This window comes from Lepidochelys kempii, chromosome 4 (genome assembly GCF_965140265.1).
Source record: "Lepidochelys kempii isolate rLepKem1 chromosome 4, rLepKem1.hap2, whole genome shotgun sequence".
In the NCBI taxonomy this organism is placed as follows: domain Eukaryota; kingdom Metazoa; phylum Chordata; order Testudines; family Cheloniidae; genus Lepidochelys; species Lepidochelys kempii.
The window spans coordinates 27,052,486-27,196,664 of NC_133259.1; the positions used below are offsets into that span (position 1 = coordinate 27,052,486).

A 144,179-nucleotide genomic window follows, 5' to 3' on the forward strand; every position below is an offset into this window, starting at 1 on the left:
TCTGTGCAAGACACATTCCCAACACAACCACTGTACCATAACACTGAACTGAGACAAAGCCAAGCAAAAAACAGAACATAAACCAGAAGGATATGACAAATATAAGCCGACCCTGTTATAGAGTCGTGAGCCCACAGGACTTCCATGGATTTCAGTGACAGTTCTGCATAGATAGTTTTTGCAAAATTGGGTCTATAATACTCTATATGGAGGAGAACAATCCAGTGCCATGGAGCTTATACAATTAGAAGTCAACAAATCAGGTTTTTGCTGTACTCATACAAAGTACCTTTAAACGCCCCCCCCACCCCGAAAAAAAAATGGTCAAGGAGCATCTAATCCATGAAGATTTTTTTTTATATTACTTGGCTTAATTTTGACAGCAAGTAATTTTATACATTAAACAACTGAAAGACTGATAACGGAAGTAATCACAGTGCTACATCTCTTGGCAAACCAACAGGATCTCCTCTGATGTTCTTCCACTAAAGTCCCGTACATACACATGAGGACACTCTTGATATGGCAATATACATGGATAGGGCCCTACCAAATTCACAGCCATGAAAAACACATCATGGGCCATGAAATCTGGTCTTGTGCATGCTTTTACCCTACGCTATCCAGATTTCATGGGAGAGAGCAGCTTTTCTCAAATTGGGGGTCCTGACCCAAAAGGGAGTTGCAGTGGGGTCACAAAGTTATTTTAAGGGAGGTTGTGGTATTGCCACCCTTACTTCCATGCTGCTCTCAGATCTGGGTGGCTGGAAAGCAGCAGCTGTTGGCCGGGTGCCCAGCTCTGAAGGCAGCGCCCTGCCAGCAGCAGCGCAGAAGTAAGAGGGGCAATACCATACCGTACCACCCTTACTTCTGCGCTGCTGCCTTCAGAGCTGGGTGGCCGGAGAGTGGCGGCTGCGGATTGAGGGCCCAGCTCTGCAGCCAGCAGCGCAGAAGTAAGGGTGGCAATGCCACACCGTTCCATGCTTCCTTCTGCGCTGCTGCTGGCGGCGGCTCTGCCTTCACAGCGGGGATCCCGGCCAGCGGCTGCTGCTCTCCAGCCGCCCAGCTCCGAAGGCAGAACTACCACCACCAGCAGCGCAGAAGTAAGGGTGGCAGTACCACAAGCCCCCCCCACCACACGCACACACAATAATCTTGCAACCCCCCCTCACACACAACTCCTTTTTGGGCCAGGACCCCCTACAATTACAACATCATGCAATTTCAGGTTTAAATAGATGAAATCATAAAATTTATGGTTTTTAAAATCTTATGACTGTGAAACTGATCAAAATGGACCGTGAACTTGGTAGGGCCCTATACATAGATGATGTCGTTTGATACATGCACATATTCATCTAGAACTGCTGTAGATAAAGCTGGGCTACTCACGTCAAGGACAATTCTAGTGATCACACCTGCTATGATACTGTGTCATTGCTGTTGAGCTGCTGATGGGGCAGCCCCTTTTTAATCACACATGCACAATGCTGTCCTGGCCTCTCATGAACTCTGCTGACAGGGGTAGGACTAGGAAATACCACCATGAAACATATCACTTGCTTTTTTTAATATGAAGAATTAACACTTTCATGGAGCATTGGCACGTAATATATTGACTTAATTTTTGTTAATTTATTCTTTTCTATTAAGCAGGACCTCAGGATAGATGCTGTTGGAAGAAAAAAATCAAGTAGCATCAGTATTCCTATCAACACGCATTCATTACTCCCTATGGATGCCTGAAAGAACTATTTACCAAGAACAGTTTTGAAGCCTGATTGGGAAAGCGTGGTTTGGAGGGTGCTTCTACCACAGAACAGCAATCAGCTTTTGGATGAACGTTGGCCGCAAGTCAAAAAAATCATAAAACTGTCTGAAAAAAAATATCATCCAACTCCAGAAATTTTCTTTTGGCTCAGCGTCCAAACCTGGAGTTTTAAACTTAATTGAAAACTACTTTCAGAAAGATCAATAGTGCTGCGAACCAGAAGGTTTACGGTTGTTGTAAAGGTGAATAAACCCACTAGTCATCTTTCATTTTGGTAATTGTCCAGGTACTATAAATACTAAAAAGGGAACCATAGCACAAACATAGAATAAAGGCAACATTCAATTTTATCAAAACCTGAGCTTCAGCTAACGTAAGTAGACTGGGCTCCCACACCCTGGATTCCTTTACTGCAAATCATAGAATCATAGAATATCAGGGTTGGAAGGGACCTCAGGAGGTCATCTAGTCCAACCCCCTGCTCAAAGCAGGACCAATCCCCAATTAAATCATCCCAGCCAGGGCTTTGTCAAGCCTGACCTTAAAAACTTCTCAGGAAAGAGATTCTACCACCTCCCTAGGTAACGCATTCCAGTGTTTCACAACCCTCCTAGTGAAAAAGTTTTTCCTAATATCCAACCTAAACCTCCCCCACTGCAACTTGAGACCATTACTCCTTGTTCTGTCCTCTTCTACCACTGAGAATAGTCTAGAACCATCCTCTCTGGAACCACCTCTCAGGTAGTTGAAAGCAGCTATCAAATCCCCCCTCATTCTTCTCTTCTGCAGACTAAACAATCCCAGTTCCCTCAGCCTCTCCTCATAAGTCATGTGTTCCAGACCCCTAATCATTTTTGTTGCCCTTCGTTGGACTCTCTCCAATTTATCCACATCCTTCTTGTAGTGTGGGGCCTAAAACTGGACACAGTACTCCAGATGAGGCCTCACCAATGTCGAATAGAGGGGGACGATCACGTCCCTCGATCTGCTCGCTATGCCCCTACTTATACATCCCAAAATGCCATTGGCCTTCTTGGCAACAAGGGCATACTGCTGACTCATATCCAGCTTCTCGTCCACTGTCACCCCTAGGTCCTTTTCCGCAGAACTGCTGCCTAGCCATTCAGTCCCTAGTCTGTAGCTGTGCATTGGGTTCTTCCGTCCTAGGTGCAGAACCCTGCACTTATCCTTATTGAACCTCATCAGATTTCTTTTGGCCCAATCCTCCAATTTGTCTAGGTCCCTCTGTATCCTATCCCTGCCCTCCAGCATATCTACCACTCCTCCCAGTTTAGTATCATCCACAAATTTGCTGAGAGTGCAATCCACACCATCCTCCAGATCATTTATGAAGATATTGAACAAAACCGGCCCCAGGACCGACCCCTGGGGCACTCCACTTGACACCGGCTGCCAACTAGACATGGAGCCACTGATCACTACCCGTTGAGCCCGACAATCTAGCCAACTTTCTACCTACCTTTTAGTGCATTCATCCAGCCCATACTTCTTTAACTTGCTGACAAGAATACTGTGGGAGACCGTGTCAAAAGCTTTGCTAAAGTCAAGAAACAATACATCCACTGCTTTCCCTTCATCCACAGAACCAGTAATCTCATCATAGAAGGCGATTAGATTAGTCAGGCATGACCTTCCCTTGGTGAATCTATGCTGACTGTTTCTGATCACTTTCCTCTCATGTAAGTGCTTCAGGATTGATTCTTTGAGGACCTGCTCCAGGATTTTTCCAGGGACTGAGGTGAGGCTGACTGGCCTGTAGTTCCCAGGATCCTCCTTGTTCCCTTTTTTAAAGATTGGCACTACATTAGCCTTTTTCCAGTCATCCGGGACTTCCCCCGTTCGCCACGAGTTTTCAAAGATAATGGCCAATGGCTCTGCAATCACAGCCGCCAATTCCTTTAGCACTTTCGGTTGCAACTCGTCCGGCCCCATGGACTTGTGCACGTCCAGCTTTTCTAAATAGTCCCTAACCACCTCTTTCTCCACAGAGGGCTGGCCATCTATTCCCCATGTTGTGATGCCCAGCGCAGCAGTCTGGGAGCTGACCTTGTTCGTGAAGACAGAGGCAAAAAAAGCATTGAGTACATTAGCTTTTTCCACATCCTCTGTCACTAGGTTGCCTCCCTCATTCATTAAGGGGTCCACACTTTCCTTGGCTTTCTTCTTGTTGCCAACATACCTGAAGAAACCCTTCTTGTTACTCTTGACATCTCTCGCTAGCTGCAGCTCCAGGTGTGATTTGGCCCTCCTGATTTCATTCCTACATGCCCGAGCAATATTTTTATACTCTCCCCTGGTTAAATTGGTTAGTCTCTAAGGTGCCACAAATCCTCCTTTTCTTTTTGTGAATACAGACTAAGACGGCTGCTACTCTGAAACAGCACTTGTGGGAAGTTCAACACCTACTGCTCTATTTACAGTGTGAACAGTGGCTCCCCACAGCTCATGGTTCTTACCTTGGCACAGGGTGGGTAAACAGAGATCTCACCTCCCTAAGATCTTGGACTTCTCTAGTCATTCCTTCCAGCCTTGCCTATTCCCTACCCCTGTTAGCTGTCCTCAGCTGATGAGCTGAGCCACCCCATTAATTGGTTAACCATTCACTTTTTAATCAATTATCTCCCTATTTTGGCACATGTGTGGATGCTTACCCAGTTTCCAGAGTGGTGACAGCCTATGAGTAGCTTAAGGCTGGCTCACCACTCTGTCACAAGGAGAAGTTTGATAATCATTTTTGCTTTAGAGCTGATGAGGATTGGACACAGGACATCAAATGTTAACTTTGATAAGCATCCAAGGTAGTCTGGACCTAAAGTCTACAGAAAGGTCTCTGGTTTCTGTGGCACTCTTATTTAGCAGACTGGCAATTCTGTGTCTGGTTCATTTAATTTTTTTTTTCAAAAGCCAAATTTAAATCAAATATGAAATAAATAATAGAAGAAATACTGATATAAAATTTAATTTCATACCAATTCAGTTCATTCCACATGCAAGGACTGTACCGAGAAGTGAGTGAAATTGGAAGGCTGGACAGTCTGGTCTGGGATATCTGCGAGTTTTGATACTAAAGGATGCAGTTTGGCACTGTCGGGTGACAATAATTGCTGGATATGTCTGCTAAAATCACTGACACTTAAATAATTAGTGTGATTTTAAACTCTAAAACCTAATGCTGAGAGTGAGAGTCGTAAGTGGCCTGATTCTTTTTTTAAAAAGGTGACTAGTACCCACAACTCCCATTGATTTCAGTTACAGTTGTAGGGGCACAGACCCCCTGAAAAACACTAAAGGGCATTTAGCATATGCGAAGAGTGCAGGATCAAGACCTAATTGTTCATGTAGGTAGAGCTGGGAGGCAGGATGGTCTAAGTGACTAGTGCACAAGATTGTAAGGAGATTTAGGGCTTGTCTACACGTAAAACACATGACTGCGGTGCAAATTGTCACTGTAATGCTTCAGTGAAGACACTACCTACGCCAATGGGAGGGGTTCTCCTGTTAGCCTAGGTACTCCACCTCCCTGAGAGGCGAAAGTTCTCCTTTTGGGCTAGAGCTGTCTGCATCAGGGGGTAGGTCCGTTTAACTGTGTCACTCAGGGGTATGGATTTTTCGTGCTCCTGAGCAATGTAGTTATACTGCCCTAATTTCCTAGTGTAGGTCAGGCCTTTAGATTCTATTTTAGACATTGTGTGCTTGGGGCAAGTCACTGCACTTCTGATTTCCAGTTTTCCCTCTCAGGAAATTGGAGATAATAGGCCTCTCTCTTCTTTAGAAAGCACTTTGATTTCTATGGATGAAAATTATTATTCAAATACTAAGTGTTATTCTCTGTTTGAGATAAATCCCTGAACGTGGGGAAATTCTTTTATCCAGTACAATTAAAGCTCCCAGTTCTTCTTTCTACAATTAAAGCTCCCAGTTCTTCTTTCTAGTCTTAGGGAAGATAGATTTCAGCATCCAGAATGTTCAGTCTCTTAACACCATCCATTAACTTTTCCTTATTTCAGCCATCAGATATGTGGTCTTTGTATATATTCTACAATAATTCATATTGCTTCAGAAACATGCTGGTAAGATAGCAGGTTTTACATATCTGACCAGCCTAAGCAAAGAAGGAACATATTTGCATAACAGCTTCTGCTCAGTTAAACTTTTAGTTTATCCTTTGCATAACAATTTCAAACTAATTATCATGCTCCTGAAATTGTTGCAGTAAACAGGACCGTGAGAGTTAGTCAGGAGCCCTCGTTTAGCATAATGTAAGAGGTCCTGAACATAATTAATGAAGCATTTATATGTCCAGAGGTCATCCCTATATTGAAATCCATAACAAATCTCTACTGTCCCAGACATCTTCAGACAACTCTTATTTGGGTACAGCAATGTCCCATCTTCCCGCTTTCCCCCCCCCTCATGGAGATCACATTGCTGTCCTTGCTCTTACCCCTCCCAAGTTCTACAACTCCCAAACTGATTAATAGGATTCCTAAGAAATATATTGGGCTGTTATGGGATCACCACTGGTCTAGCATTTCCTCCTGGTCACTCTGAGGATTAGCTACTGAGGTCAATCAACACCCCCTTATACAGTTTGCCCACTGTTGTTCCATCTCTCACAGGTCTGCAGCTCATCCATCAGCTCAAGAACCATGGCATCCTCTTTGTAACTCAGCCCGGTCACTCAGCAGAGTCTCTCCTCCCTAGCAGTTCTAGGTTATCCTCCCTTCCACTCTCTCAGTGGCTGCTATAAGAACCCTAGCCCACCCTCTACTCTGGGTTCCAGTCCAGGGACCCTCAAGTCAGCACTTCTGGGCTTTTTTCTCTTAGTCCTCACAGCTCCTTCCCCGGACTGTTTCCTACCACACCTGGCTCCCTTTCACTCTCTCTCTGGGTGTATCAGGCCAAAACCCTCTTTCCAGGGAACAACTACTACCTGCTTTTCTACAGCCTACCCCAGCAACCCCTTGCTGGTTGCCACTACTGGGCTTTATATTGGCCCCCACCTGTTCCTGCCCAGCCGGGCCTACTTCTAATTAGTGGCATGTCCTTCTCCTCCTCCAGGTGCACCCCGTGGACTTAATTGACCTGCCTGGCTACCTTAACCTCTTTCAGCCCTGTGGGGGTGGGCAGTCATCCCATACCAAGGGTCAAATGCAATAGTTTGGCTCCATCTGGATGCCTATTGTTACTAACAACTCTTTGCAACTTTCAGGTTTAAAGTGCTCCCAATTTTGTACTGAGATGTAGTGAACCATGGGTACAATGTAGGCCCCACTGATGTCAACATTCCCATTGACTTCAGTGGTGCCAGGATTTTACCCCATATGCTTTTAGGGTTAAATTAGGCCTCTGTAATGAGATGTAGAACAAGTGTAACATCCGAATGAGTCACTGGGCCTGATTCTTCCCTCCTCCGCAACTCATGTCATCTCTGTGTCTGTGCAAAGGGAGTGTAGCATGCTACCACTCTTATCTGGTAGTGCTTTACACTCACTTTGCAGAGGTGTAAATGACCACACATGGCGCAGTACAAGGGAGAACCAGACCTGGAGCACCTACGTAAGGTTTACTGCCACCTGAGCTGCTGGAGGAGTGGAGTGAGAGGATGCACAGGAGACAAATTTTAAAAGGTATAGCACTGCGCTCCCAATGCAGCACAGCTAGCCTTGTGCCCGGGGCAGGGCCATAACCAGGGCGGGGTGAGCAGGGCAGCCACCCAGGATGCAAAACCCCAGGGGACGGCAGAAAAATGGGGTGGAAACAGAGGTGACATGTAAAACCCTGTGTGACGGGGTTGGTCGGGCCAGCCCCATATGGCGGGGCTCTGGGAGGGAGAACCTCTTCCACCCTCAATGCACCTCAGCAGCCTACCCACCCAACCTGTCTGGGTTGTGGGAGTGCAACCAAAATCTCTGGGGCGGGCAGGCAGCGGGGGGGAGGGGGTGAGGAGGGAACCTGACCCTGCATGCTCCCCCAACACGTGTCACCTCTGGGTGGAAAAACGATGGGGGAAAAACCATAGAGGGCTCAAATATGCTTGCTTGCTCCGGGCGCGAAAATGCCGACTTATGGCTCTGGCCCAGGGGCCAGGCCAGAGGCCCCAACCTTTTCTCTATCCAGGATTGGCTGCTTTGAGGGCACTAGAATGCAGAAGCCAAACTGTCTGTGCACTGGAGAAGGAATCATGAGGGAGTTCCTTGTGTCCTGTCCTCCACCCCTGCCCAGCACACCCACCCCAAAGCGCCAAGCATAATCTGATTCTCAGTGTTTGATTTCCTTTATTTCCTGAGGGCCTGTGAAGTGTAATTCAAATAACTTAGGAACTCCAGGAAGTGAGCGTTTTGATTCGGTTGTTGTTCTGATTGTAAAGCTCTACATGGCCTGAATGCACCAGGAGGGTTTATAGCATTTTCTTAGGTCTACACACTGCTCCCCAGTGCAGCTTTGTCCAATGGCCTACTACTATCAGTCCTCATTTCACAAGATGTGCTGCATATCCAAATACATGTGTGGGTTTTTTAAGCACATGTCCTTTTATAACACTGCCACCAAAATGGGAAAGTTAGGTAGGTTTGTTTGCAAATGATGCACTACGATTAAATATTCTATAGGAGGGAATGAAATCAACAACCTGTACTGGAAAAAAAGGACCTCAAGGACCCTATGCTGGAAGCCCCTGCTGACGTGAATAGAGGCCTGCTGGTTCAAGTCCTCAGTTACAGTAGCTCTTTCTGGCCTGTCAATTCTTTTCGTTTCTTTTTCTTTTCTTTTTTTCTTCAAGTTTTGCTTTTAAAAAAAGTTTCCTTTCCCTCCCTTTGCATGGAAACTAATGCCCTGTTTTATCTTGTCTTTCATCAAAGAAGTTAGCGCCTATGGGTGCCTTTTGGGTTGAGCTTTAAATCTGTTTAGTTTTGCAATTGTGGAAAAGGGCTTATTGTAAATCCTCCTTCGAATGAGCTCATACCCTACATTCTCTCCCTTCTGCTCAACATTTAATAGTTGGTGAGGCCTGAACGTTGTCAGTATTTGCAGCTTGAAAGGAGAAGTAAGCGCTACACATGTTGATCCTAGAAAGTGTCTCAAATTATTAATGCCCCGAAACAGAGTAGCCCTTAATATGAGAACACAGACATTGCCAAACTGCTCTAGCTACTTTGGCAATTTGTCTCTGACAGGAACCTACACCAGTCTCTCTGAGGGCCAGTTTGAACGGAGCGGCGATGCCCAGAAGAGAACTGATCCCCAGGTTCTCATCAACTAAAGCCATGTGACCACAGGCCATTAGAATTCTTATGGCATCTGTTCAATAGTTCTATGCTGCTTTGCTATTCTGGGAGCAGTATAGCAGTAGCAATAAATTGTAAAACATTTGCATGTTTTATGAAAAAGGCATAAGAGCCAAACTCAGAGACCTTAGGTTACACTTAGGTAAGGGGCGTCTTCCAGGCCATTTTCATTACTGGTGTAACTCATTGTTTGTATAGCAAATATAAGTAGGTGTAACTCCTTTCTCCTCCAGCCCATTGGAGTGTATCATGAAAAGCACGTAGGGTGACCAGATGTCCTGATTTTATAGGGACAATCCCGATAACTGGGGCTTTGTCTTACATAGGCACCTATTACCCCCCATCCCCGGTCCCCATTTTTCACACTTGCTGTCTGGACACTCTACAAGCAAGTAACAAACCTTTGTGATGGTTGAGCTCAACCAATATTCCAACAGGAATAACTTATAGATCACAATCACACTTGTGGAGCCTGTTTATCTTCCTGAGGCTGCTTCTCTGACGGCACTCATATTTCCACACTATGGGGATAGCAGCCTCCTTTTGAATTTAAATTTGCTAAAAGCCTGTTGTCATTTAGACTTGCAAGAGAGCTACCCTTGCTTTGAAGACTGTGAATTTCTACACTTATGGAACAAGCCACAGTGGTTCTCAAACTGTGGGTTGGGACCCCAAAGTGGGTCGCAACCCCACTTTAATGGGGTCACCAGGGCTGGCATTAGACTTGCTGGGACCCAGGGCCAAAGCCCAAGGGCATCAGCCCTGGGACAGGGCTCAGGCTTCGGTTTCAGCCCTGGGTAGCGGGGCTTTGGCTTTAGCCCCCCACCCGGGGTGGCAGGGCTCTGGCACCCCTGCCTGGGTCAGTGCCACAGCAGAGCTCGGGTAGGCTCAGGCTTTAGTCCCCCCTCCTGTGGTAATGTGGTAATTTTTGTTGTCAAAAGGGGATCATGGTGCAATGAAGTTTGAGAACCCCTGAGCCAGCAAGAATAGTGATTTTTGGTTTTGTTTGTTTTCAATGGAGAGAGAATGGCACATGGAAAGCTGTGAGGCAGAAAAGCCAATACCCAGAAGCTGGTTTCAATTTTGGTCTTGAACAATTTAAATGATCTAGCAATAAGTAAATTAGAAATGGAGATGAGCCATTTGGATTGAGGCTTCTCGCAGAGACCACAGAAAGGCAGAGGCAAGCAGTTAAGTTTGGATCCTAATTCAGACGTGCACGTCCTCAAATTTCAGCAGTGTTCTGCTCCAGCATTTTGGTTTGGACCCAACTCCACTACAACTGCAATTCTGAGCATTGAGGGTGGAATTGGATCTGAATATTAAAGTCTGGATCTCTTTCTTGGGCTGGTCTTAAAACTGTGGATTTGAATCTACCACACCAACCCTGAGCTTTGAGATGCTTGAAATTCAGATCTGAATTTTGTGGCTTGAGCTCAGGTGTATTTATGGGGCTAAAAAGATTTTGAACCCCCCCCCCCGACACACACACACACACAAAAACCCAGGTGGAACACTATCAAATTGCATTTCACTGTAGCTTTTAGGGCATCAACTATTTTGGATCCAATTACCTATTTATTATACACCCACAGGACGAAATATTGAAGTCAGTGTCGGTTTTGCATTCTCTTCCATGAGGCCAGGGTTCTGTATAAGGTGACTTGGCTTCTTGCAAGGATTGAGATCTTGGAAGGTTCAGCTCAAGAAGGCAGCTAAGCAAGTGGACAGAGCTGCTAAGTCTTTTTGAAAACAAGAAGAAAAGGAGTACTTGAGGCACCTTAGAGACTAACCAATTTATTTGAGCATAAGCTTTTGTGAGCTCCAGCTCACTTCATCGGATGCATAAAGCGGAAAATACAGTGAGGAGATTTATATACACACAGACCATGAAAAAATGTGTGTTTATCATACACATTGTAAGGAGAGTGATCACTTAAGATAAACTACTACCAGAAGGAGAGTGGGGTGGGGGGGAGAGAAAACCTTTTGAAGTGATAATCAAGGTGGGCCATTTCCAGCACATTTCCAGGAGTTAACAAGAACGTTGACCCACCTTGATTATCACTTCAAAAAGTTTTCTCTCCCCCCCAACCCACTCTCCTGCTGGTAATAGCTCATCTTAAGTGATCACTCTCCTTACAATGTGTATGATAAACACACATTTTTTCATGGTCTGTGTGTATATAAATCTCCTCACTGTATTTTCCGCTTTATGCATCCAATGAAGTGAGCTGGAGCTCACAAAAGCTCATGCTCAAATAAATTGGTTAGTCTCTAAGGTGCCACAAGTACTCCTTTTCTTTTTGCAAATACAGACTAACACGGCTGCTTCTCTGAAACCTTTGAAAACAAGGTCCTACATGTTTGTGTTGTACAGAGACAGACAAACCACAGCAGGAATGGGTTAAATATTATTAAAAGCAACTGAAAAAGAGTGAGTAACTTAACTCTTTCAGCCAAAAGCAGCTTGGTTGAGATTTTCCACACACCATCTTCAATCCTGTTCTATTGAAGCCAGTGGCAGTTTTGCCATTTGAAGGGAGAATGAACAGGCTAATTAATTCAAGTATAACTTTACCTATAATTATGCTAATATCCTTGACGGCCTCAGGACAGGTGACTATGATAAAATAGCAACAAAACAACAATTAAGATGAAGAATGAATTAAAAAAATTTTTTTTTAACTATTGCTATCTAAGTTGTCATAAAGGTATAGAGTCTGTTTTACTCATTACTGCAGCATAGTACCTAGAGTGTATGTACACTTTATATTGTAATTGTCTCTCCTTATAAAAGTCTATTTATATTTTATAACATACCTACAAGAAACACAAATTTGATTGAGTTTTCAATTTTCATTTTACATTGCTTGACCTCTGAGTACTTCATTTTTCAATCTGAATGTTGCCTGAAAGCTTTTCATTTTTGCATACTTAGAATGCACAACCTGTGTGGGTGTCTTTGAAACCAGAGAAAGTTCAATCAATTATTCTTCTACCAAAGTCATGGGACTAACAAGAATTATTAAGACATGCCTATTAGGTGAATATTATTAACTATGTCTATACTAGGTAGCTCATAAGGTATTTTCGTATGATCACCTCATTCTAACAATTCCCTTTGACGAGAAACACAGGAGAACCTTTCTAAGGAAAAATGCTTGTGAATAAACACCTCCTTTGCACTCCTTGATAAACAAATAAATGCCAACACCACAAAGACATCACAGGTCTCTTTTAAACAAATCAGGCTGGATTGACAATCAACTGCATTTTCTTTTAAGCTTTTTATTTGGTTTGCAGTCCCAAAACAAAACAAAAAACAACAACAAACTATGTGCAGTCAAAGCAGGATCAAACCATGGATCCTTCGAAATCATCATGAGGAAGCCACCAGGCAAAGCAAATTTTCATCAACTTTGTGACAGAGGTTACCGAGATTGCTGCAAGAGAAGCTCTATGAAATGGATTGCTGCAAGGGTCTACGGCAGATACCTGATCGAGAGCTTGCTCTAAGACAACTCATCTAATTGATTGGCTATAGTCATGGAGAAATTCTTTCCATAACTGAAAAGTACAAGAACTAAAATAGCTGAACTGAAATACAACCCTTGGTAAAATATGATTGATGCAGAGGACCTCATTGGTATTATGGTGCATATTTGCTGAGGATGTTTTCTGCCAGCTTCTATTTGGATCAGTTTGACCGTGTTACTAACATTAAAATAGCAGTTCAATAAATTAAGAAGATCTGACAATAGGGATGCAGTTGAAGTAAGGCTCTTATTTAACAAGCATATTCCTTATCTTAGTTACCAATGTAGATTGTGTGAAGTGTCTGATTTAAAAAAGAAAATCAAGTTTACTTGTGCTTATTTCTTCTGTTTGCATTGCGCTCAGCTTGGATAATAAAAATCAGCCAGTCAAGTTCACCTTCTTGTGTTCATGCACAATGCTGCTGATCTGAGCTTGCAAAACTACAGAGGAATATTTTAAAAATCCTCTCTTTGAAAGGTTTAAAGATCATAAACATTTCTATTCATGTTCAATTTTGAGAAAACACTTTAAAAGAATGAGGCTTATCCTCAACTCCATCACACTTCTGTTATACTGATGGAAAACAGGGATAAAAAGAGTGGAGAATCAGGCCCCAAACCTAAGTTTCTCTTTATCTGACAGCATCACTTTCACAGTGAATCTGTAATCATTATGCATAACTGTGCACTTCAGTGTCCTAAAGGGCGTATGGGGGTGTGTGTGGGGAAGCTTTTCAGCTCATGTGACAGAAGGAATGTGTGTTAAAGGAAACTACAATAGAAACAGTAATACCCTTCTCAGACCGAACTGAGTTACCATTTCTATATTTCTACGTTATCATCTTTTCATGTGCTGTATATTTATACCTACCTCCTGAATTTTTCACTCCATGCCTCTGATAAGCCCACAAAAGCTTATGCCCAAATAAATTTGTTAGTCTCTAAGGTGCCACAAGGACTCCTCGTTGTTTTTGCTGATACAGACGAACACGGCTACCCCTCGGAAACATTTCTACATGATGAGGGGCAAAAAAGCTTTAAATTGCCCCATCTACTGGTCAACAACAAATGATACATGAGACCTAGTGGCGTGAACAGGCTCCTCAGAGGAAGTGCAGATAGGCTGTTGCTCATCTGATATAAACATTAACTGAAAGACACTACATTGGTGTTCTCAGATGAATGCAGATTGTCTGCTATAAATCTGAGTTCCATAAATTTAGAAGCCAAGGTGGGGGTGGGAATAACTAACCAGAAAACATGCTTAAGCCACTACAAGCTGCTTTGCTTGACAGTAACTCAGTGAATATGGCAACCTACTAATTGGCTCATTATTGACATTGAAAATAGGCCTTTTTTAGATGTGTTGATTGGGAGTGGAATGTCTGAGGAAGATATATAAGCTGGGTCTGTGGTTCTTCAGTCGGTCTGGATTTGGAGCATGGTGAACTAGAGAGAGGAAATAATGTAAGTGAATAGAGATAGCAATAAGTACACTGTACAGTCTATTTTAGTTTTGCATCAAGGCTAATATTGCTATAGCAGAGAAAATAAGAGCCTGTAGCCCTATCACAACAACCAGTTTCGTAGACAGCAATCAATCTTGTCACATAACACTACTGCAGTGCTTTAAAAATACTGCTCTACCACTCTCATTTGTTGCACGATACTATTCACCATGCAGATCCAACATAGCCATGAAATACGATGCATTGGGGGAAATGGTACGCTGAAATGTGATGTAAATATGCAGCAAAGAAAGTTTGTATAAGCAAAGACTTAGCATTTTCTTTAAAAAAAAAAGTGCTTTAGCTATCATTTATTTTTCCATATCCCAACCAAATAATGTTCAGTAAGTATTTGCAGGCGTTACTGTGTGTCTTGCTTAGTGAAAGACTGAGAATCTGAATGAGGGAGAAGAAAACAAACATTAGGAGCCTAATTCTGTTCTCTCAGCAGTGCAAGTCAGGACTAGTGTCTATTTCACATCTCTGTACATTACAGGTACTACTGCAAGGATGAAGCTGATCTGTGCAGGAGACAGAGTATTTTTGGGGACTCCTGCAGGAAGTGGAACTGGCTCAGAGCTTGCCATCTTCCAGACCAGTGCATGATGCACTTCTTCAACCTGGCCTTCATAAATAAGAGCACTTAGCCCCAGGGAAACAATAAAAACAAATCAAACGAGAAAAAAATAAAAACAGAGAACCCACCTACAATTTTCCACTTGGGAAGAGGAATGGAAAAAAAACACATGGGACAGATACTAGTCACTTTGCTTAATGCATTGTCCAGAAGGTGTTCAGTAGCCATTGTGATGGGAGCAACATAAGACCCTGAATAAATTAGAAAAGGGATAATGGAAGCCCTGTTTTCTTCAACCATAACCTTCTTCTCTAATAGCTTCTTGGACTAAATGCTATATTTTAATTCACTCAGTAAAACAGGATATTGCTAGAGATAGTTAAAATTCAGGGTCGTTTTGCAAAGCTAGCATTAGGGATGGTTCACATCTAGGTCCCATTTTATCTGAATGCCCAGTGGGCCTAATTCAGTACTTTCGCCCAGAGTGCTCAACAAAGTCTCAGCTATGCAGGAAGTTTAAATCATTGCCTTCTGCATTCACTATAAAAATCCCAATAAAGTACTCTGCTATGTATCCCATGCAGACAGCAACTTGGGAAGTCAGAGGGATGATGCTTGTTGCTGGTGGCCATCTCCCTGGCACGTGATCCAGCAGCCGTCCGTTGCCTGGCAGCCAACCTCCAATTGCAGCTTGCCAAAATGTCTCCACAGAGGTCTTGTCCGTAAGTTTGTGGCACACGCACCGATGTATTAGAAGCCAAGTTGTACTGCACACAAATCATCAGTCCGCGTCCATGTCAACCTGGCAGTATGGGCCTACCAACTCACTGTCTACACTGCATGAGTGTGTACACCCACAAACCACAATCCTGACAGAGAATGGGGCTGAATGGGCAGGGGACCCCTGTTTTCATCCTCTTATGGGCATTAGTCTTAAGTCAGTCCTGTGCAATTACCCACACATGCTGGAAAATACCACCATTCCACAGCATGCTACCACCTGCACATCAGAGAAGCTGCTATTGTTAGCGGTCTCATCTCATCCCATCCCGACAGGAGAGGTGTGAGACAGATAGGTATTATATGTGTAGCAGCAGCTAAACCACCTTCTCTGGGATGGGATAGCCAACGCTCACCCCTCACCCAGGGCCAGCCTATTTCCCCACCTGTACCGGACAAGAGCACCGGCTTCTGTACGAGGGCATACCTAAGAAGGTACATAATCAGGTTTTGAATTTGGAAGTGAATTTACTCCACATAGATCTGCTTATTTGACCTGAAAGTTCAAGCACACGGTGCCAGAAATTGACATATTGAACTTAGGATGTACAGAACGACTTTGACAGAAACTAAGTAGTTAATAAATTTTGTTATCACTTGGTCTGGCTGATTTTCTTCTTTGAGATGGTCTCTTAACTAGGGCTTGGTTTCACTAAGATAATCCATTAAATACAAGCCTTGGCTTGGGGAACCCTTCCAAATTTTGGATTCTTGGCAGTATAGTACTTCCACTGAAAAATAAAATTAGCTGAAGCCCAAGTACTAAGTCTTTTGAAAGATAAAGCTCTAAGGATTACATTAATGTGTTCACAGTGTTCCTTTCCTTTAAGTAAGACTTAGAAGAAGATCACTGGAAAATATGACGAAGGCTGATAAGGATGATCAAAATCCAGCAAGATCAACTCCCCCCAGTCCTTACTTAGGTGTAGCGCTCTCAAAGGTGGCTGGTGTCACGGCATTTAATTGTTAACTCAGGAAGAGTACGTATCACTTTTCAGAGCCCCAAGGGACAGGGTAACATTCTACTTTGCTTCACATCTGTCCTCCCTAAAGATAGGTCTGAGCTGCAGAGTTCCCCAGCCCTAAGGTCCCCAGCCCTAATCCTCACTGTTTCAATTTTAACAGCTGAATTCAAGGGCCCCACCTCTTGCACAAAAGCCTGAAAAAGAGAGTTCAGAAGCAGAGGTACTGGAAAAGGCCTTAACTGTAAAGCTTACGGAGCCCCTGAAGAGCAGCAGCTATTATATATCAACATGCGATGGGTCACATACATTTGTTTTAATTTCTCAGAACCAATTTCATCTCCATTTCTTAATTCTATTGCAATGTGCTTTGAAGCTGCTTTTGAGTAATTTACAACCAGGTCTTACCATCCATGCAAAATGGCTTCAATTATTACTTTTCATTAAAAACAAAACAGAATTTTGTTTTACAGATTTGCCTACATCAGAAGGCTGAGATTCAGTCTTTGATCCAGACATAGTCAATCCACATCATGTTCCGCTCAGTTGGCTTGTTGCTATTCTATGCTCTTCTTTTTGTGGTGTGTTATAATGGCACTGTATTTTAGTTGTGTATTTAGCTCCCGAAGAACTTCAAGCTGGTATGGTGGAGATGACTAAGCAATAAAAGTAAGTGGGGAGGGAGGACAAATGACAAATCACATCAGTTAAAGAACACAGTAGTGAATAGAGAAATGTCCCATTGATCTAATTAGAGAGCTACAAGATGTTAATAACAGCAACAACAGTATTAGCATAGTTATTCCTCTACTGAATAGAGCTACAGCTGGAAAAATTTTAAAGAATCATTGAAATTAGAGGTGAAAAAAATCATCTAGCCCCCAGGCCTGCCAGCATAGAATTGTTCTCTATAGTAGGTTTACTTTTCTTCTTTCTAGAAGAATGTTGAGTCAGATCCTCTGCTGTAACAGAAGCTTTGAGCTGCCTTTGTATGCCTTCAGTTCTGAGGCTGCTCTGTGCAGCACCATTCCCCTGAGTGCTGTTTGAACTTGTACCAACTGCCTATGGCCCCAAGGACTCATAACAGCAGCTGGGGATGTTTGGTGGACAGATACAACCCAGCCAGGCCCATTGTACTGGCATTGCTATTGTAGCTCTATGCTGTTTGAGGAATTCCCCCCTTCTCACAGAGAGGGTGGCATTTTCCAGGGGACAAATAAACTTTGTGTAAGGGGACTGTTGCCCCCTTACTAACATTCAGGGGTGAGAAGTAGAGGTTTAGTCTGAATGAGCAGGAATGGTGAAGTTCTCTGAGACCAACTCCACCTTTTGCAACTGCTATGCTGATGTAGGGGGACTGTTGCCCCCTTACTAACATTCAGTGGGGGTGGTTTAGTTGCTAGCTCCCAGTACTCAAAGGGGAAGGGTCGATGGGGAATCAGGACCCTGAGACTGACAGCCCACAGGAACAATGGGGAGAGGCCAGTGCTCCAGGTCAGCCTGAATGCAGGGCAAGCAGGCTAATCAGGGAGTCAGGAGGCCAGGGAGGTCCCGTCCTCCATGTGAGCTGGATTTGCCTGGGTCAGACAGAGTGGAGCTGAGCTAAGGAGAAAGCAGGGCCCCGAGCTGAGCTGGGGGAGGGCAGAGCTGTACCAGATTCAGAGGGACCAGAAAAGCAGCCCAGAGAGAGCAGACCCTGTCCTTGGAGCAGAGCTGCAGCCCCAAAGCCAGAGGCACAGCCCAGAGAGAGCAGACCTGTCCTGGGAGCAGAGCTGCAGCAACCAGAGCCAGAGAGGCCAGAAAAGCAGCCCAGAGAGAGCAGACCCTGTCAGGGAGCAGAGCTGCAGCCCCAAAGCCAGAGGCACAGCCCAGAGAGAGCAGACTTGCCCTGGGAGCCGAGCTGCAGCAACCAGAGCCAGAGGGGCCAGAAAAGCAGCCCAGGAAGCAGGTCACTGCTGGGAGCAGAGTCACAGAAGCAGCCTGCAGAGCAGACCTGTCCTGGGAGCGGAGCAGTAGCAACCAGAGGCAGAGGGGCCGGAGAAGCAGCCCAGGGAGCTGGAGGCAGGGGAGCAGCAGCAGTGCAGAGACAGAGTGGTGGAGCTGGGGCTGGAGCAGTCTGGAGCTGGGTGTGGTGAGCAGCTGGGGAGAGCGAGGGGCACCCTGGGCAGCGGGCCCAGCACAGGGAGACGCCTCAGCCAATGGGCTCTGCAGGCCAGGCTTGGATCGTAACCCCGCCAGGGTGGGGGCGGAGGTGACACTGGTAAAAAGGGTCCTACCACTTAGAGCCTGAGAGCATGTGGCCACCACCAGAGCAAGTGTCCAACCCACAGCATCCCTGCAGCACAGCCAGGGCCTGAGAAGGAGGCCTGGGACTTACAAGGAACAGACTGTGAACTGCCCTGACATTCCAGAGACGCTGTTTGTGATGTTCCCTGCCACAGGGCGGGGTGATGTGTTTCCTTTAACCTTTCCTATTATTCCTTATTCTTTTTAAAATTAATTGTTGATTAAATAACTTGCATTTGCTTTAACTTGTATGTAATGGTCAGTGAGTCAGAGAAGTGCCCAGTGCAGAGAGAGTACCCCGGAGTGGGGACACTCTAGCCCTTGTCCTAGGTGACCACAGCAGGGTTGGGGGTCGAGCCCCCCAGGAATCCTGGGCCCAGCCTTGGTGGGGTTACGAGGACTCTGCCAGACAGGAGAGTGGAAGGGGCGTCCTCAAGGGCAGGGAGGCCACTGGGTAAAGGAAGTGGGAGTGAGGACTCAGATCCTTTCGCTAGCCCACTTCACCAGGGTAGTGCAAAAGCCAGGAAAGGTCCCCACAAGAGCGGGACTGTTCCCCCGCTTACATTTGCATTGGCAGGTTTGGCACTAAAGTCTGGCCCTTTATGTTTTCAATAGGTATGAAAGGTTGTTGTAAAGATAACTGTATGGCAGGTCTTGAATGAAACTGGAATACACAGTGTAATTCTCCAGCACAGACATAACTATACAGCACAAATAAAAAACAATTAAAGAGAGAGAAAGAGAGTGTTTGAGAATTCTTGTTTTTTTTTGTTTCCATAACAACAAGATCATAGATGAGGAAGCAAGATTCTTATAGGGAGAGATGCTACTAGTAATAAGCATAAAGAGAAGAGGGTAGGATTAAGGGGAATGAGAGGGGTATGTTTATGTAAAGAAGGGGGCATTACACGGAGGTGCAGGTGTAAGCTGTGTTTACATATGGACTGAATGAAATTAGAGGTTTAAAGACTGATTTGTGTCCTACCATCAGTGTGCAAATGCAGAGAGAGAGAGTGCAAGGAACATTCCCCATGCAGGGGTTGAAAACAACCCCAGTTTGGCATTCAGGCAAGTGTAAGTGTGGACATAGACTAGAACCACGGGGCAAAGGAGGGACAGAGAGGTGGCTGGGCTATCGCTTGCCTTGAATGGAGTACATTTTGCAGGGTGACTTTCTCCCTCCATTCATTGTAGCACAGGGCCAGATCCTCAAAAATATATTTAGGTGCCTAACTCTACTTGATTTCAATGCAAATTAGGTTACTAAATACCTTTGTAAATCTGGGCTATAATGTCTCCCAGAGCTCCTACTGAGGCTGTGTACCTCTGCATCATCTCCAACCCAGGGCAGTGCCTATATCTGGTAAACCACATACAGCTGTTTAACACTACTAAGTTATGGGCCATCTTTCCAGCAAGCTGGCACAGCACAATAATAAATCAACGTTCTAAAGCGGGATCTGTTCAAATGTGTTTCTAAAAATGAACGTAAACTCTAAAAGGCAGGATTAGCCAGAACTTCCAAGTCAAATAGAAAAAATAGTTCTTACGAGGCTGCCAAGTCTTCTGTAAGTCTGGGCAGGAACAAACCGTATGAAATGTAGACACCATAGGATAAGCACTTGGACCCAAGCTGAATGCTGCCTAATACAAACACTGAGCATTCTTCTCCCCTGACAAACTTGACTCCAAAGTGCTTTATTAATCACGACTCAATACATCTCTGAAGGAGCTGAACATAAATTGCTTGCCGACCCAAAATATCTTTTATTCTTGAATTGCAACAATGCACACTAATTACCTTCTGATTATGTTCAGACTGCTGAAATTTTTGAATTCGGTTCATATTGCCATGCAGAACAAATACAGGCAAGATTCATGCCTTGGATCTAGCTCTTGGTTACACAGAAGGTCAGACTAGATAATCTAATGGTCTCTTCGGGCCTGGTTTCTATTTCAGCCATGTTTTACTGACAGGTATCAAACTGGATCCACTGGAACACATCTCACTAGGCTTGATTTTGCATCTCACCTAGAGATCCCATGAGTGTTTTATGTGTGTAGCTGTTTACCTTTCTGTTAAGCTAAAAGCCTAGTGTCTCTCCTTGGTGGGTAGTTTGTCCCCCAGCTAGACCATTAAACGCCACCCTGTTACCCCAAGAAAGTCCCAAAAGGGACGCTTCTAATCTCTTTCCCTGGGTCACAGCACTTCCTCAAGCATCTGTCAATCGTACAACTCAAGTGCCCCTTACTGGTCATTCAGAGAGAAAGCCTTGGCCCCTCAAAAATGAAGTGGGGGCAGGTCTAACCACTAGCTTGTCCCACTGAGAATATTTCCTTTTTTCTTGCTACAAACACTCACTTTTTGAGGTAACTTCGCCTGTGAAATTAGCATGGCTGTCTTCTGAAACCTCTTCCCAGGCCTTTTGACAGGAGAGAGACAGAGCACCTGCTCCTTTCCTAGTCTCTCTCTTGCTCCTTTAGCAGCAAGACTTACAGCAAGCCCAGCTCCTGCTCCTCTCTCTCTTACACTGAGAAAGAGAGCTCCTTATATCCCCAGCCTCTTTCCCAGTATGCTTTGCTGCAAGGCCTAAAACTCGCTGGTGTCCCTTGGAGCCACAATGCCAACAATGCTTCGCTGCAGAAACAGGGTAACATTTGGACCTGAGGCCTGCCTCATGCAGTGTGGAACAGGAACACAGGATCAGTCCAGTATTTGTAGTTGGTGTGGATTATATATTGTGTATTTGCAGAGAGAGAGAAGAGAGGCTCTTAATACAGATAAAGTTTTATTATAAGATTAACATTATCTGGACATTTCATGACAGTTTCTAAACAAATCTTGCATAATCACTGATATTTATCTTCCACACTCATATTTCTCAGCTCTTTCAAACTGCCCTATAAAGAATGTGTGACGAAACACCTATTTTACATTTACATGAAAACTTGGGCATAGATTCTTCTTTCTATTGGGAATCCTCAGCAGTCAGGGTGCTGAACTGGGTATAATACTTTATACAAACTCTTAAGTTGCATGTTTTAGATAGCCTCACCTTTTGAAAGTACAGCCATCATGATGCTTTTGCTCAACCAAACTCTCCTGAGTCACTCAGGTGATCCAGCACAAAGAATGCTTTATCTAAGCATAAAAGTTTAGCTGCAATCTGTAGTACACTGGTTTGTGGATTTGGTGCCCAGCTTTCACAGTGCTTCATAGAAGTTTTCCTTTGAGTCTCTTAGATACAGGGTCAGACCCATCAAAGAGAAAACAACACAGCTGATAATGCCTACCACTGGAAGAGCACTTTTCATCTTCAAAGTACTGTACAAACATTAACTAATTAATCTGCACAACAGCCCAGTGAGACTGGTAGGTAGATGCTATTGTTGCCACTTTGCAGAGGGGCAAAACTAGAAAGAGGAGCTCAGTGACTTGCCCGAACGCATAGCGGAAAGAACTAGAATAAGAATTCTTGGCTCTCAATCCTGTTTTTAGACCACTAATGAGACTGCTGTGTCTCATTTTCATATTTCAGCAAATAAATGAAACGAATCAACAGATTGACACTGATCAAATTATTATATTTCCCAAGGTTTATATATCTAGGAAAGCAGAACACATGGAGGGAGCAGCACTATTTAGATATTTACGTAAGTGCTCTATAAATTGAGATATTTTCTAATTATCATTAGAAGGAATCATTAAATTTCCAGAGCTGATAAATAATGAATAGGAATTCCATGCATTACTCAAAATTTGAGAAACAAGGCCTATAACTGTTGTTATTCCTTTGACAAATGCAGCCTGTAGTATTGTAAATGCCTTTTGATTCCTCAGTATATTATGCAGATTATATCAGGGAAATATTTTTACAGCAGATATAACAAAGTGACTACCCAAAGAACAGTCAAAAATAAACTATAATATTTGTTTGTAATTAGTTTGCATTTTAAGGACCATGTGCAGTGTTTTAAAAAAAACTCTAATGTAAGATGTAATTGGTAAAATTGCCCCCTTCATGGAAAAAAACAAAAACAAAACCACTCTATTATCTCTAAGTGCCCTATCCTGCAGACATTTACTACCAGGTGAAGTGCTTACTACTATGAGTAGCCCCAAAGAAGTCAATGGATGTACATGTGGTAATGATGATTTTGCATACTAATGTTTGAAAGATCAGGCCCCAAGTTTGCAATCTCGTACATATGATTTAAGAAGACTATTTATTGAGCGTACAAGAAAATATATTAACATATTCCTTCCTGTACGGGAAGAAAACATTTCTATGTACAAGAAAGACATCATTATTAGTGTCACACCACCAGATTTTTACAATACTTTTATCATTCCTGAAAGTTTCTCTGCTTTGATATATGTAGAAATAATAAATATGTACAGTACATCAGTTAAGTAGCCATCAAGAAAACACAAGAGTCCAGCAGAAAACACGAGGCATTTAGAGTATGGAAATCTAATCATAGAACAATTAACACAAGTGTCCTGCCTCTCTGTAGGAAGCTGCAGCTGATGCACATGTCCTCTGTGGAACTGCAACGTCAGAGGGAAGCTCCTTTATAACGTGGTAAAAGAGGCTGCTTCACATCTGAAATGACAATAAAAATCTCAAGATTATCATCCCGATTCAGATTAGTCAGTATCAGTGATTGGCATAGAAGCAAAGTTGTTATTATGGTGTCAAAATCAAAAGAAAACTCTTGGAATGGTAGATGGAATTTTTATTCTCAATTGCTTACATTTGTAGGAATTCACAATCTTTGTTCTCCCAGAGCAATATTTGATCAAAGGCCTCACCTGAGAACAAGGACTTGACTCAGTTTGTAAAATATTAATTGATTTCAATTGAGCAGTAATTTCTCACCAAACCTGTCTGGTGCAATGAATGTGCAAATTCATGAAAGAAAACTTGCTCCTTTAAATCACTTGACTACATCGGGGCACACTGGTGAAGTCTAATGGAGCATCAAGCAGAGCCCCAGCCTATAAGTAAAGAGCACAGTGACCAAATGTCCCACTATGCCCATACAAAGACTGACCCTATGAATTTACTATTATTCTCCAAAAGGCCTTAGAATGAAGGACAGGGGCAAGTTTGGCCATTTGTACAATGAGATTTTTTTTACTCTCAAAATGACCAGTAAAAACATTGAGTGAGTGCATTGTTTAGGAGCTGCTCCAGCTGCACTCATGGAAGCCAATGGGAGTTTTGCCACTTCCTTCAGTGCAAGCAGGACAGAGCCTTCTGTACATTTCTCATTTGTTGTTTCCTACCCATACTCACTCTGGGCCTTATCCTGTGATGTGCTGAGCACCAGCTCCCATTGGCTTCAAAAGGAGTTGAGAACCCTCCCTCCTCCCAGGAGGAACTTTGCAGGACCATGGGTTCTTCCTCAGAAATGGTGCTTCATTAATATATTCTTCACCAGTAGGTACTGTAATTTAAATGCTTTCTTTTTATCTACTCGAGATAGAAACCGCTTCTTATGTAAGAAAAAGTTTTAAGCATTTTGATCTGAACACTTTTTATCTAAATATACATAGTCTTTCTAATTCTGGTTAAAGGTTTGTTTTGTCTAATTCTGTCTACTTGCTATCCATATCTTTATGCAGGCTTTGGTGCCTTTGCTTTGGTACATACTGCTTGGTAGTCTATGCATTCTGTATTCCCCAGAATTGAAAATTGCCCATTTGGGAAATATATTTTTAAATTTTATTTGAGTTTTGCTCTCTGTGCCTATACTGCTAATTCCCAACTATCCTCATGTTGTGCAGTGTGCTGCTCATTGATTGGCTGCTGGCCTGACCCCCCAGAATGGCTGCGTTTCAGTGCTGTTGATTGTTTGAGTCTTATTCCTGCAATCAGACCCATGCAGTTAGACCTCTGCACCTATTTGGAGAACCAGTAAATCACTCATGTGGATCTGCTCGCAGGATTATGGCCCTGCTATATAAAGCTCTGTGTGGTGAAAAGTGCAGTATGAATATAAAATACATTTGCATTTTATACAGGAATTATAGAAAGAAACTGTAACTTTGTGTGGTAATAGTGATCAAGACCTCTGTACACTACAAAAGCCTCTTCAATGCCTCTGAAAATATTAATATTACTTTTAATTTAGCAGCTTCATTCATTCACAGCAACCAGGTTTCTTTTCAGTGATTCAGAACTGACGCTCTTCACTGCTTCCAGTGGAAGCTATTATGACTTCTAGTTAAGGTAGCAGAGTCTTAAATGGCAGGACATATTTACTGAACCGCTCCCCAACCTCTTGTGTTCCCCCCCCCCCCGAACAACCAGCAGCTTTTTGTTGCACATCTTTGCTATTCCCTCCCCCCTCAAATGTTTAATACTTATAGCCCACAAGTCAAGGCAAATAGCTGTGCGTACTCAGGCCCTTATCTTCCCCTTCCCACTTCAAAAGACCAGTCTGCATTTTGCAGAGAAGTATTAAGCAATATTAAAAACCAACAACCAAACAGTTAATTAAAATTGTACGCTTGTGGCTGGGGGGAGGAAATGTGGCAGTGGCTCTTTGGGGAAGGTCAGACAAACAAAGGGAAAGTGTGGCAGCAGCCATCTTGGGAGAAGTGCCACAAACAAGGATTTAAGATAAGATCATCTAGGTGTCTTGAAAGGAAAGAAATTCTCCAGTACAAAAGATCTGTCTGCCCTAAAACAAAGACATGGCCACAAAAGAGAGTAACTCCCCCTCCAGTAAACAAACTATGGATGTGGGTGGAGAAGCCCCAGTCACTGAGGCTGACTTGAAGGACTCACTGTTTAGAAATCAGAAAGATGAATAAAGGAGATGAGGGAAGAGTTCCAAGTTTGCTAAGGATATTTTAAAAAAAAGAAGAAATTATAATAGACACAGAGAGCGGATATAATTTAAATTAAGGGCTCCACTCCTTAAAAAGTAAACTCCCAATCAAGGGCAAGCTTCTTTTTATGATCCTTTTTTTAGGGATTTTAGAACGTTTAGGGAAGGGGATATTATTCTAGGGGGATTTTAACAAAGTACTTAATCCCACTTTAGATCAATGAAATGTATACAGACAGCATGTGGGAGCAGCAAGTGCAAATTTGTTGCATCATTGAGAAAATGAGGATCTAGGTGTATGTCTGGTGGGAAAAGAAACTGGATGTCTACTACTCATGGATACTAGGATTTTTATGATTTAAATGTTCTAGGATTTGGCTAATTTGGTCAAAAATCCTAATCCAGAAATTATAACTCGGTCTGATCATGCCCCCTGCATATATTAATTTAAAAGATTGGGACTCTGTGGAAAAACAAAGGGTCTGACAATACAATAGAACTCTGTTGTATGACCCCCTTAAAATTTTTAGCAATATATAGAAAAAATGATAAGGAAAGGATCAATAAGTGTTTTTGGGATGCTGGAAAGGCAGTAATGAGAGGGATACTTACAAATATAGCATCATACCTCAAAAAGATGAGAGCTCTTGAAGAAGAGAGATTGGTTAAAGAACTTTCTGTTTTGGAAAGTAAACATAACTCTACAGGATCTAAAAAAGAGTGTATAAGAAAATAAATGAGTAAGAGGGAAGATTAATCTGTTACAAAGATGAAAAGTTGAGCAAACACATATATTAAACAAAAATATTTTGAAAAGGACAATAAAGCTGATTGGGCTTTAGCCAGAAATTTAACAAAGAAACAGAATAAATCATCATCCTCTGATTAGAAATAAAGGGAGATTACTAACTGGCGTCAAACAGATCTCAGAAATGTTTGCGAACCTTTCCCATACTTGGAACATCCAAATCCTGAACTTATAAGTAGATATTTGAGAAGTATGAAAATCCCTCAGCTCTCAGAGAATGATGGGGCAGCTCTTGATAGGCAAATTGCTGCAGAGGAAGTTGAAGTTGTAATTAAGAATTTAAAATACAATAAAGCTGCAGGTCCCAATGGGTTTTCTGGGGAGTATTATTGAGTTCTAATGCAATTGTTGGCCCTGATTTTAACTGATTTGTTTAATAGTTTAATAATATTGCAGGGGAATGACATTCCAGATTCACTGAAAAAGAGGCAAATATTGTGGTCATTCCCAAAGAAGGAAAAGACCTTACCAAGTTCATATCATACAGACCTATTTCTTTCATTAAAGTGGATGCTAAAATTTATGCCAAGGTGCTAGCAAACAAATGGGGTATTATATTGTACAAATATATGCACCCTGACCAGTGTTGGTTTGTTGTTGACAGGCATCTGTCTGATAATAGTAGAAGAACTCTGAATTTGATCTATAATGTGCATTTGAGCAATTCTTCCCATGCACTGCTTTTTTTGGACACTGAGAAAGCCTTTGCCTGGCTAGAGTGGGAGTACCTCAGACAGATTTTGGTAAAGTTTCATTTTGGAAATCAGTTTTATGGGGCATATTGCCCCTATATACTCATCCTTGCACATCTGCTTTTGATAATGGTCATCAATCCCTTCCTTTTAATTTGTCTATAAGTACGAAACAGGGTTGCCAGTTATCTCCCATGTTGTTTGCTTTGGCAATGGAGCCATTTGCAATAAATGTTTAGAAACAGCCCCTTGATAAAGAGCATCAAAACGCCTTCTTGGATTAGAACACAAAATAGGTTTGTATTCTGATGACATCTTGTTATATTTGCAGGATCCAGAAGTTTAGATAGAAATTACAGAACAATTGACTTTGGAATTTGGAGAGCTATCAGGTTTCAAAATAAACCGTGATAAATCTGAACTTTTAGGAAATTAATATTCCCAAAAGGATCAACGTAAATTGTTATCAGCTATATAAATTTAAATGAGTAAAGGAATCTTAAAATCTTAAATTTTAAAGAATAAATACTGTGGAGAAACAATTGTAGAGCACACTACCAGGTTGGGGTATCTGCCCTGTTTTTGACAGTCTGCCCTGAGGTGATCTCTCATGGTCATTGAGCCATTCTAGACAGCATGACAATGTGCTATTAAAATTTGTATGGAAACCTAAAAAAACAAAGGTAAATTCTAAGCTTCTAAGGCCTACAATGTGGGATGAACTTGCTTTCCCTAATTTGGTTTATTATTATTATGCATCACAATTAAAAGACGTGAATCAAGTTAACAATAGACCATCCAAACATTGGGTAAAACTCAAACAAAACAAAAGCCCAAATATAGGCATTCCTAGTCAATGTTGGGTTAAAAAGAAATGTAGGTCACCAAAAATTAATAAAAAAAATCACCCATTCAAACAGACATCCTTAGCAGCTCTGGAGAAATTTAGTAAACTCCTGTTGCTTCGGCCCTCTCCTTTATCTACTTTCATTAATAATCAGGTATTTATCCCTAGGAAGTAAAGTGACTATTCAGTTTGGATATAAGCTGAGATTACTCAATTCTCACAACTGTTCCTGGGGCCTGATTTGAAATCATACCAATATGAAGATCCCATATTTTCAATATTTACAACTCAGATGTTTTATTGTGAAAACGGGACACAGGGCAGCTCTATCTAGACCTTGAACCACATTTGAAGAGTTGGCCAGCCCAGGAGCAAATAAAATAAATTAAATAAATAAAAGATTTAATTTCTAAGATGTGTACAATTTTGACTGGAAAAAAATATTGATAAGAAAACAACCCAGATTAAAAGATGGGAGACGAATTTGGACAAAGAAACTGATCTGGATGACTGGATGTAGGAAAGGGGTTATATGGCTCCAATTTGTGTAGCTCATAAAGAAAATTTTTATAAATTACTATATAGATGGCATTTAACTCCATTATATTTTTGCTAATAGAGAGGTGCTCTGTTGGCACGGTTGTGGTAAAAGAGGAACATACTTGCACATCTGGTGGCCATGTCCAGGAACTGGAGAGTTTGGGGAGGAAATTATTAAGAGATGCACTGACTGCTGACTTAGTGCTCTAGTAAAGGATCTGTATTTTAAACAGCATGGCAAATACATTTCTTTTTTCTTGTAAGCAGCTAAACTTTGTTTTGCACATTAGTGGTAAACGGTGACTCCTCATCCTATGGAATTTTGGTATAGTAAAATATGGACTGTCCTTGTCATGGAAAGGCTTTCACACAAAGTTTATACACAAGAGAAATGCCAAAAAGAGGATAGGTTTTTAGAAATTTGGGTACCCTTTGTAGGGTACCCAGAGTTGGAAATCTCCCTAGCCAGCCAGCCAGAATCTTTAGCAAGGTTCTTTGAATATTAATCGGATCATAAGTAACAAGTAATGTGTGGTGTAGTGTGTTAACATTTTGTTATAACTTTGCCTTAATAAAAAGTAAATAACATAAAATAAAATAATAATAATAATAAAAGCTATGACAAGTGGTTACTGTGAAAAGAGGGGCAAGGGTTCAACCATAGGGGGAAAAGATGAAAAGACATGACTGCCTGAAAAAACTTTACATTTGAAGAACAACACAGAGACTTTGATGGGTTTCAATTTTTGACCTGGATGGATTCTCTAGAGACCCCTGCCTTTCTATATTCAAAAATGTGGGACAACATTTTCAAATTTAGGGTGACTGAAATGAAGCACCTTAATCCACATTGAAGCACCTAAATAAAAATGGCCTAATATGCAGAGGTCTGAAGTGTACACAACTTCCTGTGAAACCAGTGGGGTTGAGAGCTTAGCACCCCTGTAGATCTGGCTGCTTTTATTTAGGCACTTGACTTCAGACACTGGACTCAGAGGGTAAACATATGTTTAGTTCAGGCTCACATACAAAAATATAAAGCTCCATCCAGTAGGAGATAATAGTCAACAGTCAAAGCAAGGAAATGCACACATTAGGCCCCATCCTGCAAGGTGCAGGGTGCCTTCATTTTCATTGACTTCAATAGGTATTGAGGTAATAGCACCTCTTAGAATAATGTCAGCACAGTGCAGGATTGACTCTTATTTTAGTAGAATACTACCACATGATATCAGCTGTAGCCCATATAAAAATCTTAACTTTTTGAGTACATGAGTGGCAAAATATCAGGCCAGAGCAGTGGAGCAAAATTCTAATATTGCTTTTGCAACACGGGAAAAAACCCCAGCTAATTTGTGATTCTAGTTCATGAAAGTTTAAGCAAAATGGCCTTAAGGTTCTTACTGACAGAAGTCATTAGTTTTTTTCTGCTTACAGTTCTTTGCTTTTTGTTTTAGCTTAACTGAACCATGCTAATGATAACACATATTAATGAAAGTTACAGAAAACAGAATGAAAGAGTAAACGTACATATTTATTGCCCAGGTGTGAGGAGGATTCATCAGGTTGGTGAGTTCTATTCTTTCCCTGGAAGATGTGCTCACCTAACAAAGAGAAGGTACATTTTGATCAATTAGGCATAGAAACCTAATAAGAAACAAGTGCAGCAAGAATACATCACAGGCTGCTTTGCAAAATTAGCCCAGTTTCCCTGTCAGAATTACATGACATGCAACATTCTCCATTCCACTCCACATAGTGGATCTTGACTTGGTTATTCTGTATTCTCTGTAGCTTCAATTTAGAAAAACAGGGATGGACTTAAGCATGCACTTAAGGCTTTCCTGAATTGTGGCCTAAGTGCTTATAAGTTCCATATATGTCTGTTTTTCCAGAACACCCTATTTCCCATGTTATTTCTGCTAATATCAATGGGAGTTCTATGCATGTAGGAGGAGCAGAATATTGGAGTCAAGATCTGTGTGGGGCTGAAAAGGATTCACACACTTAAATGTGGTGGGCTCCATATAACCAGAAGCTGGTTTTATGAAACACAGAAACATAAACTGAGTGCCTTTCTGTCCACTTCTCAAAGGGAATTTCTCACTTATAGGTGTATGAGAGACGACTAAATTAAGAGGTGTATATATAGTTAAATTACAATAAAGTTTGAAACATCCTGGTAAAAATGTATAATATTTATCATGATTACATACTGTATTAACATACAAGTCAATACAAATCAGAGGTGCAACAAATCCACTATGTTCTATTCAACCGAAAACTAAATTGTAGCTATTTATTTTAAATGAATAATTAACGGTCTCAAGTGACCTTACCATGGGCAGCGATATATGCCCTACAATACAATGCAATCTTCAGAGTTCAGCTGAGAGAGACCTTGGTATCCACTGGGATTCTATTAGAACTGGTTGAAAAATCCAAAAGTAATTTGACAAGAAAAACTGAATTTGTTTTCACTTCAAAGTGTTTAGCCTTTTTTTTTGTTTATTTAGATTTTTTTAAAAAGTTCAAAATGTCTATCAAAAACATCAAAAAAGTTATTGAAATGGTTATCAACAAATGCTTGCTTACCAGCCCTCCACCCCAGGTTTTAGTAAACAAAAAATACCAGGCACCAGTTCAGCAGCTTTTTACGATACAGATTTTTTGAGGTGGGGGGGTGGGGGGGAGGGAAGGAGAAGAGGAAATATTTTTAAAAAAAAGGTCCAGGGTTTTTTGGTGAAAAATGGAGCATTTCAACAATATCGCAAAATATTTTGCGACAGTTTTTGTTTTCAGACAAATGCCAAAAATGTCAACCAATTCTCGATGCAATACAGTTTTGTCCCAACCAACTCCACAGTCTTTTAAGGACCCTCCCTGACATCTTTATGGGTGATAACAGTCCATCTCCCCCACCCGTTTTCTCTTTTTGGCCTGCATGTTTTAACCTTGCTCCACTTTCAGTCATCTGTACAGCATGAAGAAACAGAGGGACTGGGGAAAGATGGGGGGTGGAGAGGATGACAACAAATAGACCTGGTTGAAAAAAAATGGGGAAGGGGAGGACTTCCACAAAAAAATTTGCCAAGATTTTTTTTGTAGAATTTCAAATTTGTTAAGATTTTCTGATCAGCCCTTCTGCCAAAGGTATTCTGCCCGTCCCTGCTACCCACCATGAAGACTTTATAAAAGAATCACAATGCCCCCACTGCAACATGACAGTTCTATAGCCTTGATCCAAAGCTGTTGATGTCAGTGTAAAGGCTACCCTTGATGTGAACGATCTTTGGCTCAGAATCTAAAATGAGGTGTGTTTCTTAGAACTAGCAACAATGACTGCTTCAGAAAGCTGACAGGTTTCAGAGTGGTAGCCGTGTTAGTCTGTATCAGGAAAAAGAATGAGGAGTACTTGTGGCACCTTAGAGATGACAAATTTATTTGGGCATAAGCTTTTGAAAACTGAATATCCAGACGCATCCCTGCCAGGAGTAGTGAATTTGCTTTCTTTAAGGTCCAGGTCTCTGCCATTAGTCTCTCCCTAGATAGCAGAGATCAGTGGCGGATTAATGATTTTGCCATCCTTAGGCCCTGAAATAAATGCCACCCCCTCCCCACAACAGCTCCCGGCCCCCCCCCCCCACCGCAGCTCGCCTCCGCCTCCTCCCCTGAGTGCACCACTGGGTCCTGCTTCTCCCCGCTCCCTGCCAGTGCTTGTGCGTGAAACAGCTTCGCAAAGGAAGGGAGAAGAGGGGGGAACGTGGTGCGCTCAGGAGAGGAGGCGGGGCTGGGGCAGGGATTTGGGGAAGGGGACCAATAGAGGCAGGGAGGGGGCAGGGAATGGGTGAAGTTGGGGCGGGGGAAGCAGCCTCTGGCTGCTATTATAAATTTGCCGCCCCGGCAAATTTGCCGCCCTAGGCCTAGGCCTTGTTGGCCTAGGCATTAATATGCCGCTGGCAGAGACATTTAGGCTAGGCACCCTGCCTAACACATGATCTATCTAGAGAGTCCAGTGTGATGTATGTGATGCCCACGGCAGGACTGATCCACTCAGAAATTGCTAGGTATCAGTGACCTCTTTGCAAGATCAGTGAGCAGCCACTAAGAATTTGATCTGACAGTGCAATGCTTCCATGGTTTTTTTTAGTTTGTTGTCTGTGTTAACGTATCGCCTGGTGGGGAGTTTTGTGGGTAGCATTCTAGAATAAACCATAACAATGCCTGCTCCATCCGTACTTACATATTTGGATCACATATCCTTAATAAACACAGTATTAGAGTCTATATGTATTACTCCAACCCAACAATTTAGTGAGGAGGACAGAATAGAATAGGATTTCAGAATAGAAAAGGGAACACAGGAAGTCTCTGAACAAAAGAAACTAAGGCAATAAATGGACTGTTTCAGAAATAAGATCGGATTATGCCTCGAAGAAGCAATAGAGAATTTTAGCATAAACGTGCAGTGCCTGGACAAGCCTACAAATGGGATAGGAGAGAGCAGGAAAAGGAGCAGTATTACAATGGTTGGATCCAAGATGTTTGCTCTGCTGAATATCTTGAGGCACCAGAAAAAATCCCAGATGAAACTAATTTGAATGTTCTTATTTAAATGTGAAGAGATTTTTATTAATCCAAAAAAAGCCTTAACTGAAAGATATCGTTCCCAAGACTGTAAAAAAACATGTTTTGACCCAGGTATTTTATAGCAAGTCAAAAAGGTTGGCTTCCATGAGCATGTTAGAACAGATGAGATTTCAATTTACTTGCAGAATTATTTAGCACTAAACGGTGCAGCACATTGCTAAGTGTGGCTTACAGGGGAAAGTTGTCTTGGCCAAAATCTCTGAATATAGTGAATCATTTTGAAAGTACTGGACACACAGCAAAAACATTGCTGTTCTCAAGCAGTCTAGATAGAATATATGGGCACCTTGGGGGACTGTTGTTCAGAGAAAGGACATTACACACAAATCACCAGAAACACCAAAATAGCCAGCCTTCAAAATCAGTGAAAAGCTGGCTTTTGTTTCCATTAGCTGATTCAAGATTGTCTAGTTAAAGCTAAGCAGCATGTTTAAGAAATTCCACCATTGGTGTAGTAGATGGAACATACTGAAGGACTGTATAAAAGAGTGTGAGGTCATCGGTGACAACTGACACAGAGCTGCCTCTCACTGTATGTTTGTACAGCACCTAACGCAATGGGGCCCCAGTCTCAATTGGAACAGATATGTAATAGTGTAATAATACTAATGAATTTTCCTGGTGCCAGCTAATTACTGTGGAAGATTCATTTCATGATTGTCTACCCTGTTAAAATTACTGACGGAATTGTTATAAAAAGGTGAAAATGTGGGAATTGGGAGGTATTGACAGAAAATTTTGCATGCAATTAAACAAGTGTTGTCAGCTGCACAGGTGTAAGTGCAATGGGACACCACTTTACCTGTGATCTTGACTTGCAACACCTCTCCAGTTGGAGTAGGAATTATCTCATATAGATTGGCAGAGGGCAGTGAGAAGCCAACTGCACATAAATCATACACTGCTACAAAAATGGAAAGAAATGATGCACAGATTAAGAAAGAGGCCTTAGGTAAAGTATTAGGATAATGGAATTACACAGAAACTAGCCTAGAAATTTTATTTGACAACTAACCATAAAACCTTACTGAAAATCTTAAGATGTTATTTCTATTACTTGCATCCTCCCTGTCTCTCATTCCCTTGTATTAGTGGTCATGCTCACTTGCTATGTTTTGTCTTAAAATGGATAGTAAATTTCTCAAAGCAAGGATCATGTAACATGTACAGGGCCTAGCACAATGTGGCCCTGATTTTGGTTTGTGCCTCTAAGCATTGCTGTAATACACATAAACAACAATAATGTTAAAATTAGGATAGCTTCACAAGGAGCTACTGTAATTCAGCATTGGTCTTTGATATGATTAGCATGTTATTATGGCACTTATGAAAAATTGGTTTTTGCAGCCAAGCAATTCAAATACTCTTATCAAAGTCATCAAGTGAAATTCAGGCACCAGACTATAATCTGATATGCAGTTTCCTTCCTTCTGTAGCCAGTTGTCATCCTTAATCAGAATGAGGGTGGAGGAGATAAAGAGCAGAAATTGATTATCATGTGAAGGTAAATGCAGTTCTTGATTCAATAATGTATTTACTTGAAATAAATGGGAAATGTAGATCTGACGCTAGCTAACTGCAAAAAAGTTTCCAGAGTCCAAAGTTTCAGTGTCAGGTTGACATTTTTTCAGAAATAGCACAGATGAAAACTTAAGTGTTGTTATTGAATAAAACCATTAACCTACAGCAAGCCAAGAGTTTCCAGCTATTACGCCTAATGTACTAAAAAGTACACAAAGTACTAAATAAATTGATGATATGAAAGGAAAAATATTGTATTTAGTGAAGCAGTTTTTTATTTGTTGAATGAAATTTTCACTTGGGTTGGAGAACATATGGCATATGTAACACCTACAAACATGTTAAATCGTTCTTGCAAGTTTCTGCCGTACACAGAGTGTCCTGACTGATCAGCTCATGAACATTTATTTTGACACCGTTTTGCTTCTGACTTGTGTGTCATTAGTTAGTGTATTGTGACTCTTTGTTCTACAGGGGAATTTGGGGTTCTGAAATAGACATTTCTCTGTTCTACATTTATTCAGGTACTTGAAATTTTATAACAGGGATGTTGGGTTTCCAATTTGACTCAGGATGCTAATGTTGTTACCCCTGTGACAGATATAACAATATCCTGGACAAAATTTATGGAATTAAGTTAAACCTTATTGAATTAAGTATTTTAGGAGTCCATTGTATTAAAAAGACAAACTTGTATGTACTATTGTGGTATTATACAGAATTTCTTTAGGAGAAAGACAGGATTAATGCAATCTGGGAAGCGTTAGGAACTTCAAAGGAATTTTTGGGACACTACATGTGACGTGCATTTCCTAGGAAACACTTGCAGGGAAGTGAATGCCAATGACCCACAGAGGATTGCATTTTTTTTGATGCTTCTCCTTGAGCAGAAAGCCACTGTCAGGCTGATGAGCATTCACGCTCTCTTCAAGGCAAACTGGCTACATGAGTGACTCACAGGAGGCATGAAGGTTCTTGTTCTGAGCAAAGGGTGTTATGAACTTGAAACCCTGTGTGGGGTTTGAAGGACTGCTCATCTGCCAAAGCCCATGCTGGTGTTGGGATAATCCTTGGTAAGCTTATTAGCCTGCATGCAGTTTCTTTTATTGTTTTAAATGTTTTATGTGCAATGCTTTATATCTTAAAATAAACATGCTTGCTTAGAAGGAACTGTGTAGTAACTTATAACTCTTGGCAATTACGCTGTTATCAATCTCTGAAGAGAAGGCAAAAGAAGCCTGCTTTGGCAGCCTGTCTTTTGCTGGGGATGCCACAGCATAGTCAGGGGGATCATGCCATCTGGAAATACCCTCATCAGAAGGGAAGAGAGCTGTGTGTCTCCACCCCAGGTAGACAATGACTGGGGAGATGGTAGCCCAGAGCGGGTGCCCTTTCTGGGCCACAGAGGGGGAATACATGTGCAGTTGCCTTGAACCGTGATAATCCCAAGCACAATACACATACAGGACATAATCAGAGAAGCATGAGGAGTAACAGCAGCTGTCCTACAGATAGGTCATCCAGAGGCCTTTATACTGCAGAGACAAGCACAAGGAGCTCTTTGAATTTAATGGGAGCTCTGCCCAAGTAAGCAATGTAGGCCATCAAAAATAAGAAGCTGTATTTTGTGTAAGATTTCTATGGGCATGTTATGAATGAGGCCAAGTGTGCTCCATTGTCACTCCACCAAAACATCTAACAGAAAAAAACCTGGCATATGTAACAATCATTTTGGTATAAAGCAATTGCAGCGTAAGTGTCTCTTGCTCTGATGAAAATGTAACAACAGAGGCTAATTTTTCCATAAAAGTGCAAAAGGCATCGGTGGAGACCAGAAGCTATATGTTTATCTCTATAATTCTAAAATTAAAAAGGGAGGGAGTGTAAATAATGCTTGAAAATAGAACTGTGCTGGACTGAAAATGCAGCCACAGCAAAACGAGAGTGCAAAAATAAATCCAGTGATGACTACACAGTTGATTGTGCCCTGTTCAGCTAGTAATGTTCTCAGTAACACACTAGGAAATAGGAGACAGTGTGAGACAGGTACTAGTAGGGGAAAAATCAGGGCAGAGGTAGCTCTCCCTTGTCCTGAACCCAATGCTGATCTCCTGGCCACGCTGGGCCTAACCAATGAATAGTTCCTTCTCACAACCAGCAGGACAGAGGTACCTAACCAGACAACAATGTCAATTATGGGGCACACTGGAATAGAAAGATAAGGGATAAGTAGCTGTCCATTGCTCAATAGCCAACCAGGGAAAAAATGCTGAAAAAGGCAATTTCTCTGAGAGAAGGAGGTCTCAGGATACAGCTGGCAAACCAAGTATCCCGAAAATTCAAGTGCATACATCTTTCCACAATGCTGTGATCCCCTAGCAGTCCCAAGAGTTCTCCTCAGTGGCGGGAGTAGACTTTGCTTTAAAAACTCTTGGAAACACATACAGGACACAAACAAAATAACACTCATAAAAACACAGCCACAGAGATGTGCAGAAAAATGTGTAATTGTACTAGATAGTAGCACTCAGAGGCCTCAGTCAGAATCGTGTGTTGGGTGCTGTACAAACAAAATAAAAGACAGTCGCTGCCTGGAAGACCATGTGGGGAGTTTATTCTTCAATTTCTATGAGGAAACAACAGTGACAGGTCATTATAAAATAAGAGACAAAAAAAAAAAGATGGTGAGAGAAAAATCAGAAAGAAAAGGAGTACTTGCTCTCCTCCCTGGGGACGACTTTCCATGAAGCGGCTCCAAGACTATCCACCCTCAAGGAGAAAAACAAAAAAAGGCATTGAAAGCACAGTTCACAATAACAGACACAAAGATTTACTAAGTAGCCAAAGTCACCACTTCAAGTACATAGGAATGCCTGTACCCTTTCCAGGCTTTCATTTTGCCAGTGGTCTGCTCCCTGCTAACCTGCACTGGAGGTCTCCTCATAAGAGAGAGAGGAAATAGAAAGCACTTCCTGCATCAGAGGGGCTTACGCTTTCAGGTGATCCTGGATTCCTCCCTGTAGATACTAGAAGAAATGAAGGAAATGAGAGAGAATGAAACCACTAGTGCAAACTGAAAAATGGGGTATAATGTGGAACCATTCCCCAAAGCCAAACTCCCTTTGGCATGAACAGGGCCCCCAGGATTGAGCCCCCACTGGGTCATACAGACATTGAAAACCTCAAAAAACAACGAAAAGGTGCCTTACCTCCTTAAGCCCCATCGCCCAGATGTGCATGTGCTCATCACAAAAGACAGCCGGCCTCTGGGCCTGTAGATGGAGGGATAATTTCTTGTCTTCCTCTGACAAAGTTCCAACAGCATGAGGGGATCGTGTCTCAGGACATACTTGTGGTTAAATGTGCTTGACAGAACAAATTGCTTAAACAAATCATTGACTCTCCAGCGGAGTGAAAATGGGGGTATGGCCTCATTGTGAAAGGATGTGTGACCCTTCTGCCCGTCAGAGTTGGCAGCAACAAGGGCCGGGTTCAGTATCTAGGGGTTCCATTCCAATAACACAATGCAAACCGGCTCGAGTCCTCACACAGTGACCTGGGACAAATATATACCAACCCTGCTGGGCGCCTCCAAGAGGCAATACTTCCCCTCTCGCAAGCACAGAGTCTGAGTGTAGCAAAAGCCTTTTAATAACAGAGAGAAACAATGTGGCATTATGTTGGGGAAACACCACCAACAGGATTCATAACACAACCCATGAGCAAAAAACCCACCCCAAGCAAATTGGGGCATGCCCTTTTCCCTTTGGTTCTTGAGTCCAGCAACCCAAAATCACCCAAAGTCCCAAAAGTCCAACAACCCAAAAGTCTCTGTCCCTGGTCAGGGCAGCCCCAGAATTTGAAAGTTTATCTGCGGAGCTTTACCTCCCAACCTGGGTGGAGATAGGGGGGAGTTAAGGGGCACCTTACGTGGTCCAAAGCTGATTGCCCCACCTCTCCATAGGGCTCTGCTCTGCCAGCCGCTCCCATGAGTTGCTCCAGGCATCCGACAAACTGCTCTGCTCCACCAGCCGGTCTGCTCTGCCAGCAGTCTCACAAACTGCTCTGCAATATATCTCCAGCCTCCCCCACTACTTAACACAACACTCAGTGATTTCAGCTCTTAGTAAGTTTAGCTCTTTTGTGATTTCAGCTTGTAGTAGGGGAGCCTCAGTGCTGGCGCACCATTAGCCCAAAGTGAATTCAGCTCAGCAGCCTGTAACTAGACTCCTAATGGAATCAAAATCTCTGATATTCCATAGTGGAGAGAGGAGAAAGTGCAATTAGCATGTGGGGCCCATACCACCAAGCATTAATATCTATCCTCAGCCTCTCTCCATTGACTGGGTTTTGGAACCCATGACCCTTGCCTAGCAAGTGCTGCTTAGTTGATGGTGAGTCCGTCCATCATAACAAAAGGCCAAGTACAGTTCCACTGTCCTTGATTCACATAATCAGGATAATAACAGTTTATTCCTGCCCCAGTAACAGAGAAACTGGGGCTCCTACAGCAGCCAAAGTGACCATCTAGGCAGGGTGGGTGTGCCTATGCAAATGAGATCTGAAGTTCTTTTCCACAACCCACCATGACTCGCCCCCAGATGTCAGGGTAGAGCTCATCCTGACTCTGCTTACAGATGGAATACCAAAGATCCAAAACACGGTTGCACAGGCATTTGCTCTGGAGAGCTGTGCTAGGTATTCAGACGTAAGTGCCACAATGCATACATATTCCAATGTCTGGAGTGTTGAGTGAAGTATGTGAGACTCCTTTTTTCTGTCTCTTGCTGATTAAATGAATGGTCAGACACCACGTGCGGTATTCCTTATCATAGAGAGGGAAGTTGCATGTTATGGATCATAGAGGTCATGATAGAGAACAGTATGTTAAACAGGGGAATGGCATAAAGAATTCACAGGCCATAGTACCAAAATAAAAATAAAAATCCATTCTGTCAGGTATCTCACATCTTCAGAATATGTAGCTCACATGACTGTGCACGGGACATACCTGTGGGCAATATCATGGAAACCTGGTAGGTTAAATTACAACCACTGGATGCTAGAAGACCTAAGATCATTAGTATTATTAATATCCAAAAGCAGTGGTTGGAGATGCTCAAGTATACAATGGACCTGGGAAATACTGGGGAGTGTGGCTGTGTGTTCTGGGTTCGTGACTGGTTCAAATGTTGTATTGTGCTATCTGTGAGCACCTTGAACAGAGAGATGCCTCTTTCCTTCAACGTGGTTACTACTTAGGAACCATGAAACATCTACCAGGAAGGGGAAATAAGGACCAGCTGAGGGGAAATCACTGTTCACAGACATCCATTCTGCCTCATTTCCTTCTGGTTGCGTTCATCCTCTGGGAAAAAGTACAGCAAGAGGAAAGGAGGGGAAAAGAAATGGTGACCAAAATACCACAGGAGGGCAAGTATAAGATGTCTGGGCCATGTACAGACTACCACGTCGACTACCCATACATTTGCCTTGTTTTTGCTGGTTTTGTTCAATAAAAACTCTTACAATTTCAATTTCTATCACAATGGAAATGTTTGGAATTTCCCATGCAGATATTACCATGGCCCACTTTAGACTCTGCAGGCCACTCAGCATTCTGAAATGACAAGCTAATATCTGATCCAAATCAGTTCTGGAATACTTTTTATTTACTTCCAGCAAATTCATTGCAGGGCTGATTACTTTCTTTACCTTCCCCATGACCAAAATCCTATCTGTCATATAGCCTACCCTGTACTCTCTCTCTGCAGCACAGGTTATTTTGGAAGGAATGACACCTGGTATATCAGATTACATTCAGGTGTCTGGATTTCTCTAGGGGTATGTCTACACTACGAAATTAGGTCGAATTTATAAAAGTCGGTTTTTTAGAAATCGGTTTTATATATTTGAGTGTGTGCGTCCCCACAGAAAATGCTCTAAGTGCATTAAGTGCATTAACTCGGCGGAGTGCTTCCACAGTACCGAGGCAAGCGTCGACTTCCGGAGCGTTGCACTGTGGGTAGCTATCCCACAGTTCCCGCAGTCTCCGCTGCCCATTGGAATTCTGGGTTGATATCCCAATGCCTGATGGGGCTAAAACATTGTCGCGGGTGGTTCTGGGTACATATCGTCAGGCCCCCGTTCCCTCCCTCCCCCCGTGAAAGCAAGGGCAGACAATCATTTCGCGCCTTTTTTCCTGAGTTACCTGTGCAGACACCATACCACGGCAAGCATGGAGCCCGCTCAGGTAACCGTCACCCTATGTCTCCTGGGTGCTGGCAGACGCGGTACGGCATTGCTACACAGTAGCAGCAACCCCTTGCCTTGTGGCAGCAGACGGTACAGTACGACTGGTAGCCGTCATCGTCATGTCTGAGGTGCTCCTGGTCGCCTCTGTGAGGTCGATCAGGAGCGCCTGGGCAGACATGGGCGCAGGGACTAAATTTGGAGTGACTTGAGCAGGTCATTCTCTTTAGTCCTGCAGTCAGTCCTATTGAACCGTCTTATGGTGAGCGTGCAGGCGATACGGACTGCTAGCAGTCGTACTGTACCATCTTCTGCCGAGCAGCCATGAGATGTGGATGGCATGCAGTCCTTCTGCACCGTCTGCTGCCAGCCAAAGATGTAAAAGATAGATGGAGTGGATCAAAACAAGAAATAGACCAGATTTGTTTTGTACTCATTTGCTTCCCCCCCCTCCCCTGTCTAGGGGACTCATTCTTCTAGATCACACTGCAGTCACTTACAGAGAAGGTGCAGCGAGGTAAATCTAGCCATGTATCAATCAGAGGCCAGGCTAACCTTCTTGTTCCAATAACGACAATAACTTAGGTGCACCATTTCTTATTGGAACTCTCCGTGAAGTCCTGCCTGAAATACTCCTTGATGTAAAGCCACCCCCTTTGTTGATTTTAGCTCCCTGAAGCCAACCCTGTAAGCGCCCCTCCCAGCGTCAGAGCAATGGCAAACAATCGGGCATCTGAGAGTGCTGTCCAGAGCACTCACAATGGAGCACTCTGATGGGGCTAAAACATTGTCGCGGGTGGTTCTGGGTACGTGTCGTCAGGCCCCCGTTCCCTCCCTCCCTCCGTGAAAGCAAGGGCAGACAATCGTTTCGCGCCTTTTTTCATGAGTTACCTGTGCAGACACCATACCACGGCAAGCATGGAGCCAGCTCAGGTAACCGTCACCCTATGTCTCCTGGGTGCTGGCAGATGCGGTACGGCTTTGCTGCACAGTAGCAGCAACCCATTGCCTTCTGGCAGCAGACGGTGCAATACGATTGGTAGTCGTCCTCGTCGTGTCCGAGGTGCTCCTGGCCACGTCGGCTGGGAGCGCCTGGGCAGACATGGGCGCAGGGACTAAATTTGGAGTGACTTGACCAGGTCATTCTCTTTAATCCTGCAGTCCTATTGAACCGTCTTATGGTGAGCGGGCAGGCGATACGGACTGCTAGCAGTCGTACTGTACCATCTTCTGCCAGGCAGGCAAGAGATGAGGATTGCTAGCAGTCGTATTGTACCATCTTATGCCAGGCAGGCAAGAGATGAAGATGGCTAGCAGTCGTACTGTACCATCTTCTGCCAAGCAGCCATGAGATGTGGATGGCATGCAGTCCTTCTGCACCATCTGCTGCCAGCCAAACATGTAAAAGATAGATGGAGTGGGTCAGAACAAGAAATAGACCAGATTTGTTTTGTACTCATTTTCCTCCTCCCCTGTCTAGATCACACTGCAGTCACTCACAGAGAAGGTGCAGTGAGGTAAATCTAGCCATGTATCAATCAGAGGCCAGGCTAACCTCCTTGTTCCAATAACAACGATAACTTAGGTGCACCATTTCTTATTGGAACCCTCCGTGCAGTCCTGCCTGAAATACTCCTTGATGTACAGGCACACCCTTTGTTGATTTTAGCTCCCTGAAGCCAACCCTGTAAGCCGTGTCGTCAGTCGCCCCTCCCTCCGTCAGAGCAACGGCAGACAATCGTTCCGCGCCTTTTTTCTGTGCGGACGCCATACCCAGGCAAGCATGGAGGCCGCTGAGCTCATTTTGGCAATTAGGAGCACATCAACCACCACACGCATTATCCAGCAGTATATGCAGCACCAGAACATGGCAACGCGATACCGGGCGAGGAGGCGACGTCAGCGCGGTCCCGTGAGTGATCAGGACATGGACACAGATTTCTCTGAAAGCATGGGCCCTGACAATGCATGCATCATGGTGCTAATGGGGCAGGTTCATGCTGTGGAATGCCGATTCTGGGCTCAGGAAACAAGCACAGACTGGTGGGACCGCATAGTGTTGCAGGTCTGGGACGATTCCCAGTGGCTGCGAAACTTTCGCATGCGTAAGGACACTTTCATGGAACTTTGTGACTTGCTTTCCCCTGCCCTGAAGCGCATGAATACCAGCATGAGAGCAGCCCTCACAGTTGAGAAGCGAGTGGCGATAGCCCTATGGAAGCTTGCAACGCCAGACAGCTACCGGTCAGTTGGGAATCAATTTGGAGTGGGCAAATCTACTGTGGGGGCTGCTGTGATGCAAGTAGCTCACGCAATCAAAGATCTGCTGATATCAAGGGTAGTGACCCTGGGAAATGTGCAGGTCATAGTGGATGGCTTTGCTGCAATGGGATTCCCTAACTGTGGTGGGGCTATAGACGGAACCCATATCCCTATCTTGGCACCGGAGCACCAAGCCGCCGAGTACATAAACCGCAAGGGGTACTTTTCGATAGTGCTGCAAGCTCTGGTGGATCACAAGGGACGTTTCACCAACATCAACGTGGGATGGCCGGGAAAGGTGCATGACGCTCGCATCTTCAGGAACTCTGGTCTGTTTCAAAAGCTGCAGGAAGGGACTTTCTTCCCAGACCAGAAAATAACTGTTGGGGATGTTGAAATGCCTATATGTATCCTTGGGGACCCAGCCTACCCCTTAATGCCATGGCTCATGAAGCCGTACACAGGCAGCCTGGACAGTAGTCAGGAGCTGTTCAACTACAGGCTGAGCAAGTGCAGAATGGTGGTAGAATGTGCATTTGGACGTTTAAAGGCACGCTGGCGCAGTTTACTGACTCGCTTAGACCTCAGCGAAACCAATATTCCCACTGTTATTACTGCTTGCTGTGTGCTCCACAATATCTGTGAGAGTAAGGGGGAGACGTTTATGGCGGGGTGGGAGGCTGAGGCAAATCGCCTAGCTGCTGGTTACGCGCAGCCAGACACCAGGGCGGTTAGAAGAGCACAGGAGGGCGCGGTACGCATCAGAGAAGCTTTGAAAACCAGTTTCATGACTGGCCAGGCTACGGTGTGAAAGTTCTGTTTGTTTCTCCTTGATGAAACCCCCCGCCCCTTGGTTCACTCTACTTCCCTGTAAGCTAACCACCCTCCCCTCCTCCCTTTAATCACCGCTTGCAGAGGCAATAAAGTCATTGCTGCTTCACAGTCATGCATTTGTTATTCATTCATCACACAAATAGGGAGATGACTACCAAGGTATCCCAGGAGGGGTGGTGGAGGAGGGAAGGAAAATGCCACACAGCACTTTAAGCACAGCACTTTAAAAGTTTACAACTTTAAAATTTATTGAATGACAGCCTTCTTTTTTTTGGGCAATCCTCTGTGGTGGAGTGGCTGGTTGGCCAGAGGCCCCCCCCACCGCGTTCTTGGGCGTCTGGGTGTGGAGGCTATGGAACTTGGGGAGGAGGGCGGTTGGTTACAGAGGGGCAGCAGTGGCAGTCTGTGCTCCAGCTGCCTTTGCTGCAGCTCAACCATACACTGGAGCATACTGGTTTGGTCCTGCAGCAGCCTCAGCATTGAATCCTGCCTCCTCTCATCACGCTGCCGCCACATTTGAGCTTCAGCCCTGTCTTCAGCCCACCACTTACTCTCTTCAGCCCGCCACTTACTCTCTTCAGCCCGCCACCTCTCCTCCCGGTCATTTTGTGCTTTCCTGCACTCTGACATTATTTGCCTCCACGCATTCGTCTGTGCTCTGTCAGTGTGGGAGGACAGCATGAGCTCGGAGAACATTTCATCGTGAGTGCGTTTTTTTTTCTTTCTAAGCTTCACTAGCCTCTGGGAAGGAGAAGATCCTGTGATAATTGAAACACATGCAGCTGGTGGAGAAAAAAAAAGGGACAGCGGTATTTAAAAAGACACATTTTATAAAACAGTCGCTACACTCTTTCAGGGTAAACCTTGCTGTTAACATTACATACATAGCACATGTGCTTTCGTTACAAGGTCGCATTTTGCCTCCTCCCACCGCGTGACTACCCCCTCAACCTTCCCCCCTCCCTGTGGCTAACAGCGGGGAACATTTCTGTTCAGCCACAGGCAAACAGCCCAGCAGGAACGGGCACCTCTGAGTGTCCCTGAAGAAAAGCACTCTATTTCAACCAGATGACCATGAATTATATCTCACTCTCCTGAGGATAACACAGAGAGATAAAGAACGGATTTTGGTTGAATGCCAGCAAACATACACTGCAATGCTTTGTTCTACAGTGATTCCCGAGTACGTGTTACTGGCCTGGAGTGGTAAAGTGTCCTACCATGAAGGACTCAATAAGGCTGCCCTCCCCAGAAACCTTTTGCAAAGGCTTTAGGACTACATCTAGGAGAACCGCAAATGCCAGGGCAAAGTAATCCTTTCACATGCTTGCTTTTAAACCATGTATAGCATTTTAAAAGGTACACTCACCAGAGGTCCCTTCTCCGCCTGCTGGGTCCAGGAGGCAGCCTTGGGTGGGTTCGGGGGGTACTGGCTCCAGGTCTAGGGTGAGAAACAGTTCCTGGCTGTCGGGAAAACCGGTTTCTCCGCTTGCTTGCTGTGAGCTATCTACAACCTCCTCCTCATCATCATCTTCTTCATCCCCAAAACCTGCTTCCGTATTGCCTCCATCTCCATTGAAGGAGTCAAACAACACGGCTGGGGTAGTGGTGGCTGAACCCCCTAAAATGGCATGCAGCTCATCATAGAAGCGGCATGTTTGGGGCTCTGACCCAGAGCGGCTGTTCGCCTCTCTGGTTTTCTGGTAGGCTTGCCTCAGCTCCTTCAGTTTCACGCGGCACTGCTTCGGGTCCCTGTTATGGCCTCTCGTTCATGCCCTGGGAGATTTTCACAAAGGTTTTGGCATTTCGAAAACTGGAACGGAGTTCTGATAGCACGGATTCCTCTCCCCAAACAGCGATCAGATCCCGTGCCTCCCGTTCGGTCCATGCTGGAGCTCTTTTGCGATTCTGGGACTCCATCATGGTCACCTGTGCTGATGAGCTCTGCATGGTCACCTGCAGCTTGCCACGCTGGCCAAACAGGAAATGAGATTCAAAAGTTCGCGGTTCTTTTCCTGTCTACCTGGCCAGTGCATCTGAGTTGAGAGTGCTGTCCAGAGCGGTCAGAATGGAGCACTCTGGGATAGCTCCCGGAGGCCAATACCATCGAATTGTGTCCACAGTACCCCAAATTCGAGCCGGGAACGTCGATTTAAGCGCTAATCCACTTGTCAGGGATGGAGTAAGGAAATCGATTTTAAGAGCCCTTTAAGTCGAAATAAAGGGCTTCACTGTGTGGACGGGTGCAGGTTTAAATCGATTTAACGCTGCTAAATTCGACCTAAAGTCCTAGTGTAGACCAGGGCTAGGCAACTTTGCAATAACTTCTACATTGCCACATTCTCAGGAGACTTTATATTAAATATCCTACTGGTGCGATAAAACCAAAGACCATTGCTAGAGTTAGAGAGCTGTTAGTGCAGCTACTCCAGCCTTGGTTCCAAAGTGATGATTTATGATCCATTATCTATGTAACCAGTACAGTTCTACCATGTGCAGTTCATATTTATGGGACATCCTCACTCCAAATACTATGCCTCAGGGCTTTTTACTGATCTGTGATCCACTTCTTTCAGTTGCCTTTTATGGAGGTTAATACATACATGGTCTACAATGAAGTACATGAGAACCCAGCTCCCACTACAAAAGGAGGTAGGTAGGTTGTCATATTGGGATTTTTAAGATGTTAGACAACTATATCTGGATGATGATTGTACTTGTCTCTCACTTGTCATAGAAAATCCGGCATTATTACGCATTCTCCGGAGATATACATGCCTAAAGCTGAAATGTCATATATGCAACTCCATGGTGGATGCTCAGTCCTAGAACAGGAAAACCCAATGTAAGCTCATATATTCACCCATTTTCCTGGCTGATTGTTCTGATGCACGCTACAGTATGTGATGACTTCTTGTTACTAGCAAGCAGAGCCCTTGGCATGCCACATAGCCAGTCTGGAGTGGCAAAGTTATTTCTCTGCATGGTCCATGTAAGGCTTTCCAAATTATATACAGTATCCAAAGTTCTTGTCCATGTCAAATTTTCACCACAGGGTCCACTTAAGCTTTATCTCACTTCTCAGATGTTCTAATGTATTATTAAACTCTCACATGAAATCCAAACCTTATAGACATATATCCTTCAGCACACACATTTTTCTTATTTGTTTCCAAAATGATGAGAACACTAAACTTAGTTTTATGTGGTTTTCCTAATGTCATAAGGTCCATTGGCAGAACAAATGTGTTTGGGCCAGCTCCGTGATTGGAAGACATTTTCTGCAGTTCTTCAGCATTATTGTAGATATCCCTCCATATGTTCTAAAATTCTTCATTACTTCTTTAAAGTATGATCCAAATGCACGGCTGAAATAGGCCAGTCTCCTTTGGTCTCTATTGCCAAAGACCAGATGCAAAATTCTGCCTTGACACACATCCCATGCAACTCCATTGAAGACAGTGAGTTTCCAGGGTTGCACGTCAAGGCAGAATGTTTCCTTGTACTTTCATTTGCTTTTCTAAAAAGTAATTGTTCCTTCCTCATCACCAAATTGTGTGGATAAATCCAAAAATACCAACTGTGCTTATTGACAAAGCTTACCTCAAATACAAGATCAAGATTAGCCATTCATGTAAACTTCCCAAAGCACTCAACCTCCATGGAATATTGAGTGACAACATACCCAATCAGTGAAACAAGAGAAGCATTACCATTGGTTGAATATACACCTTGAGGGCAAGACACATCTAAAACCACTGAGAGCTGATTAAGGTCCAGGAAAACATTTAAGCATGTGTTTAACTAACAAACTGAATAGCTCCATTGACTTTGATAGAACTACTCACACATGTACGTTCTTAGCTGCTTTCCTGGATTAAGACTCTCAACTTTTTGCAGATTACATATGCACCACAATAAATAAATAATAATAGTAATAGAGTCAATGGCAGCCAAAGTGAAGTCCTTTCAACACTGTTTGTGAATATGAAGTTGCTTATACTATGCCTTCCTCTTTAATTGAGTTGCTTTTCCTGAATCTAGTTTAAAAAAAAGGAATGCATATAGAAGTTTATATGACAGATATGGCAATTTCCTGCAATATCTTTGGGAGATCTTATTAAATTAAGCTTAAATAGTTTTGGAGTCCATTGTATTATAAATGCAAAGTTGATGTGCTATTGTGGGTTTGTATGTAATTCCTCTGGGGGGAGATGTGGCCAATGTAAACACTGGGAAGGATTATGAGCTTCAAAGGACTATTTAAAACAATGTGCCAGACAAGAATGAATTTTGGGACAAAGTTAAGTGCATTTCCCAGGAAATCTCTAGAGGGTGGTGTGCGCTATTATGCAAAAACTCAGCCTTTGGAAACTACACCCTGAGGAGGGCACCTTTGTCTGCTGATTACCTGTTCCTAGTATCTAAAGATCAAAGGCCTAAGCTATACAAAGGGGTGACTCTCAGATTCATGGAGGTGATTGTTTTGAGCCAGCAGCTGTTATGAACTTTTAACCACAGGAAAACCCCTTGGTGGATTTCAAAAGATGGATCACTTGCCAGAGCCATTGTTGGAGCTGAGGGGTGATCTCTGGTAAACCTATTAGCATGTGTGTACGTTCTTTTATTGGGTTTTAATAGGTTTTCTCTGTGATGCTCTCAAATGAATTTACATGCTTAAAAAGAACTATGTGGTAACCTATAACTGTGGACAATTACACTGTTTATAGCCTATGAGGAGAAAGCAAAATGCAGACGCAGGCCATTTAGGCAGCCTGGTAAAACACTTCATCACCAGGGAGAAAGATGTGGGTCTCTTCTCAAGAGAGTTGATGGCTGAGGAGCTGGGAGCATAACCGTGGGTGCCACTGCTGGATCACGGAGGGGGGATACAGGTGCACTGTGACAATTTACATTGCTCCAGAATAACTTTTTCACAATGTAATTGTTTTTTAGTATACTCCCTAAATTAGTCTGACACACCATACGTTTCTGTGTATTTGTGCTATTATGAAATGACTGTCTTTGGGCCCAAATCTGCAACCTATATTCAAGTGAGTAAATCTTACTTACATGAATAGATACCTTGAGGTGACTAGGACTTGTGTGAGTAAGAAGTATTTTCATAAGGTTTGTAATATGAATGGGTCCTTTTTCGGATTTAAAAAGAATTAATTTAATCATTTTAGGAAACTTGGAAGAAAAATGGCCTTTATACCTGTGGATATGTGTTTAATTTCGACATTTATTAAAATGTAGAATTTCATCAGCAAAAGAGTTAGGTGTATTAAATAAGAATAGCATTAACCAGGGGGAAAATTCATGTTCCCTAAGTGGTTACGACTCATATCTTCCAAATATAGCAAACGTACAGCATACCTCAGTAAGAGAATATTAAGCATTCTCTCCACAGAAGGTGTTCAGATAGTCAACCTGTGATCTAGAAGCTGATTAAAAAGACCTCAGGCCCCCTCTTGTAAAACACAGGGCACCTGATTCTCTTCTCATTGACACTGATTCAAAACAGGAGTAACCCACTGAAATCAACGGAGTTACTCCAGTGTTAAAATTGGTGAGAGGGAAGCAACAGGTCCTGTAGGTGTCCAAGAAATCTAGTACCTACCAGAAGCTTTATGCAGCTTTTTAAAGAAATACTGCAATTTTACAAACACACACACCCCTCCAACCCCCCTTAAAATACACCTATGATCTCAGTTTCCAAACAATACATTTTAAAAACCCCAAGCAAACCCTGGAATTCAATTTCGTGTTTTCTAAGACCTGGATTCCATTTGTCTTGCAACAGCAGGCCAGGGTCAGTTAGAGAGTGAAGGAGCGTGGCTCTGCATCCTACCTAGGATAAATGGGTACGGCTCCAGCCAGACAAAGCATTTGGAGCCTGATCTCTTTGACTGCAACAGCTTCCAAGGCAGGCCAACGGGAGTGGCGGGATTTGCAGTGCAGCCAGTAGACCGCAGACCATGCCACTCCTTGCTGCCATATGTAAGAGGTGGTTCGGATCCGCTACCAGGCCCCAGAAGATCACATAGGATTTTGAGGGGAGGGCACAGCAGCTATGTAGCAGCCCCTTGAAACTGCCACTGGGGGGAAGCAGTCAGCCAGGACCCATTAAAGGAATGGAAGAGACTTCCTGGAAGAGGAAGAAGAAGGGTGGAGACTTGAGGAACTCTTTCCCTGCAGATTTCTGATGGCGAGTGCCTAGAGCTGCGGTGGAGAAGGGCCTATGTAGGTCAGGAAGGGTCCTGTATTGGGATGGGGAGGGAGTGAAATCTGAAATCCTGTGAGGACAGTTGTTCTCATGAGAGGTTTTGCTTTTTTGGTGCAGTAACTGGGATTCAGATTAGCACGGTCTGAGTCTTGATCTAAACATCACTATCTCAGTCCTTCTACATTTCACAGCTTTTTCTTGCAGCTCCTAGTTCCACCTTCAGTCCTGTAGGGACATTATTTTATTATGCTTAAAATGAGGAAGGTTTAATTCCTTTCACAAACATTATATATATCCTCTGTTTCCTCCAGATTTTATGATGTAAATAATTTACAATAAACAACATCAAGTTAGCACACAAGAGAGTAATTTGTAATGTAAATCTGTAATGAGGGCAGTATGTTGTAACAAAAGAGACTGTTGAGTGATAGAAGCAGAGCTGGGCGCATACTGCAAAAAGTAATTGCAAACATTAATTCAAACCAAAAGCAGGAATTTTGGAGACAGTATTTGCAACTCCCTTTATTTGCTTTCTGCAAATACTAATAATCAGCCAAGTTTTGTTCACAAAAATATCTGCATAATGGGTCACACATGATTACACTCCTAGAAACGTTTCCTAGGTCATCTTAAAAGCCAAGGTCTTTGTGGGGATGGGAGTTATACACAGAGTAGAAACAGCTGACCGTACATAACTTGAACAGTAGATTATAAACAGCAAATACTAGAAGTCCATTAGCAAGTAGTTTTCAAGCAACCATTTGCTGAAGAGTTGTGAATAATGAACAAATTTGTAAATAATTAAAGTCTGTTCACATATAATTTGCCAACAGAAAAAGGGGATTATTTGTCAAATATGTTAATAGTTCACCCTGTTCTACGTAAGAATGCAAGCGTCCCACATAAATAAATAAATAAATAAATAAAAGAAGTGTTCTTTTGAAGTCACAAGAATCAATTATCCAGACTTACTACGTTTCCTTGATTTGGGCTCTTGTTAATGACTGGTGTTTAAAGGGACAGCAAAAACTTTAAAAATCATGTTTCATAAATTAAATTTGAACAAATTTTGAAAAAACCACTTATTTTCACTATATTGTTTAGGTCTGATCCAAAGCCTATTGAAGAGACTCCCACGGACTTCAACGAGCTTTAGATCAGATCTTTTACGTCCATTTGGCATTTCTCTCAGCTGGGACAACAAGAATCAGTGAAGTCAGCTTCTCAATGCTGCATTGCTTAGGCTGCAAATATTGCAGACCACTGTTTATTGAGTGGGGCAGCTGCTCTGCAACCGTTGTCCTTGAATACTTGCATTTTGGGTCCTTATTCCATATGTGGCATCCTGACAGCGTGAAAATACCTTCTGTCCACACTATTGGGTCAGTCGGAATTCTGCTCACAGGAAATGGCTATTCCAGGGGAATACTGAACTTGCTCCTAGCATAGAGCAAATTCATAATACTAATTGTCATTATGATTGTTTCTAGGTTTGGGCCATAAACATAGCTTTAATCTCCTCAGACAAGAGTAATTTTCCCCCAACTTTCATTAAAGACAGAGTCTGCATTTACTTCAAGTCACTATTTGGCTGCTACTAAGGAATCATTTTGTGATTTTTTGGGGGGCAGGGGCAGTGTAAAAATCAATCGACATCCAAACTCTTCTTCTCCCCAGCCTCTACGGTCAAAGAAAAGCATCCACTTACCAGTCTCAGGAGAAGTTGTCTTTACAGAAAGAAGTTTGACACCCTCTTTATCTGTTGGGGCTCTGTTTTAGTTGGGAGACATTTAAACAGACAGTTAGCATCAGACTTCTGCATATTTGTCAGTGCAGAAAGTACTAAGGGTATGATCCTGTAACAGGATCCATCCTGGTGGAATCTGTCATGTTGGGAATCCCCACTGATTTCAGTAGGGCTTTGCATGGGTACAAAGGTCTTCTTGCATCACTCTGATTGTAGGGCCTAAACCAACATTTCTCAAAGTGGGTGTGCAGAGGAGAGGGCTAATGGGAGAAGCTGCTGTGGGATGAAAGATGGGAAGCTTCCTTTTCTGCTCCTGCAATGTCTCTAATACACCTGGCCACAGAAGCAGCTCCGACATACAGAGCTATAGGTTCAAGAAGCAGCTCGCCAGCCAAAGCTTTGTGTTTCTTCACTCAAAACACAATTCAGCTTCATGAATACATGTCTGAGCCCCACTGAGTCAGCAACGGACCCTCCAGCCATCCCGAGAAGCATATAGCCTGATGGATCTGTCTCAATTTTACTCTGTGACAACACACGTACAGCTCATTGTACCAATGCAGTCTAATTGAATTGAAGTGAATTAGTGAGTTAGCGAATGGGGAGGAGAGCAAAAAAATAAAATAAAAACCAATAAAAGAGAAAGAAGAAAAAAGAAGGGAGATGGGAAAGAAAGGGAAACAAAGAGGAAATGGACAGAAAAAAGCAAAGAGGCTCAACTGTGCCCTGAAATATGTACTCTCAAATGATGTTTCCCTCTTTTTGCTATTTTTATGGGTGTTAACCGTTTATTATATTTCAATGGAGAAAATTAAGAACATGCAGAAATTGCTGCTTTCATAAGAGCCACACGACTAGGCTTAAAGGAATGCAGGGGCATAGTTTAACTTACTGTTCAGTTCCATTCTCTTGTCTCTCTGGAAGAGGAAACAAATTTATGTTATTCTGATTGCCTAGATGTGGGCTAAATAACAGGCTCAAACACAGCCATGACTAGCATAAACCTATTTTGAGATTTTGTAGCTCTGCAGCAAATATTAATAAAACAATAAACAAACAGGAATGATAACTTGCACTTATCATGCAGGGTCAACATGATTTATAAAGGTGGATAAGTATAATTATCATTTTTACCAAAACTCAGGAACAAGAACTAAATGACTCACAAGAGGTCACACAACAAGTCCTTGCTCCAAGACCATGAAGCTAAAGGGAACTGCTGTATGGTTTTTCCTATATAGATTGTCCAAGTTAAAGTCACTGCCCATCATGGAATAATCCCAATTTTCATGGGTTTGTTCCAGATCTTGCAAGCTTAATTTTGCAGCCATGCCACGTTTGGAACTCCCACTGATCCCACACACAAAGGACAGTTGGAGGCCTGATTTTTTTGTTTGGGGCTTCTCATGCATCAGTGTTTTTACATTGATCCTAATTTCATGGCATTGCATCAATAAAGAAAATCAGAGTACAATGTGATAACAGTATCATCATGGTGTGATTTGAGATAAAAAAGTTTTCCCTTCCTTTACATATCTGTAAACACTCCAAAGTTCCCATGTTACAGTCTCTAGCCTTCTAGACAAGAAGTGGACACACCCAAATAATGTATTATGCATGCTGTGTATTCCACATTCTTTATTCTTGTCCTGTGGGTGGGGGATTAGATTAGATATATTTCTACAGCACCGGTTGTAAGAGTGTGGATGTTTAGGTAGTGAGCTAGAGCTAGGCAAATACTTCAAAAGATATCCACAAATATTCATTACAATTTTAAAATAAATTTGCTTTGATTGAGTTTATTTGCAGGGGGAAAGCCAGAGAAATTCTCTCCACCTAAAATCTTCACTCCTTGGCAATGAAGATTCAATAATTTTCCAGGCAAGGAATCATTTCCCTTCTCTGTTTTTGCAGTTGCATTGTCATTTGCAAAATTTATTACAACATGCTATTTACCTTGGCCTGTAGCTTCAAGGCCTTGTTATGACTTCACATTTCCAGCCCCCAGGAATTTCACAGCTAAATCCCTGCACAGAGCTCCCAGCTCTTGTCAGCTTGAAAGCAGAGAGACCACATTATGGATTCACATTTGTGTCTCCTACTTAGTACCGCACTGCATTTGCCTCTAGACCACTAAGTTCAATATATTTGGCAAAATTAATGTAGTAACGTTATTTCCCCGTCAGCCTCAATATGTTATGGGCAATATTGGAAACGGTGGCAAACTGCTCTGTCCAAATCACTGCTTTATTGATGAAAATACTGTTTTCCCTTGGATTTTATGTGGACAAGGAAAAATATAAACACGGGGTCTCTCCAAAACAAGGAAAAATTGATTTTTTCCCCTTGTGTTTTCAACAGAGCTAAAATGAACACAGCTGATTTTAACAACAGATGCAACTTATTTTGCCCCTTCCTTTTCCAAGCAATTTTTCTCTGCAGACTATACTCATTGACAGTGTCAGCCCAGCTGTTTGTTAGGTAACTGCTAAAGAAGAGGTAGCATTAAACATATTGGATTTGTGTGTTCTACAACAGGTGTTGTTTCCTCCCCTACATATACCCCATGGTGATCTTAATAAAGAAGTGTTCATTCCTTTTTTGACTAAATATTTTAAAATCAGCACAGTTATCTATCTGAATACAACATTTGTATGATAGGTCAGATTTTAATACAAACATTTGCAGTGTTCCTTTAATAATATATCGAAGACTTCATGGCTGCAGAAAAATGTTGAACAAATACCTGGGGCTGTCCTCTGGCACATTCTGTACAAAGCCACCAGAATGAATACAGAAAGGGTTATTACGATCAAGGCAATCACAACTGGCAAAATAATACCTGCAAAAAGTGGAGAAAATTATTTTACCAACCACATTCCACTTGCGTAACTTTAAACATATAAATATCAAACAAATTAATCTCTTCTCTTAGCCTCTCCTCCATCAGTACAGCTGAAGCTATTGATTTCTCTTGAATCTTGTTACATTGGTTACTCCTCATGCATTCACTAGGTGTCAGGCTTGCAGCCTTTTTGAAAACCAGGACTTGAGGCAACAAAGGAAGATTTCAGAGTAACAGCCGTGTTAGTCTGTATTCGCAAAAAGAAAAGAAAAGGAGTACTTGTGGCACCTTAGAGACTAACCAATTTATTAGTAGCTTCTTCCACCATCCCTCATCATTCTGGAGTCTGTGTCTTAAATATCAGACTCCTAAGTAGACAGAGTGTATTCGCATGCACATGTCTTTGGACCATTAGGGTTATAATTTCTCCCCACATGGGAATACTCTAATCATGAGAAAAGTACAAAATGTTCCCCTTGAGAGTTAATAGCCCAATGTAAATTTTCAGCACCCATGTTCCAGGAACAATTAAAAAAAACCAAAAACCATGTACTGTAAAACAAGGCAGATTTGAAATTCAGTAACAAAAGTGATGATTTCTCTTTCAATATGGTAATCACAGAAAGGCGTGTAGGAGTTACACAATCTAGCAACATTCTGCACAATACCTCTGACCAGGATACCAAAAAAAAAAAAAAGCCCCCTTTTTAAAAGGAGGCAGTTTGTCTCCTTTTATTATTTCCTACCATCTGTTGTTTCCTGACAGGTGTTTCCCAGCCAAGTAGTAAGAATGTGTAAAAGGACAGATTTATGTAATAGAGACACTTTCTGGAAAATGTATATGCCAGGCCCAGTTTCTCTCTGCTTATAATTTTTCATGGCTCCATCCTTCAGGTTCAAGTTTAACAGGCTAGCCTGGTGGCCTAAAGGAGGGTTCTCTGCCCTGCAACATGGGAGATTCCCAGACATACACTAGCACTCCTCAAGCTGATAGAGCCCTGCATCAATTCAACAGCAACCTCTCTCACTGATTAAACAGTGGCATTGTCTGGATTCTGGGAAACCTGGCTTTAGTTCCCAGAACACCGCCAGCTCTCTCCAGGCTAACAGTGATGAGGAAGCAATAGGTTCAGACTCTGGGGAAGTGGGGGGATACTTTGCATTATTCAGTAGCAGTCTTTCTGACAGGCGAAGCACTAGCAGTGATACTGCTTGGATCCAAAGAAAGAGCTGATCTAGATAAAAAAAAGATGGTGGCCACTTGGAAGGGCCTCTATGGTAGGGGGATAAAATGGGGATGTAGCATCTTTATGGCTCCACCAAGGATGGAGTTGATCCTTTCCAAAATGTTTCTTGAGGTGATTTAAAATATAGTTATATCTGTACTGGAGCGAAGTTTAGATCTTAGAGAAAACCGAATTTGGATATAGCTGAGTAAATATTAGAAAGGAGATTAGAAACCAGACCTGCAATAGCACTTCCCTACAAGAGGTACATGTGTTTTATCATATACAAGAAAGGGAGTTGCACCCTCATACCAATTGCCTGAAGAAGTTTGGAGAATACAGCCTAGGACTACACACATTTACCCTGTGCCTTGACTGGCTCTCTCAGTGCTAAATGAAAGGTTTGTGAAAGGTGAACAATTTAGTTATGCATTTCCCCACGTCATCACTCAGTACGAACAACTGAGTTGAGGTTTTTCACTCATGTCCCATGGCCCTCAGTCCCTGGGAAAATTGCACTGCTCTGAGTTGAGAGTAGTGTTAGCTCAGTGCTCGGTAAGCCCTGCTTCTCTGTGAGTAAAGCCTTATAACAGAGACAGTTCAACTGGTTTAGTAATGGGTCCATGATCCAGGAAGGACTGAGATAAGGCTGCTAGTTTCATTGCTGATCACTCACCTAAAATCAAACAGTTTCTACCAGCAAATTCTAAAGACGGAGAATGAAGAAACATATGTACTCACTGGAATATTGGTCAGTATCCGCTTGTTTGTCATTGCTACCAGATCTGCCTTGACCTATTGACAAAGAAAGTAATTATCTCTCATGTTAATTTAAACCTTGTTTTGTGATAGCACCCCCCTATTTAATTTTATGCAATTCGTCCTGGAATAGGAGCGTGGCTCCTTCCCTTCCTCCCTACTGACATATGTGTTCTAAAGAACAGAGAAGGTATCATTTGGGCTGAGAAATTGCTTTGGTAACCTGGGCTCTGCAATGGGAAGGAGTCTAGCTGAGGGGAATTTGCTGTGGGCTAGGAGAAAAGACTCATCAGGAATCAGGGACATGCACTGTAAGTCTGACTAAAAGAATCCACAGGCAGAAACCAACACCACCACTGACAGGCTGAAACTTCTGAACTTTAACCACTTTCTTGAGAGTCAAGTGTTTTCGTGGGAGATGAATGCTCCCTCTGCTGTGTTTATAGACAGAAATGGTTGGTTAGTTTAATCAGCACGAGGAGTTCTCTAGGGATTTTCCAGGATCTGTGTTCTAAGCACTGTTTTCTACCTTTGGGCACTAATCTGAATCTGAGTCAGGTATCAATTACCCAAGTAGTTTATTACCTCACTGCAGAAAGATTAAAGAAAAACAAAATCATTGAATCTGAAAGAATTTGAAAGAAAAAGCAAACTGCTGTGCTTCCATTTCACTGCACACATGACAACATTTTTTAAAAAAAAAGGAGTTCTGAGTCACACAAGACGTGGTATTGTGCACCTAGAACTGCATGTGCAATTACTGCAACTGAGCACACAACCTAGGCAAATGGCCTGTGTAAACAAAGCGTTAGGTGCCTAACAATAATAAAACAGTGGTAAAGCATAGCATTTACATAGGATTTACATACAGATACACTATAAGAAATAGCTCTCCTACAATGGAGTAAAAAAAGAGAAAGGTGGATTCAATAGAACTAATAGCACGTAGAGTCATAGAGCTGAAGGCCAGAAAGGACCAATAGATCGACTCACCTGACCTCCTGTATATCACAGGCCACCAACACCTCCCTCACACTAAACCCAACAACCAAAGGTAGACCAAAGTATTACACAGCCCACAGGAGACTAGCCTATTATGTGCCACAGACAGAGTATATAGTAGTGTTATGTACAGCACATAGTATAGTTATTACTTTTTTAGTTATGTTATGGTAGCCCCTCGAGGCCCCATTCAAGATGGAATCCCATTATACTGCCCATGCAGACACAGACACACACACACAGAGTAATAGATAGTCCTTATCCCAAAGTGCTTATAATCTAAATAGAGTGAGAAAAAGGAAAGCCCCATTTTACAGATGGAAATTGAGGCACTCATAGAGATTAAGTCACTTTCCCAAGGGTCAGAGGAAATCTGAGGCAGAGCCAGAAACTTAACTCAACGGGCCTGAGGTCCAGTCCAGTGCCTTAAACTCTAGACTATCATTTTCTTATATTGGTACTGTAAATATGTAGGGATAGCATAGAATTGTAGTAACAAACTGAGTGTCAGACCCAGCTAAACCTTAGAGCATGGGCTGTCCCCTGCTGTACTAATTTCAAACTCAAAGCCAGTCCTGAGGGAAGCTTCAGTTTTTAATCTATTCTTTTTAGGTTGCCCATAACCCTGTGTTCAGAACATACTGATCTGCTCAATTATAAAACAGTAGCTTGCCTACAGCTGAAGGGGCAGGATTGCTTCTCTACAGGTTTGTTGCATTTTCCAGATAACTAGAAACAACAGATATTCATGAGAATGTTTAACATGCTACATGTCTGGTTGGCAGCAACTAGACTGGGAGTTATGATATCTGGATTCTATTCCCAGCTCTGGTACTGACTGGTTGTGTGACCTTGGGAAAGTCACTTCCTCTCTCTGTTTCCATTCCCATCCTATTTCTGTCTTGTCTAGGATTTTAAGATCTTTGTGGCAGGGATTATTGCTTACTATGTATTGGTACAGCGCCTAGCACAATGGGGCCCTGATCTTGGCTGGCACCTTTAAGTGCTATAATATAATATAGACAATCATTGTCTAAGGCCCTTATCTCTGCAAAGTACAAGTTACCTCTCCCAGGGTGTCTGTCTGCTGGGAAGTGAAAATACAAGAATGGAATTCATAAGCCATCATAAAGAGCCTGAGATAATTCTAATAACTTTCATAATTCAGTGCTATCTCTTCAGATTTCTCAGAGGAATATTATCAAAACATTCATTACATTACCTGTACTTGCTATAGCAAGAATTAGGCAAGCAAACAGAAAGCACAAATTCAACTGATCGTGGATACTGTTTAAATCCAGTAACAGAAACTAATTAAACAGAAAGGCTTGTCACAGTGAACGTAGTCCCCAGAACCCAGCACGTGTGTTCTCAGGTGAGAAGCTAAGGGTTTTAATTCATTCTTGTATTTTTTTCTAGCTCACTTCATTAAATGATGCATAGAAACACCCACTTATGTGACAGACTGACTGAAGAATAAACTATTTACAGGAACCAGTAGACTAAATCACATGGCATTTTATATATATATGAGACTCTCAGTGAGAACTGCAACAGTTAAAAGGAATCTCTATTAAGAGGATAAAATGGGTCAAGGAATACAAACTTGTGCTCAATTATCAGTTTCATTAGTTGAAATTCTCCCCCACACCAGGCCCACCCACCTGTACTCCCCATCCTGAATGTGAATTTGGAAGATGTTTAAACACATAGAAAATGATCTATGCAAGTCTTGGAGTATGGGGAGAGGGTTAGTCCTCCTGGTTGCAGGAGGGGAAGTGCTAGAAAGAACTGGAAGAGACAAAAGAACACAGTACTGAAGAGCCTGCTCTCTGATAACTCCAAAGAGCGTTCGAAAGGTCAATACCAGCTGAGGGACTGGCACAGAAAACCGTTGTCCCCCGAGATCTGCCAGTACTTGCTAATTAAAAGAAACATGATAAAAGAATTAACAATGACTATAATAATCATCTTAGAATATCTTGGCAAATATTTTATTCTTGTATCAATTTTCTGCTGCAACCTAATCTCTCTTTAGCCTTGTTAGATATCTTTAATTTTGTGCCTGTACCCTGTATGTTTTCAGTGTCTCCTGCTGTAATATTATGTTCAGTTGAATTATCAGGGGAAACCACTTCTTGCAGCAACAAATATGTGTCTCCTGTCCATTTCAGTGCTATACTTTGAACTCATTCTCTCTCCCTGGAGCTTCCTGGTGTCCTTTATATGTATGCTTCCTTTTTCATTCTGTTCTCCCTTCCCTGCATTCAATTCCCTTTAATGAATGTGTAAGGACTAGGTCCTTTTCTCAGTCTTACTTGGTGTTGATGTTGATTTCTTGTGTGGGCCTATAAAAAAAGACAAAAAGAAAACTATGGTTAGCAGTTGCTTTAAGATTAGCAGCACTGTACTGAACGGATACTTGGAGGAAACTGCTTGCATGCCTTAGAAACTATGAAACCCCAAAAGCTAGTGTTACTTTAAAGAATTTGAAACTTTGTTTGAAAAAGTTTTGCTATATGCTGTTATATGATGGGGGAACAGGCTTTAAATTTAATGCCCGTCCCAGCTGCAGTGAACATTTTTCACTAAGGGAGGTAAAGCTTTTTTGCATGATGGTTAGAAAGATACAGCTGGAAAAATACTAAATCAGTAGGACTTATTTATGAGGAGCGAGATAGCCACTTATTCAGTGAATGGCATGCGAGTGAGCTACAAAGTAATTGGGGTAGGGTCTCCGGGTATTGCATTGCTATTTTTGCAGCATCATGGGTCCATGCCACCGTGCATCACTGCAGTAACACAAAGCAGTGCTGAGATGTAAGGCTCTGGTTACTTTGTGATTCTCTTCGATTCTGTTCAACATGATAGCTTCTATCTTCTTTCCAGGCTCAGCAGAAGGAGCTCTGGTCAGATCAATACATTCGACAAAGAATGCATGTGTGGCCCAGAAGATACATGGGGGTAGGTATGATTTCTCTAAGGACAAAATTCACCCTATGCAGAATGCCAGAACCAGGCCTATTTTGAGGATTTAAGTAGTACATCGGCTTTGGGTTCGCTCATAGTACAGGGTGTGAATTTCAACCTCTTGTTTTAAGAGAGTTTAGATCCCTAGCACCAAGTTGTTCAGAATACGTGGAGGTTACTTATTGTAGAATTATCCGGTTACATACACACTGTCTTTCAGGTTAAGTCTGTATTACAACAGAATACACTGGAGTGGTGGAAAAAAGGGGGAGCAAAAAATAAAAGCACGTACATTTGTAAAAACACAGTATCTAAATAGAAAACAAATAGCCCCTACCTTCACCTTTTGTCCCCCACTTCTTCCTCTATGTTTCTGCTACCTACAATCTGCGCAGTGAAACTTTGAGAAACAGCAGTACTTGCCCCTCCTGGGCCCAGTGACTCCGCTTTCTAGCCATGTTATGAACAGATAGAGATCTCTCCTGCATGGTATGGAGCTGCTGGGGGCTTTCAGTCTGCTCTGTTCCTCAGAAGATTTTAGCCCTCAGACTTGTTTTTAGAAGATAATGTTAGGCACTGTGTACAATGCAGGTTTGTTTGTTTTTTTAAGAAAGAAAACAGTTCTAATTGCTTAATCTTAGCCTAAGAGCAAGAGCAGTAAAAGTTTAATCATTATGTTCTCAGTGATCTAAGAGCTCCTGTCCACCTCTGACCATCTCATGTGACCATATTGCTGTAACCCTTATTCTTCCTTGCCCAATCCCCTCCATAACTGCCAACTGATCTCCTACTTTTACGGGACTGGGTGGGGGCGAAAGTGACCTTGCACAGCATCAGCCGGATCAGAGAAGCATAAAGCCACTGGTGCTATGTGCCGCTTGGCTGTAGCCAAGGGCCTATTTGCTGCAACTAATATATTCCTAAAAAGTTCTGAGACTACAACTTGAGTAAGTGCCTTTCAATAGATAGCTGGCATTTAACTGGCAAACACCTTAAGTGTCTTCCTAAAACAAACTGAAGTGCCTCATTGTGACAGGTAAAGAGTTACTCCAGACCCTCAAGTGTCATAAACCCTTTTAAAAATGAATATTCATTAATTATCTTAGTGATTTTGGCTAGTAGTCTGCAGAGCAGCAGGAGTAACGTGCATCACTAATGAAGAAGAAATGGACCTTACAATGCATCATGCATAATGCTTACTGTCAGATGCAACATTTACTTCAGTAATTGTGCGGTACAGTAATTCCTATTCTTGTTAGAAGGCTGCTGTGCCATGTCTAGACTATAACATCTTTGGAAATTAAGAAGGCTAATGAATATTTCAGATTTGGAGCCACAGATTGTCATCACACCCAACAGTGCTCTTTATGACACAGTGCTAAACCCTCTCACATGTGCATTGTGCAAGTCAATGGGAGTTGGGCACCAAACCCCTCTTTGAAACTCTCCCCTTTTATATACTGGCAGTGGAATGCTGACCTTCTAGTGTGACACAGGCTTCCCCAAACCAGGGACTAACTGACTGTGACTGTTTCTATCTGGTGTGCACCTCATTGTCATCATCCTTGTCTTGGTGGTCTCCAAACTGGCTTATTGAAAGGGGGCTACCTTTAATGAATATTCAGAAGCTACAGCTGGTGCAGGATATGAGGCTTGATAAATTATTTGTATGAAAAATAATAACCAGATAGCAGCTGTTCTCCAAAGCTTTTAGAAGCTTCCAGATTGACCTGGGTGCAATTCAAGGTGTTAATTTTGACCATGAAAGTCCTACATGAGTTGGGCCTGGCTCCCTTAGAAACTGCCTCTTTCCTCATGTGCTACCCTGGCAGCTGAGAGGAGCTAGGATGTTTTTGCTAACAGCCTCAAACTAGGATTGTTTGGAGTTCAAAGGCAGGGCTCTGGTGAGCTCTCAGTTCTGGAATTCTCTTCCCCCGATTGTCTGACAGAACCAGCCAATATTGTGTTTAGTGAAAGGCCCATCTATTTTTTTAAGGCTCTTTCCTTGCAGGGTGATATTGGGGACTGCAGTTCTCTGATTTTATCCTGGGGGAATCTGTAAGGAGAGGTAGACTACAACTCTGCAAGAGAGACTGGCGCATGCTCTGCACTCCAACTCTTCTGGATGGTGAAGCAGCCCACATGCTGCTTGAGGGAAAGCTACCATAATTCAGAGCAGTCCTCTGGCTACTCTAAATGATACCAGGGGCTAAATCAGCCCCAGAGCAGACCAGAATCCTGGAGGTGTGTAAAGTCACTTTTGCCCGTGCTGTGCTTTCTATGCTATACCCTGTGCCGGCCCTCTGCATAACGGTCAATTATTCCAAGTGTAATCCTGAAGAGTTCACTCATCCTCTGGTTCTTACACTGCCCCTCTAAAAAATGAAGATATTACTTATCATACAAGTATGAAATTTATTTACTGAATGTCTGAAACACTACATAAGTGCTATTGGTTATAAACATTAGTATTATTAGCCAGAATATGCTCCCTAAAAAATAGAATGACTGCTGTTGTGTGTTTGTATCTACACCACAAATGTAATAATCATATGGGAAGAGTGGGATCAAAATAAACATACAGAGCAACCTACATATTACTTCTCCCACAAACCCTACTTTTAAAGAACATTACTAACGTTGCAAAGTCAAGCACACAGGAGTCAGGAAATGCAACCTTATTTTGGCCTCCTTGTACTTATGCAGTTTTTTGTGTAATTTCCTAGGTTTTTAAAAAAGCAAATTGAAAAAAGAGAAATCCCATCATGTGGCCTCATATTGACACACACAGGGTTCAGCAGAAGGGTTGGAGCCTTGAGATCCATCACAAAGACCTCTGCTGAATGCTTCAGTTTCCTCCTCCATGCTGCCTGGGGCACCAGGCTCTATCTATTTAGCTTAACACAGGGACAGTTAAGGGATGACTTGATTACAGTCTATAAGTATTTACATGGGAAACAAATATTTAACAGCTCTTCAGTCTAGCAGAGAAAGGTATAACATGATCTAATGGCTGGAAGTTGAAGCTAGACAAATTCAGACTGGAGGTAAGATTAATTTTTTAAAAAAATTAGCGTAACCAACCATTGGAATAACTTATCAAGGGTCGTAGTGGATTCTCCTTCACTGGCAATTTTTAAATCAAGATCAGATGTTTTTCTAAAAGACACGCTCTTGGAATTATTTTGGGGGAAGTTCTTTGGTCTGTACTATGTGGGAGGTCAGACTAGATAGTCACAATGGTCCCTTCTGGCTTTGGAATCTATGAATAATGCACACTGCTGTTCTGACAGATCTCTGGTCACTGCAAACACAGCCAGTGAAGGCCATTAGAGGACACTCAAACTATTTAAAGGGATATTCCCCACTTTAGCAGCCCACCTTATCCAGGGATTACAAAAATCACCTAACTCATGACCATTATTAAAGCTGCACAAGTATGAAGCATCTTTTCCAGATGAGATCTACATTCTGCCAAAATAGAAAAAAGAAAACAGAGAATAGTGAAGAGATTCCTACCCTCTCTCTTTTTTCTTCCATCTCAAGTATCCAGTTAAACAACTGGCCTGTTTGTTCTGGAGGTGGCTCAGCTGTGGTATATAAACCCACATGTTCAGGTGGCCAACACAGTAGATGTTTTTAGTTTGTATTCTCTAAATATTCAGCCAACAGACAGGTGTTTGGAGGTGGGGTCATGCACAGTGGTTTTACAGAAAGAGAGATGGGAAGAAAGGCAGGAGTAACAGATACTGTAGTTGTTCTGTCTGTTCCTAGTCAACCTCATCCTTTGGGGCTGTAAATTAGAGGGGCAGATGCTCTGTATAAATAATCTGGGAAGACTTCCAAATTCATCATTGAAAAGTGAAGTACAACATTGGTGGCACTAAATCCTTGTTGGGTGGTGAGCAAAACACTTTTTTTGGCACAACTGACCCCAGTTTGGTTTGAAAATACCTGACTCAATCAATTCAGAGATCGTTAGAAGATTGACAAATGGTGAAAGAAACCAATAACTAACCTCTCTCCATTGTATTCTCAAAGGTCCTCTACCTAAATAGCCTCAATAACCTGTAGTTTACTTCTTCAGTTTTGGAGGGCAGCCACATGGCCTGGCCCCACGCCATGCCGGTCTGGGAAGCGGCCGGAACCGCGGCCCCTGGGGGAGGGGGGTACACAGGGCTCCGCGCGCTGCCCTTTCCATGCCTCCAGGTACCTCTCTCAAAGCTCCCATTGGCTGAGGTTCCCCGTTCCCGGCCAATGGGAGCTGTGGGGGGGAGGGGAGGGCAGTGCCTGGAGGCAAGGGCAACGCACGGAGCCCTCTGCCTTTGCCCCCTCCCCCCGGGCCCCATGGACATGGTGCCAGCGCAGGGCCTGCGGCACCAAGGGGGGCAATCCCGCGGGCCGGATCCAAAGCCCTGAGGCGCTGGATCCGGCCCGCGGGCCGTAGTTTGCCCACCCCTGATCTCGTCTGTCATCAACCTTCAGCCATGGCCAGTACCTAACAATTCAAAGATGAAACCTCCACACCAGCCAGTTGTACCATGCTATTTGTAGGTTGTGGAAAATGAATGCCTTCATGACCTCACAGATGATCATTGTATACCCTGAACCACATCTTTTGGTTATAGCATTATCTTAGTTTCACAGAATCATAGAATTGTAGGACTGGAAGGGATCTCAAGAGGTCATCTAATCCAGTCCCTTGCACTCAAGGCAGGACTAAGTATTATCTAGACCATCCCTGACAGGTATTTGTCTCCCCTACTCTTAAACATCTCCAGTGATGGAGCTTCCAGAACCTCCCCAGGCAATTTGTTCCAGTGCTTAAGCATCCTGCCAGTTCGGAAGTTTTTCCTAATGTCCAACCTAAACCTCCCTTGCTGCAATTTAAACCCATTGCTTCTTGTCCTATCCTCAGGGGTTAAGGAGAACATTTTTTCCACTCTTCTCCTTGTAACAACCTTGTATGTACTTGAAAACTTGTCATGTCACCTCTCAGTCTTCTCTTCTCCAGACTAAACAAACCCAATTTTTTCAATCTTCCCTCATAGGTCAAGTTTTCTGGATCTTTAATCATTTTTGTTGCTCTTCTCTGGACTTTCTCCAATTTGTCCACATCTTTCCTGAAATCTGGCACCCAGACCTGGACACAATATTCCAGTTGAGGCCTAATCAGGGCAGAGTAGAGCAGAAGAATTAATTCCCATATCTTGCTTACAACACTCCTGCTAATACTTGCACATCCCAGAATGATGTTTGCTTTCCCCTTCCCCCTACCTGCCCTTCCCCCCCACAACAGTGTTAGACTGTTGACTCATATTTAGGTTGTGCTCCATTATGACCTCCAGATCCCTTTCTGCAGTACTCCTTCCTAGGCAATTATTTCCCATTATGTGTGTGTACAGCTGATTGTTCCTTCCTAAATGGAATACTTTGACTTTGTCCTTATTGAATTTCATCCTATTTACATGAAACCATTTCTCCAGTTTGTCCAGATCGTTTTGAATTTTAATCCTATCCTCCAAAGCACATGCAATGCCTCCCAGTTTGGTATCATCTGCAAACTTTATAGGTGTACTCTCTCTACCATTATCTAAATCATTGATGAAGATATTGAACAGAACCAGACCCACAACTGATCCCTGTCGGACCCCACTTGATATGCCCTTCCAGCTTGACTGTGAACCAGTTTGTAGGGTTGTTAGTGATCATAAACATTATAGTTGTTTTTCACTTTAAATTCTAGTCACAGTATTTGACTCAATGACCTCCTGTAGCAGTGAATGCCACAGAACAACTGTATGTGGCTGAAGTTAGTCTTTCCAGCTCATTTTATAAATTACAGCCTTTAATTTCATTGAGTGGGGAAAACTCTGAATCTTTTGAAGTTCACCCATACTAACTGTAATGCAAACTGTAATTGACATTTCACGCTGAGCATGGCTGTTTCAGAACACGGTGTGACTGACGATACAGGGACTCATCACTTACTTATAGTGTCAGCCTTGATGACTATTGCGTTGGTTCCTGTTACCGGAGTTGGAGGTGACCCATCAACATTAGATGTGGTTTGATGACCCTTGCTGTGTTCTGAGGTTATTACACTGGTAGTCAGATCTGAAAAGAAGGCAGTCAAATGAGCATTGATCAAATACAAACAGCATGCTTGATCCTCAACACCCACCTATCTGCCCGCCCTTCCGCCCCCAACTTTACACCTTACTTGCTCTCAGCCCCATTAGTGTAGAGTGTGTAGCTGGAGCACCTGACACTCTGGCAATCCTTTGCCAGCCAGCCCCTAAGGGGTTGTTACTACTAGCATAATTTAGAGCAGCCTTGAGGCCTCACTAAGCCATACCAGTGGCCAAAATAGCCTCAGGTCCTTTTTCCAGGATCAGGGAAATGGAAAAATAGCTTAGAGCCACTTCCGCCCCTACCCCATTCCTATGCTGAATACAATCTGGTCAGAACAGAGGAACTGGATTCCTGATAAAGTCTGTGTCAACTCTACAGCTAAACACCTGACAGTCACATGGTTTGATCTTATACAAGTTTTACAGATAGAAATTAATAATAGGGTTGTAACATGGTTCATGGCCCGCCCCTCTTCCTGGGGCCTGTTTGTCCTCCCCAGTAAGGCTCGGAGAGGCCTCAGGGTTGTGCAACACCTATGTCTTTATTTACTTAATGTTGTCCCACCACCAGTGTCCATCTATATACAAGCTTTACAGGGTTGGTTACCTCCCTCACAGGCAGGGTCAGACTTCAGCTAGGCGGCCGGCCGGCCGCTAGCTAGCTAGCTCCCTCCCTCCCTGACTGACGTCTCCGTTGCCACACACCCCCTTCTGGCTCCCTCCGAGCCTTTATAGCCCTTGGCTTGTCAGGTCAGCAGGTGTTACCAATCAGGCCAGCATCAGGCCTTTTCCATCAGCCCCAATCAGCTTCCCTGGATTGGAGCTGACTGGGCAGGGGCTAATTAGGTGCTTCTGCACCAGCACCCTGCTACAAGGGTCAATTGCTTCATTCTCTGCCATTGGGAGGATTTATCCTGCTGCTTAGAAAGTACAATATCCGGAGATCGTTAAATGTACAACTAAATGTCTATTCTCGCCTTTATTTCAGTTCTCATATGCTTGATACAGGGTCAGGGTTACTTGTATAATAACGAGATTTGCACTTGAGGTGAGTCTAAAATGATCCCGTGATGCACCCCATGAAGCAGCAGAGCTGAAGGTCATTGAACAACAATGAAACAGAATTTAAGTTGTCACGATCGAGTGGATAATTTATATTTTGTGTTCATACCTTAATCTAACAAAAGGCAAGATGTTACCTATTGGATAAAAACAGCAGGTACCCGATGGCAACACAATACTCCCTTTCTGACTTATGCAAAGTCTATAAGAGCCAGCTATAAACCAATGGAAGAGTGTCCACACAAGGGATTTAACAAACCATTTTTAAAAACCTATACATTTAAACTGGTGCAAATTTTGTATCTAGACCATGTCAGCCTTTGGGAGCGTATGCTTTAAATATGTACAGAGTCTCTGTATTTCCCCCAGTCTTCCCAGAGAGAGCCCTTCTCCAGAATCTCTGTCCACACACTTGGGGTATGTGTACACTGCAATAAAACACCCAGACTAAACAAACCCAGTTTTTTCAACGTCAACACTGCCATTTTATAGCCCTGCAAGCCCAAGTCAGCTGACACGGGTGTTTTATTGCAGTGTAGACATCCCCCTAAGGCCTGATTTTCATGTTGAACACCAGCAGTAACCAGTGACTTCAGAGAGAGCAGCAGGTGCTCAGCACCTCTGAAAAGCTGATCACTTATTTAGGCGTCTAAATATGAATTAAGATGTCTAGCTTCAGGCACCCAAATTCTAAGGCCTTCTGGATTTTATCCCACTGTCAAGCTCTGCTCAGAACTCAGTGACTTCTTTAGGTATTCCACACGCTGCAGGGTTGCGTCCTGGAGCCACGCTTAGCTAAATGGGCAAGTGGACTGCAAGTCGCTGTAACCCAAAAGCACATGAGCTACTCCCCCCGCCCTTCATTTTTTTGGGGTAGGATTTAGGTCTTATTCTAAAACCAGTTTTGTAAACATAATATTGATACCAAAAAGTACATTTGTACAACATTACAGAATTAAACTATGCTCCCCCTGCCTGAGTTTGCTAGAGCCCTTTCCCCTCCCAGAATACCCCTACAGGGGCCCAGGGAGCTAAGAAACACAAGGGGAGGCGGAAGCAGCATCGGGGGGGGGGGGGGGGGGGAGGGGAGATTTCAGGTTGGGGCCTTCGCCCTTCCCTGCTTCATGAATGTATTTCATCCAAATAGCTGTGCTGCAGGTAGTACTGGCCCCACCCGTTGAGCAGGCGTATAACAAGGAGTGCACCTTGCCTCTCTCCAAAGGCATAATGCCTGGGTTTCCAGGCCCCACCATTCTGGAGGTGTGTGCTGCCTCCCCCCTCCAGCATGACTCAAGCCGATAAGAGCCATAATTGCACCTTAAGGTTCAGGCTATATTCTGGAAAGCCTAGAAATTTTTGAGGTAAGGCTGAACTGCCTGTACCTCGCTCATTCTGCACACAGGATCACATATTTTAAAATTAATATGGAAGTCTAGTCTATAATAGAAGCTAATGACTTGCAAGCTTTCATTTAAATAATTTTAAAAAAGCTTTTTAAAATTATGGTGCAAGAGTTACACAAAGTCTCCGAAACCTCTGATCATTTCTGAATCCCCGTAACTTAAAAGGCAAACAGATTTTTAAACAAAGTTTTCTTTTTGTTTTCATTTTTATTTTAATTGCTCCAGGCTCTGTAACCTTGTACACTGAATTTTGACCTGAGGTCTTAAAACAAACAAACAAAACTCTCTTAACATGTAGGGGCTTACTATAGGAGATAATCAGAATGGTAGTTGCAGCAGGTTCCACTAATGATTCTGTTATCATAGAAGCAATAATATGAAATTATTACAACAATATTAATAAAAGCCTCTGATCAGAGACCGAAAGGAAAGCCAGACTTGCGTAATCCTTCATCTGCAGAGACATTCAACCATAAATACACTCAGCAAGCTGTGCAGAATAATCAGGTGAGTGGGAGAAACAAGGAGGGAGGCAGCCAGGCATCTTGTTCTGACATCAACCACCAGTTTGTCTGGTAACCCCACATACAGCTGTAATCCCACAGGGATCACATGTTCCAAGAGCTGCCTCACTACTGGCAGCAACCCAGGTCTAAATACTCTACTCGTATTTAGTTGCTGTGAGAACAGATTGTTCTGGGGAACATGTATATTCCACAATGGAGGATCAGTGGGAGGACATAATCTTCATTTATCTTTTTTGATACAATTTATTCAGCATGGGCAAAATTCAGCCCCTGAACAGAGGGATGGCCAAGGTATGAGCTGGGTAAAACAGAGTTAAAAGCTCCTTGAGATTGGGCATGAACACAGCCTTCTATTACCAGTACTGTAAGGATAAGTTAATCACAAGGCCCTCCACACAAGACAAAAGTGGTTCTCATCCTGCCCAGGAGTTTTGGGCTGAGTGGGCAGAGGTGTTTTGTTGCATATTGTCTGGGTAAGTGTGTGCGTGTGTTGGGTCAGGGTGAAGGGCAAAGGCAGAACACACAGAAACACAGAGGAGAGAGAAACACATACACACACAGGGGAAGACCACAAAAGTCACTGTAGGTGCAGCGGAAAGCATGGCATGGGACCCTGGAAGAAACCTGGGGAGAGGTTATTTGGGTCAGGAGTGCTGCCTGAAAAGAAGCTTGGGTCTGTGAGCAATAGAAACTATTTCTTGTTACTTTGATTCGTACTGCATTCAGAGACACAGGACTTGGTACATTCTTTGTAAATAAAACTGCCGTAAAGAAATACCTGAGGGTATGTCTACAGCTAAAACACTGCAGCTGCGCTGCTGTAGCACTTCAGCGTGGACGGTGCTTACGCTGATGGGAGGGGTTCTCGCATTGGCGTAGGTAATCCACCTCCCTGAGAGGTGGTAGCTAGAACAACGGACGAATTCTACTGTCGACCTAGCACTGTCTACCCCGGGGGTCAGGTCAGTCTAGCTACGTCTTTCAGGGGCATGGATTTTTCACACCCCTGAGAGATGTAGCTATGCCGATGTAAGTTCCTAATGTAGATCAGGCCTCAATGTCACCAATTTTTCCTCTGAACTGGAACAACCTATTAGACCCTGAGTTTTTGGCTAGATGCTCAGGTCAGAAGTAGCGATGTACAATATTAAATGGTTAAATGATTAACCGGTAAGTATTAGTCTTACTGTTAACCCAACCTAACTGTTAACGCCTGGTGTGGCGGCCAGAGCGGCTCCAGCCCCTCTCCCTTTAATCGGCTAACCGGTTAAATGATATAATTTTTATTGTTTAAACAGTTAGCTATTTAAATAATATTTACATCCCTAGTCAGAAGGGGTAACAGTACTACTTATGTCTTACTTAAAATCTGATGTAAAGCCCATTGCAGTTATTTAGAAAAAATCCCATTAACTTCAATGGGCTTTGGATCAGGCCCTTAAGCCCTATATTGAGAGTTGAAGTAGGCACAAAGTTGTGCACAGGCCCTCTGCACTGGATCTAACGTGAGCCTAAAGAGGCAACCTAATGAGGAGATTATCTTAATTCTATTTGTAATTTCCTTTACAGTTAAATATCAACAACTGATTTGGGGCCTTCAGTAGTATCTAAGCTTTGTGTCTAATACACAGTATTGCGATCTCCTAAGTAGATGGAGCAGTTCTTGTGCCAATCCCCTAAAGAGGCTGACTCATTCAGACACAGCCAGTGCTTATAAATGGAAGAGCTGCACTGAGCCTGCTAGACATTTGGGTTTTGATAAAACCCGTAACTCAGATCTATGAGAGACTTAATTTGATGTAGGAAGTAGAAGGAGACAGTGTAAATCTGAGTTCTCCGCTTATTACAATGCCAGGGTTCTGTAATAGAATCCCCTGCTGGTTCCTCTTGGGCACTCAGTGATCCAGATCTGCCCTTCCCACTGACACATCACTGCAGTAATTCATCATGTGCCTATTCCACCAGCTGCAGAAAAGATTTCTGCATGCTTAACAGGAGGAGGCTGAATTCACAGCAAAGCATCACAACAGAGAAAGCAGGTTGCTGCTGTAAAACAGTCACATCATTGTTTAATGGGTCTGTTGTCAACAGTTGATTATAAATAAGATTTTTAAAGGGATGCCTTACCAGACATCATCCAAGTGGAGTCTGATGCTGCCATCACAGAACTCGCTGGCAGTGATTCAGTTTTCCCTGCTGATATTTTGGTAGGATAAACGACAGTATGTTAACCGCTGTTCTCAACACATATTTGTCAAAGAAATAATCAGCAGGAAAGCAAGGGGAAAACTGGAGCTTTTCTGTAAATCTGATGTCTGAGCATCAAGTTTTGCCTACTACTTGTGTCCAATAGCCCTTCGTTTTCTTTTAATGAACTGAAATTTTACATATATCCTCTCTTGATCTCAGGGTGAATTACCACTTATCTTATATACAATCCACATACATTTCAGTTTTTCTACATAGTGCTCTTAATCTCCCTCCCAGCAGGCTAACTAGTTTTGATATTAGAACCACATCAAATAAGCCAAAAATGATTGCAAAGTGCAGAGAACATCAAAACCAAAATTATCTGTGTGTGAAAAATGATGTATAGTCAACCATCTCAGTAATTCATGACACGCTTCAAAAATTGAGGCTACTTTGGTTAAGCATCTTTCAGGCCAAAAGAAACAGTGTGTGTTTCCAGTCAAAATCTTTCTATTTCCAGTAAGAGATTTTAAGCAGAAAACGAAGTGATTTCTGTGGAGCTTACACCTTACACATATACTCACAGGACCAAATTTTAAAAGAGGATTCACTCAGGCGTCTAATTTTGCACCTATAATCAATCGCACATGCAGCTGATTGCAGATGTGAATAAAACCCAGCTTTTACCACCACACCTCAAAAGCACTTTATAAAGGAAGTCAGCATCATTATTCCCCCATTTAACAGATGTGGTATCTGAGGCACAGAGCAAGGAAGTGACTTTTCCAAGGCTACCCAGCAGGCCAATGGCAGAACCAGGTCTCCTGAGGTCCAGTCTAGTGTTCTATCCACTAGGGCATAGTGCAACATCAAAATCCTCAGGGATTGGAATGCCCAATCCCCATTCAAATTAATGGTAAATCATTGTTCAAATAATCAAGGCAGCTTTGAAAATCTCACAGTAAATGTCTAATTGATTGTGCCCCTGGTAGTCAGAGGTCTAAATTCTATTAAGTATAGAATTCTATTATTTATAGACACACTTGATTGTGCTCTTTTGCATCTGTAGTTCACCACAAACAAAAATACCAGAGAGACAAGGTGGGTGAGGTAATATCTTCTACTGGACCAACTTTTGCTGATGAGAGAGACAAGGTCTGGATCTTACACACAGCTCTTGTTTGGGGTGTGGACTGCAGGGCTGATGCAGTAGTTTTGATTTAGTAAAAGCTACTGGGGTTGTCCTCAAATATTAATAAAAGTTAAAGGAGAGTGGCCAAATATATCAATAAACAGAGGGAGAGGGAAAGAGTGCCTTTGGAGGGGAAGAAATATGGTAGACTGAGAAAAAAGTCTATTGCATTCTTTCACAAAGCGCACAGACTTTGTGAGGGCTTTTTCCAAATCTATAATGAAAGGTGACAGCAGCAACAGAAATAGTAGCAGAGATGGGGAGAGCTGTCAAATCTCTGCTGTGTGGATGGGATCAGGGGTTGGCATGGGCAAAATGATTTCCCCAGTTAAAAAGCAATATAAATGTTCTTTTGCAGAACGTCCTCATTTTTATTATTGATCCGGGCTAGTGGTTTTTTAAGGTGAAATTTAAAATTTCATTAGGCCATCTTAAATTATTGCCATTTGTCCTCTGAGACACACTGAAGATGGGGTGGTGGGAGGGAATGAAGCGTAATTGAAAAAGAAAGGTAGTGGCCAATATTGTAATAGACTAGTCTCCATTTTACAGGCAAAATCTGGTCTGTCTTGTGTACTTGTCACAGAGGGAAATGAGGACACAGGAAACATTTTCCCTGCCACACCCCTCCAGTGTGCAAATAAAGATGGTGGAATGCAAGTAATGAAGCCACGATCACCTTTCGTGAAAAATTATGAGGTTTCAAAATTTGTTTCAAAATTTGTTTTCATTCTGCATCAAAACAAGAGCGAGACACCCCAGAATAGCCAATGGAACAGCTATATACTGTCTTATTAATTTGCAGATGCAGTTGGAGGGCAGGGGGATGGATGTAAGAAAGCGTGCTGTGTTTCTTCTCTGCCGAGAGTGGGCATGCAAGAAAGGCCACCCTTCATGTTGTTTCCAATCAAAACCTTAACAGTGAAGCCCCTACTTTGATTATGGGGTTAAATCCCACAGTCCTTAATCAAAGCTCCCACTGATTTAAAGAAAATAAAGGTTGGGTAAGGACTGCAAATATCATCAGGGAACATTTGTTTCTTTGGTAGTAGTCTATACATGGGAATTAATTGGTTAAATTGAACATTTTAATTTCTTGCTCCAAGTGGCAGGGCATTTTATAAGTAAGAAGATCACATAATAAGCACCATCCATTAAGTTGCACACAGGCTGAGGGTGTGTTGGGCGAACAGGGAAAATCATATCTATTGAAATGGTCCTGAATTAAAATATCAGCACCCATTTAAATTCAAATACCCACAGATTTTGAGGCCCTATATCTTTGGGCCTTTTCCGGCTCGGGGCCATCTCTATGTATTAATGTATGTTTTGCTTATGGATATACCACTCACTAGACTTCCCCCTCCTTTCTTTCTCCCCTACTGCTTCAAAATATAAAAGAGGTTTCCAAGCCTGGCCTACTCCAAGATATCAATACTGACCACCACCTGGAACTAAGCTGCACAGACAGGCATGCTTTTCCTCATCAGCATTTCCTCACATGCCAGGAGCCCTACCTATCGGTATGTTTTAGTTCCAGATGGCTGTGCTGCATTGATACCCTTGAGTCAGGAACCTCTATCAAACCGAAAGGAGCCACATTAGTGATTTTTGTGAAGGGCTTTTGACACTTTCTCCCACACTTCAACAGTTTCTGCACTGGGGATATTTTAGCCATGCCTTCTGCAATAACAGCATCTGAATGGCTGGCCAAAATACAGTGAAGGAGGACCAAACACATTAGACTGTTCAATACAAAGGCAAAGCCTGAATTTTGAATATAGAATTTGAAAGTGTAACTGACAAGTAAAAGAGAGGACTGATTTTCAGGCCCAAAGGGTGGGGACTGGGAGTAATAGTTTGGAAATTGTTACGCTTCCCTAGCCTAAATTATCCTATGCTCACTTTGAAGCAGTTAAATCCATTAGATTATAGAACACAGACATAAGGAAAGAAAAAGAAGCTCTGGTGACTTATGCCATTTAAAACTAGACTCAACAACATTTTGGAGAATACGCTGGGAAGCCATTGCGCACTATTGGGGTGCTGGACTACATGACCACATAAATATTTCCATCTTTAAGTTCTATGATAACTTAAAAAAGGAATATTTTAAAGGCCCCAATTCAGTGAAGCTATAATCAAGCTACATAGTGAAGTCCTTTCCTATTTGGTAAAGTACCTAAGCATATGTAAAAAGTGCATCCGTCAGTGTTTTGCTGAAATGGGTCCAAAGTATTATTCTAGCTTTGAAAAGTAATGGTGAAAATGGCACTTTCTTACTCAATAGATCTGCTCAGAGTCACATCTATTTACTTTAGGGACAAAAGCGTGTACTAACTCCCTTTTCAGTCAACACAGCTGTGGGAGAGGCAGCTGGATTCTATTCCTGCTTGTTTGTAACAGGGTCAGCCACCGCCTGAGTTCCCCCTCATGGCCAGGAGTAGCTCTGCAGCACCCTGCCTCCATTTTCCTCTCAAAGCTCCTTAATAAATGTCACACTGATCTGTTTTGAGCCCATACTAGAACTGTTTAAAATCTGGGTTTTATTGTTTACATATGGGAATGCTATTCTGGGACCACTCTGATCACTTTACATGGTCATGTCTTGATTATCAACTTTCTTTTAAAAAACAGACAAACAAAAGACCTTATCATTCCACCTCCTCAAAATACAAGTTTGTTCAAATCCAATGCATTGGTTCAAAGCCATCTCTCTCATAAAAATGAAACATTTTAGTGTCTGAGCCACTGGAGAAGGACTTCATTATGGAGAGGTTTACAGTGGAACGAAGTATCTGAGAAGTAAACTTAACAGTTAAGAGAACACCGGCTCTCAAATCCCTAATTCTACCATCAGAACTACATTGTTTGTGCTCTCTACTGTTCCACACTATTGTTCAGAAATGCAGCCTCCAATGGGTTCAGTAGTTGATCAGCAAAAGTTATCACTTACCACTACTAGTTTTGTCATTTTCTTCTCTTATTGATGATGGTGATGTAGTGACCTGTGTTGGTTGTTGTGAAGAGTTGATCTGGGAAACTGGTTCCCAGATAACATTTGAAGCAACTGAAAGAAAAAACATTCAAGTTCTTTATTTTACCTATTTCCCCTACAATATATGTAGCATATCTATCAAATATCTCTAGGCCCACTTGCATTATTATATTTTTTAAAACAACATAATTCATCTAAATCGACAACTTCAGCAATACTGAAAGAACTCCCCTCTCCACACAGAAAACCAACAAACCAGAATACACCACCCATGGTCCCCCTCCCTAATAACTCACTCCATTAAGGAAAAGCCTATCTAAATACATGGGGTGAAATCCTAGCTCCACTGAAGACAATGGCTAAACTACCATTGATTTCAAAGGGGGCTGGATTTCACGCATCAACTTGGCAGCATATGAGGCCTGCTTGCCAAGAGTGCCCCTGTGATATTTGTGGGTTTATCTGGGATTTCCCATTCTGGTGTAGGCAAAGAACTGGAGAGAGAAGATGATGAGAAGGAGTGGCAGACTGGGCAATATGGAGACATTCCTGTGCTGGGTAGTTGAGCAACAAATGGAGTTAAAGAAAACCCGTCAGGAGTTTCAGATGACCCAGTGCACCAAGAGATAATTCTTGTTTTCCTGGCCAGCAGAACAACAAAGCAATATATTGCAGGCCAATTGCAAGTGCAGCAACAGCTCTTGGAGAAGCTGTTGAGTCCCTCAGTAGGGAGTGATAACTAAGTGATGGGCACAGGCCTGGGCAAAATAGGCCCAATGAATGACCCCGATGGCTTTTTGTTTATGTTTGAGAAGGTGGCTTTGGGAGCAGGCTGGGAAAAGACGGTACGGGCCTTCCAGTTAGCTCCCTCTCTCTCAGGAGAAGCTCAAGCTGTTTACATGGCGCTGAACAAGCTGCAGATTAGGATACCGTAAAGGCAGCCATTTTAGATCATATGAGTCCGTTGGCAGAATGAAACAGGCAAAGGTTTCAAGCAGCAAGCTGTACTGCACAAAAAGTATCAGATTGGGCCACTAGGTGGATGAGGCCAGATTGAGCCAAGGAGTGGGGGATATCAGGCCATCCATTATTTTGGAACAGCGATTGCAGAGTCTCCCTGAGGTCACCAGGGTTTGATGCAGAGGCACCAACCCCCTACTTTAGAAGCTGCCGTTAAACTCACTGAGGAGTTCATGGAGGCTGTTGTCCCTAGTAAAACAAACTGTCTCAGGGAGGAAAAGTGGGGAACAACCAATTGTAAGAGGGGGGAGGAAGAAAACCCTGCTCACAATCTGTCAGATTGTTTGTTACCAGTGTTGGGGCTCAAGACATCTGAAGAGGGACTGCCCCAACATGGACTGTAATCTTGCTGAGTTGTGTGTGTGGCTGGAACCTTTGGGAAGCAGTCAAAACAAACTTTGGGAAGCAGTCAAAACAAAACAAACACTCACCAACTCCATGAGAGCTGGGAAGGGGGAGGGGGCAATGAGGGCCAAGGGCCTAGTACATTCTGACACAGGGTGCTCATTGGTTAGGAGAGACGGGATGAAACCCTAATGGATGAAGCCGGGGGAAAGACTGAAACTAACGTGCATTCATGGGGAAGGGAAAGTCTGTCCAGTGGCCAGGATGTCTCTGGAGATTTAGGGAACATTTCGATGGAAGTGGGGTGGATGGTCAGGACATAGCCCAAACCTGTGTTAACTGCAACCCCTTTTGAGCCTTTTTCCTTTGAGGAAGAAGAGACATGCCCAGAGAAGCAAATGGCTAGAGGGGGAAGGACTGGAGAAGGTGAGACAACAAGAAAGAGGCCAAGAAGCCAAAGGAAGAAACAGGACAGACAAGACAAGAGACGAGCTAAGAACCAAATTCCTGGGGAGAACCCGAAGGTAAAGGGTATGAAAAAGAGGAAGAATTAGAAGCAGATGAGTTAGATGAAGACGACGAAAGGCAAGGGCAAAGAGGTTGAGGGCTGGAGAGATCCAGAAGCAAGGGCAACAGCTTATTGAAATCCAGGGTAAGCTGGGTGATATTGTAGATGGGGAGACTTCAGAAGTGGGCAAAAAGTCTGATGCGGAAAAAGGGATTCAGGTCATCGGCTGGGACTGTTAAATGGGAGAGAGGGAGGCTGAAAGAAGGGCAAAGAAGCTCAGGATCTCAGAGAGTTGAGACCTCTATTTCCCCCACTCTGTGCCATCGGGGTATGTTGAAGCTTGGAAAAAGCCTTAAGGTGATGGGACACGAAGTATATAAGACATAAATGAAGTACACTGTGGTGAATTTACGTGTGTGTGTGTGAGGACTGCTTGCAAAGGGAAATCCAAGGTGAGGAGCCCATTCTGAGAGACTCACACTGATTTTACACCTAATGTAACACCGCAGAATTCATTGCAGCTGCTCATAATCAGAATCAGGCCCTTGATGTTTACTGAAGTGAAAGATTTACTGTTGGCTAGGGCAAGGCATATTGCAGACTATAGCTTTGACAATGTAACTCAATTCCAGCTAGCTATGTTACCACCTGTTATTTCAACCTTAGGTCTCTCTGGAGCACTCTGGAACACAGACTGCCAACTGTACTGGATTTTATGATCCAGTTATGATCCAGTATAGACTGCCAACTGTACTGGATTTTATGATCCAGTTATGATCCAGTACAGACTGCCAACTGTGCTGGATTTTATGATCCAGTTATGATCCAGTACAGACTGCCAACTGTGCTGGATTTTATGATCCAGTTATGATCCAGTACAGACTGCCAACTGTGCTGGATTTTATGATCCAGTTATGATCCAGTACAGACTGCCAACTGTACTGGATTTTATGATCCAGTTATAATCCAGTACAGACTGCCAACTGTACTGGATTTTATGATCCAGTACAGACTGCCAACTGTACTGGATTTTATGATCTGAGAAATTTTCCTCATAGGGGGTCCAATAGTGAAGTCCTTAGGCAAAATTTCAATGAGAATATATCTCATTGATACTTTTAGCTGACTAGGGACTGAATAAAGACTTCAGGAGTGGACCCGGCATTGGAAAGACTCCAGGTAAGAAGGGAAAAGGAAATATGTTAAAATGGGTTACAGTGAAAAGCAGTATGTTTCTTAGACGGGCGGGGGGGGGGGGGGGGGGAGCGCAGTTCTGCTCTCACAGACACTGATGTAAATCAGAAGTAACTATTTGCTTCAGTGGAGATATGACTTTTGATTTACATTGGTGAGAGAGCAGAATTAGACCCAGTGTTTGCACATATGTTAATAGATAAAAACGTTATTAGGATTGCAAAATTAAGCCCTCAAAAGTTAGGAAATGCCAAAATTAAGGTTGCCAATACAACCTTAATTCATCCCCCCTTGTCCATATGCATTATGATGCAGTCTTTAATTGCATGATCACATCATATTTTTTCCACAGAACTCCTGTGTCATTCAGCGCATATGCTGGATTTGTGCTAGGGACAAACCAGAGCTATGTAGTGAAGGAAATTGTTGTCCGTGGGACCCCTGCTTCATTTGTTGTAGAAGTTGAAAGGTGTGTAGTGGATGAGGCAAGCATTCGCAGGAAGAGAAAGGATGGTCCCATGGTTAAGACAGCTGAATGTTGCTCTGGAAACTGGATTCTATCCCTGTCTCTGCCAGAGTTCTTGTGTGATGGCAGGCAAATCACTTAAACTAAACTTTTTACAGGTGGTCACTAATTGTGTGTTTCTCATTTACTGGCTGCCCAACTCTAGACCCTGTAGTCCAATTTGCAGAAGTGCTGAGTGCTCATAGCTGCAACTGAATTCAGTGGGAGCTGTGCTCAGACATATGAAGTGCTGCAAGATGTTAAGAACTCTGAAAAGTCATGTCCGAGACAGCTCAAATTGGGTACCCAAAATTAGTGGATATTTTGACCTTAATCTCTCTGTGCCTCAGCTCCCCCATCTGTAAAATACGAATAACAACACCCCTTCCTCTCACATAACAGCTGTAAAGATAAATGAGTAAATGACTGTGAAGCCCTCAGATTCTATAAACCCTCAGATTGCCAGAGAAAAGCTGATAAGGAAATTAATAATTCTGTCTTCAGAGCATGATTTCAATCGTGTGCATGGGGCCATACATTGATCAATGAGGATAAAAGAAAATATTGAAAAACTGCTCATCAGTTGAGCAATATCCATCCTGTGCAACAAATGAGGCAGGGATCCAGTGGGAAAAAATAGTATGCAATCATGTAATTAAAGACTGTATCATAATGCATACGCACAATGGGACTGAATTAAGGTTGCATTGCAGCTTGGAGGAGTTCAGCACAATTTTCTACTGACATTTATATTCCAAAAGCAAAAAATAAATAAATCTTCTTTTAAATGCATGCCCAAGTTTGTGGTGTAGAGGATCTCTCTCATTGTCTTACATGCCCAGCAGGTGACAGAGACCTCTGAATCCCAGGCAAAGTGAAAACCTTGGAAGCTTACCTGAGACATCTGTACTACTGTTTGTAGTAATGGTTGAATCACTGGAAACTGAAAAGTAATATAAAGGATTGTGTTAGTGCAGCCATCTTCCAGGTCTGTTTGGTGCTAAAATATGAAAGTTAATAATGTGCACACAAAGCATTTGTATTGTATTTAGGATCACAATGCTTTCCCTTATGTTTCCAAAGATGTGCAGGATTTAGCTATACCACTTACATTCACACCAAACTGAAATTAGTGGGAGCTGCATGGCTAGTCACATGGAAAGCGTAGGGGTTTCTGTTGGAAGCCCTGGTGGTATAGAGAGAAGTTAACTGTTGAACCATTGATTTGCTAATTTTTCCTGAAGATGTATAAAAAAGATGAATATAAACTGCATGGATTAGAACAGAGGTGCCCAAATTTTTCAGGCGACTGCAGTTTTACCAGAGTATGACCTTGGCCCACCACTTCCTGTTCAATTGTTCATGCTCTAACTCACAATGGAGTGATAGGTACACTCAGCTATAGGCCTTGTCTATGTTTGAAAGACCTAATGAAGGCACAGTTTAGGCTGGCAAAAGTGTTCTCTTGCTGGTATGGTTTATACCAGTTCCCCAACCAAAATAAACTCTAATGGTAAATGTAACTACTGTTACACTAGTCAAACTCCTAACCCATATAATTACACTAGCAGAAATTTTAGGTATAGGCCAGCCTTAGTCTCATAAACAGGCCATGATTTATTGTTTAGAGCATGGTCAAAGGAATGGGAGACAAGCAACAATGCATGGGCGTGCAGCACGTGTCTTGTGTCATCATCTACACCAGTGCAAAGACAACTCTTGGGAGATTATTCCAAGAAATGGTGCTTTTCTTAAAGCACCAGTGGCTGGAACCAGGTAATTTTGTGAAAATCTCAGCTTTCATCACAAAAAGTTTCTAGCTTCCACGGTTGTGGAGAAACGGTTGTGGAGAACATGACCCAAGTGCACACTAAAGGCTCAGAAATTAGAAGTCAAATTTAAAGAAACCCCAAATTTATATATTTTTAAAATCTTCTGATTTTTAAATCCATTTTTTTCGCTTGAGTCATGATTTTTGCACACTGGGGCTGGCAATGTGACTGCACCGTGGGTGTAAAACAGTGCTACATCAGGATGGCAGGGTTTTACACCCACCCTATACGGCTGCCAATGACTTCACAAGGTGCAGGGCGGCAGACAATCAGGGCCATGATAATCAAATCTGAGGTGGAAGAGATCAGCTTCATTAGTGAATAGAATCAGCAAAGAGGCACAAAATCATCACACAGTGTGACACCCTGACATTTGGCTTTGCATCATGATATACTGTGGTGATGTATGATATACTGTGGTGATGCATCCGATGAAGTGAGCTGTAGCTGATGAAAGCTTATGCTCAAATAAATTTGTTTGTCTCTAAGGTACCACAAGTCCTCCTTTTCTTTTTGCTATTATTATGTGTCTCCATTCATAGTGCTCTGATGTCGTCCCCCTGTATTGGCTGCTGGGTAGACCAGTCAGTTTTGTTCCCTTTGCTCAGCACACTGCACTCTCATTTGCATTTCTGAGACCAGCCAGAGTGAGAGAGCTGAGATATGACCTGTAAAGTATTAGCTGATTAGAAATCAGAGGAATCTGTGTGCTCTATACCATACTATATATACGTGAATGGTATATTAACAAAGCTGGCCTAAAATAGCAGAGTCATTCTTTTCTTGCCCATATTTCATACTAGGGCAACAAAGCTCTGGTTTGACACCCCCTTGTCTATTAATCTAGTCTTTGCTTTGTAAAGTGTGCAGTATATGGTATGAAGTATACTTTGCTAATAATTTGCTAACATAATCTGCTTGAAGAAAGCCATGGTCACCAATTCACATTTCTGGACGATGCTAATCTCGGTTTTTCTTTTCAAGGTCTCCAAACAATGACTTCTTCTGAAGAAAGGTTCCTATTCCCCCAATTTTTTCATAGCCAGAAGTGCATCCTTTCACTTTATGGAGACAACTATCAAGCAAGCTGGAGTATGGAAACAGCCTTAGAGATCTTGGAGGGAGGGGGTCAGATATGGGGCTTTTAAAAATATAAGGAGGGCTTAATTTTTCACCTTATTTTATCATTTATATTTGTGCCAAATGTATGCAAAATGATAACAGTGTGATTTCGTAATATTTCGTGCCCACTTGGCACAGCTGTAAATGGCAACACAAGACTCATTGTATGGTCTTAAGAGGTGGTTCCCCCTCTCTCCCCTACTATTAGTGATATCTGGCCATATCTGAACTGATGGGCTAGAAATAAAAGACTCTACAAACCCTTGAGCCTCACAGTCCTCCCCTGCACCCTCAAGTGTTTACCATTTTGTGACTAGGTTCAAGCTGCAGCATATGGTGCTAGCTCATAGCATTACCTTGCTATGCACAAATTCTTTCATCTGAGCTGCAAGGCAATAAGGGAAGTCTAACCACTAAACTTTTAACATAGTGCACAGGCTTTGTAGCCTAGCAACTACTCTTAATGTTAACAGGATCAAATAGCATAATATCTGTGCACCTCTTTGAAAGTGCAGGGTAAAGCACTCTGTGTAGGATGCAGTCACTGTGTCAATACTCTCTGATTTCCCTTGACATTTTCCTCTTGGTCACTCAGTGAAACAGTTCTGCCCTTCCCACTGATACATTACTGATCTAAGACATTAGTTGTCAATGGGAAATCATCATCAAATGGTATGTTTATCACAGGGTTCCACCTGGATCAGTACTAGGCCTGATACTATACATCATTTTCATCAATGATCCGAAAGTAGGTATATCATCACTGCTGATAGAATTTGTGGATTGGTGTTATGATGGGGCCAGAGCAGTCATACAGAGCTATTGGGATGACATGATAAACTGGGTCCATTTGGATAAAATGCATTTTAATTAGGGCTGTCAAGCGATTAAAAAATTAATCGTGATTAATCGCATGATTAAAAAATTAATTGCGATTAATTGCAATTGTTAATATAATAAACAAATACAAAATTAATTACAATTGTTAATAATGTGTCTGTTCTAAACAGATTATAAAAAAGATTATAAAAGGATGTAGTCTTACCTGGAGTGGACTGAATGTTCTTGGTTGTTGGAGTACTGAACTGGAGTGTGTATCCTAGAAAGCAATAACTTAGAAAAGGATTTATGGGTCATAGTGGTCAAGCAACTCAGCATGAGCTTCCAGTGCAATGCCATGGTAAAAAGAGCGAATACGATCCTTGGATGTATAAACAGGGGAGTAGTAAGTAGGGAAGTTATTTACTTCTCCATACAGCATTGGTGAGACCAATACTGGAATAGCATAAATAGTTCTGGTGTCCACATAGTAAAAAAGATTGAAAAATTGGAAAGAGTGCATTACAAAGCCACAGAAGTGGTTCGAGGACTGGAGAAAATGCCTTAAAGTGAGAGATTTAAAGAGCTTATTAAAAAGAAAGTTGTGTGGTGACTTGATGATAATGTGTAAACGCCTTCACGGGAAGAAAATACCAGTTACTAAAGAGCTCTTTAATCTAGCAGAGAAGGGCATAAGGACAGTGGTGAGCTGGAGCCGCTTCACACCAGTTTGCTGGAACTGGTTGTTACATTTAGAAGCTTTTTTAGAACCGGTTGTCCCGTGAGGGACAACTCATGGGACAACCGGTTCTAAAAAGGCTTCTAAATTTAACAATCAGCCAAAAGTGGTGCCTTAGGCGCCGACTCCGTGGGTGCTCTGGGGCTGGAGCACCCACGGGGAAAATTTGGTGGGTGCAGAGCACCCATTGGCAGCTCCCCTCATCCCCGTCCCCAGCTCACCTCCGCTCGTCCTCCGCCCCTGAGTTACGTGCCGCCCCACTCTGCTTCTCCGCACCCCCGGCTTTCCGCGAATCAGCTGTTCGCGCGGGAAGCCTGGGAGGGCTGAGAAGCAAGCAGCGGCTTTGCGCTCAGGCCCAAGGAGGTGGAACAGAGGTGAGCTGGGGCGGGGGGGCGCGAGGAGGGCCGCCCGCGCCGCAGCAGGTAACCTGGGGGGGCATGCAGGAGAACCGCTCCCCTCCCCAGCTTGCCTCCGCCTCCCTGGGCCTGAGTGCGAAGCCGCCACCTGCTTCTTAGCCTCCCCCCCCGCCCCCCGGGGGCGTGGGGGCGGAGAAGCACAGCGGGGTGGCGCATTGAGGGGAGGAGGTGGAGCCAGAGCGGAGGTGAGCTGGGGCTGGGCACGGGGCGGGGAGCTGCCGGTTGGTGCTCTGCACCCACCAAATTTTCCCCGTGGGTGCTCCAGCCCTGGAGCACCCACAGAGTTGCCGACTAAGGCGCCACTTTTGATGTGATAGGTGGGGGGAACGGCCACTCCCCCTGCTCCCTGCCTAGCTACCCTATCCTGCCCCTAGGAGCCAGAGGGACCTGCCAGATGCTTCCTGGGAGCAGTCCCAGGTAAGCACCGCCGGGACTCCCCACCTTGCCCCCCAGCAGGTCCCTCCGGCTCTTAGGGGTGGGGTGGAGTGGGCACCTACAACGGTGGCCCACAAGACCCTCCTGCCTGGTTCCGGGGGCATTCAGGGGACAGGGGAGGGGGGTGAATGGCGAAGGGGTCCAGGGGGGAGGGCACAACCCCCTTGTGGGGTGAGGAGGGAACCGGTTGTTAAGATTTTGGCAGCTCATCACTGCATAAGGAGAACCAAAGGCTGGAAGCTGAAGCCAGACAAAATTCAAATGGGAAATAAGGCCACATTTTTAAACAGTAAGGGTGATTAATCATTGAAACAAGCTACCAAGGGAAGCATCTACTGATGTCTTCAGATCAAGACTGGATGCTTTTCTGGATAATATGCTTTTGCCAAACACAAGGGATTGGACTCAATACAGGGGTATCTGAATGAAATTTAACAACCTGTACTATACATTAGGTCAGATTAAAAGATCTAATGGTCCATTGTTGCCTTAAACTTCAAGAATCTATGAAACATCATTGATTAATGTGTCTGTTCTAAACAGATTATAAATAAGATTGTGAAAGGATGTACTCTTACCTGGAGTCGACTGAATGTTGTTGGATGTTGGAGTCATAGATGACTTTTCTTTTGCTGATATTTTGATAAAAGAAACACTGTTAGTCAGTTAACCACCGTTCCGAACAGACGTCTGTCAAAGGAATAATCAAACAAGGAAGGAAAAGTGGAGTCCTTCTGCAGAGCAGCTCTCTTTGAGCAGCTGGTAATACTTTCCTTTGATGGTTTATGGATTAACCTTATCTTTTAAAAACTGCCAATTGTTCTGTGCATTTTGTGATTCCAAGAAACATTTGATCTCTTTTGGAGTGTGTTTTCTAATAGCCTCCTTAAATACTCCTCCAAATTTTGCAAGTGTATCTATTTTGTGCATTCAGTGACCTGCAAAGAGATACCGCTGCAAATTTTGCTTGCATAATTAAGAAGTGTGTTTCAAACTTTGACCTCATATCTTTTCTTTTAAAATGTCATCGTTACATTTGTGTAACAGCTACTAAACTACTAAAATTGTAGCAGCTAACTACGGGGTGTTGAATATGTAGTCCTGGACATATCCTGATCTGCTCTAAGTGGGCTGTCTTCCTGAATTCCATTCTGGGTGTAGAAGCTTGGCTTCTTGTATTATGGTCAGATAAGTAATTGAATGAGAGTCCTTGGGAAAAGCCAGGTAGGAAGCATTCAGAAGAAAACTTTTTATTTGCCGGACTCTTCTCTTTGAACAACTTCCCAGTAGGGTGCACACTGGCACTATGCTGCTGGAATTATCATCATTCAAATGAGATGTAAAACATTAAGTAGTGAAAAATCTCACAGCACTCTTCAGGAAAGCAAGGATATTAACTTAACTTCAGCATTCTGGCCAAATCCCAAGGTGGATATAATCTGCCTACCTGAAATTCCCTCTTTCGTTCAATATCACATTCTTCTTTTCCTCTCCTTAAGATGTTGTGTAGTTTTACAATATGCTTGGGAAACATTTATCACTTTTCACCAAAAAATTGACTGCCTTTCAATGACAGTACATAAGGCCAAATTTCCCCCCTCCACACACACGCCTTTCTTAATAGGAGTGTGTGCATGTGTCTGTCAGTCTGTATCTAATGGTAGAATTAGTCCAATAATTTATATAGAAACTATAATTTGTAAAATGCCCTGGGATCCATATCCAGGAAAGGGTCTATATGTGATACAAGATAATCACCATTAAAAAAGTATGACAGTCAGAAGATATTGTAATATCCAAAGATGAAACAGTATATTAAAATATACCCACTATAAAAACTAAATGAGAATGATAAACTTGATCCCCTTTTATAAGTCAAAATTTATTGTAGTCACTACCCTTAAATTACCACGATGCCCTTGGGATATGGCAGTCAGGGGAAGGCCATTTAAAAAAAGAAAGTCTACACATCAGTATATAATTTAGACAATACCACTGTGCAATTTATTGCAGATCAGCACTAGTATTAAAAGTGTACCACCACTTTAAGTGCTAAACACAAATGCAATCCCAGCTTTCTTTAGCTAAAGTAACATTTAAGTGGTTGCTTGCTTCAGCCAACTCCCAAATGTACAGAGCAGCTCATCCTGCCCACGTTCCTCTCCACCCCACCTTCTCTCTGACTAAATATAGTTAGTCAGTGCCCAGCCCCTGACTTCCCATGGCACATCCCTTTTCTAGGGTGACTCATTGCTTGCCTACAGTTGGCTCTGCCTTGATACTTTACAGGTCCCCACACTAAAGGCAGATAGCTGTGGTCTCTTGTTTAATTAGAATTACAGGTTAACTCCTTCCCTCCTGAACTTCTGGGTGGGGTCAGAACAGTTCATCACATACCTCAATGTTTTTTTAAAAAATACTGAATAACTAACAGTGGATCTAAACTATCTCTGGTTGCTTGCTGTGGTATGTTCTCATGAGTGAATCAAACAGGCTTGCTGAAGTCAACAAAATGCAACTGTGGCAAGATATATTTATTTCACTTTGCTACACCACCATTATTTTAAAAAATTTCAGTAGGAGGACAACTGAATACAATTATACAAAATCCAAACAGGTTTAAAGACTATATAAAACAGAGAAATAGGTAACTAGCCCTATTAATATTGGTTTCTAGATTTATGCCTACAATTAGAAGAATAAGTGAGACGTATGATGACCATTTTGGTGTTCATTAAAAATACATCAGTGAAGTGAGTTGCCTAGCACAACAGTAGTTTGACCTTGTGCATAGTGTACTTCTCACTGAAAGCCAAAAAGGAATTAGGTCCTTATGAACAGTCTTGACAGAGGATCTAGGAAGCTTGACTTTACATGTGAGGCTACAAAATAGATGTATGCACGGTTCTGAGTTGGCATGTTTTGAGTATAGGAACCCTAATGTGTTGATAGTGTCAGTGGTAACAAACTGATTTAAGACTATAATTTAAGTATGGCCACACTGATATAGAACAAAGGACTATCTAGCCCAGTATCCTATATCTCATCTGTGATGGGGCATACAAACCCCACACTGGAAAGGAAGGGGTTAAAAAGCTGCTCTGGCCCCATCACACCTGAAAAACATGAACAGGCTGGAGAAGGTGCTTAAAAGGGGAGCAGAGCATCTCAGGAGGTGGCAGACAGTGGAGGTAAAGAGGTTTACAATTGGAGCTTCTGCGAAGGAGCACAGCAGGAGTTCCTGAGGTCTGGTTATAAGGATTTGGTCAAGTCCTTGAAGGAGGAAGTCACACCTCTCCAAAGGACTTTATCTTTGAGTTCAGCAAATAAATTATTTTATTCACTGGGAAGAGAGGGGCTGGTAGGAAGTGATCCAGGGAAGCAGAAGTACAGCACTTTGGGGTGCAGGACTTAGCTGCTTACCACTGGGCCCTTGAATGGAACCTGGTGGAGAGGCTGTGTTCACATACCACTCCCTAGGGAGTGCCAAAGACAAAAGTCAACCCTTGGTATGGGGAAATCTAGTTTAGGGAAGGCCCTGAAAACAGAAGAATCTGGACCATGAGACCCTGACCCAAGGGGAAGCCGGGAGCCCCTTGCCTCAGAGGACAACTCCATTGCTGGACTTTTTATATACGCAAAAGAGGCAGAAGCAAATGAGTGATCTGGCCTGAGGGATGAATTCATGCTTGACTTCAGATTCACCATAGCCCCTAGCATGCATGCTCCTACAGCTGTACGTAAGCACCTCTCAGCTCTTTGAAAATGCTTACCTGTCCTCCCCGCGTCAGCAGTAATCCCTAATATAGCCAGCGGAGAGAGCATCTCATGCTTACAGGGCAGCAACTTCCTCACTCAAGTTTCTCTTGTTTGTGTTCCCCTGCCACTAAATGCAGCCATGTGACCTATGGCTATGGAATTCTCAAGCGTGGGCAGCATGTTCATAGCATGGTCCCTGAGCAGCTTGTAACGTCTGTCAAGTAAAGGATAGAGAAGATGGAGCTGCTAGGATGCGGAGTCAAAAAATAATGAAAGAGCCAAAAGGACTAAAAATAGAACAGAAAGAGGGGGGAAATAACAGGATGGTAAAAGAGGACAGAGGAAGGACAGGAGAGGTAGACAAAAGAACAGAGGAAATGAGATGCAACAGAATTGTGTTGGGACATGATGCAGAGGGATGTGAAGGGAACGGGAACACCCATCTGCCAAAACAAGCCAAAGGGGGTTCCTGCAAAAATAGTTAGGAACCATTGTATCCAGTGGTGGAACAACTCAGCAGAAATAAACAGTTGTGTAAATCAACAAAGTTTCTTCTTCATGTGCTTATTATAAAATAAAAAAGTAAAATACTTTCACAAGCATAAAGTAAACACAAATTCCAGTATGGGTTCAACCTACCGCCCTATTGTCTTAAAAATGTTCTCTCCGTTTTGTTTCAATCTTCACTAAAAAAATAAATTGTGAATAGATACTTAACATAATTTATATTAACAACAAGGGGGAAGGAACACAAGCCAAAGTAGGGAACAAACAGGTTAAAGAGTATTTAGAGAAATTAGATGTATTCAAGTCGGCAGGGCCTGACAAAATTCACCCTACGATACTTAAAGAATTAGCTGAAGACATCCCGGATCCATTAGCAATTATCTTTGAGAACTCATGGAGGACTGGGGAAGGGCAAACATAGGACCTATCTTTAAAAAGGGAAACAAAGAGACCCTGCAGAATTATAGACCAGTCAGGCTAACTTTGATACTTGGAAAGATACTAGAACAAATTATTAAACGATCAATTTGTAAGCACAGAGAGAATAACCACCAACATGGATTTGTCAAGAATAAATCATCCGAAACCAAACTACTTTCTTCGGTTTACAGTGTTACTGGCCCAGTGGATGGGGTGAAGAGGTAAACATGATATACCTTGATTGTAGTAAAACTTTTGACAGAGTCTAGTTTGCACACTCTCATAAGCAAACTGTAGGGATATGTGAGCTAGGTGAAATCACCATAAGGTGGGTGCACAACTGGTTGAAAAGACCACACTCAAAGAGCAGTTATCAATGGTTCACTGTCACACTGGGAGGATGAAACGAGTGAGGACCCACAGGGGTCTGTCCTGGGTCCAGCATTATTCGACATTTTCATTAATGACTTGTATAATGAAGTGGAGAGTATGCTTATAAAATTTTCAGATGACACTAAGATGGGAGAGGTTGCAAGCACTTTGGAGAACAGGATTAGAATTCAAAATGACCTTGACAAATTGAGAATTGGTCTGAAATCAAGAAGATGAAATTGAACAAGGACTAGTGCAAATTATTTAACTTAGGAAGGAAAAATCAAATGCACAACTACAGAATGGGAAATAACTGGTGAGGTGGTAATACTTTAGAAAGGGATCTGGGGTTTATAGTGAATCACAAATTGAATACGACTCCACAATATGATGCAATTGCGGAAAAGGCAAATAGTCTGTGGTGTATTAACAAGAGCATTGTATATAAGACACAGGAGGTAATTGTCCTGCCAGCACTGGTGAGCTCAGCTGGAGTAGTGTGTCCAGTTTTGGGTTCCACATTGGACAAATTGTAGACAGTCCAGAGGAAAGCAACAAAAATGAAAATGTTTGGAAAACCTGATCTATAAAGACAGGTTAAAAAAATCTAGGTACCTTTAGGGGGGAAGAGGGAAACTTGATAAGTCTTCAAATATGTTAAGCACTGTTATAAATAGGACTGTGATCAATTGTTTTCCATGTCCAAGGGTTACTCTAAATTCACTGATCAATGTATGTCTACACTGCAGCGAGCCACCCAGCCCAGACAGACAGACTCATGCAGGCTTGGCATGATCTAAAAATAGCCATGTGGACATTGTAGCACTGGCAGAGGCTTAGGCTACCCACCCAAGCTCAGATACATGGGTCATCAGTATTGCAAGGCTGATCTCCATTTCCCCGAAGTCTGGAGTTCTTTGGAGCCTTGTTTTTGGTGCAGAGCCATCTCTAAAGATATTACCCAAAAGGTACTCATTGAGCCAATACAGATCACAGAATCTTTTCAGCATAATTTCCTCGCAGTACACCTCATGTTTAATTGAATAATATAGATAATAATAATTGTGGACAGTTCATTGTTGGAAAGAAAATGTGCACTTGAGTGATTCAGATGATATGATAGAAGAGGAGCCATGATGGAAATCTGCCGCTTCAATTACACCTCTATTTGGATTTCTCATCTTTCCTGTACAGTTATTCCAAACAATGAGGGTATGTCTACACTGCAGTGTAAGTCCAGGGTTCAGACTCAGGCTCAAACCTAACCCTCCTTCCAACTACACACAAATCACACAAATGCAGGGCTCGGATGCAGGCAGGGATAGAGGGTTGAAGCATGAAGCAAACTGGGACCCAAGGTTCAAGCTTTGCAGTGTCGACGCAGTGCTCTGGGAATCTACCAAAAGTTTCTCACAATCCCATGGGCTGACTTTTTGTCCTCTGCACAGTGAAGTTCGATGACAGTCAATTTTTCCCACAGTGCACCACAAACAAAGGAAGTTTGGGATATGGTTGGTTGGATTTGGTCCCAGTATAGATGTTGGAGTTCCAGGTTGGGACCCAGGGTTCAACAATTCCTAACCTGGGGTTACAAATTAGTGTAGATGCTCAAGCCCTAAATTAACAAACCCACGATCTGCTAACTCAGGTCCTACTAACCCTGGGTTTACATTGCAGTTTTGACATACACCGAGTGTTGAATGGGAGGAGTGGAAATTGATCACATTTTACTACAGCCTTTTCAATACTATGTATGTAATGAATGATATTTTAAGGGCACCCAGGATAATGACAAGGAGTGGAATTCATTAAAGAAATTCTTCTAGCTCCTTCTCTCTAGTAGGCAATGCTCTGTACATGACTAGTTCATTTCAATCAGATGTGATTTTTGTTGCTCACTGCAATTAAGAGGGTCATGTAGTTCCATGAGCAGTTCACTGCTAGTTATCAGCAGGGTCAAAAGTTCCAGATACTTTTAAGAGCAAGTGTTTTTGATCTTTGGGTACAAAACTAACAACTCAGTATAAACCCTCCCTATAATACTTTTGAGCTTCCTGTAAAGTACACCATTAAGCCAAAGTGAAACAGCAACAGGGGTGACAGGTCATGGAGAAGTCACATTTTGGACTGTACTAGGCTCTCATATTACAATCTTGATTGCATAGCATTAGTAACTTATTATTATTTAACATTTAGATTACAGTAATTCCGAGAAGCCAACCACATCAGGGCCCCATTGTGTTAGGTGCGGTACAGACAAACATACCATTGATTAGAACTCTAGTTATTCAAAATATTTCTGAGACGTTGAAAACAGTTAGAGAAATGATGGTTCAGTTAACCAGGAGTAACCTGAAAGTTACATATGCTGCAGGACAATGCTGAAATGTAGCCATAGTGTGTCAGTTAAGTGGTGTTTGAGTAAACACTGTTATACCATACTATACATATCAGAAAGATCAGTGGGCACCACAGAAATTCTGGGGAAAAGGATTTGTATCCCAAATCCTTCCAAACAGAATGCACTATCAAGATTTTTAAACCTAACTTTAGAAGTTTCTCTTTAAAATCAAGTATGATCATTATTGCCAACCCAGGCATTCAAAACTCACAAGATTAGAATAAAATTAATTAGTTTTTAAAAGTAATAAACTTCAGGTGCGGGAGGGAGGTTGTCTTCTGGTGTTTGGAGCCCTTTGGGTTCACATTTTCACCTTTTCTTTCACTTTCCTCTGTAACCATGAGGACTAAAAACGAACTTTTTTAAAAAACGTAAAAGCTGAAGTTCGCATGTGTTGCACCCAGGGGCAGGAGCTTTTGGAGAAACACCAAATACTGCAAGACTTGTGATAAAATGATGGGTGTTAGCAACACTGAAAAGGTGTCACACTAAATGTAGCCATTTGTTAATTTCCTCGGGCAAAAGACAGACCGCCTCCCAGTTTGTTTATATTTCTCCCACAAGCCCGTGCAGCAGTTATAACACAGGTCATGCACACATTCCAAAGTGCTTGCAATGGTAAAGAAATATGACCAGCCAGTTTGAAATTGCCTTTGCCTATCACCAGCATACCCTACCTTGGCACTCTAGCACTAGCGTGGATAGAAAGTGCTGGTGCTGCAGGGACACCATTGAAAGGGGGCTTCCCAGCACAGTCCCTAGTGCTTGTGTAATCCTTTCTGTGATGACTCTGCACCGTCTCTTGTATTCCTGTTTGTTTCTCGCTTGGGGCTACTGCAGTTTCTGTGATTTTATTCATACAAGGTTTCTGTTTTGGAAGCTGCAGTGCAATGACTGGAGGGAGTAGTTATATGTAGCGGTTCTCAACCAGGGATCCGGGGCTCCTTGGGGGGCTGCGAGCAGGCTTCAGGGGATCTTCCAAGCAGGGCCAGCGTTAGATTCACTGGGGCCCAGGCAGTGATGAGCTGCCAAAATCTTAACAACTGGTTCCCTCCTCACCCCTCAAAGGGGTCGTTGCCCACCCCAACCCCCGGGACTCCTGCCCCATCCAACCCCCCATGTTCCTTGACGCCCCCCCCAGGACCCCTGCCCCATCCACCCCCCTCCTCTGTCCACTGACTGCCCCCAGAACCGGGCAGGAGGGTCTCGTAGTGGGTGTCCACCCCACCCCTAAGAGCCAGAGGGACCTGCCGGGGGGCAAGATGGGGAGTCCCAGCGCTGCTTACCTGGGGCAGCTCCCAGGAAGCATCCGGCAGGTCCCTCTGGCTCCAAGGGGCAGGGGAGTGTAGCTAGGGGGGGAGTAGGGGGAGTGACCGCTCCCCCCACCGATCACGTCAAAAGTGGCGACTTAGGCGCCAACTCTCTGGGTGCTCCGGGCCTGGAGCACCCACGGGGAAAATTTGGTGGGTGCAGAGCACCCACTGGCAGCTCCCCGCCCCGCGCCTGGCCCCAGCTCACTTCCGTTCCACCTCCGCCCCTGAACGCACTGCCCCGCTCTGCTTCTCCGTCCCACCCCCCGACTTCCTGCGAATCAGCTGTTCGGCGGGAAGCCTGGGAGGGCTGAGAAGCAGGCGGCGGCTTCACACTCAGCCTGAGGGTGGCAGAGGCGAGCTGGGGCGGGGAGCGGTTCCCCTGCGCCCACCCCTTCCCCCAGGTTACCTGCTGCGGCGCGGGTGGCCCTCCTCACGCCCCCAGCCCCAGCTCACCTCCTCCCTGGGCCTGAGCACGAAGCCGCCGCCTGCTTCTCAGCCTGCCCCAGCTTCCCGCGCGAACAGCTGATTTGCGGGAAGTCTGGGGAGGGGCGGAGAAGCAGAGCGAGGGGGTGCGTTCAGGAGAGGAGGTGGAGGCGGAACAGAGGTGAGCTGGGGCCGGGGGTGGGACGGGGAGGGGAGCTGCCAGTGGGTGCTCTGCACCCACCAAATTTTCCCTGTGGGTGCTCCAGCCCTGGAGCACCCGTGGAGTCGGCGCCTAAGGCGCCACTTTTGGCCGGTTAAATTTAGAAGCCCTTTTAGAACCGGTTCTCTCTCGTGGAACAACCAGTTCTAAAAGGGCTTCTAAATTTAACAACCGGTTCTAGCGAACCGGTGGGAACCAGCTCCAGCTCACCACTGGGCCCAGGGCAGAAAGCCAAAGCCCCATCACATGAGACTGAAGCCCAAGGGCCTGAGCCCTGCCACCCGGGGCTGAAACCGAAGCCTGAGCAGTGTAGCTTCGTGGGGGCCCCTGTGGCATGGGGCCCCAGGCAATTGGCCTGCTTGCTACCCCCTAACACGGGCCCTGGCTTTTCTATGCAGAAAACGAGTCGTTGTAGCGCAGAGGGGCCGTGGAGTTTTTATCGCATGTTGCGGTGGGCCTCAGCAAGAAAAAGGCAGAGAACCTCTGCTTATATGGACAGGCTGAACAGATTCACAATGGCGAGGTTTAATTGCCCCATTTCAAGTTGTCAAGGGCCATTTTTCTCGTGCAGACTAGGCTAAAAAGTGTAAGCCAAGGAGAGGTGCCAGTCTCTTTAGGCTTAGGTGCAGAGCAGCGTAAAGCAATGCCCCCCCCATTTCAGTTTGCCAAACAGACACCCTCCCTTCAAACCCTGTCCCCCATAAAGGGCAAATTAAACCTCAGTTTTTAAACACACTCAGAGTTGCAGACCCCTCTTCTGGAAGCAAAGAAGGAGGGAGCCATCCACTCCCACAGCAGGGGACATTCAGGCCTTGAGGGAAGCGAGCAAGGCCAGAGAGTCTCAGGAGGCAGTCCTACTATGATCTGTTGAGGGTAGGTCAGCAGCTCCCTGCTTTGATGTGGGAAGCAAAGGGAGTAGAAGTAGCTGGGAATAGGAGGAAGGAAGGGCAATGAGTAGGACCGAACCAGAACCCAAGCTACTGCAATGCGAAAGGAGAAAGAGGGTAACGGTGCTGCTGAGATGGAATCTAAACCTCACAGAAGAGGAGGCCTCTTACCATGACAGCTGGGAGTGACCAAAGGAAGAAAGGGGTGGAAGCAGTGGAACCTGATGCAATTTCTCTACAAGAGAACAAAGAGGAGCAGGAAGTGAAACACTGTGTTGATACTTCTCCTTCTTCCCCTTCCCAGAACACATGGGTAGCACTCCCTGGGCACCAGACAAACAGTCCATAAAAGCTATTTATATGCAAAGTGCACAGAAAACTGTTCCTACACAAAATACTATAGAGGAGAATGAACAGAATAATAGTGAATAACTACCGGCACAGTGGCTTAAGATAGATAGTTAATGGCAAATTATCAGCTTACAGATCAAACTTCTGCCTAAACATTTTTACCCATGGTCATAAATAGCACTTAAAATAACTAATGGACTAAAGAAAAAGCATTTCTGTCACTAGCTGTACAGTTTGCAAACTTTGTGCCCTGACAAAGTATAGTCAGTTTCACTGATCCCCCTCTATAGTCAGGCAAAAACCAATCAAAAATCCCTACTACAGTATCTCCACTCTGCATTTCCAATGAATTCGGCGTGTCTATGGGAAGCTCTACACTACAAACTTCAGCCAGTATAGCTGTCAGAGGGGTGATGATATGCGGTCCCTGGCCGGCATAGCCATGTTAGCAAAAGCCCCTAATGTAGATGAGCTTTTGCTGGTACAGTATAGCTTTTTTCACTGGGGCTGGAGCTGAGATAAGCTATACTGGCAAAAGCATGAGTTTTACCAGTATAAACTACATCTACACTAGGAACACTTTGCTGGTATAGTATAGCTATCTGGTCAAAGTGTTCCCTGCATAGACCTTGTCTCTCATACTATGCTGAGTGGTGCAGGGTCACTCTCTATTTTTGTGTATTACAGAGTGCTTACCTTACCTGTGCTTTATACTAGCAATGAAAGGCAACACTTCACAATCATCCAGGAAGCTAGGCTCCCAGTTCTAGAAAGATCTGGAAGTATTTACACCTCCAAAACAGTGGTTCTCAACCAGGGTATGCGTACCCTGGGAGTACACAGAGGTCTTCCAGGGGGTACATCAACTCATCTAGATATTTGCCTAGTTTTACAACAGGCTACATAAAAAGCACTAGCAAAGTCAGTACAAACTACAATTTCATACAGGCACTGACTTGTTTATACTGCTCTATGTACTATTCACTAAAAAAGTACAAAATTTATATTCCAATTGATTTATTTTATATTTACATGGTAAAAATGAGAAAGTGAGCAACTTTTCAGTAATAGTGGGCTGTGACACTTTTGTATTTTTATGTCTGATTTTGTGAGCAAGTAGTTTTTAAGTGAACTTAAAACTTGGGGGAATGAAAGATAAATCAGACTCCTGAAAGGGGTAGAGTAGTGTGCAAAGGATGAGAGCCACTGCTCCAGACCATCTCCCTCCCTTCTCCCTTTTTGGGGTGATGGAAGGGGGGGAGAGGGAAGAGGAATTGCAGGAGTCACTAAGGGATGATCTACCCACAAACTTGGGCTGGTTTAACTAAATCAATTTTAAAATGCAGTTTTGATTAACTGGTGCAAGTTTGTGTGTAGACAAGGCCTCAGGCTCCTCCTGTGCACTATCTGGAGGAGTAAGAGAGAGAACAAACTGAAAATGCTTATCCCTCACAACAATCAAGAGTGGGAATATTGATCCCCTTCCAACTCACCTCACCCAATAGCTGAGAGAAGGCTATAGGACTCTGAATTATGCTTAATTGCTATTACGTTGAGACCTTAATTGCCAAGTTTAATCCTGGACCATATTTTTAAGGCGATAAAATGGAAGCCCTAGAAGATCTTAACCTATAAGAAGAAACAGACATTTTAAAACAAACAGAGTCTTTTATTATAGTTAAGTATCAAGGGGTAACTGTGTTAGTCTGTAACCACAAAAACAACAAGGAGTCCGGTGGCACCTTAAAGACTAACTAATGCTCAAATAAATCTGTTAGTCTTTAAGGTGCCATCGGACTCCTTGTTGTTTTTATTATAGTTAGTTTGTTTACCACAATGTACTCAGCCCTGCACATTTCCCAGAAAAGCAGAATGTACTTACTCTTAACAGAGTCTGCTTTTCTGGGGTAGTGTACAGGGTTGACGACATGGAATAGGACTGGTATGCTGATGCACTTATCCTAGTCAATTAAAAAGTTTGCCAAATGTACAGTCAAGTATAAAGCTGCCTTCGTTGTTTTACATGCAGTTGTCATATAGCCACTAAACGGGATCTCTCACTCAACTTTTGATAGCTGGGGTCAGATTGTTCAAAATCTTAAACGAAAGTCAATGTGACTTGGACCCCTAAATTACTTAGGTGCTTTTCAAAGTTTTTACCCTAAAACATTTTAAGATCGTGAAGGGAAAGGAATTAATGATTACTGAGAACTGTTGAATACTGCCCAGCACTGGATAGAATCAGAACCACTTAGCTGTTTGCCATGGGCTCTATACTGCTAACAGCTTATTGTGATTCTCCATTAGAGGGGATGGCCTGTTCTTTCAGAACACAAAGATCTTAATTCTATTCTTTCTATTGCCTTGAAATACCAGGAGGTCAAGATGCACACCAGTGTGACAACTATGAAGTCCTAGGTCATAGATTTATTACAGTACTTGTTTTGCTGCCCCCAAATCAGTAAATTTTGTGTATGAAAATAAGGGGACAAAGGAGAACCCGAGTATGAGTCAACTGGTAGTTATCTTCTATCATGCACTGTCGCTGTAGCATGCAGTAAAATCATGGGTTTGTGGCTAGCTCTAATAGAGTAAGATTCAACTTGGCCTAACTGTACAATGCAGGAAGGGGTCATCGCAGCTGCTCCCACTATGTATGTATTTTTAGCATATCCTGTATCTGCTATACACTCACTCCAGCCACACCCACACTTGCCATTCTGTTGCTGCTATTTCTCCAGAAGCATTTGCGTTTGGAGCCTCGGATACAGCCTGACTCCCACATGAACTTCTGTGGGAATGATAGAAATTGCTTTCATAATTACTTTAATTTCATACTGAATTAAGTCCCTGTTCATCTTTTCCCACAATGCTTAGAATAAAGCCACAAGGACTAGAAGGTACAGAACATCCCAATATTAAAGAAAGCAAAAATGAGATATTTGTTATCAATTTAGCTATTGATGCATGCAGAGGATAAAATATCTGGTATCTGTAACGGGGGGCAGGCAAACGGCTGGGGGAATTAACTGACCATGGATATTGACTATCTGGGTCCACTCATTAGTCATTGGTTTCAGAGTGGTAGCCGTGTTAGTCTGTATCAGCAAAAACAACAAGAGTCCTTGTGGCACTTTAGAGACTAACAAATTTATTTGGGCCACAAGGACTCCTCCTTGTTTTAATTAGCCATTGTTACTTTGACTCTGCACCAGCCAGAGGGTACAGTTGGGTCCAGATTCTAAACGAGTATCTTTCTCGTATGCTTTGATGTTGCAGAGGAGGGATGGGTGTCACTAACAGTTGAGGCAGTAGGTCAACACAGCATCCAGAACAGGATGCTGTTAAGGGGCAATGAAGAAACAGAGGAGGTAAAGAGCATGACACTACTGCCACTGTCTGCCGAAAGAGAGACAGCTAGATAAGGTCTCCTAGTGTAACCCACACACCTCTTGGGTGCCGTGCTCTGACCTGTGTAGTGGCACCGAGACCACTTAGAAATGAATGAATCTGCTACAGCCATAGCTAACAGCCCTGTGCCTTTTAGCTCTTGCAGCAGAGGCTCATGCATTTAGCTTCAGAAGTCCCAGGTTCAATCCTGCCCGCCTACAGCCGGGGTCTGTCGGCATTACACTAGCAGATTAAGTCACTTTCATCTCTAAATTCCTATGACATTACAAAGTAGGTGCAACTATATCACGAAGTTGGCATGCTTATGAAAAGGGGTGTATCGGGGTACCTATATGTAGTGTTTCAGTTATTGGTAGCATACCTCTAGTACTGCATTATTCTGCAAGTATTTTAATACCAATCTTCCTCTTGATATTCACTGGAACCCCCATCAACCAACAGCTTCAAACGGAATCTAGTAATTCAGCAAATATATTTTCTGCCGCCGATATCATCTACACAAATACAGTGATATACTATAGCACCCTTCTGTTAAAAGAACACCATTCCCCAAAAGACACTCTGAAGTTGCATTAATATAATAGGGTGTTTGGACAGCCATCCTTTTAACATTACAGTGATATATTTCCAAGGCTCATATGCTGTGCTATAAGCTGGAGCTAAATTCTGCAGCAGGGAGCCCTGGATTCTGCAGGCTTGGATTTCCATGGCAGCCCTAAAGCAAATTTTAAAATTTTAACTTTTATTGAATCCCCTACGAAACTGAATAACTACCGTCATTAAAGTATCACCAGTGTCATTTACTCAGATATTCAGTTCAATTGCGTGAACGTTCAATTTTCATTGTGCTGCAGCATTTTGTATTCGCATATAGGAGAAGCTGTCAGGGAGAAGCTGAAAGTTTTGTCAGCTCTGAGAGGGCTATGTGGAGCTTTTTGGCATCTGGGAAAGTAATTGGGCCAGAGGGCAGTTGAAGCTATAGGCATGGCTGAAAGGATGAATCTCCTCTTTCCCTTCTTCTCTTGAAGGGTTTGATGTGATCATTTTTGGGGATGAGGGGTGTTGACTTTCTAGTTCCTTGTTAGCAACTAGCTTTCCCACTGCTTCTAACAACAACTTTTCGCTTAAATGGCCAGCTTCAAAACAATTAGCAACATTGACATTATTAGGTGTCCAAGTTCAATCACGCTGAGAATATGGGTAATGCCCTTAGCCTGAAATCATCTCTCTGAGATATCTACAGCTATTGACATATAATCACTGTATTTGTTTACACTGCAAATGTTATCGTCGCAGCCTTAAAGGCTAAGATTTATTTATTTTTTAAATAAAAGTCAACGTTCTGTGCTGGGGGGTGGAACCTGTGGCAAATTCTGCAGCCAGGAAGTCCTGGGATATGCCAGACTGATTATTTCTAGTCATTATGAAGCAAAAAATTCACATCTCAGACCAGGAGGGTAATTACATTATAAAATTGTATATAAATTATTATATAGAAAAGAGCTAGATTCTTTGGCCAGGAAGGCAGCAGATGCTAAGAATTAACAACTCGTTACGACAACCAATGGTTCAATTAACTTAACCCTAACGCTTGAATTGCACCAGTGTTCTTCAAAAAAGCTTCAACTCTGTGCTCTTGAGATGTTAATACAAACTGAATGTTCTCTTTAAAAGGATTAAATATCTTGTAGGATAGCAATGCTGGGGTATATCTCCCATGCTGGCAAGATGCACAATTTCACTAGAATGATAAGGCAAGGCAGAAAGGCTACAGAACATGTATGTGATGAGGAAATACCACTCTGTATTTGCTCCTTGCTCTCAGCCACCTGCAGTGTGCTGCTATCTACAACCTACAGCAAACACACCAGAACATCCAAGTGCAAGTAAAAATGAGATTAAATGTTGTTTTGAAAATACTTTGTTAACACATTGGGGTGGGGGGGGGAGGGGGAGGGAAGGCTGTGATACAGGTGAGTCCTGTCTGTTTTCTCCTACAGTCCCTGGAGCCGACCAAGTTGCCCATCTTCTTCACCACAGATTAGACTAATGGTCACATCCCCCTCCTGGAAAAGGAACATTGTCCCTCTCAGAGTCCAATTCTAGGCCTGAACCCAGGAATAATTACCACAATTCCATATTCAGCAAGCTCCTCCAAGTCAGAATTCTCCCCCACCCTCCGACCCCAAAGTAAAGCAGGTTAAAATGCAGCAGTCCTCCAGCCCTGCACTCTGGAGCCCAGCTCCAAGCCACACATCCAAGAGTCAACAATTCCTCCAATTACTATGCACCTATTCCAGGGCCTCCACATCTCCAGCAATTCTCCACGCTTCTTGCAGCTCTTCTCTCACAGCCCTCCACTCAGCTGTTCTGCAAGAGGGCTCCCTGCAGCATTCCACTCCTCGGGTCTCTTTGTTTGGAGTCCCACCCCTGCTCATGGGAACCTCCCTCCAGAATCAACTCTCTGGTTCCTGGGCTCAGCCTGCACTGAGTGAGCTGGTTCTTCCCCTTTATCGAGGATTCTCTGCACAAGTCTTCTATTCAGCAGGGTTCCCCCACTCTGGCCAGTTCTCTCCAGCAAATCCTATCCATAGCACTCTCCCAACAGTGTTCTCACTGAACTTCACCAGCAGCTCTTGACTACTGTTCTTTTGAGTCTCATAGAGCTCTTGACTGGCAACTGTCACCAGCGCCTTACTGCTCCTTCCCTATTCCCTTTTCACAGTTGCTGCCTGAGTCTTCATAGAGGCCAGGTGCTCTCTATCAGGCCTAGCTGGGAAGGACCTAACCCATCACAGGAGAACTGGACCCATTTCCTCTTTAGGGGGCCTTATGCACTACTGGAGCAATTCAAATGGCTTATATCACAGGCCAGGATCTGGCCCAGGGATTCCAATACCCCAGTTTAAAAATGGGATACCTGTTTCCTTGCATGCTGTCCTGTTCTTGGGCTTGCCAAGTGCAGATTATGGGATTTTATTAGAGCCTGGCCTAGACTCCTGACTTGCTGTATGGAAGCAACAGTTCCTACATATCCACTGGGCCAAGTTCTGTGTCAAATGACACCCCTTGCACTCCTATTGAATTTTGACAGTTTTGCCAAGAGTTTTAGTCTGGGGAGAATTTTTCCAGCAACAGCCATAGTTTTACAGCATCCCAACCCTGACATACCTTTTTCCTAACCAATTACAATGTACATTTTTAAACATGGTATTTATAAAAAGTAGATGATCAGTCTTAAATTTGCTTCAGCATAAAATTAGAAATTCACTGCAGTACAAAATCAGTAACATCTCTCTGTGGGTTGATGCTCTGTGGTCTGAACATTCTTTAAACTGTAATGATAGCTTCACGGCAGAATGTCACCAGTTAGAACCTTCATTAGTCTAGTCGGAGACAGTATGTCTGGAAAGAGTTTTGTCACTTATGTATCCACAGATTTTGCAGAGGCTGGAGATAAGCATGTAGGTAAACAGAAGGTCAAACACTGAGCTTCTTACTCATTCTTTAATTAGGAAAAGCTTATTGAGTTCAGTGGATATTTTGCCTCTGGATTTGGTCCAGATATAGGAGACAGAAAAACCCAGAAAAAAGGACATCAAAATCATTTCAAGTGAGAAAATGTATGAAAGCAAGACAGCCTCTAGTTTGGTATTTTTAATATTATATGGTGTCGTGTTTGCAGCCAGAGGTGGCTGAATTTAATATTCCCTAAGGATCCAGCTTCCATTTGTTCTGGCTGCACATCATGCCCTGGTCACCGGTCAAGTGAGCTATTTCTATTCTCAGCTTGTGTTTCCTTATCTTATCCACCTGCGTTGAACCTGCCTTTGTGTTTGGGAGTAAAACATACTACAGAACAGAACAAAAATTGTAAGTTTACCTTGGAAATCCACAAGCCATTACTGGCCCAACATGAGACAGCAGTAATGAGTCAAAGGAATGTGTCGGGAGGGAGAACACCACCTGCCCAGGAACTAAAGCTCAATTAAAGGCTAGAGTAAATTCCATTTACTGCAATTGGATGTTTGAAAATGTCCATCTTGCAAATTGATTTCAGATGTCCCCACCTACGAACAACCGGCAAACCCCAAAATGTTTAGAGTGCAAGTTCAAGTTCAGTTCAGATAAGCATCCAAAATTCAGCAAATTACCCAAAGCCTATTCAATTTCTTGAGCCTGCAAAACTGAGCTGATGAGCTGATGCAGCATTTGAGGTCTGAACCAAAACAGAGGGGAAAGGGACACAGAATGGGAAGAAAACATATTCAAGTGTTGCAATAGCTCAAAAAAATGGCTCCCTTTGCATCTAGTTCCTAAAACAAATGAAGGTTTGTGTATATGGGGACATGAGCGAGGGAAGGAGAGGAGAACAGTTTGTCCATCGCTTCCGGCTACAATTAACGATACTTACAAACTCAAAGCGCATCTAAATAGAAATGCAAACAACCATCACTTGAAAATGCTCCTGTTAATTAATATCATTTTGTCATCATCAATTGTCTCAAGCTGCAAAGCTGGAATCTGGCTGTTTGGTTTGTCTGGTTATAGAGATGGGGTGACCCACAAAGCTCAGTAGTGTTCAGATCTGGGGGCTTTGGTTTAGGTTCATCTCATTTAGGGTTTGACACAAAGCCTAATGAAATCAATGGAAAGACTTCAAATGACTTCAGTGCCCTTTGGATCAGGCCTGTAGTGCCAAATTCTGCCTCACCACTATCCCACACACCTGCCCACCCACACTAATTTAATAGTACCTTTCTCCGCCAGTACTCCTGTTTGTTTCGAATGCCTGATTTTGACAGGAGTGCTTGGTGGGCAAAGTGCTACTCACTGTCACAAAGAGTCACAGAATCAGATGCTTAGTGAATATATGTACTGTGCTTTGAAGAAGATATGCATTGTAGAAGTGCTAGGTATTATTCTATAAGCACATGCTAATGCCTACACTCCACTGAAAACAATTAGAGAACAAGCTTCACTTTAGTCTTGGTTCATTTCTTCAGGAAAATAAATCTTGGTGTTGACTCAGAAGGAGTATCTGTATTTGATCATCATCAAAGGTGGGGGCCATTGAATTGTGGAGGTAAATGCATGGTTACGCAGGTGCTGTCGGAGAGCGGGCTTTGGATTCTTCGCCCATGGCATGTTGTTTCAGGAAGAAGGATTGCTAGGAAGAGATGGAATCCACCTAATGAGGAGAGGGAAGAGCATCTTCGCTGGCAGGCTTGCTAACCTAGTGAGGAGGGCTTTAAATAGGTTCGCTGAGGGATGGTGACCTGAGCCCAGAGGTAAGTGGGATACCCGGAGGAAACACAAGGAGGAGGATGCAACAGGGGAGGCCTCCTGATTCATAGTGAGAAAGTAGGGCAATCAGCGAGTTATCTTAGGTGCCTGTACATGAACGCAAGAAGCCTGGGAAACAAGCAGGAAGAATTGGAAGTCCTGGCACAGTCAAGGAACTACGATGTGATTGGAATAACAGAGACTTGGTGGGGTAACTCACATGACTGGAGCACTGTCATGGATGGGTATAAACTGTTCAGGAAGGACAGGCAGAGGAGAAAAGGTGGAGGAGTTGCACTGCATGTAAGCGAGCAGTATGACTGCTCAGAGCTCCAGTACGAAACTAGAGAAAAGCCTCTTGAGAGTCTTTGGGTTAAGTTTAGAGGTGAGAGCAACAAGGGTGATGTCATGGTGGGCATCTGCAATAGACCACCAGACCAGGTGGATGAGGTAGATGAGGGTTTCTTCGGACAACTAACAGAAGTTTCCAGATCACAGGCCCTGGTTATCATGGGGGAACGTCAATCACTCTGACATCTGCTGGGAGAGCAATACAGCAGTGCACAGACAATCCAGGAAGTTTTTGGAGAATGTTGGGGACAAATTCCTAGTGCAAGTGCTGGAGGAACCAACTAGGGGCCATGCTCCTCTTGACTTGCTGCTCACAAACAGGGAAGAATTTGTAGGGGAAGTAGAACTGGATGGCAACCTGGGCAGTAGTGACCATGAGATGATCGAGTTCAGGATACTGACAAAAGGAAGAAAGGAGAGTAGCAGAATATGGACCCTGGACTTCAGAAAAGCAGACTTTGACTCCCTCAGGGAACTGATGGGCAGGATCTCCTGGGAGGCTAATATGAGGGAAAAAGGAATCCAGGAGAGCTGGTTGTATTTTAAAGAAGCTTTTTTGAGGGTGCAAGAACAACCATCCCAATGTGCAGAAAGAATAACAAATATGGCAGGCGACCAGACTGGCTTAACATAGAAATTTTCGGTGAGCTTAAACACAAAAAGGAAGCTTACAAGAAGTGGAAACTTGGACAGAGGACCAGGGAGGAGTATAAAGATATTGCTCAAGCATGCAGGGGTATAATCAGGAAGGCCAAAGCACAATTGGAGTTGCATCTAGCAAGGGATGTGAATGGTAACAAGAAGGGTTTCTACAGCTATGTTAGCAACAACAAGGTGGTCAGGGAAAATGTGGGACCCTTACTGAATGGGGGAGGCATCTTGTGACAGATGATGTGGAAAAGGCTGAAGTACTCAATGCTTTGTTTGCCTTGGTCTTCACAGACAAGGTCAGCTCCCAGGCTGCTGCACTGGGAAGCACAATATTGGGAGGAAGTGAGCAGCCCTCAGTGGTGAAAGAACAGGTTAAGGACTATTTAGAAAAGCTGGACATGCACAAGTCCATGGGGCCGGATCTAATGCAGCTGAGGGTGCTGAGGGAGTTGGCTGATGTGATTGCAGAGCCATTGGCCATTATCTTTTAAAACTTGTGGTGATTGTGGGAGGTCCCGGACAATTGGAAAAAGGCTAATGTAGTGCCCATCTTTAAAAAAGGGAAGAAGGAGAATCCAGGGAACTACAGACGACAGCCTCACCTCAGTCCCTGGAAAAATCATGAAGCAGGTCCTCAAGGAATCCATTTTGAAGCAGTTGGAGGAGAGGAAGATGATCAGGATCAGTCAACATGGATTCACTAAGAGCAAGTCATGCCTGACCAACCTGATTGCCTTCTATGATGAGATAACTGGCTCTGTGGATATGGGGAAAGCGGTGGACGTGATATATCTTGACTTCAGCAAAGCTTTTGATACGGTCTCCCACAGTATTCTTGCCAGAAAGTTAAAAAAAAGTATGGATTGGATGAATGGACTATAAGGTGGATAGAAAACTGGCTAGATTGTCAAACTCAACAGGTAGTGATCAGCAGCTTGATGTCTAGTTGGCAGCTGGTATCAAGTGGAGTGTCCCAGGGGTCTGTCCTGGGGCTGGTTTTGTTCAACATCTTCATTAATGATCTGGATGATGGGATAGACTGCACCCTCAGCAAGTTTGACACTAAGCTGGGGGGAGAGGTAGATATGCTGGAGAGTAGGGATAGGGTCCAGAGTGACCCAGACAAATTAGAGGTTTGGGCTAAAAGAAATCTGATGAGGTTCAACAAGGACAAGTGCAGAATCCTGCACTTCGGACAGAAGAGTCCCATGCACTGCTACAGGCTGGGGACCAAGTGGCTAAGCAGCAGTTCTGCAGAAAAGGACCTGGGGAGTCTAATGGATGAGAAGCTGGATATGAGTCAAGAGTGTGCCCTTGTTGCCAAGAAGGCTAACGGCATATTGGGCTGCATTAGTAGGAGCATTGCCAGGAGATTGAGGGAAGTGATTATTCCCCTCTATTCGGCACGGGTGAGGCAACATCTGGAGTATTGCATCCAGTTTTGGGGCCCCCACTACAGAAAGGATGTGGACAAATTGGAAAGAGTCCAGTGGAGGGCAACAAAAATGATTAGGGGGCTGGGGCACATGATTTACGAGGAGAGGCTGAGGGAACTAGGCTTATTTAGTTTGCAGAAGAGAAGAGTGAGGGGGGATTTGATAGCAGCCTTCAACTACCTGAATGGGGGTTCCAAAGAGGATGGAGCTCGGCTGTTCTCAGTGGTGGCAGATGACAGAACAAGGAGCAATGGTCTCAAGTTGCAGTGGGGGAGGTCTAGGTTGGCTATTAGGAAATACTATTTCACTAGGAAGGTGGTAAAGCACTGGAATGGGTTATGTAGGGAGCGGTGGAATCTCCATCCTTAGAGGCTTTTGAGGTCCGGCTTGACAAAGCCCTGGCTGAGATGATTTAGTTGGTGTTGGTCCTGCTTTGAGCAGAGGGTTGGACTAGATGGCCTCCTGAGGTCTCTTCCAACCCTAATCTTCTATGATCCCATAGCTCACAGCTCTTTGGCTCAGTTTCTCTCCCAGCTGTCCCTCCCTCCCTGTTAGCTCTTTTCCCCAGGTAATAGGTAGTTGGAAGCATGATGAATCAGCCCAGGAAGCATTTCTGTGCTAAGGTATATGTATATTTTGGTGCAGACGGGGATAGCGGGAAATGTGGTTAGGCGAGAGCACTTTAATTCTAGAGTCAAGGAATTCCCAAGTCCACTATGAAGTTTGGGATTCAGAGAAGCCTTTAGACTAGAGTTGAGTTGTCAGGAAGGTTCTGGGGCTTTTATTTTGCTATCAATGGATCCTGAACATTTCTAGATTCATCCAGCCTCCAATAATACGCTTGTGCATGAGAGTCCAAAGAATTTCATATCAAAACTCTATTGGAAAAATTTTAGGAAAATATTGCTAGCTCACAGACTGAATTTAGATCCTAAAATTTTCCAGTCCTGTGAGGGCTGCCAACTTCTCTCTCTCTTTGTATTTGTTTCTTGCAGGAGGCTGAGTCCAGTATTCATCAAGCTGCAGTTAATCCCTGCAGGCTAAGGAAGATGACAACTATATGTCCTTCTGGGGAGAACATTCAAAAACACTGCAGATCATAATAGTTGCATCTGTATGTGTGTATGTGTGTGGAGAGGTTCCAGACAAATCCACAAATCGCAAACATTTCAATGAGTGTTGAGCCCAAAATGCACAATTTGGATGCAGTTCCAAACTTCTCGATAGTGTTGGGATGGGAGTGTTCACCTCCAGGCTATGGTTTGGCTGAATCTACAATTTCAACTAAATATAATTCTAAAATATGACAGTGCCTCCTATTAAGTGGGACGAAGTATTTTGCCAGAATGTGGGAATATTTACAATCCATTGCACAAAAAGGGATGCACACAGGACTGTATAGTTTTGAGATGCATTTGAAGGCACGCAACACACATTAAGATAGGGAGATGCAAAAAGCGGCTCTGTCATTTCCTGCCTCCATTGGTAGTCAATACCTGATGCTTCAGAGGGTGATGTATGTCCTCCCCACACACCCTATAATGCTCCCAGACAATTGTGAAAGGCCACACATTATCTGAAGATATGAGAAGGGGAGACCATTGGAAGTCTTCAGGGTATGTCTAAAGTGCAGCTGAATGGAACACTCCTACCCTTGGCAGACACTCAAGATAGCGGAGGTGGAGCTAGCTTGCTAAAACCAGCAGTGTGGGGTTGCAACTCAGGGCCCTGGATCTGAGCTTGAGTGGCTAGTCAGAATTTCTGCCAGAGCTGCAACTTCCCACTCTAGCATGAGCCCCACCACCATGAGTCTTTCCACCCAGGTCACTGCTAGCTGCAATGAAAGCATACTCTCAGAGACTAGAGGAGCAGCCAGTTAGCTTTGAGAGGGCCACTTACTAGGTCCCTAAGATGGGGAACATATGTCGACTGACTTTAAAAAAAAAGTGAGGTTGCCTTAATTGCATTTTACTTAAAGGGACACTGTCAACTTAAATCACAGTTACTGCCCGACATTTTTTACCTGCTGTTGCGACAAGGAACACCTAATCAAATTAAATTAAAGGAAAAATAACCCTCAGTTTTCTCAGTCTGTTCACTTTGAGCATTTGACAGAACTTTGTGCGTATAACAGTTTCACTCTCCCCATATAGTCTCTGGGTGGGTCTTTCACACGGCAATAGGAGAAAAAATATTTTTAAAAAATAGGAAAGTGGGATTATAAAATAACAGAAACTAGCAGGGGGATTCAGTAGGAAGTGTTGTACCTGAATTTGCTCATCTCATTTTTTGAAACTGGTCAGATTTCAAGTTAACAGTGTCCCTTTCAATAGGATTGTGTCAAACATGAGGGGATTCCTTTCTGTCCTCCACAGATTATCAATTTATGAAGTTTTCCAGCTCCACTCACGTTTCATTTGTATGGTAGAGATGGAGACATACGCTTTGTATTTTTCCACCCATGGTCTTCCTTTTTTTCTTATTATTTTACCAGTGGAGTTTCAGCATGTCTGTTTTGAGTTTAAGATTTTTATAACAGAATAAAATAGTTACAAGCAAATGACCATTACTTGATGATATTGGCTAATTCAGCGTGATGAGCACTACCCAATCATTCCCATTCAGCGACAGGAGAGGTGTTAGGAAATGCATTTGACAGAAATCGTAGCTCTCCTTTGCATCCCCTTTAACCTGTGCATGTTGCTTTCTAATAAGCTTTTACAAACAGCACCGCTGAGCCTGCTCCTACTGAACTAATCCCACCTTGCTTTTCAAAAGACCTGCAATGAAGTCAAGGTTTAACAATGGCAGGAAGGCTGCTCATTCTAACCCCAGCAGAGAGAGCATAAATAGCAGCCCAAACACGTACTTACAGAGTTCATACTGACCTGGCAGGGTTTGAAAAGCAAATTTTCCTGTAGCAACAATATTACCTGTCAATCTCCATCACGTTTTTAACAGCAATGAGCCAGAATAACAACACAAGTTACACCACACAAGACACACTTGTTTATTTGTGCATCAATTTCTAACATGTAACCCAAGTAAAAGTTTGAGGACACAGTGGCCTGCAATTACTTAATCCATTAATAACAGAGTTTCTGTTCACTGGTTAGTAGCCAGTCACTGAAAGCCATCTGCTCTAATGACATCTGTAAAAGCTATGACTACAGATCTGCTGCATAATGGGCCAAAAAATTGGAGAGAGAAAATCAGCTTTGTTTTCAAATTAATCCTTGATAAAGATGATGAAATGATAGTTTAAGTTGTAGTTGCTTCCCACGCTAATGAAATGTAATTTATTCTGCTTTGAAAGTACACAAACTTTTATGCAGAAAAACATTAGAAAAAGCAGGTCAATGGCCATTATGTCACCTAGTATCATCAAGTATTTGGAGACGGGAGTAACTTTTTCACATTGCAGAACTAAAACACTACTGCCCTGGGCATTGTGGGATTACACTGGAGGAATGTTACAAGTCTACATGTATTTGTGGTCAACATACACTGGCTTCTGATAAGCAGACTTGGCCAAATTCATTGCTAGTGTAATTGCAGTGAAGTCAGCAGGGTTACACTCGGACACACTTTAAGTTCCCCAGTGTGTTAAATGGTATTTTCAAATCTGACAAACATTTCAAATCCTTTTAAAAGTCCCGAAAAATATATTTTTCACAGGAGAAGAAGGAAAACATTTTTTGAGTAAATGGCTTTTCCCAGTTGCTGGGTGCTTTTAATCCCTCAGGTTTGGGAGGCTCATGACAGCTGGACAGAGATAGGCCACAGAAACTGATCGGTCAGTAGGCTATTTCACTATAGACATTTAATTCGATTAAAAACCAATGCCCTCCTTGCATTCCTCCAAATGCAGTTACTCAGCCCATACATGTGGGAATGAACGACTGAGCTGCTATAGTACAGTGAGGTGAAGCCTAGCAGAAACCCATAAACGGTGCCCAGGCGCACTTAGCTGCTTACCAAGAAAGTCAGAAGAGTGACAGAGAACAGTGCACTCTTACCATTTGCAGTGCAGATGCTGAACACGGCCAGGGAGAGGAGGGCAGCTCCAAGCAGCTTCATACTTGTAATCTGTAGCATGGGCATTCCCTTGCAGAGCCAGGCAGCGTGTTTTCTCTCTCTGTGAGGCAGGCCCTAATTAGTAAGTGGAAAAAGTGTGCAGAGACTGTGCAAAGTCATTGCCCATTCCAGCTTATTTTGGGGACTTTGATAAAGAACAGGAGGAAACGCAGCATATTCCCTCCGAGAGTTCAATACAGAGGAGACTTATTGTTTCAGTCCTTACAGGAACTCATTTCCTTTGGCAGTCAACTGTGTTTTTGTTAATACTTTATTTTGTGTTTTTTTCAGCCCAGAGGCCAGGAAAGGTTCTAAAGAGAGGCAGATCTTTCTTTAGAATGGTGTACATCAGACCAATTTTTGGTAACATATTTTGGATGTTTTTAAAAGGGGACACTTAATAGTGATGGTCCAAACAAGGGCCATTTTATAGCAAGGTACTGAAATACAGAGCAAACTGCAATTTAATATAGTCTGCAACTGAATAAATGGTAATATTGTAAGACAGGAAACCTTGGAATTCCAACTGCATGGCCAGAGATGACTCAGAATCAACAGTGAGCACGAGGTGGCCTGGCATACAGGAATTACTGCTGGTCTTTTGCAATCTCCCACAGAGAAGGGAATGCACCATGAACCCAGAATACCTTTCCCTTACCCCAAGGTTATGTCCCAGGATGGGAAGATCTAATTATGAAATGCAGTCTGAGTAAGTCATACTCTGCATTTGATATGAAATGGCAGGTCATTTTAACAGCCACATTCCATAGCCAGAAGGATAGGCATTTGGACTGCCTATGAGAAACTTAGATTGGCTAACTCCCATTCTGTACTCTGTGCAGAAGCATTCAAATGATCCTTGGTCAGTCACTACTGATACGGCTGGTCATAAATGGGCTAAAAAAACCCTTCAGTTTTTCTCTAAAAATGTTGAAAATTTCAAAACCAGCTCTAATCACTGCATCCAGAATCGGAGTCATAGTACCATGAGGTATATTCTTGTTCTGCTGTACAGTGATTTCTAATCTTAATTCACTGCACCGTGTGATGAGACTATATCCTTAAAAGTATAACTCTCTACCAGGCTTTCTAATGAGCTAGAGTCCTCCTCTACTTTGACCTCCCCTCCCCCTCCTTCTCAAAAGAGACCTTGGTGGAGCTCTGTGATACAGCCATTGGTGCCAGCTGGCAAAGGGTTCAGCAAACTCTGTTCCAGCAACTCCTAACAGGCCTGACAAACTCACTACTTCTTACACTATTTATAGTATTTATCCTGCAAGTGTCTTGTAAGGTATCACATGAAAGGTGGTGAGACACACTGTCATTAATATCATAGTGCAGTGGTTCCCAAACTTGTTCTGCCGCTTGTGCAGGGAAAGCCCCTGGCGAGCCCAGCCAGTTTACCAACCTGCCACATCCGCAGGTTCGGCCGATCGCGGCTCCCAGTGGCCGCAGTTCACTGCTCCAGGTAAACAAACCAGCCCGGCGTGCCAGGGGCTTTCCCTGCACAAGCGGCGGAAGAAGTTTGGGAACCACTGTCCTAGTGAAACGTGTGCATTGACACTATATGAGGAATTATGTATTTTCTACTGATATTATGCTTTCAAATACATATCCAAGGGAGAAACATATTTCTTCCAGACTGGAGGGAAGGTAGTTATCACTCCCATATGTAAATTAAGCATTGTGATCCAAACACACTGGGAGCTACATTTACAGGTGACGTAAACAGGAAAAACAAGTTAACATGGGGATGAGAGGGCACCATGACAAAGCACACTGGAGAACAACCAGCTGGAACACATTTCAAAGGTTTACTGAACTATAACAGAACATGTAAGGACAACACCCTGTTATTCAATTTACCGAAGAACACTCTTGGAGGAGGAGGAGGAGGAGGAGGAGGAGGAGGAGGGTTTTTGATAATTTGGTTGTAGGTTTGACTGAAAACCAGCAAGTTCTGTAGAAAGGCTGAGGGTGCAAAACAGCTTTAGTCAAGAATTGTGACTGTTAAGATGTAGTTTCTAGAAAGTGCATTATACTTTTGTTTTATTTGTACCCAATTCTGTTTCCATTACCCTTACTTAAATGCAGTGCTTAATTTGTGTCAGAGCTTGCCAGGGCTGAGCCCTGGCACCTCTAGGCTTGACAGTTAATAACTGTGTACCTCTGGGTTTGTCGTGTCAGTTATGAAAGTAAAAAAATTGCTTGAGCTCCAGCACTTCTTTCATTACAAATTAAGCACTGCTTAAATCTCTATCTTTGTTAATAAACTTATTCTCATGTTATGATAAATACATCTCAGTGCTTTGCGATTAAGCAAATGTGTGAAACCTGAGTTGTAATCTTCCAGCTGTGTGTATACTGTCTCATTAGGAGGCAGCTTACTGGGTTATTCCTTTGAATGGCCAGAGACAGGGACTAGATAGTACAAGGGAATGCTCTTCAAAGGCCGGTTCGGAAATTGGGGTGGACCTAATGGTAACCTGAAAAGCAAAATAGGACTGGCAGAGTCCTGCGAGAAAACCATGAGGAACAACTGACCTCATGAACTGCCTGATCTAATAATTAGCACAGCATACAGTAATATGTGGGTAATTTGTTCCTGCTGCTGGTAAAACAGGAAAAGGGGGTGGGGGGAAAGAGGCTCTACACATACGTGTTTGGTACTCATATCTTTTTTCATTTAGGTCTTATAAAACCAAAACTATACTCCAGAGCTCATAGTGCAACTGCAGATTATTTTAGGAGTCCTGAGAGTCAGTACAGATCATCTTGTTTTTGTGCCCGGCCCAGTCCTCACTCCTAAGCACTCAGATACCACAGAATATGCTCCAAGGAGAAAATCCGGGATATATACCTTAACAAACTTAAAACTGCCTTTACCAAACAAGGACACTCCACCGGAGAAGTAGATCATATCATGAAACGTGATACCCAAATATCCCAAGAGAACCTGCTTCAATACAGAAATAAAACCCTCTATGACTGCACATTCCCAGACCTACCAGCCTACACTGGAACCCATACAGGGTATCAGATAACTAAAACCCATACTCAGTGGGGATCCCAACCTGAAAGAAATCTTTTCTGGACCCTGACTTCTGGCCTTCACCTCCCCCTCGCCCCAACCTCTCCATGCTCATTATCAGAAGCAAGCTTCTCACAGACCATGACACACCAACTTGAAGCAGCACCAGACCCCACCAGAAGAACAGATGCAAAGCTTGCAGACATATCTCCACTGCTACAATGATCAACCTCCTCTCCTGCACAACACACCTTTCGATTTCAATGGATCCTACACATGCCTATCCCAGCACATGGCTGTGACATTCAATACCTTAAAATAACACCATGGAACTCCCATATTCACCACTATGATATGATTAGGATATGTTTGGTACAATGCATGCTTTATGGGATATCATTTGAAAAGTCTTGATCTGCTGAACATTAATATCCTGTTTGATTGTGTGTGCTATCATTATATGGAAATGTATGAAGTAGTGCTGTATGCGTCACTGAAATATGTTGTGAGGTTGGAAACACCCACAATCAGCCTGTCAGGCACAACACTGGAATCCACTCTCCCAAGGGCCATCCCAGAGACTTATCAGAGGGAGCACATAGATAATGGAGACTGCGTAATCCCCATGTCACAGCAAAAAGATCTTTCCAGCAAGCTGGAAGAACATATAAAAGAGGGGAACTGACATCATCACTTGGCCTCTCCCTCCCCAAACTCAACACCTGTAGGAATGTCTGGAAGACAAAAACTTTGAACTGGGGGAGTGTGGTCCCAGGCTGTGTATTGAAGATCTGTAACCTGCTTGTACTATCTATCAGGGTGAGACACTGCTTGATTCAAATCCTGTTTAGTTTGTAGAACTTACACTGCAAATTTATTTTTTGTTTCTTAAGTAACCAACTCTGATCTCTACGCCTGCTACTTGTAATCACTTTCCATTTATGTTTCTGTAGTTAATAAACCTGTTTTATATTTTACCTAAAAGAGTGTGTTTTGGTTGAAGTGCTTGGGAAATCTCAGCTCAGTTTACAAAGGCTAGTGTGTGTCCTTTCCACAACAAGGGAGGAGCAAACTGGATAATGAACTTACACTGGCCAGGCTTCTCTCCACTGCAAGATGGCACAGTTCTGGAGTGCAAGAATGGGGAGCTGGGGGAAATTGGCTGGAGTCTCCCTCTTAATGGTTCATGAGTGGCAGGGATATCATCATGTATCACAGTGTGTGTAAGTGCAGTGCCTATCAGATGAGAACAGCATCACAATGAGAGAGGAATACCCCACGTTGGTGGGACAGGGGGCTCACCAGGCCCACAGTCCAGGTTGTACCCTGAGGACCTCGTCCCAGTGGTATACCTCGTCCAGTGCACTACATGCCCCAACAACAACTAGATGGATGAAACCAGACAGTCACTATGCTCTCAAACTCACAGAGAAAAATGATAGAAAAAAAACATATCATCACCTGATGGTGAACACTTTTCACTAAGTGCTAACTCTATATCTGACCTGTCAGTTCTCATCGTCAAAGGAAACCTGCGCAACCCGGTCAAAAGACGAGCCTGGGAGTATAAATTCATGATTCTGCTTAACACTAAAGCTACATCTACTCTGCACTTTCATTGGTAAAATTTTTGTTGCTCGGGGGTGTGAACACACCCCAACCAACAAAAGTTTTACGGACGAGAAGTCCTGGTGTGAACAGCACTTTGTCGGCAGAAGACGCTCTCCTACCAACAAAGCTACTGCCCCTTATTGGGGATGGTTTTATTTTGTCAGCAGGAGACCTCTCTCCTGCCAACAAAGAGCAGCTACATTGCATACCTTACAGCTGTGCCACTGTAAGCTGCACATTATAGACATAGTCTTAATATCATGGACTGAACAGAGACACTGGATTTATGGCTTATTACGACAATCTGTAACCCACTAATGCCCTCTTTTTGTCTGATGACTGCAGAGGTGTTAACAGGTCACTCTATCTTCAATGGTCCCTTCCAATATGTGCTCACTACTTACTCTAAACAATCTGTTCCACCTTTCATTTTGCTGTGACTCTGGGAGTTCCTTTCCCAGACCTGAAGAAGAGCTCTGTGTGGCTCGAAAACTTGTCTCTCTCACCAACAGAAGTTGGTCCAATAAAAGATATCACCTCACCCATCTTGCGTCGTAAGCCAATAGAGAGTTTGTAAAATACTAGGTCTACCCCATATCATTTGATTAAACTTCTGAGGTAGCAATTAGACTTTCAGCTGATATCGAATTGTATGTATGCATCTTTATTTATGAGAAAATAGGATCAAAATTTCCTCAAAGTGACATGGGTATAAATGGAGTTTATCTTCCCTGGGCCAGAGCCTCAGCTGGAGTAATTCAGCATAGTGCTATTATTTTAATGGAGCTATGGCAATTGAGGATATGGTTCTTTGGCTTTGGTAGCTGCTCCAGACTTATATGGTGTAACCGAGAGCAGAATTTGTCTCTTTTTGTTGTTACTTAGCAACTAAACCATCCACCGCTTGGCTGACTCTTGCCTTTCTGATCAGAAGTCACATTCCTGACTTGGAGAGGCAATGTGTTGGTTAACAACAAATATCCATCTAAACACCACAAGGAAAGGAGGAGGAGATACTTTTGGGTAACATGAGAAGCTGCACTCTGGAAGAACTATTAATACTGATGTGCTAATATTGCCACATCACTGATTAGACGCAGACTCAGACATGCTGACAGCAACAGTGGAGGGAGGGTGATGGAGAGAATGTGACTGGCTGCATCAAGCTAAATTGCATGCTTATGGGTGGGGAGTCTAGAGAGCTGCAAGAGAAGTTATAAACAACAATTCAGTGGGAAACTAAATATGGAAGCTTACAGACTTATGTCATGTAAAGACTCCCAAAATGTGTTAATGAGCTTTGCATCCTGTCCTGAGCTAATGAAATGGGAAACAATGAGTCATTCTCAGATTCTCTTGTGATTTGAAACTCATGGAATGATGATAATCGTGGTTGTCTCAGAGGAAACAAAACAGAAGTATGTGTTTCGGCCAGACCTTAATTTTCCAAAAAAAGGTTGAATAAACCCAACCACTATCTTTCCAGACACAAATCTTGTCTTAGAATCATAGAATCATAGAATATCAGGATTGGAAGGGACCTCAGGAGGTCATCTAGTCCAACCCCCTGCTCAAAAGCAGGACCAATCCCCAATTAAATCATCCCAGCCAGGGCTTTGTCAAGCCTGACCTTAAAAACATCTAAGGAAGGTGATTCCACCACCTCCCTAGGCAACGCATTCCAGTGTTTCACCACCCTCCTAGTGAAAAAGTTTTTCCTAATATCCAACCTAAACCTCCCCCACTGCAACTTGAGACCATTACTCCTTGTCCTGTCCTCTTCTACCACTGAGAATAGTCTAGAACCATCCTCTCTGGAACCACCTCTCAGGTAGTTGAAAGCAGCTATCAAATCCCCCCTCATTCTTCTCTTCTGCAGACTAAACAATCCCCGTTCCCTCAGCCTCTCCTCATAACTCATGTGTTCCAGACCCCTAATCATTTTTGTTGCCCTTCGCTGGACTCTCTCCAATTTATCCACATCCTTCTTGTAGTGTGGGGCCCAAAACTGGACACAGTACTCCAGATGAGGCCTCACCAAAGTCGAATAGAGGGGAACGATCACGTCCCTCGATCTGCTCGCTATGCTCCTACTTATACATCCCAAAATGACATTGGCCTTCTTGGCAACAAGGGCACACTGCTGACTCATATCCAGCTTCTCGTCCACGGTCACCCCTAGGTCCTTTTCTGCAGAACTGCTGCCTAGCCATTCGGTCCCTAGTCTGTAGCTGTGCATTGGGTTCTTCCGTCCTAAGTGCAGGACCCTGCACTTATCCTTATTGAACCTCATCAGATTTCTTTTGGCCCAATCCTCCAATTTGTCTAGGTCCCTCTGTATCCTATCCCTGCCCTCCAGCATATCTACCACTCCTCCCAGTTTAGTATCATCCGCAAATTTGCTGAGAGTGCAATCCACACCATCCTCCAGATCATTTATGAAGATATTGAACAAAACCGGCCCCAGGACCGACCCCTGGGGCACTCCACTTGACACCGGCTGCCAACAAGACATGGAGCCATTGATCACTACCCGTTGAGCCCGACAATCCAGCCAACTTTCTACCCACCTTATAGTGCATTCATCCAGCCCATACTTCTTTAACTTGCTGACAAGAATACTGTGGGAGACCGTGTCAAAAGCTTTGCTAAAGTCAAGAAACAATACATCCACTGCTTTCCCTTCATCCACAGAACCAGTAATCTCATCATAGAAGGCGATTAGATTAGTCAGACATGACCTTCCCTTGGTGAATCCATGCTGACTGTTCCTGATCACTTTCCTCTCATGTAAGTGCTTCAGGATTGATTCTTTGAGGACCTGCTCCATGATTTTTCCGGGGACTGAGGTGAGGCTGACTGGCCTGTAGTTCCCAGGATCCTCCTTCTTCCCTTTTTTAAAGATTGGCACTACATTAGCCTTTTTCCAGTCATGCGGGACTTCCCCCGTTCGCCACGAGTTTTCAAAGATAATGGCCAATGGCTCTGCAATCACAGCCGCCAATTCCTTTAGCACTCTCGGATGCAACTCGTCCGGCCCCATGGACTTGTGCACGTCCAGCTTTTCTAAATAGTCCCTAACCACCTCTTTCTCCACAGAGGGCTGGCCATCTATTCCCCATGTTGTGATGCCCAGCGCAGCAGTCTGGGAGTTGACCTTGTTCGTGAAGACAGAGGCAAAAAAAGCATTGAGTACATTAGCTTTTTCCACATCCTCTGTCACTAGGTTGCCTCCCTCATTCATTAAGGGGCCCACACTTTCCTTGGCTTTCTTCTTGTTGCCAATATTCCTGAAGAAACCCTTCTTGTTACTCTTAACATCTCTCGCTAGCTGCAGCTCCAGGTGCGATTTGGCCCTCCTGATTTCATTCCTACATGCCCGAGCAATATTTTTATACTCTTCCCTGGTCATATGTCCAACCTTCCACTTCTTGTAAGCTTTTTTTTTTATGTTTAAGATCTGCTAGGATTTCACCGTTAAGCCAAGCTGGTCGCCTGCCATATTTACTATTCTTTCGACACATTGGGATGGTTTGTCCCTGTAACCTCTACAGGGATTCCTTGAAATACAGCCAGCTCTCCTGGACTCCTTTCCCCTTCATGTTAGTCCCCCAGGGGATCCTACCCATCCGTTCCCTGAGGGAGTCGAAGTCTGCTTTCCTGAAGTCCAGGGTCCGTATCCTGCTGCTTACCTTTCTTCCCTGTGTCAGGATCCTGAACTCAACCAACTCATGGTCACTGCCTCCCAGATTCCCATCCACTTTTGCTTCCCCTACTAATTCATCCCGGTTTGTGAGCAGCAGGTCAAGAAAAGCTCCCCCCGCCCCCAGTTGGCTCCTCTAGCACTTGCACCAGGAAATTGTCCCCTACGCTTTCCAAAAAGTTCCTGGATTGTCTATGCACCGCTGTATTGCTCTCCCAGCAGATATCAGGAAAATTAAAGTCACCCATGAGAACCAGGGCGTGCGATCTAGTAGCTTCTGCGAGCTGCTGGAAGAAAGCCTCATCCACCTCATCCCCCTGGTCCGGTGGTCTATAGCAGACTCCCACCATTACATCTTCATTGTATTAAATTGAAATGAGCTAATTCTTCTTGGCATGGTTAAAAATAAACAGCAGTGTGGGAAGACAGTTACCTAAAGCATATCTCAGTCCTGTACATTCATATTTACTTTCTGTTCTGATTGTCATTTTCAATATGCGCAGGCATCATGCTGAAGAACATTAAAGTGGTGATGAGATGAACTTCTGTGGCTCTCTTTTTTAATTTGTTTTCCCCTGGAAACATCAGAGACAGAAGTTGCATTTTCTATCTTTGCTGTCCTTTTCTCTCATTCTTTTGTGTGTTCATCTTGTTTTGTCTTTTACAAAACTGGATTGTACTTTAACACCACCACCACCAATGACAGCTCCAGTCCATTTCTATTAACACTTCTTCCCTAAACGAACAGTTATTAGCATCTTTAATAATATCTAAAAACTGTTGGACGGGTGGGGGGGAATCTTTCTAAAAACTCTTTACAGCTAAGGGGAAAGGTAACAAGGGATTTCATTAAAATGAAAGCCTTATTTAATACTTTACATTTGAAATGCTTTAACTTTTTCCTCCGTCTTTCCTGTATCTTTAATAAAAGGTTAAAAGACTTCTAATGGTGTATTTGCCATGGTACTAATCAGGCTGAAGTCTCTGTAGACCAAACCCTGAACCCTAATGCAACAATAATTGGGTTATATTAACATATTTGGCCCATATATTCTATCAAAATTAATAAAACAGTGGATCCCTCTCTCCTACATAACAATTGGAGGGCCCCTGGGGAGCTGAAGATAAACAAAAATAAGATGCTTAACTGATTAATTGTTAAAATTGCCTTATTGACCTTGCCGGGACCCTTCACAATCTAGGAAATATAACAACAGGATATAACTATACTTTAAACAAAAATCAAAGCCAAATCTCAAACCTATTCCATATTTAGACATAAACTAAGCCAACATACTAACTACAAATTAAATCCAAATGCACAATCCTATTTCTAGAAACTAATCTTTTCAAGTAAAATTAAAATTTCATCTTTTGTCATCTCAGGCCTTGTCCACATATAAAAAGTTGCAGCAATTTAACTAATCTGCTTTAGAAATTGATTTTGTTTGATTGGTGCAGTCCCCTTGCACAGACCCTTCAACTGTTGCCAGAGTGCCTTTTGCTGGTTTAGTTTAAGTTCATTCCTTACTGATGGTTCAACTGTTGTAGGTAGAGCAGTGTTCAGTGCAAGATGAACCTGCAAAAATTCTGACAGCTTTGGGCATGCAATGGTGATAAGTGAGTAACTTTACAAATGTGAGTAGTCCCTTTGACTTCAGTGGCAATACTCAGATGCATAAAGGTACTCATAGGATCGAAGTCTGAACTGTGAAAGTTACAGAAGATAAAATGGAATTTATCAGATGCTCACAGTTTACTCAATACTAGTAACTTGTAGTTGTTGACAGTTTATTGAGGGAAATGTTGATGATCTGTGAAGAACATGGGAGAGATCTGTATTATTTTTTATGACTATTTGTATGTATCTCTGGTCAAATATGATTAATTCCAGCTGGAGCTCTCCAGTTATACCAGGAACCATTTAATGAGTAATCAAATTAATGGTGCTCAGATGAACTATTCAGTGAACCCATCGCTGAAAGTCTTCCTCCAACCCAACTGCAAAGGTGCATAAACAAGATGGACTAGGTTCAGGGGTCCCAGGACAAACTTTTGAAATGAATAAAAGACTGCCTGAGAACTCAGAGAAGAGACACTCATTGGTGGATCAGACTAAGAGGCAAAAGCTGGAGGGGTGCAGTCTGTCTTACTGAGCCTCAGTGCTGGGGGGCCTACTTCATCTTACAAGAAAGGCTAAGGTTTAGGTAAAATCGTATTCATATAGGCCTTTTGTTTTAACTTTTCTTTCTTCTGTGTGTGCCATGTTCCTATGGATAAATAATTCTTTGTTTTGAACAAGCTGTTCCCTACCACGGCACTTTTATACTGGCCACCGGCTCCTGGAGTGAAGTATATAACAGGAGCCAAAACCCAGCTGGACCTGAGGACACAGTTAATAAAACAGGGGTACTGTGTCCTGGTCACCCAGTGTAAGAGTAAAGGTGAACTGTGGGATTTTAATCTAAATAGTATGGGTATAGGGCTTTCATTTGTAAAGGTGCCCAGGGGGAGACAGAGGTGAAAGGTACATCTTGCCCTTACTCATAACAGGAACATTTACAAATTTTTAAGTGAGACCTACCCCTGAAATTTAGTAATTGTGTCTGAAACTATTTGATATATTTTGGATTTTATGTATTTATTGTACCCAAAGATAGTTTTCCTCTTTCTGCACTCCCATCTCTTTGCAATTCTTAGAGTGGGCCAGAGTGCCTCTTTCTGCAGAAAGACCCATGGGAAGTGACAAATGGGGATGGAAACTCAATGAGATTATTCTCTTAGGGTGAAATTCTGCTTCCATTTAAGTCAATGGCAAAACTTCAATGCGACTAGGATTTCACCCTTAGGTCATTCCACTGGAGGGAGGGAATGTGTGTGATTAATTCCTTATGGGATGAATAGGCAGGTTCATCTCCCACAATCTCCCAATACCTTGGGATCCAGTGCAGCAGAGGGCTACCAGTGCAGGAGACAAAGACACTGTGTTCCTGCTACTGCAGGGATCTCCTTTCATTCCCTGATATAGTGCCGTGCTGGAACTGCACTTCCTCAATCCATCACTGCTCTCAAGACCTCCAAGCACACACATGCTCACGCATGAAGCAGAAAGGCTTTGCAGAATTATATGTTCAGTGGCTTGTCCATGGGGCTGGTGTAGGGACAATGCACAAACTCCTAGTCCCACTCCAGTCTACATATTTAAAACGTAATAGACATTTGTTGCAAAGTTTAGACCTAGAATGGTCCTAAATTCTCGGCTAGTGATATCAGAGGTTCGGTTTGGGTTGGGCTTGTTTATCCCTAAAAAGTAACTACCATCAAGTACCAATCAGTCAATGATAGGAGACAAATTAAGTGGAAGCTAAGAAAAGTGAATTATGCTGAAATGCAAGATTTTTTGTTCTTGTTACAGAGTAACAGTTGTGGCAGACTGTACCCCTGTGTTCACCACTATTACAAGACTATGATACATTTTGTAGGAAATATGCCTTGTGAAGCATCATTTGAAAATTCAATCTACTGAACATTATTGTCCTGGTAAAATGCATGTAGCAACATTGTATGTAAAGTTAAGATTTTACAGTATGACATTGCTGAGACAGGCTCCAAGTTTAGAAAAGCAGCCCAAACCAGTTCCTCAAAGACAAAAGGCAAACTGACACCTCAGCCAGGTGTCAACAAAATCAATTGAATAAACACCTGGGTAAGCAGCAATTCTTTGACTGGGAAGATTGGTGTGAGTGATTTCAGAGTAACAGCAGTGTTAGTCTGTATTCGCAAAAAGAAAAGGAGTACTTGTGGCACCTTAGAGACTAACCAATTTATTAGAGCATAAGCTTTCGTGAGCTGTAGCTCACGAAAGCTTATGCTCTAATAAATTGGTTAGTCTCTAAGGTGCCACAAGTACTCCTTTTCTTGGTGTGAGTGAGAAATTTACATCTTGGCAGACAGAATTGCTGTTGCCTGAACCCCAGCTGGAGATGATCTTCAAAGGGGAAAAAAGAACTATAGAAATGAGAAGAGAAGCCCCCAACCACTCCTCCCTTTCTTTCTGCTCACGTCATCGGCACCTGAAGGAACACTGAACTGGGGGAGGGATCCTGACTGAAGGACTTCAGCTAATGAAAGCAGGTGATAAGAAAAACCTTTGATTTGAATTAATTTAGCTAGATAAGTTAGGTATTAGTTTGCATTTTACCTTTTATTTCTTTGTAACCAATTCTGACTTTATGCCTCATTTTAAGTGATTACAAGCAATCTATCTTTCTGTAGTTAATAAACTTGTTTTATTGTTTTTATCTAAACCAGTGTGTTTGGATTGAAGTGTTTGAAACCTGCATTTGAGATAACAGAGTTTGTGCATATCATTTTCTATTAATGAAGTGACAAACTTTCTATGAGCTTGTACTGCACAGAAGGAAAGAACTAGGCAGTACAAGACACACATTTCTGGGGACAAGTCTGGGACTGGGAATTTGCTGGTGTCACTCTGCAATATAATTCAAAAATGGCTGGCTAGAAGCACTCATATAATTCAGTTGGGAGTGATTTTGCAGGCTAGAGGCTGTGTGTGAACAGGCCAGGAGTGGGTATTCTCAAAGAAAAGAAGTGTGAAAGGCACCCCAAGTTGGAGGATTGAGAGGACACAGCTATTCAGCTGTCCAGATTGTACCCTGGGGATTGTCACAACAGTATAAGGATGTATGGCTTTGGAACAGCTCATCTTAAAGAGCAATTCAATATTGCAGCAAGGAAAACTTGAACAGTTTGCATGGGAAGAAATTATAAAGCCATGAAGCTATTGTCCATAAGACATTATAAATGGAGCTTTTGCTCCTGCAATAATTGCTGGCAGCTTTTCTGAGTTTCTAGAACTGCATATCATCGACTAGGTAGAGAAGTCAGGTAAACCATTATGAAGACAGATGGGAATGCTGTGGGCAGTGAACCTTCAGTGAATCACTGATTTCCCCCCCTTTCATCCTGCCAATTGCTGTTTAAAATATTGTTAGGTGGATTCTAGTTTGGGAAGTAACTTGAGTATTGTACTCTTAAAACCTGAATATAGGACTGTCATAAACATACAGCTAAGGGTAGCATAAAATCCCTCCTTTACCTGCAAAGGATTAAGAAGCTCAGATAACCTGGTTGGCACCTGACCAAAAGGACCAATAAGGGGAGAAGATACTTTCAAATCTGTGGGGGAAGGTTTTTGTTTTGTGTTTCTTTGTGTTCTCTCGGGAGGCAGAGAGGCACCAGGTCAGGGAAATCCATCTCCTCCAAACAATCCTGAAACGAGTCTCTGATATTACAAAAAGTGTAAGTAAACATGGCAAGGTACGTTAGGTTATCTTTTGTTTTAGCTTGTGAATTTTCCCTGTGCTAAGAGGGAGGTTTATCCCTGTTTTTTGTAACTTTGAAGTTTTGCCTAGGGGGGAATCCTCCGTGTTTTAAGTCTTATTACTCTGTAAAATTACCTTCCATCCTGATTTTACAGAGGTGCTTCTTTTACTTTTTTTTCTTTATAATAAAGTTCTGTTTTTTAAGAATCTGATTGGTTTTTAGAGTCCTCAAAACTCAAGGGTCTGGTCTGTGCTCACCATGTTTACCTATCTGGTTGATAGATTATTCTCAAGCCTCCCCAGAAAAGGAGGTGAAGGGGGTTGGGGGAATATTTTGAGGAAACAAGAACTCCAAGTGGTCCTTTTCCTGAATCTTTGTCTAACTCACTTGTTGGTGGCAGCAGTACCCATCCAAGGACAAGGAAGGATTTGTGCCTTGCAGAAGTTTTTAACCTAAGCTGGTAGAAATAAGCTTAGGGAGTCTTTCATGCGGGCCCCCACATCTGTACCCCAGAATTCAGAGTGGGGCGGGAACCGCCAGTCAATTGCCTTTGCTTGGCAAGTGAGCAAACAAATACACAGACAGAGCTGGGGGGTGGGGAAGATGGAGATGTCCATTTCAAAATAGGTGAATTATTATTATTTATCGTTTCTTTTATAGTAGTGCCTAGGGATCTCTATTGAGATCGGGCCCCACTGTGTTAGGTTCTGTACAAACAGTCCCTACTCAAAGAGCTTACAATCTAATAGACAAGACAGGCAAAAGGAGGGGGTAAGAATCTATTATACTCATTTTATAGATTTGGAACTGAGGCACAAGAGATTTAGGCCCTGATCCTGCAAGATACAACATATGAGCTGGGGTCAGCCCAAACATTGTAATTTGCAAAATTAGCGCCTAAGTGATTTGCCCACAGTCATGCAGGGAGCCTACAGTGGAGCTGGGCACCAAACTGAACTCTCCTGAGGACCAGCCAGAGTCTTTACAAGACCAGCTTACGCAGACCATATATATTAAGTTCATATATACAAAAAAGTTCAAGGAATCCACCCGAATAGGTGATGGGGGAACATCTCTTATCTTCTTGTGTATTAGCATGACGATAAAGACCCAAGACTGTTTTATTACACAGCCATCGGACACTGGGAAGTGCCACTTGTCATACATAGAAAATTATAAAAATGGGGATCATCAATAAGGGTGTGATGCAGGGTGGGGGAACCTACCAGGCTGACTTCAATGGGCAATGGATTAGGTCTTGATCTCCGACAACACTATCCTGACTGCTTTATTCACAGTAAAAATCCCATTGCCTTCAGCGAGAGCAGGGTTAGGCCGATGCTGCACGCTGTTGAAAATTCCACTCTTTGGGTTTTTACCACCTTGAAATAATCTGTTCCTAAGCTACACTATTTTAAAAGACAGTTAATTTTTTTATACATTCAGAAGAGGCTGCACAGCCTCATTGGGCTGCTTTTTGAACTCACTATGCTTCCTATTTGGCTCTTTTTTTTTAAAGCTGCTTTTATTTTAAACAAGATTTAAGAATATTTATGTATTACAAAACTATAGCCCCGATTCCTCTTCCCTGCCTTAAGTCAATGGGAGTGTTGCCTTTAACTTCAGTGGTATATGATCCGCAAATAAAGGTAAACTCTTGGCCCCATTGAAATTAATGGCAAAATTCACACTGACTTCACAAAGACACCATTGTCTGCTACAATTCCATCACCTTACTGTCTTATCTGAAAAAAATCTGATGCCTACAGGGTACTGTGAAGTCCAATAAGATTATAGTTCATTTAAATCTTGACTTAGAGAGCTTCATATCACCTTTCCAAACTCTTGTTCAGGGCATAGGTAGAAACTCTATTGGTCATTACAGGTGAAACATTTCAGTCCTAACTCAGTCAAACTCTCACTGACTTCCTTGGCTGCAAGCTTTGGCTCCATAGGTGTTATGGTATTGTGTTCCACATAAAACAATGTCATTTTTTTAAGCAGGGCTATGTTGGTTCATTTACATACTTTTGATTAGGCAAATGGTGAGTTGATAAGTGGAGGCATCTAGTCATTTTTTAGTTTCTAAAAACCATTTTTGAGTTGTATGACCATAAAATACATGTTAAACAACATATTTATTTTCCAATCCTAGATTTAAAAGCCTGCCAGAGTTTTGGAAACAAAGATTTTTTCAGATTGAAGCCAAGGTTGCCAAGTTTTATCCTGAAAGGAATTTTCCCTAAAGTTGTGTTCCCCAAACACAAACAGGATTCCAAAGAGTATTGGGGCTATCTAAATTGGCTCCAGATGCTGTCCCAGAAGTACTGATGGGGTCTATCTACATATTACAATCTGAGGGCTGTGCACTGGCCAATTTAATTGTATTACTTTCAATTCATACTAATATTAAAAAAAAAATTCTCTAATTATTTCCAAGCTAACAGACATCTACAACACACAAACGGCAGCCATAACTGGCATTCTTGATATATTTTGTAGTTATGCATGATTATAAAGACAAAGAAAGCAATGTGTTTTATCATGACATTAAACAGATATAGGAGAATTCAGCAGCATGTTAAGCGAAAGCTGATATAGCAGTGATATAGGTCATATAGTACTGAGGGTTTAAGGATCTATATATTCAAATTCCATACAAAAATCAGACCCTATAAAAAAAAAAATCAAGCAGCAGCCTGTTGGTTCACACTGTGCCCACCCACCTTTAACATGCTACATAAATATAACAACAACAACTTCAGAGGACGTGGCCCAGAAAGTGAAACACAGCCAATTTATAAAGTTCTGGGGGGGTTGGAGACTGGTTACAGGCTTTTTAAAAAATCATTACTATATTAAAAAAGGGGGGGGGACATTAGCCCCCAGAATAAATTTTCATATTTTACATACTCAATTTTAAAAACAACACATGAAAACATGATATTGAGAAGGCAGAAGAGGTACATAAAAGGATGGACAAGAGGATGTAGACAGCAATTATTTTAGTCCATAACTTTAAAATAAAAGGTCAAAAGGAATTTCTTTGATGGACCTTTTGCAATATCCCAAAATAGAATAAACAATTGTAATGACAGGAAATATTCAACCTCTAATACAATCAAATGATGCTAGTTAATAAATGTGATACAGACTGTTGTGAAATGAGGTGCTGATACATATCCTCCGTATCATCCCCCCTGTGCTCAGTGAATGTCTGCCTAGAGGGGAACAAAAGGTAGCACTGAACCAGCTCCCTGGTATCAGGGCTGGCTGGCACTGCCCCAGTGCTCACAGAGTAGCCATTAGGTTACTCTATCTTATACCAGTTGCCAACAGTCTCAATAGGCCGGCTGAGCAGTTAGGGATCAGCTGGATGCAGCAGTGTCCAACCCACTTCCTCTTTGCCCTCGTCATACCCCTGCGCCACTAGAGGAATCCCTGGAATGGCCACAACAGTCAGATTTAGGTCTGTTTTGAATTAGTGAACCTGCACAAATCAGTCTCAACCAAGCCAACTATCTCTCCCTGTGTACACTGTAAGTGGTGCTACGTGCCAATAAAAACTATTTAATATTAGATGTGTGTGTGTGTGTGTATATATATATATATATATATATATATAAAGAGAGAGAGAGCGAGAGAGCACGAGCGCACAGCATTGTCGTCAGTCTCAGCAGACAGACCAAGGATTGAATGGCCCTGGAACTGAATCACCATCTCTTGCATAGAAGGCATACCTCCAGAGAAGTGTTGATGCAGTTTCTGTGCTACCACTAGGCTAAATACTGAGGTATTTACTTAGTTTTTATTCAATCATTCCTCAGACAGCTTCTATTGACTTGACTGGGAGTTGTTCCAAAGTAAGAACTCAGTTAAACACTGAGTAAACCCCTCCAGTTTGGCACAAGTAGTCTTTACTTAAGCACAGACTTTAAAAAAGAATGGTGTTTGAGATATTTTGTAAAGGTTGGCTGGGTAGAGTAGGGGAAAGCCATACACTACCACTGCTTGTGTTATCTGTGGTCTCTGTATTGAATCATTCAGTCTCCATTTCTATCTATCACCTTTCATAAGCACACAGATTCACTTTAAAGGAAAATATTAAGTCAAGTCAATGGGAGCAGAATTAGGCCAAGGCTGAGCACTTCTGAAAGCCTCACACTTTCAGTGTATGCTTACACTGCAAACAGACACCCGCAGCTGGCCCAGACCAGCTGACTCGGGCTCACAGGGCTCAGGCTTCAGGGTTGTTTAATTGCAGTGTAGACGTTCCAGCTCAGGCTCCAGCTTGAGCCCTGGGACCCTTCCACCTCACAGTGTCCTGTAGCCCGGGCATCTACATTGCAATTAAACAGCCCCACATCCTGAACCCTGCTGTAGCCTGATCTATAGATTATGAAGAAAAATTCCCAGTTATCACTTTCAGGGTTGACAGTTTCTTGCCCAAGATCAGGACTAGTATTATTAAAATTAGTATGTACTTGGGAACCCCAATGTGCACAGGTGTACACTCACACTATAGGAACTCTTTTATATTTATAAATAATTTATTAATACATTTAGTAAAGTCACATACACACTAACTCAGTAAGGTAGATAGAGATAATACAGAAAGTACATCTGAAAATCCACACTGTCACCATCCCCTGCAGAACAGCCTGAAATGTTAGCCATTATCTTCTCATCTTCCCCAGTGGCCATCATTCTGGTCCCTCCCAAGGGCTACATCTCTCTTGCCTACTGCCCTGGGACATCACTTTTGTAATATGTTACACTGATGTTACCACGGCTAATGCATATTCAATAGGGGTTTCTCTCCTCTTCCTTATTTGTATTTCCTCCCCTTACCAATGTTAAGGTGTCCTCCTTCTATAGGTTAATGTATTTATGATTTCACCCTATTATCCTATACATCAGTTCGTTGCCTTGGCACTCTTGCAGTCGGATGTTCCACCCAAAACCTTCCAGAAGCCGGTGTCAATTCATGTTCTGTGGTTGGCTGATGTCATTATGGACAAAATTCCCCCCAGTTTCCCAAAATTCCAGTGACCCAAAACTTATGAGTTACCTAAGTTTATCTATGCCAAAATTCTTAGGCCTCAACCCTCATGCTAACCACTGAAGCCAATGACTTACAGGACACAAGCCTGGAGGTTCCTTGCATTACTGCTGAATATAATAAAGTGGACTATAAGGCCTTAAAGCAATGAATATAATAGAGGTAAGCTGGCTCACTGGGCTACACTGCAGGCCTAAATTAGCTGGCATGGGCCAGCCATGGGTTTTTAATTCCAGTGTAGACATAACTAAATGATCCTAAGACTCTTAGGGTATGCCCCTGAGTTTCAGTTGCATCACAGTTCCAAGTTAGAAAGGAAACCTCCAGAAGTGGACCGTCTACCACAGATGGGCTAATCCTGCACCCACTGATTTCAATGGGAGCACAGTTAAGCCTTGTCTAAACTACAAGGGAAATTCGATCTGAGCTATGCAATTTGAGTGATGTGAATAGCGTAACTCAATTCGACGTAGCTTAGATCTACTTACCTCAGGGTCCACACTATGCGATGTCAACAGGAGACGCTCTCCCATCGACTCCCCCTACTCTTCTCGATCCAGTGGAGTACAGGAGTTGATGGGAGAGCAACCTGTGGTTGATTTAGTGGGTCTTCACCAGACCCGCTAAATCGACCGCTGCATCAATCCCCCGGTAAACATAGACAAGTCTTCAGACCCTTAGTTAGCTGAGGGAGGAAAAAAGAAGTGATCTCCTTTGTACTTCTGATCTTGGAACTCCCCTGTTGTACTGGAGGTACAGGGCACAGCAACTCCGATGAGTGAATAGGTGGACTGTAAACAACCATCTCTGCTTCCATGTTTACTTAAGAATGTTATATTTGGCAGCACATTTCCAGTAGCTGAAGACTCATTTCCTGATATCAGCATGCAATCTGCCAGTTAATGCAGATTTCCCAGTGAAAGTCATAGCACGGTTTGAGCACAACATATAAAAGGTCCGCAGTATTAAAATAATCTGGCTAAACTGCTATGTCCATATTAAAATGCCCCAAACTATACGATAAAGAGTTAAGACTCAGACACAAAACCAAAGAAGTTGTGAGATATGGTTGCCAAAACAGTGACAGCACCTTTAACTCAGCCACACTGGCATTGATTCCCTATATGTTCCATGTCTAAGTCCTTTTACCCTGGGAAGTTTTCTTTACAAACAAATAGCAACAACCACTGCATGAATTGGGCACAAAATATTTAGAGCCATCTGCAGAATTGACTTATTATGTGATATAAATAGTCACATTGTCCCCTGGATTAAGAAGCAAATAAACGACAATCCTGTGGCAACATTATCCAGATATGCAGGAACCTGAAGATCTCTTGCTTACGTGCTATAACACATACTGTTTCATTAAGAAATGCCACTGCCTTATTTTAATCTATTCACTTAATATTAATTTAAGAAGAACTTTCACTCACAAAAACATCTCTCGAGCTTACACAAACAAATGTGTGCAACTTCCTTGGGAAAGCTAACATTGTTATTTGTTTTTGAAGGAAGTCTTTTTTTTTTTCTCATGGCAGGTCAGATAAAAACAACTGCCTTTGATTATCTAATCTGAAGGCTATGTCTCCCTTATATTATTAATGTCTCTACTCAGTGGATGCAAGTTCTGCTGCCACTACCCATCTTGATTCATGTCCACAAAATAAAAGCAACACCAGTGGCTCACCAGTAGATCCCAGATTGCAGCAATTATTCTTAGTAGCCAGCTAAACAAACAAACACAATTTACTGGCATGTTTTTTGTTTAAGGAAACACAGAAACTGAAGTCAGGAAAGAATGAACTGTGATTGCTACTGAGGAAAATCAATCATGGAATATGACCACATACTACTATGTTCCAGAGGAATCTATCTAGATGCCAATATGGCCCTCATCATCAGAGTATCTGAATGCCATGCAGTCTTGGATAAATTAATTTATCCTTATCACACCCCAGTGGGGAACTGAGGCATATGGACAGAGTAAATGACTTGGCCAAGGTCACACAGGGTCTCTGTGATTGAGACAGCAATCAAACCTATGGCTGTTCAGCCACAGTCCAGTGCCCTATCCATTAGACCACCTCACCCCAGCCCCCCACCAAAAAAAAAAATCCCTCCTCCAAAAGTCTGAAAATCTGCAATAGGAAAACAGTTCTTGGCTACCAATAATTTGGTGTGGAGTTCAGTCCTGTGGGTATGAGCAAAAAGATAAATCATCCATGTTTATATTCATTACCGTATATACTCTGAGTATTATTACTACATATCCAAATAATTTCCCTTAGAATCTCAGCACCCCTCAGAGCAGCTAGTTCCCAAATGTTGAGTATTCTATGTACTCTATCTCTTCTAGTCATCATAAAAATCTGAGGCATCTGACAACCACATTTTTACAGCTATCAGGATTAGAATGCCCTGCCAAGCAGCTGCGCATTTGCCCAGTTGGACAATGCTTGGCATGTGATCCAGAGCCAGTGCTGCCTGTGTGGGAACATCAGTCTGGCTCTGCTTATCTTCTCTAGTCCAGTTTCAGCACAGGCAGAGGACAAGTCACACCTCCAGTTCCCTCCTTCAGACATCTTCTAGCCACCTGAGCCACTAGGTGGACTACCCTCCCTCAGAAGGCCCACCTACCTTCATTCCTTCGTTCTTGAGTCTCTTCTCATGGAGCGAAGAAAGGAAAGAAATCTTACAGTGGTTTCCCTTCCTGTGGCCTGCAATATAAGAAAGGGAAGAATCATCCCTGGCATGGCCTTCCTGCCCTAAATAGCTCTCCCAGCCTGATAAACTCTGTCCTCCTCTCCCCAAATCAGAGCCACCCCCCCATGCAAACCAGCCTCTTTCTAACAACACATACAACTGACATGAGAACATCCTTCATCCACCTCCCCATGACAGTCTGGATACCTTGCACTACCCATTCTGTACTAAGAAAAGGAGTACTTGTGGCACCTTAGAGACTAACCAATTTAGTTGAGCATAAGCTTTTGTGAGCTACAGCTCACTTCATCGGATGCATACTGTGGAAACTGCAGAAGACATTATATACACAGAGACCATGAAACAATACCTCCTCCCATCCCACTCTCCTGCTGGTAATAGCTTATCTAAAGTGATCACTCTCCTTACAATGTGTATGATAATCAAGTTGGGCCATTTCCAGCACAAATCCAGGTTTTCTCACCCTCCGCCACCCCACCCCCACAAACTCACTCTCCTGCTGGTAATAGCTTATCCAAAGTGACCACTCTCCTTACAATGTGTATGAAAATCAAGGTGGGCCACTTCCAGCACAAATCCAGGTTTTCTCAGCCCCCCACCCCCATACACACACAAACTCACTCTCCTACTGGTAATAGCTCATCCAAAGTGACCACTCTCCCTACAATGTGCATGATAATCAAGGTGGGCCATTTCCAGCACAAATCCAGGTTTTCTCACCCCCCCCCCAACTCACTCTCCTGCTGGTAATAGCTCATCCAAACTGACCACTCTCCTTACAATGTGTATGATAATCAAGGTGGGCCATTTCCAGCATAAATCCAAGTTTAACCAGAACATCTGAGGGGGGAGGGGAGGTAGGAAAAAACAAGGGGAAATAGGCTACCTTGCATAATGACTTAGCCACTCCCAGTCTCTATTTAAGCCTGAATTAATAGTATCCAATTTGCAAATGAATTCCAATTCAGCAGTTTGTCGCTGGAGTCTGGATTTGAAGTTTTTTTGTTGTAAAATAGCGACCTTCATGTCTGTAATTGCGTGACCAGAGAGATTGAAGTGTTCTCCGACTGGTTTATGAATGTTATAATTCTTGACATCTGATTTGTGTCCATTTATTCTTTTACGTAGAGACTGTCCAGTTTGACCAATGTACATGGCAGAGGGGAATTGCTGGCACATGATGGCATATATCACATTGGTGGATGTGCAGGTGAAGGAGCCTCTGATAGTGTGGCTGATGTTATTAGGCCCTGTGATGGTGTCCCCTGAATAGATATGTGATCACAGTTGGCAACGGGCTTTATTGCAAGGATAGGTTCCTGGGTTAGTGGTTCTGTTGTGTGGTATGTGGTTGTTGGTGAGTATTTGCTTCAGGTTGGGGGGCTGTCTGTAGGCAAGGACTGGCCTGTCTCCCAAGATTTGTCAGAGTGTTGGGTCATCCTTCAGGATAGGTTGTAGATCCTTAATAATGCGTTGGAGGGGTTTTAGTTGGGGGCTGAAGGTGACGGCTAGTGGCGTTCTGTTATTTTCTTTGTTAGGCCTGTCCTGTAGTAGGTGACTTCTGGGAACTTTTCTGGCTCTAGTTTGTGTGTGTATGGGGGTGGGGAGGTGAGAAAACCTGGATTTGTGCTGGAAATGGCCCACCTTGATTATCATTCACATTGTAAAGAGAGTGGTCACTTTGGATGGGATATTACCAGCAGGAGAGTGAGTTTGTGTGTGTGTGGGGGGGGGAGGGTGAGAAAACCTGGATTTGTGCTGGAAATGGCCCAACTTGATTATCATACACATTGTAAGGAGAGTGATCACTTTAGATAAGCTTTACAAACACTGCCATGGATGACCTCTTGAGAGCCAGAAGAGCAATGTGTGGGATTTTCTCATTTACTAGCCAGTACTTTATAGGAACAAAAGAACAGCCATGCTGGGTCAGACCAACATGTACATCTATCCCAGTATCCTGTCTCCACCAGGGACCAGTACCAGAATTTCAGGAGGAGTGTACGTAACAGGGCAGTTGGAGTGATCCACCCCTGTCATCCTCTCCTAACTTCTGGCTGTCAGAAGTGTAGGGTCCCCCCAAGCATTGGGTTTCAGCCCTGGCCATCTTGGCTAATAGCCACTGATGGACCTATCCTCTAAGCATTCATCTAGTTCTTTTAAAATCCAATTATACTTTGGTCTTCACAATGTTCTATGGCAATGAGTTCCACAGGTTAATTGTGTGTCATATGGAAACAGTACTTCCTCTTGTTTGTACTACAGCTGCTGCCTATTAATTTCATCAGGTGACCCCTGGTTTTTGTATTGTTAGGAAACGGTGAACAATACTTCTCTATTCACTTTTCCCACACATTCATGATTGTATAGACCTCTGTCACATCTCCCCTTAGTCGCCTCTTTTCCAAGCTGAACAGCCCTTATCTTTGTAGTCTCTCCACATATGGAAGCTGGTCCTTACCCTTGATCATCTTTGTTGCCCTTCTCTGAATCTTTTACAATTCCATTATATCTTTTTTGAGACTGGGCAATCAAGACACAGTATTCCAGGTGTGGAAACACCATGGATTTACACAGTGACATATTTTTTGTCTTATTTTCTATACCTTCCCCGTTCCTAACATTCTGTTACCTTTTTGACTGCCACGGGACATTGAGCTGAAGTTTTCAGAGAACTCTCCACAGTGACTCCAAGCTCTGAGGGCTCTAAGTTTAGAGAATTCTTTCCCAGGTGTCTAGGGGTGGGTCTTGTGGACATGCTCAGGGTTCAACTGATTGTCATATTTAGGGTCAGGAAGGAATTTTCCCCCAGCTCAGAATGGCAGAGACCACTGGGGTTTTTACTTCTGTGGAACATGGGTCACTTGTTGGTTTAAGCTAGAGTAAATGGTGGATTCTCTGTAATTTGAAGTCTTTAAATCATGACTTGAAGACTTCAGTAATTCAGCCAGAGGTTATAGGTCTATTATAGAAGGGGGTGGGTGAGTTTCTAGGCTTAAAGTGTGAGTCTATGATAATTCTGTTCTTTACTATAGTTTCTACCAGTTTGCCCAGTACTGAAGTTAGATGCACTGATCTATAAGTGCCAGGATCACCTATTGAGCTCTTTCTAAAAATGGGCATTACATTATAGTCAAACTTCTCAGAGTAGCAGGGGAAACACAGACAACACATGTCATGTTAATGATATTCCAGAGCTGCATCCATTCATACCAGCTGAAGATCTGGTGGTGTATGTCTGCCTGATCAAAGCATATCATTGGAGCGGATTACAGAAAAGGCAAGGGGCATTCCATGAGTGTAAGTACTTGCACATTGCCCCATTTTAAAAAAGTGTTCTCGTGCAGAAGCATTTATGAAATTACAAAATTTCCTGTGTGTATTACCCACATGTACATATATCATTTCATATTCATATTGCCATAGTGCCTGGAAGCCTCACTTGTGGACCAGGTCCCCAGTGTGCTGGGTGTTGTACAAACAGAACAAAAAGACAGATTTTAAGCTCTTTGGGACAGAGGCTAAGTATAACACGAGAGACAATGGATAGGTACAGACAGGGGAGCACAGGAAACTTTATATATCTGAATATACACATGCAGGTTTGAAGCTTTAGCACTTAGTAGATAACTCAGCAGCAGTGAACAACAACAGTACCGGCTGAGAACAATAGTGTAGGTTACACAGAGGTCACCGAGTGTCAGAGTAGCAGCCGTGTTAGTCCGTATCCACAAAAAGAAAAGGAGTACTTGTGGCACCTTAGAGACTAACAAATTTATTTGAGCATAAGCTTTCGTGATGCATCCGATGAAGTGAGCTGTAGCTCACGAAAGCTTATGCTCAAATAAATTTGTTAGTCTCTAAGTTGCCACAAGTACTCCTTTTTTAGAGGTCACCAAGATACAATATAGGATGTCTCTCAGGAATAAGTGCCATTTGCAGTCATTGTCTTATGGCTACAGCAGTGACTGCTGATAAATGTATTACTGTTTTCTGCAAGATCCTTCTCTGAAGAAAACAATTAATTATAATGTTAATTCCCTCTGATTTCCTAAAGACAAATCCTATACTGATTCCTATTGCCACTGCCCCTCCTGCTGCCAGGGAGCCTGAGTATGAAATGTGAGTTTAAAATATTTGACTCAAGGACACAGGCATAGGATCAAGATCAGGGGTCCTGCACCTGTACTGCCCTGCATGCGTAAGAAGGCAGGGAGGGAATGAGAGGAGGCAGAACCCACGTGCCACCCAACAGAGCTAGGTGAATGGTTTAATGGGAGAGGAGTATACTGGATCTGATAATGGTATGTTCTAACCACTACATGATGACTTGGCAAGGCAGCTACGGGTTTGGGGATTTTAGGGATCTCATTGAGGAGCTCTCCCACTTGCCGTTCTGGATATCCAATTTATAAACCAGGGTAAGCGATGACAACACAAATGTATGTTATTTCTCTTCTCAGTTAACTAACTCCCTCAAGCAGTATTTTAAAGTGGATAAAGTAATGCGGTTCTGACCATGTTTCATATTTCACACAGTGTGCACTAGATGGTGCTAGTACTTAGCAGAGATTACAATAAAGTTACTCTCTACCCCTATACAGCAGTTGGTCTGTCAAGGTGATATTTGCACCTCACGGGGAATTTCTGAAGAATTTAAGCTGTTATTTAAAAACTGAAAGTTGTGGCCTCACATGGTTATTTGATGCAGTGGTTTCTCCTTCAGTTTGTAGAGAGCCGTTACTGATAGCTTTATTATAAATGGCTACTACAGTATACTCCCCTTTATCCAAGTGGCCTGGGGAACATCTGAAATGTTTGGATAATGAAGTATTTGGATACACAGAAGTGCTAATCTGAGCTGCAGTTTCACTGATATAGAAACTTACTGAAGAAAAAATTAGGTCTCTATAATAGCAGCTAACCATTCAGACCTACTATACAAATACAAAGCTGTTGATTAACACTCACCAGGTACCAAGAGCCTAATCAAGAAGCTATTAGTGGATGATTAACTGACATAGGGCTTCCCGGGGGACCCACTATGGATTCAGATAACTAGGATTTTTGGAAAAAAGGGAGTTAGTATAAATGGGAGTGTACCGTATTCATCTCAGTAGGATGTTAACTCTGAAGGTTACTGATCATCATTTAAACTATTACTATTTTATTGCTGATCATTTTAGCAGGACTATTCAGCTAAATTCATATTCAAGTGTGGCTGGATTTCACAGAAGACAAACATAAAAATACCTGTGAGATCTCTGATAACATCCTTTGGTTCTCTGGCTACTCCTGGCTTCATTGTGTCTTTGGACAATTATTGTACCTAATAGAGTGAAGTGTAGAGAGTGGGGAACAGAGAGGAAGAAAGTGTATAGCACTATATGAGCTGAAGAGTTCTAGATATCAGCAGTAGCTAGCCTGAGAAACTAGTGGAAGGCTAATTCTGCCAGGCTTAACAAAGACTCCTCTCTCTCTACAAGGTTCATTCACTCTTTGCAAGTCTGAAGCTATTTCTGACAGCTGAAAGTTATATTCAGGTACTTAAAAATATTAAATTTGGTGCACCTGGGGAAAGTGAGTGCCTGTTGTTGACAGATAATGGGAACTAGGAGAAGTGAGGCTTTTCCTTGCAACTGCAAAGGCAATCAGAGGAGACAGTACCTTGTGCTTGCAGCTGCAAGTTTCTTCTGTGCATCCACTTCAATTAAATGGCCTTTCCCACTTTGACTTTCCAACACATAAGCTCAAGAAATACATGGCTAACAGTTGTCCCTATGCTAAAGCAATCAAGAAGGTGGAAACTTTGTTTGGTCAGTGACACAGAAACTTTCAAAGGACAAAAAAAAAGTTTTTTAATTGTTTTACAGCTGAACCTGAGGAAGCAGAGACCAAGTTCAGCTACATTTGAGTGACTTAAAGTGCTCTAATTCAAGTTTGGTGAAGGAAATTCACTGAACATCTATAAATGCCTGCCAAGGGACAGAGATTCAGATTCATTGAGACTGTTTGTGCAGGCCTCTTTGAAATGAATTCTTTGGTGAGCAGAAATTTTCCATTACAAATCAAAACAACACAATCACCTCATAGACATACATTCCACTATGTGTGTATGGCCTCCACACAGGCGCCTGACCCACATGCCATTCCAATTAATAGAGATACTCCCATTGGCTTCAATGGGCTTTGGATCAAGCCCAAGAGCAACAGTGGGCAAGTAATCTGCAGGGAGTACAGGTCCATTGTGGGGCTCTGGAAGACTGCCCATCACAACATCTGAAGCTGTCTGAAGTTCAAGGGTGGAGAGAGTGTGGAGCTCAGTGGGAGCACATGAACGCTAGAGGTTGGGAGCACTTGGGGTAGCAAATACCTGTTACATTTTTCAAAAAAAGAAAACATGGGTCAAGTAGAATGCCCCCGAAAAAGGGGTGCAGAAAAAGGCATTGCTCACAGCTGGGAAAAGTTCTAGATGATTTTCTGATGGCTTTTAACTACAAGCCCAAATCACCATTTGGTTGTAGCTTCACATTTTTTGAAACAAACACACACACGCTTTACAGAAAGTGAGTTACAAGGAAAAAAGAAACCTCCCTCTTCCATGTTTTCTTTCCCTTTTCTCTTCCATTAATTTCCTCCGTTGTTTTTCCTCTTCACCACACTTGCTGTCCATGTGTCAGTCCTTTTTCCATATCTTATCTGATTTCTTTTCCTCTAAGCCCACTCTTCTTCACAATCTGTTTTTTAAAATCTTTTATTTCCCACCACCCTCCTCTCCCCAAACTCTCTGTCTCACAGTGGCCACTTTTTCCCACAGAAGACCCAAACAGCTTCCCTCATATTTCCCCTGTTGTAACATACTGGCTTTCCATTTATGAGCAAATAAAACTGTCCTCTTTATGGTGGCCCACAATACTGAGAAGATAAGGGACCGACTGTTGAGCAGCAATGGGAGTTTTACCTTAGTGCAAGTGGGGGATGCCTGTGTTTTGAAGGACCGGGATTCTAGTGTAGCTGTGTGCACATGAGTCTGAGAGAGATTTATATTATAACCGGGTCTGTCATTTGCAGTCATAGGTTCTTATTACAGACTTGTATCCAAACAATGTTCTCTCCATTACATGAATTCATTGGCTTTGAACACCCATGCTAGGTATTCTCTAACTGGGATGGGGAGCAAGTACCATTTTGGCTACACAAATAGAGCTGGCTGAAACTTGCAATCTCCAGCCCATGAGAAATTTTGATATTTCAAATTTTGGTTTTGTGTTGAATCAGAATAAAACCAGTTTTGCTAAAATTTCTCACAAACAGAAAGTCGCCAGAAAATCGTTTTGGAAATATCAACACCTGGTGTTTCCAAAACACAATATGTTTCCAGGGATCATTGCAACTGTTGAGTGAAACTGAAGATCAACTTCAGACAGCGGCTGTTAGGTCTCCCAGGACCTTCCTGGCTCCACAGGAGGGAGTCTGGAAGCCCTGAACACCTGGCCCAAGCTGGGATTCTCTTGGCTTCCAGGTTCCCTGCATAGGAACCAGGAGCCAGATCACAGTAAGAGCTAAGACTCCCAGGGTTTCCAGGCTCCCAACTCCACCTCAGGGACCCTGGAACTCTTGAGAGCCCAGTTCAAGCTGAGGCTCAGGGCTTCCAGACTCCCTCATGTGTAGCTAAGAGCTAGACTGAGCGGCTTGGCTACAGCCAGGGCTCCTGGGCTTCTGGCTACATGACAGGGAGCCTGGAAGCCCTGGTATGGGGGATTCCCCAGAGCTGCAGACGCTTGAAGCTCTGGAATGCTTGGCTTAGGGCAGTCTGAACAGAAGGTCTGCCCTGGAGCCAGAGACCCTGGAAACAAGCAAGGTGCCAAGTATGCTCATTGTGCTATTAAATAATAAACTACTGGGATGACAGTGAACAGAACTGAACATAGTTGCTAGGCTTTAGCTGACCTTACTCTCCAGAGAAGAGTTTTATTTTATTGGGGTGGGTTTTGGTTTGTTTTTACCCCCCAAAAGGGAGAAACTCATCACTCTGAAGAAATCATCTCTTTCAGTGAGAATTCACAGCTCTGGATCTTTGTATCTCAAGCAGTGTTCTTGCTGAGTTTCCCCTCCTAACTAGATTCCTATGCAGTCTAGGGTTTAATTTAGAGGTACTTGAGGTTCTAAAGGAACAGTTTGTCCTAATTTACCATTGCATTCAGCTACCCACATGCCAAAATCCTATGATGTCAGGAGTCATGAATAATTTGTTTTGTTTTAAAGTAAAGGAAAGAATCAATGCTTCCCATAAGACTAATGGAAACCTTAATAATAAGCAAAATGTGTTCCAAGAAGGAAAAATAATGGAGTCAAGGAAGGAGGAAAAATATCAATGAGTAATGCATTCATTATACTAGCCCTGCACTAAACACACTGAAAAGCATCATGTTAAAAAAGAGAAAAAAAAAAGAAAAAGGAAAACCCAGCCTTCATGATGGAAAAATTTCATCCTTCTCTTGACATGTACAATTTCTCCACTGCAACAGCTGTATTAATAGATCCTATGACATCGATTTTAAGTAAAACAGCATTTACCATAACAAGATTGAAAATTTTTACAAAAAGAATCTATCAATATGCCCTTTGTTAGGCAGTATCTTGGTCTCCTAGCAACAGTTTAGGGAAATCCATCAGAGGCATGGAATTTATCTGCAAGGTGGGATGGATACCTATAGCATGTTCATTTTGTTTAAAGTCTTCACTGAAATGTGTGCCTGTGAATTCATTTAAGAGGGTGTGTGTAATATATGTTTACTTAATTGCAAAATTGGAGCATGAATCCTACATTTTCAATAAGTCTGAAGTTTAAATCCACAGAATCCTGGAAATTCAGAAATAACATGCTCAGAACTAGAGAGCTGATATATTACAGTTAAAAAATATGTAGTATACAACTATTGAGTAAAAAAGACTTAAGAAAGGTTTTTAGGAGGTACTCATTCTTTTCAAGGCCTTTTCAAAATCCTCATTAGTTTTTCACTACAACACCACACTATGGTCCACTTTAGGGAAATTACAAGTGAACAGAAATGCTTTTTGAAAAACAAGAAGGGTCCCATTCAGTTCTGCTGTCTGTTACTCCTTTGACACATTATACCTGCTTATTATAGAGACCAAATTTGTCCTCCATGGTTAGAAACTGGCATGGAGGTGGCAGAGAGAGGAAGCAACCACTGTTCCAACCCAGAGTCTGAAAGAACCAATGGAGGAGCTGTGCTGTAATCCTCTGGCCTGCCTATATGATTTCCTTTCCCCTAACTCCTGCTTAGCTCCCTGCCTGTGTGGTTCCACTAAATCTACAGTCATTCACATTTGGGGTGCAAGGTTTTGAGTGCCACCTTCCTTCTATCATCTGATCCAAATTCCTATGCCTCGACAGCTGGAGCCAGATTTCAGAGACAAACAGGATTGGGGGATTCAGAGTAACAGCCGTGTTAGTCTGTATTCGCAAAAAGAAAAGGAGTACTTGTCCCAGCCTGATAAACTCTGTCCTCCTCTCCCCAAATCAGAGCTAGCCCCCATGCAAACCAGCCTCTTTCTAACAACACATACAACTGACATGAGAACATCCTTCATCCACCTCCCCATGACAGTCTGGATACCTTGCACTACCCATTCTGTACTAAGAAAAGGAGTACTTGTGGCACCTTAGAGACTAACCAATTTATTTGAGCATGAGCTTTCGTGAGCTACAGCTCACTTCATCGGATGCATACCGTGGAAACTGCAGCAGACTTTATATACACACAGAGATCATAAAACAATGGGGAGTGAGTAATATGTCTAAGTGATATGAGTGTGCTTGTTTAGGGAGCTTGGGGAAGAGTGGATTGGGATTTTCAGTTCAACAAAAGGATGTTGATAATGGCCAACAAGGCCATGATGCTGTAGCAGACATCCTGGTTCCCAAGGTGTTCAAATGATCATCACAGAACACTCGGTTAACATGAACGTACTTGCAGTGCACATTACAGCTCACAGGAGCACAACCTAGACTTGGTGAGGACCCTTGCTGCTGAAGGGTTGACAGCATTGTCTGAAATGGTCTGGCACTTCATACAAAGGGGAATTTATGTGCACCTCATTCAAAGCCCACTGAAGTCAATGGAAAGACTTCCATTGACTTCAGTGGCTTTGGATCAGGCCACGTTTAGTATAAATTCATTGCCTGAGGGGTTTTTTGTTTTTGTTTTAAGAGTGCAGATTTGTCTCCTAGTTTAGCTGAAAAAGAATCAGTTATTTTGAGAAAATATTTCCTGGACAGACCGTCCCTTTTTCCTCCTGTGTTCATTGATGATATGCAACAATAGTTGGAATTGCTTTTATATGTTCAGTAAAATGTCCCTAAGCGTTTGAAATCTATCAATAAAATATTGGATTTTTTTTCCTAGTGAGAGGAGATGAGGTCTAAGGGAACAGTCAAGAACATCAGATGGACAGAAATAACATAATAGTTATCTCAGAGCCTTATTATTTCTTTTGGGAAGAGGCAAACTTTCACCACCATTACTGAACTGGCCTCAGACTGGAATTGTTCCCAGGAGACGCTTTCAGAGTATAATCAAATCTCGATGTTTTAAATTATATTTACAGAATCACAGTTTAACTTTTTTAAATGTGGCAACAAAACAAATTAATCCCTCCCACTGCAAAATGCTGTTATTCAGATTTGGGTTGAGCTCCGGAGAAAAGAGGGGGGGAGAAAAGCACGCTATCCTTTGGCAGTCTCTCAATCCTTTCAAAATAAAAGCAAAGTCCATTATTATTAGGGTGGCCATTTTTCTTAAAGTAAAAACAGGACTGCCTGGAGCTTGCCCGAGCCACCCTGCCCCCCATGCACAGGGCCTGCCAGAGCCGCACTCTGCTTCTAGCTGGGGCTGACCCTCTGAGCTCTGCACCGCCCAGGGGGTAACCTCTGAAAGCAGCGCTGCCCGCCAGCAGCAAATTTCTCCGCTCTCTTGCTGATGGAAAGCATTGCCTTTATCTGAGCCCTGGGCAGCAGCCGTAGCTCTATACTCTGCCTTGTAGCCGGGACAGACCTGAAAATGGAGACTGTCCCAGTCAAACTGGGATTTATGGTCACCCTAATTATTATTATTTTATTATATATTTGCTTGTATTGTGGTAACACTTAGGAGCCCCAGTCATGAACCAGAACCCCATTGTGCTAGGTGCTATATAAACCCAGAACAAAGAGACAGTCCCTGCCCCCAGAGAGCTTACAACATCAGAAACCTTCAGAACACTTGCTCCACACTCCGCATGAACTTTGCCCCCTTCAGAAGGTCAGCACACAGCCTATGCACCACCAGGGCTGGTTCACAACATTTTGGCACCTGAGGCAGGGAGCTCAAATGACACCCCCAGACCCCCTCACTGGGGCCAAAACTTTGAAAGGTCTCAATTCTGCCTTCTTCCTGTTCTACTCCTCTCATGGTACTGCTCTGCTACCTACCCCAATAAAGGAGAACTAACAACTTAAAATGCCTTTTCAAAAATTTTAAGTAACGCTTAACTTTCAAACGCCTGAACAGCAAAATGTAAGTTTTCTTCTTTACAATAGTAAACACTGGCATTTTTATCTGTTTGAATAA

The 144,179-nt window shown here is 42.9% G+C and overlaps 1 protein-coding gene across 5 annotated transcripts; it reads right to left on the minus strand.

Moving 5' to 3' along the window:
• Window positions 1-21,543: 21,543 nt before the first annotated feature.
• On the minus strand, window positions 21,544-111,224 carry EMCN (endomucin). 5 transcript variants are annotated; one of them, XR_012158499.1, is made up of 16 exons: window positions 111,006-111,027; window positions 85,777-85,830; window positions 83,835-83,902; window positions 80,947-81,021; window positions 80,731-80,778; window positions 76,222-76,335; window positions 72,011-72,079; window positions 66,749-66,874; window positions 60,106-60,135; window positions 56,768-56,821; window positions 54,702-54,797; window positions 52,848-52,872; window positions 51,917-51,978; window positions 29,991-30,064; window positions 26,202-26,283; window positions 21,544-23,337 (listed from the first exon to the last, which is right to left on the minus strand). XR_012158499.1 is itself a non-coding variant. In XM_073340791.1 (14 exons), exons 1-14 carry the CDS (start codon window positions 111,088-111,090, stop codon window positions 23,332-23,334), a joined length of 897 nt encoding a protein of 298 aa, XP_073196892.1. In that variant the 5' UTR covers window positions 111,091-111,222; the 3' UTR covers window positions 21,544-23,331. The 5 variants fall into 5 exon arrangements, 2 of the variants coding, with proteins under 2 accessions (XP_073196892.1, XP_073196893.1); XR_012158498.1 differs by lacking the exon at window positions 80,947-81,021 and having other exon boundaries at window positions 83,835-83,888; window positions 111,006-111,223; XR_012158500.1 differs by lacking the exon at window positions 111,006-111,027 and having other exon boundaries at window positions 83,835-83,888; window positions 85,777-85,807.
• Window positions 111,225-144,179: the final 32,955 nt, after the last annotated feature.

Coding starts and splice junctions, on each gene's coding strand:
- EMCN (XM_073340791.1), bottom strand. CDS start 111,090: ATGCCCATGCTACAGATTACAAGTATGAAGCTGCTTGGAGCTGCCCTC. Junction 76,336..80,730: donor CAGTAGTACAGATGTCTCAG/GTAAGCTTCCAA, acceptor TTTTTCTTTCAG/TTGCTTCAAATGTTATCTGG. Junction 72,080..76,221: donor AAATGACAAAACTAGTAGTG/GTAAGTGATAAC, acceptor CCAAAATATCAG/CAGGGAAAACTGAATCACTG.